We start from the raw sequence: 137,116 nt of genomic DNA, 5'->3' as shown, positions 1-137,116 counted from the left end.
AAAAGTTCAAATCAAACTTGCCTGGAAGAGGATTCAATTTCTCATGCAGTGAGCAGGATTGTAAGAGAGGCAAAAGTGTTGGAGAGTATCTTGAGGTGACCAAGTCTCCAAAGCTACCATCACTACAACCATGCCAACAAATTATTTTGAAGAACCTTTCCTGTCATCTAGCACCTGTTAAAAGTCTGTTAAACACTACTGGTATGCTCAGTGAAGCACACGTAAATCACCTCAGCTGATGCAGTGCTCCATGCCTCCTCTGCTGACCAAAAGGTCTCTGCAGAAGGACAAGACTCCCAAATTCCTTTAGCAGCAATCAGTGCAGTGTCAAAAATCTCACACTTCTCAAGATTTTCATTTATTTAGAGACTTTATTGCACATTAATTTATGAAATTATTTTAGGAAAAAATAATAACGTGAGCTCATAGGCACAATCATAACACCAGCAAACAACAAACAAACAAACAAAGAAACAAACAAAGAAACAAACAACAAACAACAAACAAATAATTACATCAATACTTTTAAACAATTATAATGTGAGTTGATTCCTTTTTCATGCTGAAGAGAGGACACAGTGGATAAAGATGAAATGTCTTGAGTTATTCTGTAAGAAAAAAGGTCAACAGTTGAAAAAAGATATTAGTGAAAAAAAAAATTATATATATATATATATACGTATATATATACTGTATATATATATATATATATATACAGTATATACGTATATATACATACATATATATATATTATCTCTAATCCCCCCAATTTTCTCCCTAATCTAGTCATATCCAATTACCCTGATTGCATTACGCTTCACCTCTACCGATACAACCTTCCACTGCTGACTGAGTAGCTTCGCATCTGACACATGCCCCCTCCAACACGTGTGCAGTACCGACTGCATCTTTTCACCTGCATGAGGCGAGTTCATATGTGGATCAGCTTTGTGCACGGAGAGCCACACCTTGATCAGCATTATTCCCTAACTCTGCGCAGGCGCCATCAATCAGCCAGCAGAGGTCGTAATTGCACCAGTTTTGAGGAACCCTGGTCCGACTTGTCCCACCCTATGAACAACTACAAATCGCTGTTCATGTAGCCACCCAGCCCAGCTGGATGGTAGAGCTGAGATTCAATATGATGTATTTGAAATCCCAGCTCTGGTGTGCTAGCGTGTTTTACCGCTGTGCCACCTAAGTGGTGCATAAATGCAGTTTATGATCATATTTGATCATGATTTTTAATTTTATCAGTTTACCTTTTTAGGTGGGTATGCTGGTTAATGAAAAAATGGGGAGGGGGAAGGGCATACAGCCCAGTCTTTGGGAAAGTGCTCTTGTCAATGTGTTCTCAGTGCAGGACGCTAGTCCAAATAAAATATGGAGAGTTGTGACAGGAATTGAATGTGGTCTGAAAATTTTACCAAATCAGTTATAAGGACCACAATGAGACCCCCAAATACGGGAGCTTCTCAAGGAAAATAAAAAAGCTTTACCTCCTACCATCTTGAACCAAAACTGTGGTCAGCTGGGCCAGCTAAGCTATTTATGCTACAGAGCATGTTAGCATAGTTTATTAATCATATCCTATAATAGGTCTACATCTGTCTAGAAGCATCTACACTCATAATGTTTCTCCAGTAAATTATAAAGTGTGTTACAGAAATAATAGTCACTCCTATTTTTTGAACCACATCCAACACTGAGCAGAAATAGTCATTGTTTATTTTTGTTACTTTCCAGCCCTGCAGTGGTAACCAGTATGAAGTGAAGTGTAAGTGGTATGAGGAGTATAAATGGATTGGGAAGAAAGAGAAACTTACATTTATACACAGTTATAATCAATGCTCAGGTACTTGTTGGTACCATAGCAAGGTTCACCAAAGAACTCGTTTGTCACAGGTACCACACAGCTGTTCTTGTCATTACAGCTGCAAAAAAGAATAAGATTTCCATTTAAAGCATCTCCATTTAATAATTATTGTGTGTATTTTTAGTGACTTTGATTGTTGTCTAATGAAAAGGTTTAACTTAAGTTACATTTGAGCAACTTTGAGTAGTGAGTCGGTCTTGTAGCAGTTTGTAGTGGAGATCTGGCAGATAGGGACTCCAGTAGAACATACAGTAGAATCGGTTCGACCGTAGTTAGCTTTGTTGACGTGAATGGTGCGGTTGCCTAAAATGTGGCACAAGAAAAAAAAAAAAAGTAAGATATATGACCAAGATTGCAGTGAGTTTATGGTAACGTTTAACGACTAGAAACAGCATTTATACGTTGTGGTAATAGGATTTATTTTATTATCTTTGGTATGCAGAAAAGAGATAAAAGGTAAATAAGTACACACCACAATCAATTGTAGCATCAAGGCCTTGACAAACCGAAAAGGTTTCTGCATGAAAGAAATTAAATCATTTTAATACACATCAATAGCTAAGACATATACATTACAAAAAGTATCCTGCATTTACTCCTAATGTTTAAGACATTAAGGTTAAGCATCATGTTTTCTGAAGGGAGTTAAAGACAGAAGAGTTGGCAGGAAGGACAGATTACTCACTAGTGACATTTGGATTTGGAGTTAGATTGCAGAAATAATTGACAGTCAGGTACTTTTTAGTGTCAGGGCACTTGTCTTCAAAATTGTTGCTTGTAGAATACAGAGTGCATTTGGTTTGTCCATCACATCTTTAAAAGAAAATAGGAATGTCAGCATGATTTAAGTTTTGACAAGAATGATCATGATATGCATAAGCCAAGAAACAAAAAATATAGTAAAAAAGTAAAAGGTAAAAAAAAACAATGACAACAACATAATAATATTAATAATAATTAGGATTAGGGTAATAATAACAACAATATAACAACACTATAATAATAATAATAATAATAATAATAATAATAATAAAAATAAATAAATAATAATAATTAGAATTAGGGTAGTAATAATAATAATAACAATATAACAACACTATAATAATTATTATTATTAGAATAAGAATTAGGGTAATAATAATAACTATATAACAAAACTATAATAATAATAATAATAATTAGAATTAGGGTAGTAATAATAATAACAATATAACAACACAATAATAAAAATAATTAGAATTAGGGTAATAATAATAACAATATAACAAGACTATAATATTAATTTTTATTATTAGAATAAGAATTAGGGTGATAATAATAACAATATAACAACACTATAATTATAATAATTTGAATTAGGGTAATAATAATAATAACAATATAACAACACTATAATAATAATAATTATTAGAATAAGAATTAGGGTAATAATAATTACAATATAACAACACTATAATAATAATAATTATTAGAATAAGAATTAGGGTAATAATAATAACAATATAACAACACTATAATAATAATAATTATTAGAATAAGAATTAGGGTAATAATAATTACAATATAACAACACTATAATAATAATAATTTGAATTAGGGTAATAATAATAATAACAATATAACAACACTATAATAATAATAATTATTATTATTAGAATTAGGGTAATAATAATAACAATATCACAACACTATAATAATAATTATTATTATTAGAATAAGAATTAGAGTAATAATACTAACAATATAACAAGACTATAATAATTATTATTATTATTAGAATAAGAATTAGAGTAATAATAATAACAATATAACAACACTATAATAATAATAATAATTTGAATTATGGTAATAATAATAATAACAATATAACAACATTATAATAATAATTATTATTAGAATAAGAATTAGGGTAATAATAATAATAATATAACAACACTATAATAATAATAATAATTATTATTATTAGAATTAGGGTAATAATAATAACAATATCACAACACTATAATAATAATGATTATTATTAGAATAAGAATTAGGGTAATAATAATAACAATATAACAACACTATAATTATAATAATTTGAATTAGGGTAATAATAATAATAACAATATAACAACACTATAATAATAATTATTATTAGAATAAGAATTAGGGTAATAATAATAACAATATAACAACACTATAATAATAATAATTTGAATTAGGGTAATAATAATAATAACAATATAACAACATTATAATAATAATTATTATTAGAATAAGAATTAGGGTAATAATAATAACAATATAACAACACTATAATAATAATAATTATTATTATTATTAGAATTAGGGTAATAATAATAACAATATCACAACACTATAATAATAATGATTATTATTAGAATAAGAATTAGGGTAATAATAATAACAATATAACAACACTATAATTATAATAATTTGAATTAGGGTAATAATAATAATAACAATATAACAACACTATAATAATAATTATTATTAGAATAAGAATTAGGGTAATAATAATAACAATATAACAACATAATAATAATAATAATAATAATTACTATTATTATTAGAATTATGGTAATAATAATAACAATATCACAACACTATAATAATAATATTCATTATTAGAATAAGAATTAGGGTAATAATAATAACAATATAACAACACTATAATAATAATTATTATTATTATTAGAATTAGGGTAATAATAATAATAATAAAAATCAGTTTTCTTTAACTGAAAAAGAAAACAGAAAAAGGGTTTATCACATTTCTTTTAAAAGATTACACTATTGACACTTATTTTAGCAGGCAGTGTGCTTAACAGAAAATAACCATAAGCAAATACAATCAGCATATTATATTATTAAATGTACATGTTTCTGTAGCCACGCTATGCTCCATGTAACCCCCCTTAAGCAGGCACCCTGACCAGCCCCAGAGATTGTATATCACAGAGGCAACAGGAAGAGACCAAGTCCCGCCCTCAAACAAGCTCAAACACTGCAGTGGGGGTTAGAATTTTATATATATATTTTTTTATATATAATTTTTTTTATGTTCAAATGTCATTAGATTGCCAAAGATTTGGTAAAAAAGTTGAAAGAAGAAACTTACAATGCAGAAACGTTGCTGCGTGCGTCAGAGCTACAGTTGACGTTGCTGGTTACACTGGAGTTATATCCATTTATACAGGTTGTAGGATTACTGCGTCCGTAAACAGCATTGAGAATAGTAATAGTATCATTTCCTGTACAGGACCACAAATTAACCATTAAAGATAAACTCCAGGATTAATTGGAATAAATAAATTTATCAGTCAGCTAAGTATTACGAAAGAAAAGAATTCTTACCACAGTATATAGTGCTATAGCTGTTTTCACAGACCACATTGGTTCCTGAAGAAAAAAAAACGTTTTTAACTTGAAATGTGACTATAATGTGACTCTCAGATGTCACAATGGTGAATACACTAGCACACCAGAGCTGACATCTCGAACTCATGAGTTACTGGCAGGCTGGATGCCTATGGGAATAATGATTGGCTTGCTCAAAGGAAATTCCTCATAACTGATGCAATTATGACCTCTGCTGGCTGATCGATGGTGCTGCACAGAGACGAGGGATAATGTGATCAGGGTGTGTCTCTCCGTGCGCTAAACTGAGCCCCATGTGAACCCCATGTGTCTTGTGCAGGTGAAAAGAAGCAGTCAGCAACTGCACACACGTCAGAGGGGGAAAATTAAATGCAATCAGGTAAGTGGATACGACTAAATTGGGAGAAGTAAGACAAATGCAAAAAGATGTGGACCCAGACCGCTCTACCTGGGAATCAAACTCAGGACCTTGCTGTGAGGCGACAGTGCTAACCACTGAGCCACTATGCCACCCTCACGTATGGACAGAAAATTCAAAACATAAAACCTAGTACACTATTACAACATATTGGCACTGGTTTAAGATGTAATGTTATTCCAGAGCTACTTACTGGCACTGACGCAGGTGTAAGTCGTGTTGAAGTACTTGTGAATTCCAGAACATGGGTCAGTAAGGTTAAGTTTGTCTGTGTTATATTCGCACTCCCTCAGCCCATTGCACCTGTTTGGAAAAGCAGAACAAAGTCAGCATGAGAGTTTATAGTGTTGGGTTTTGTAGGTTTAACATATTGTTATATGTGTACTTAGGTAGTGCAGCTGTATAATATGCTGGCCCACTACTGCTGAGATCAAGGTTTTAATCTAAGCTGTGCTATCGGCAGGCCAGGCATCTACACACATATGTATAAGGCCGGGGGTTGCTGAAGCTTTGAAATGGATTGTCCAGGAGTTGTATAATTTAATAATAATAATAATAATAATAATAATAATAATAATAATAATAATAATAATAATAATAATAAGAAGAAGAAGAAGAAGAAGAAGAAGGGTGCTCACCTTGACCAAGATGAAGCAGTGGTAAAAAATGAAAAGGAAATAAAACTGAATGAAATTATTGATAATAATAACAAAAATAAAAAAGCATATATAGTAACATTTAATACTGCATATAATATAGTAAAAGAAACTCTATACCTGCTAATAATTGTGCTGGTTATATTGGCGATACAGCTGGTGTTGGCGAGCTCAGCAGCAGTGCGGTTTATAAAACAGAGGTTTTGGGTTCTGCGGCCGTACAGGACAGTCTGCATTCTTATCACTCCGCTTTCTGAAGACATGAAAACAAAATATACTTAATTAATACAAATGGTGGCAATCTGGTCCCACTGTGGTTTACAAGATAAACCACAGCCTCCACAAGGGGGCGTTTGAGTACAAGTTTGTTTTGTGTTTATGTGCCTGTTAAAATTTGTTTATTCAATTAATAATATTTTTCTCTGCGACTAATTTTTTTGGCTCGCGACTCACCCAGGAAACCCTGCTGTAAACAGTTAGTTGAACTAATAGTTAAACTGGATCCATCCCACAGGTGAAGACCATCATGAAACAGACCTTATTATAGACGACAGTGTGATTGTGTCTAGCTACCATTTTATCAATTTCAGTAGGAATCTCAATAACGATACATATTGTGCTTCTATCTGCAAACATGATTTTCATTTAATGTTATTCTGAAGTGAGAAAAAACCCCAAACCTCCCAATATCAACTCAAACTTTTCACAACTAACCTTACACAACCAGTGTTTTAGTTTTCATATCAATTAAAAAAATTAAATAAAGTTGTAATATTGGCCAGTAATTGATAGCGCTGCCATACAGGGTCACACCCTGCAATGTTCTCATGTCAACTGGAATGAATCTTCACAGGTGTGACATTACTAGGCTTTGGAACAGTCTGTATCATGTGTTGTGTTCACAAGTACACACCAATCTTCCAACAATAATACCATCTGGCGTAGCTACGTGTGTGTTATCCGGAACCAAGATGTTCTTGTCCTTTAAGTCTTGTAAATTGCAAGGTGGGGCCTCTGTGGAATTGACTTGTCTGTCCGGAACATCCCAAAGATCCAGATCACAATGGAGATTTGGAGATCAGATTTCCAAAGTTGAAGTCATATCAATATCATTGGAATTTGAAATGTATTAGGCAGTAAGCGAACAATCAGTTCTTTGCTTTTAATATTCTGGTTGATTGGTGATGTTGAGTCAGGTGTCAGACATATTTCTACTGCATAACATGTGTGGATTTAATCTGATCTGATTCAAATTAGACTTGTAATTATACCAAAATTTTGATACTCTGTGACATGACTCATATCTGATAATCTAGCAAGGACTTTTCTTCATTTATTAGAATTTAATACACATTTATTGATACTGTTTGAGACTGTAAAAGATTTAAACTCACCACAAGTGAGGCGCTGGACATTCCCATCACAGGAGATTACATTTTCTAAAAAACATAGTTAATATACAGACACATAAGCATTTTTGAGGTGAAAAATCACAAGTAACATGTTAGCAATGTATGACATGTTAACATAGTGTTTTATGTGTAGTAATTACCTGCCGAAACGAGCAGGGCAGGCGCTACGATAAGCACTGTAAAAAAACACAACACAAACACAAAGCAAATTTACAACAATATCTGGTACAAATAGAAGCAGCTGTGTTTAGGGGTGTTTAGAATAAATTAAGTTTAATTTAAAATAAGGTGATGTGGATAGTAAGTATCAAATAGAAGCAGCTGTGTTTAGGGGTATTTAGAATAAATTAAGTTTAATTTAAAATAAGGTGATGTGGATAGTAAGGATGTTTTTTTTTTTTTTCTCACACGTCCCAAAAACTGGCGGTCTCTTGACTGACAGTACATTAAACAGCAGTACATTTGGCAAATTACAAAGAAATAAAGAAATATGAGAGAAATTTGGATTTTTCTGTCAAATAAAATCCAAAATTTAAAAGAAAAATGACCGTTAACGTTGCCATGTAGGTAAAAACTCCTCCCGCTCCCACACAGGTTTCTTAAATTTTGTCTTAAAGTTTTTTTTAGGAAACCCACAATAATAAACATTGTTTAAAAGTCAGTAATTGTCTGTGTTTTTTTTTTATTATTTGCCTGCATTTTCATATTGTAATGTAATGCTTCCAAATGTTGCTCTAATTCAATTTTATCTTATCTTTTTTTTTTTTTAGAAAACCCACAATAATAAACATTGCTTTAATAATTTAAAAGTCAGTAATTGTCTGTGTTTTTTTTTATTATTTGCCTGCATTTTCATATTGTAATGTAATGCTTGCTAATGTTGCTCCAATTACATTTTGTCATACATATATACATATTTTTTTTAAAACCCACAATAATAAACATTGCTTTAAAAATTTTAAAGTCATTAATTGTCTGTGTTTTCAAACTATTTGGCTGCATTTTCATATTGACCTAAGAGTCAGAGAACAGCCTTTCTGATCACAAAAGATTTGATTTAGATAGATAGATAGAAAATCAAGCATTACAGTAGCTCAAGGTACATTTACAATTAGTAATTAGGTAAGTATTACTGTACGATACTTGTAGGATACAATACAATACTTTAGACACTGAGGCAAAATAACCAAAAGCAACATGGTCCATGTTGGTAAGGAAATAAGGAAAACCTTATTATGTATTCTAAAATAAGTTTCTGAATGTATTCAGAAAAGTCTATTCAGTTGCTGTAAAGATAGATAGATAGATAGATAGATAGATAGATAGATAGATAGATAGATAGATAGATAGATAGATAGATAGATAGATAGATAGATAGATAGATAGATAGATAGATAGATAGATAGATAGATCACTTTAATAATCCCAAAGGGGAAATTAAACATTACAGCTATTCAGTGTTTGGCCACAACTATTTTGTAAATTATTATTTATATATTATATATTATTTATAAATGATTATTTACTGAATATTTAGAGATTAGAATTAGTACAACTAGAAACTGAATTTAAGATAAAACAGCATAACAGAAACTTACAGGTGAGCAGACTGAGCTTCAGGAACATCATGCTGGAAGTTGTAAAGTTGTCTCTGTAATTCCAAGTGGTTGTCAGTCGTGGATCTGCTCTCAACTTATTAAGAGTCACAACCTTAAATGTACTGGGGCAAAAAAAAAAAAAAAAGATTCATCATGAAATCCTCCCTAGCACCACCCGAATATACATAAAAGACTGAATGCGTCTATGGGTGTGTGCAATGTGCTAATGTATTTTTGTTTTCCGTTACCCAGCACACCTACAAAATAACAGGGACAGATTTTTTTTCAGCGATAACAAGAGCCAATTTTCTGAGAAGCCTTCTCGCAAGAGTTTGAAGTATGTCTGATCAGCCATAACATTAAAACCACCTTCTTGTTTCTACACTCACTGTCCATTTTATCAGCTCCACTTACCATATAGAAGCACTTTGTAGTTCTACAATTACTAACTGTAGTCCATCTGTTTCTCTACATACTATTTTTAACCTGCTTTCATGCTGTTCTTCAACGGTCAGGACCCCCACAGGACCACTACAGAGCAGGTATTTTTTGGGTGGTGGATCATTCTCATCACTGCAGTGACACTGACATGGTGGTGGTGTGTTAGTGTGTGTTGCTGGTATGAGTGGATAAGACACAGCAATGCTGCTGGAGTTTTTAAATACCATGTCCACTCACTGTCCTCTCTTATTAGACACTCCTACCTAGTTGGTCCACCTTGTAGATGTAAAGTCAGAGACGATCGCTTATCAATTGCTGCTGTTTGAGTTGGTCATCTTCTAGACCTTCATCAGTGGTCACAGGACGCTACCCACAGGGCACTGTTGGTTGGATATTTTTGGTTGGTGGACTATTCTCAGTCCAACAGTGACTGGGACATGTTTAGGGAGGCTGCAACATACGGCGATTACACTGATCTAGAGGAGTACACGACTTCAGTGACCTGCTACATCAGCAAATGCATTGAGGACGTCACTACCACTAGAACCATCACTTCCAGACCCAACCAGAAGCTGTGGATGACTCCAGAGGTGCGTGCACTGCTGAGGGCCCGCAGGTGACCAGCCGGCTCTGAGAACAGCGAGAGCCAGACTGTCCCGGGCAATCCGAGAAGCAAAGTGCGCACACGGCCAGAACATCCACAGCCACTTCCAGAACAGAGGTGACACACGGCGCTTGTGGCAGGGCATCCAGGCCATCACCAACTACAGGACGACTCCACCCGTCTGTGACACTGATGCCTCCCTTCCAGATGCGCTGAATGACTTCTACGCTCGGTTCGAGGCGCAGAACAACATGTTGGCAAAGAAGATGATCCCACCTTGTGACGATCAGGTGCTTCGTCTCACCACAGCGGACGTGAGGAGAACTCTGCACGGAGTCAACCCACGGAAGGCTTCTGGACCAGACAACATTCTTGGCCGAGTGCTCAAAGGATGTGCAGACCAACTGGCAGATGTATTCACTGACATCTTCAACATCTCCCTTAGCAGCGCCATCGTTCCAACGTGCCTCAAGACGACCACCATCGTACCCGTGCCAAAGAAGTCATCTGTGTCATGCTTCAACGACTATCGTCCCGTAGCACTCACGCCTATCATCATGAAGTGCTTCGAGAAACTACTCATGAGGCATATCAACACCCTACTGCCTCCCACCATGGACCCACTGCAGTTTGTGTACCGTCCTAACCGCTCAACGGATGACGCCATATCCACTACACTCCACCTGGCTTCTACACACCTGGACAGAAAGAACACTTACGTCAGGATGCTGTTCATGACTTTAGCTCAGCATTCAACACCATCATTCCTCAGCATCTAATTGGAAAGCTGAGCACGCTGGGCCTGAACACCTCTCTCTGCAACTGGATCCTGGATTTCTTGACTGAGAGACCTCAGTCCGTCCGGATCGGTAAGAACACCTCCAACACCACCACACTGAGCACCGGCGCTCCCCAAGGCTGTGTGCTCAGTTCACTGCTGTTTACTCTGCTTACGCACGACTGTACAGCAATGCACAGCTCGAATTCCATCGTTAAGTTTGCAGACGACACAACTGTGGTGGGACTCATCAGCAACAACGATGAGTCAGCGTACAGAGAAGAGATACAACATCTAACGGACTGGTGCCAAGTCAACAACCTGTCTCTGAATGTGGATAAAACCAAAGAGATGGTCATTGACTTTAGAAAGAAACTAAGGGACCACTCCCCACTGCACATCGACGGCTCATCTGTTGAGATCATCAACAGCACCAAATTTCTCGGTGTTCATCTGGAAGAGACTCTCACCTGGACCCTCAACACCAGTTCCATCACCAAGAAAGCCCAGCAGCGTCTCTACTTTTTGAGAAGACTGAGGAAAGCTCATCTGCCACCCCCCCATTCTCACCACGTTCTACAGAGGAACAATCGAGAGCATCCTGAGCGGCTGCATCACTGTCTGGTTCGGAAATTGTACTGCGTCGGACCGCAGGACTCTCCAGCGAGTAGTGAGGACAGCTGAAAAGATCATCGGGGTCGCTCTTCCATCTCCCACGGACATTTTTAACACCCGCTGCATCCGCAAAGCTCTAAGCATTGTGGACGATCCAACCCATCCATCACATGGACTTTTTACTCTGCTCCCGTCTGGGAGACAACCAGACTGTGTAACAGTTTTATCCCACAAGCAATCACACTCCTCAACTCAGTACTATAACAATTTCCTCCGGAAATTTTCTGCTGAACTGTATTGACTATGTTAGTCTGTTTTTACCTGTTTATTCAAATATTGAAAAGTCTTTTTGTATTTTTGCACCTTATTTACTTTTTAGGCACCTTATCTCCATTGCCAATTTTACGCTGCTAATGTACAACATGTCACTACCTCATGAACCATTGTACCATCTATTCACCATCATGTACTAACACTTGTCTTTAGTCCTGTCTTCTAATTACTTGTTTAGATTAGGGATAATTAGGAATATCTTTTGCAGTTACTTATTATAGGATTTTTTGTTATTTATTGTTGTATTTACACTGTTTTGTATTTACACTGTTTTGTATTTACACTGTTTTTGTCTTGCACTTTTTGTACCGTGTTACACCGTGATCCTAGAGGAACGCTGTTTCGTTTCAATATGTACTTGTATGTAGCTGAAATGACAATAAAACCTCTCTGACTCTGACTCTGACAGTGAGGTGTTTAAAAACTCCATCAGTGCTGCTGTGTCTTATCCACTCATACCAGCACAACACACACTAACACACCACCACCATGTCAGTGTCACTGCAGTGCTGAGAATGATCCATCACCCAAATAATACCTATACAGACAAATTTGCCCTCAGCATAACAAGCCAGTCTGGGTTTTTCATGTACTTTAATGGCTGGTAAGTCACCAGTTGTATGCATAATATTCTCTGTATTTTCTGAAAACTCATGATAAACTTACAGACATAGAAGTGTGTTTCTATCATTCAGAATAGTACTGTGGGTACAGCTGCTGGTCGGATACATGAGCTTAGGGTCTAATGTGGGGCCATGTTTGCCATCACAGTTTAATTCCTCCCAAAAGTGTCAGTTAAGGTTAAGTTCAGCGCTTTGTAAAGACAAGCTGTTCAACATTAAAGTTCCCACAGTATTATATTATCGATCTTGCATTTTTCACTTTGCTAAAGCAGAAATGGACATGTTTTAACATGAGAGGGATAAAATTGCCAATAAAATTAGCTAAACCTGCAATACAGGTCTTGTGCAAGTTGTTTATCTTGGTGCAAATAAAAGATGTAGCATTGGTGTGTTGGAATTCATAGCAAAAATATGAAGTTAAAGTCATTTATATTAAATTTAATTAATTCATTAATTAAGTTCTGCCCTGCAAGGGACTGGCACCCCATCCAGGGTGTTAGTGTGTGCCTTGCGCCCATTGAAAAGCTAGGATAAGCTCCAGCACATCCCCCAACGACCCTAATTGGATAAGCGGTTAAGAAAGTGAGTGATCCCCAAATTCCAAACAAATGTTTGGCTGATAATAAATAAATACACAGTTGAGTCACATTATTATGACCACCAGATAATATCCAGAGTAACCGCAATGTGCAGCATGGACAGCAGTTAGACAAGCTGGGAGTGACTCAGTAAGGTCCTGGTATCACAGGTCACAGGTATCTGGAGCCATGCTGACTGCAGTGCCTCCCACACCCTGACCTGTGGGTTCAAGTCTGGTGAATTAGGGGGCCAGGGTAGTACTTGGAAATCTTGGTCATGCTCTTCCAATCAATGTTGGACATTTCTAGCCATGTGACATATCGCACTGTCTTGCTGGAAGATCCCATCCGCCCCAGGAAAGCAATTAGCAAGTTTGGGTGTATGTGATCTGCAAGGATGGATTCATACCCATGGCCATTCCTCAGACCATAATGCTGCCGCCACCACCAGCTTGTGTTCTTCCAGCAATGGTTGCAGGGTGTTTGTTCTCTGATGTTTCTTGCCTGAAATGCCAACGTCTATCCATTCAATAAAGCAGAAAACGTGACTTGTGGGAGAAGGCAACCCTTTGGCCAATCATCAGAGGTCCAATTCCGATACTGCCGTGAAATTTGAAGCTTTTTCTGCCAATGCAACTTTGTTAGCAGACGTGCAGTGACCATAAGTCTGCTTCAGAGCCCCATACACACTAGGGTTTGCTGAATTGTTATTTTAGATACACGTCTTGTAGCCCCCTTGGTAATTTTGGTGGTGAGCTGCTCCACTGTAACATGTCGGTCCGCCCCTACCTCTTACATCAATGGCACATAGTGCTCCGCAGTTTCCACGTCTCATTCGCAATGGTGCCATTTGTCCACTCACGACACACTTTCACCACAGCAGCACGCAAACAGTTCACAAACTGTGCAGTTTCAGAAATACTGCCATCCTTGACCCGAAAGCCAATAGTTATTCCTTTTTCTAACTCTGATAAATTGCCCCTTGACAGCGTATCGCACACCTTAGATACCCACCAAGCCAGTTCACAAAACATGATGTCCTTCATGAGCTACGAGCCACTGTCGAAAGTAGGAAGTGGTCATAATAATGTGACTGTGTATTTATTAATTTAAATAACTCTTTGTGTGATTTCTACACTCACTGTCCAGTTTATCAGCTCCACTTACCATATAGAAGCACTTTTTGTAGTTCTACACTTAATGACTGTAGTCCATCTGTTTCTCTACTCAACATACTTTTTTTTTAGCCTGCTTTCAGCCTGTTCTTCAATGGTCAGGACCCAAAAGGGACCACCACAGAGCAGGTATTATTTAGGTGGTGGATCATTCTCAGCACTGCAGTGACAATGACATGTTAGTGTGTGTTGTGCTGGTATGAGTGGATCAGACACAGCAGCGCTGCTGGAGTGTTTAAATACTGTGTCCACTCACTGTCCACTCTATTAGTCAGAGACGATAGCTTATCTGTTGCTGCTGTTTGAGTTGGTCATCTTCTAGACCTTCATCGGTGGTCACAGGACGCTTCTAATGGGGCGCTGTTGATTGGATATTTTTGGTTGGTGGACTATTCTCATTCCAGCAGTGACAGTGAGGTGTTTTAAAACTCCATCAGCGCTGCTGTGTCTGATCCACTCATACCAGCACAACACACACTAACACACCACCACCATGTCAGTGTCACTGCAGTGCTGAGAATGATCCACCACCTAAATAATACCTGCTCTGTAGTGGTCCTGTGGGGGTCCTGACCATTGAAGAACAGCATGAAAGGGGGCTAACAAAGCATGCAGAGAAGCAGATGGACTACAGTCAGTAATTGTAGAACTACAAAGTGCTTCTGTATGGTAAGTGGAGCTGATAAAATGGACAGTGAGTGTAGAAACAAGGAGGTGGTTTTAATGTTATGGCTGATCGGTGTATGTTTTTTACGCCAAATCTACAAATATACATACAGGGAACCTAATATTTGATTATATGTTACTTAGAGTCTTTAATTTTCTTGATCACGTATGTACTTTATTTATTTAACATCATATTTATTTTTAAATCCTAAAGCTTTTTAACAGGATATACCTGATTACATCCTGAAGCCTATAATATTTTTTGTAAATATTTGATAATTCCTAATCTGATGCCTGAGAGACAAGTTCATAAAAGTTGGGACAGGGGCAGTTTAAGACTGCTAAGCTTATAGAATAATTAAGACACCTGTTTTAGAACATACGTAGGTACATTTTATAACCCTAAATGTGCTATGATGAAGCAGAAGCAATGATCTCAGAGATCAACCCTAACCCTAATTTTGATTCATGCCAGGGACATTCATCACAGCTGATAAACGTAACTTCCATATTTGATAACACCTTAAATTTTCTGAGCACGCGTGTCTCATTTCACAAATATGTTCCTCCTTGATTTCTGTGTATCGTTTTGTTTGCTCACACCCTTCTCTTGCGTCTGAAAAAGGAGGAGTACAGGACCAGGGTGCAACATAGAACAAAACGTGCAAGACAATACGATATACACAGTGCTGATAAAAAACAATACAATACATACAAAAGACATTTCTAATCTAAAGAAAGGATTTAAGGGAGACAAGACTACAGACAAGTGTCGTGTTGACCAGTACGTGATGCTGAGTAAATGATAGGTGAGGTGGTAAAAACATATTCTGATATACACTGATCAGCCATAACATTAAAACCACCTCCTTGTTTCTACACTCACTGAAGCACTTTGTAGTTCTACAATTACTGACTGTAGTCTGTCTGTTTCCCCTTTCATGCTGTTCTTCAATGGTCAGGACTCTCCCAGAACCACCACAGAGGTGGTGTGTTAGTGTGTGTTGTGCTGGTATGAGTGGATAAGACACAGCAGCGCTGATGGAGTTTTTAAACACCTCACTGTCACTGCTGGAATGAGAATAGTCCAGGATCGTTGCCACAGCAGATCACACAGTTTTTACACCAGATGCCCTTCCTGATGCTGCCCTTCCTGATGCTGCCCTTCCTGATGCTGCCCTTCCTGATGCTGCCCTTCCTGATGCTGCCCTCTTTATTTTATCTGGGCTTGTGACTTGGTCGGCCATCTCAATGCCATGACTCATTCTACAAAGGCATGCGCTTGATTGAATAGTCAGTCTATATCTGTTGCCAGGTGAGAATATACAACCCCAAATCAGAAAAAAGTTGGGACAGTATGAAAAATGCAAATAAAATTAAAATGCAGTGTTCCTTACATTTACTTTGACTTTAATTTGATTGCAGACTGTCTAAACCCATATTTCATTTATTAATATACCTCTGTTCCTGTTTTCAGGCTTGCAACACATTCCAAAAATAGTTGGACGGGGACAAATTAGGGCTAGTAATGAGGTGAAAAAGCAAAATAATAATGTGCTTCCAAACAAATGATATCAACAGGTGATTGAAATCATGGAACAATGAACCTCAAAGAAAAATTGGAAGGGATTTGCACATTTCTCCCTCTACAGTGCATAATATCATTAAACCATTCAAGGAATCAGGAGGAATTTCGGTACCTAAAGGCCAAGGGCGCAAGCTTAGCTTGAACGCCTGTGATCTTCGATCCCTCAGACGGCACTGCATCAAGAACCGCCACTCAACAATAGCTGATATAACCACATGGGTGAGGGATTAGTTTGGCAAACCTTTGTCAAAATTCTACAAATAGGGTTTGTAGATTTATAATATAATGCATGCAGAGTGTGAGTTATACATTGTTACAGTATAGACGGGTGATTGGGTGTTTTATATATTTATATATATATATATATATATATATATATATATATATATATATAAATATATATATATATATATATATATATATATATATATATATATATATACAGTGTATCACAAAAGTGAGTACACCCCTTACATTTCTGCAAATATTTCATTATATCTTTTCATGGGACAACACTATAGACATGAAACTTGGATATAACTTAGAGTAGTCAGTGTACAGCTTGTATAGCAGTGTAGATTTACTGTCTTCTGAAAATAACTCAACACACAGCCATTAATGTCTAAATGGTTGGCAACATAAGTGAGTACACCCCACAGTGAACATGTCCAAATTGTGCCCAAAGTGTCAATATTTTGTGTGACCACCATTATTATCCAGCACTGCCTTAACCCTCCTGGGCATGGAATTCACCAGAGCTGCACAGGTTGCTACTGGAATCCTCTTCCACTCCTCCATGATGACATCACGGAGCTGGTGGATGTTAGACACCTTGAACTCCTCCACCTTCCACTTGAGGATGCGCCACAGGTGCTCAATTGGGTTTAGTCCATCACCTTTACCTTCAGCTTCCTCAGCAAGGCAGTTGTCATCTTGGAGGTTGTGTTTGGGGTCGTTATCCTGTTGGAAAACTGCCATGAGGCCCAGTTTTCGAAGGGAGGGGATCATGCTCTGTTTCAGAATGTCACAGTACATGTTGGAATTCATGTTTCCCTCAATGAACTGCAGCTCCCCAGTGCCAGCAACACTCATGCAGCCCAAGACCATGATGCTACCACCACCATGCTTGACTGTAGGCAAGATACAGTTGTCTTTGTACTTCTCACCAGGGCGCCGCCACACATGCTGGACACCATCTGAGCCAAACAAGTTTATCTTGGTCTCGTCAGACCACAGGGCATTCCAGTAATCCATGTTCTTGGACTGCTTGTCTTCAGCAAACTGTTTGCGGGCTTTCTTGTGCGTCAGCTTCCTTCTGGGATGACGACCATGCAGACCGAGTTGATGCAGTGTGCGGCGTATGGTCTGAGCACTGACAGGCTGACCTCCCACGTCTTCAACCTCTGCAGCAATGCTGGCAGCACTCATGTGTCTATTTTTTAAAGCCAACCTCTGGATATGACGCCGAACACGTGGACTCAACTTCTTTGGTCGACCCTGGCGAAGCCTGTTCCGAGTGGAACCTGTCCTGGAAAACCGCTGTATGACCTTGGCCACCATGCTGTAGCTCAGTTTCAGGGTGTTAGCAATCTTCTTATAGCCCAGGCCATCTTTGTGGAGAGCAACAATTCTATTTCTCACATCCTCAGAGAGTTCTTTGCCATGAGGTGCCATGTTGAATATCCAGTGGCCAGTATGAGAGAATTGTACCCAAAACACCAAATTTAACAGCCCTGCTCCCCATTTACATCTGGGACCTTGACACATGACACCAGGGAGGGACAACGACACATTTGGGCACAATTTGGACATGTTCACTGTGGGGTGTACTCACTTATGTTGCCAGCTATTTAGACATTAATGGCTGTGTGTTGAGTTATTTTCAGAAGACAGTAAATCTACACTGCTATACAAGCTGTACACTGACTACTCTAAGTTATATCCAAGTTTCATGTCTATAGTGTTGTCCCATGAAAAGATATAATAAAATATTTGCAGAAATGTGAGGGGTGTACTCACTTTTGTGATACACTGTATATATATATATATATATATATATATACACAGTATATATGTATATAACCTTCATTAAGGTTCTGTGTTGATTTAAGTATCTATCTGCCTTGTTTAATTCACTTTATTGCTGGCTTTGTTTGTGATTTAGATTGTGTCAACTGCATATTGATGAATGCCAATATCAGCTTCTAAGTTTTGTCTGAAATTACAAAAAATATGTAAGACACATAAACTAATGCTTAAGTAATGTACAATAACTGGTGGAAAAACCTTGAGACTGGATTATGACTGGATTATGTGGCAAGCCATAGCCTAGTGGTTAAGGCACAGGACTAGTAATCCAAAGGTTGCTGGTTCAAGCCCCACCACTGCTAAGTTGCTGCTGTTGGGCCCTTGAGCAAGGCCCTTAATCCTCAGTTGCTCAGACTGTATACTGTAATAGTACTGTAAGTTGCTTTGGATAAAGACATCTGCTAAATGTTGAAAATGTAAATGAGTGGAAAAGAGATTTAATGTTGTCTGCAGAAAAGGATCGCACCGACAAGAGTCCCACATGGAGACTCTGAATGTCCTTCCTTGGATTACTTTTAATAGATACTGACCACTGCAGACCGGGAAGAGCTGCAGTTTTGGAGATGCTCTGACCCAGTCGTCTAGCCATCACAATTTGGTCCTTGTCAAATGTACTCAAATCCTTACACTCGCCCATTTTTCCTGCTTCTAACACATCAACTTTGAGGATAAAATGTTCAATTGCTGCCTAATATATCCCACCCACTAACAGGTGCCGTGATGAAGAGATAATCCGTGTTATTCACTTCACCTGTCAGTGGTCATAATGCTATGCCTAGTCAGTGTAAGTAGTAATTGATAGGTATGAATTAGGGCTGTCGTTAATCGCATTAATTAATGCGATTAACGCGTTAAAATTTTAATGCTGATTAAAAAAATTTATTGAGATTAAAAATTTTTATCAAACTATTTTTACTGGGCTGTTTGTGCCACGTAAATGTGTGTCTCTGTGGTAATTTGCATTCCTTAAAAGTGCATGAAGCAGAATGCTGATTAACAGAACAAAATAACCACAGCCGGAGACTGTCATTTCTGATATCTTCCCTACACACTTGCTCCCTATGCCCCTATAGTACACTTAACATTCTTAAAGGGCCAGACAATATATTTGTAATTCACATTACATGACAGGTGAGACGTTAGAAAACAACATTCTATTTCTTAGAATAGCCCTTTTTTAAGGAAAAATAGTTCTTGTTTGAATTACAAGGGCTGGAAAAACTACGGCAGACACAAAAGTCAGAACATGGGACACAGCGTAACGTTATTACTACTTTTTGCTCTGTCTTCTTAACACTTGTGCTTGATTTACACTGAATATATGAAGCAAATATACACGTCAGCGCTTGTGTGTTTATTTCCAGTTGAACTGATAAAAAATGTTGATTTAAATACGAGCCGTTTTTCACTTTCTGCTTGTTTGTTATACTTTCTAAAAATAATTTAAATTAAATAATTTTATTATAATTTTATGAATGTTTTTATTGGTAAACATCTTCTTGCAATAAAAAATGTGCATAACTGTTCAAATTTTGCTTAGTTATTAGTTTGCAATTAAATGCGATTAATCGCGATTAATCACGATTACAATTTTTAATCGCGTGACAGCCCTAGTATTAATACTTCTAGTGTAAATTAACATTTGTTTCTTACAATATAACTTTAATAATATTAGTACACTGTGCCAAAAACATTAATTAGACCTTAATGGTAAGACATAATTTGCCTTTTGCAGCATTGGGGGAGTTTGACTTATTTTCTTTTATTTATCGAGGTTACTTGAGTCCATTTGACTGTGCTGCAATTTCAAAAACCTTTTGTACTTTTTAATTAGGAATAAAGACAGGAGAAACCTTAAAATTCTTCCTAGACACTAGTTTTAAGTCAGCTTTAACCTTGGCTGTCTTTTTAAAGCATTGTGATTTAGTTTTTGGACCAATTTTTCATTTCATTGTCATGTTTTAGCATCGCTTTATCCTGGTCAGGGTTGCTGTGGGTCTGGTTTCCCATTTTCCCTCAATGCAGTAACTACAGATATAAGAACGTCAAAATAAATTGTGTAGATGTAAAGTGCATACAATATATTAATATATTAAAGTATGTTAATAACAAACACAAAAGTTGTTAAATTTGTATTTTCTGACACTCACTCACTCACTTTCTTAACTGCTTATCCAATTAGGGTTGCAGGGGGTGCTGGAGCCTATCCCAGCTTTTCAATGGTCGCAAAGCACACAGTAAGACCCTGGGCGGGGCGCCAGTCCATCACAGGGCAGACACACACACATACATTCACCCATAGGGCAATTCAGTGTCTCCAATTAACCTGACTGCATGTTTTTGGACTGAGAGAGGGGATCGAACCCAGGACCTTCTTCCTGTGAGGCGACAGTCCTACCCACAGAGCCACTGTGCCACCCTTCTCTGACACTGTAAACGGTAATTAAACAAGACATAATATCATATTTCATTTCATTTTCATCAACTGCTTTATTCTGGTCAGGGTTGCAGCAGATCCGGTTCAACCGGAAAACACTGGACGCCAATGCTTCATGGGTTTTCGGCCTTCCCCACACACACATAGCCAATCATGACTGTGTAGGAACCCGGTTAGCTGATAGCAGCACTGAGATTCGAACCTGGTGCACCACTACATCATGATTTTATACTTTCATATTTTTATTAACAAACATTAGATAGTTGCTTAGAAGCAAACAGTAAGATAGAAGAGAGCTTTCAGTCCAAAGTTTAAACAAACATCTTTCAATTAGAAATATAAATGTAATAGTTTATAAAACCATTATTTCTGTGCATGGCGCATAATTAAAAAATGTGATTGCGCTTGTATATTTATGTCAATATTATATTTATACAGATAATATTAACAAAGTTGTATTTACAAACAGCTAAATGTACAGCGTATACAGAATTGGTACAATAATGCTTCTATTGAATCTGTTCATTTGGGGTGGATTTCTTTCCAGGCTGAAGAGAGAACACTAGGAAGGAGCTGGAGACAAATGTTTTTCTGTAAGACAACAAGGAAAAAATCATAACAGTGTCATAACAGTGTTGAGATTTTGTTACTAGATAATTAGAACACAACAGTTTTCCCCAGCACAATGATAAATCACACACACACATACCTGTAATTTTTTTTTTCACCAAGGTAAAGCAAGGAACATTAATTGTCCTGAGGTATGACATCACATTAAATTAAAATAAAAAGAATATGTAATAATACTTATAAATATAAATCAGTTATATTTAAAGTTTTTATTTTTATATTTAAGACTAGTGACTCGACTCGGACTTGTATTTTGTGACTTGTGAACATCTCTGGTCAATTACTGTCTTTAACAATTAATCTGAAGCTAGATCATGTCTTAAATCTAATAACATTATACTGTAGAACTGTTCTACACCAGCAAATAATTAATCCTAGTTAAAGTTACTGTCATGACATACTAATAATTGACATGTATGTTGGCCAACTTTTGATTCAACTGATTCACAGCAGAGTCGGATTCGAACTGAGGAAGATTCGAACTCATGGCGAATAAATGAACATGCTTTTTACTATTTATAACAGCATTCAGATTCATAACAGATACATTGTTTTTTTCTGTTACAGGTAAATAATAAGTTATTATCTAAACCCGATAAGATTATAACAAAGACGTTTTTTCTAGCATGTCTGGGCAGTAAACCTAACTTTACATATCCCATACTATTAAGTAAACCTGAACAGTCCTTGAATCCCCTCAACATCGCTGCTCACGTTCTTTCTTTAAACTAGCGTTTAGCATACAATATAGCATACCGGCTCAGTCAGTGAGTTTCAAAGGCAAGCCAATTGTTGTATAGGTGCTCAGCTTGTCCGCTTAATTGGATAAGCGGTTAAGAAAGTGAAATTATACCATTACTCACACCTCAACTTTCAACTCTGAGCAGATGGTAAAAAGAATAGGAAACATACCTTTATTTACAGGAATAGTTGATTTGTAGGTATTTGTAGGTGCCGTAACAGGGGTCACCTCCAAAAAACTCGGTTGTTGCGGGCACTGAACAGTGGCCCCAGCCCTCACAGCTGCAAACAAGGAAAAAAAAAAGTTTTAATATGTAATTTTATCATGAAAATAAATATTGTATTCATATACAAGAACTTTGAATCATTAGCATTAGCTAATATTAAAACTTAGCTAAAGGTACCTATTTACAACTCGGAGTAGTGAGTCGGACTTGTAGCAGTTTGCAGTGGAGATTTGGCAGATTGGTCGGTTATCAATACACACAGTGGAATCAGTTCGTCCGAAGTTTGCACTGATTACATGAATAGTGAGATTGCCTAAAATTTGGCACAAGAAAACACACATGTAAATGACTTGTAAGCATAAAAAGATCATTACAAGTACTTATAATTTCTGGATGTTTATTATAATTTAGAGAGGTAGAGTTAAACATTTAACGCACCGCATGTTAGATTTGCTTTGCTGCCTTCACACACCTCAATGATTCCTGCCAGAAACAAGACAATTTTTAGTTGTGTAAAAATAGCTGAGACATTACATTACATACACTATATTGCCAAAAGTATTCGCTCGTCTGCCTTCACACGTATATGAATTTGAGTGACGTCCCATTCTTAATCCATAGAGTTTAATATGATGTCGGCCCACCCTTTGCCGCTATAACAGCTTTATAGGACCTTGCTTTGTACACTGGTGTGCATGTTGGAACAGGAAGGGGCTATCCCCAAACTGTTCCCACAAAGTTGGGAGAATGAAATTGTCCAAAATCTCTTGGTATGCTGAAGCATTAAGAGTTCCTTTCATTGGAACTAAGGGGCCGAGCCCAACTCCTGAAAAACAACCCCACACCATAATCCCCCCTCCACCTAACTTAACACTAAGCACAATGCAGTCAGACGAGTACCGTTCTCCTGGCAACCGCCAAACCCAGACTCGTCCGTCGGATTGACAGACGGAGAAGCGTGATTCGTCACTCCAGAGAACACGTCTGCACTGCTCTAGAGTCCAGTGGCGGCGTGCTTTACACCACTGCATCCGACGCTTTGCATTGCGCTTGGTGATGTAAGGCTCGGATGCAGCTGCTCGGCCATGGAAACCCATTCCATGAAGCTCTCTACGCTCTGTTCTTGAGCTAATCTGAAGGCCACATAAAGTTTGGAGGTCTGTAGCGATCGACTCTGCAGAAAGTCGGCGACCTCTGCGCACTATATGCCTCAGCAGACGCTGACCCCGCTCTGTTATTTTACGTGGTACCACTTCATGGCTGAGTTGCTGTCGTTCCCAATCGCTTCCACTTTGTTATAATACCACTGACAGTCGACTGTGGAATATTTAGTAGCAAGGAAATTTCACGACTGGACTTGTTGCACAGGTGGCATCCTATCACGGTACCACGCTGGAATTCACTGAGCTCATGAGAGCGACCCATTCTTTCATAAATGTTTGTAGAAGCAGTCTGCATGCCTAGGTGCTTGGTTTTATACACCTGAATTCAGCGATTTGGATGTGAGTGAATACTTTGTGAGTGAATACTTTTGGCAATATAGTGTATAATTTCAAAAGGTCTCACTTTCTCACTGTTAGTCATAGTTCCAAACTCTAACATGCTTTGATTACTTGTTACAAAAGGTTTCTGGTGTTGGAATTGGTAAAAATGTTATGAAAAGATGAACAATTAAAAAAAATAATTAAAATAAAAAGAAACAATTGGTTAAAAAACATTACTTACTAGAATTCTTAATACACTTATAGGACACAGACAGGTACTTTTTAGTGCCATTGCAAAGATCCGTAAAATCAGTGCTTGATGCATACAGACTGCACGACATCTGGTTATTACATCTTTAAACAAAAAAAGACATCACATTTAAAAAATGTTTGTCTAGTAGTAAATTAATTATGCTAAATAATAATAATAATAATAATAAAAACATACAGTTTGGCAACGCTGTCATTCGCGTTAAAGAAGCATTGGTTGTTTTGGTTCAAATTGCTATCCAGTCCATTTATACAGATTGAGGGATTAGTGCGTCCATACATAGCACTGATGATGGTGATAGTATTGTTTCCTGCACAGAGATACAGATGACCATGTTAATACCAAGTGTAATATTGCATGCAATAAAACTAGCATTGAGCTAACTCTAAGAAAGCAGTTCTTACCACAATCAATGGTGTTGATGGTGCCCTCACAGATCACTTTATTTTCTGAAGGTAAAAGAAAACAACTAAATGTGTTACACTTTTACCACCATGTATATTGGAGCTACAGCTATTTATAAGATGATACAGCATTATGGCAGTTATGATAAGAATATGATTTTAAAAAAGAGTTCAGTGATTTCCAGTCGTAAGTAGTTCCTCAAATTCTGAGAGCTGAGAGCATTCTTGGACCGATCCAACACTAGGACAAATCATCTACTTGCCTGTCATGTTTAAATCCATGAATGTATATTTGTGAATACTATGGAGCTGGATTTGTTTGGTTATTGAGGTAACTGTTACTAGATAAAAAGATACATAATTTATCTATTAAGGGAAATTACTGGTCTACTAGAAGAAGAACTAATACAAATACACATAAAAGTGCAAATTGTGCATCTGGCTTTATAATAATAATAATAATAGGAGCACTAGGGTATCTTCTTATAAACAATATATATATATTAATCTACGAATTTAATTGGTTCCGAAGGGCTGTTCTTAAGTCAAAATGTTCGTATGTTAAACCTATTTTTCCCATAAGAAATAATGTAAATAGAATTAATCTGTGCCAGACCTCCCACACCACCCCCTTACCTAACCTTTCTAATGTCTTAAATGGTCTTTTTTGTTATAAATACAAGTATATTTTCCCTTAAACTTAAATTATAGAATAGACATTCCTGTAATAAACAATAATAAACAAAAATATACAGTAGTACTGTACATGAAACACATACATCACATTTCATACACCATAATACACCATCACATACACCATAATACATTTTCTTCTTTTTTGTATAAAATGTATCCACCAGAAACACCAGTAACTCTCATATTTCTTTATTATTTCCTTCTTTATTTCAATAGTGTTGTATTTTGTAGGTGTAAAGAATACTTTACTCAGCCAAATTCCTTCTTCTCTCTCACTCACTGTCCCCTCTGTCTGATACACAGTGACAGCTACTTGCAGGAGTAATTATACAACAACAAATGTAATGTTTCTCAGCTCTGCACTCTCTCTGCACCTTATTTGGGGACATTTTAATATTGAAAACATCGGAAAAACACCGTCCGCTGTCCGAATGTTCCCTCACTGTATATACATATATAGAGAGAGACGCTCGGAGTCAACTTGTTCGTGACGTCACGTGTTTCGCGAATTTCGGTTCGTAATACGAAATTTGTTCGTACGTTAAGTTGAAAAAGATCGTTCGTAACCCGAAATGTTCGTATGGTAAATCGTTCGTAACTTAAGGATTGACTGTATACATATAGAATTAAAGTTAAAGATATCATTATACATACTAATATAGGCAATATACGGGTTATATGTATAAATATATACAATAGGATCAATGATATACATTCTGTTTTAGCTAAAAAAATAAGCTTCATTACCATTTTTTTAATGTACCATTAAAGAAATGCTGTTTTATGTTTGACTCAGATCAATTATCAATTTTTGTGCTTATATTTTGGATTGCTATTAAAGCTTGTATATGGATGCTGGTAGCCTAGTGTTTGAACCCTGGCTCTGCAATGCTGCCACTGTTGGACCCCTGAGCAAGGCTCTAACCCTTTCGGATCCAGACTGCCCCTGCCTACTCACCACAGCTTCCAAAGTAAAGAATTTTATTGTACATACATATATGGGTATACACCAACCAGGCATAACATTATGACCACTGACAGGTAAAGTAAACAACACTGATTCACGTCACCTGTTAGTAAGTGGGATATATTTGGCACCAAGTGAACATTTTATCCTCAAAGTTGATGTGTTAGAAGCAGGAAAAATGGGCGAGCGTAAGGATTTGAGCGAGTTTGACAAGGGCCAAATTGTGATGACTAGACGACTGGGTCAGAGCATCTCCAAAACTGCAGCTCTTGTGGGGTGTTCCCGGTCTGCAGTGGTCAGTATCTATCAAACGTGGTCCAAGGAAGGAACAATGGTAAACAGGTGATAGGGTCATGGAGGCCCCACCTCGCAAGTTACAGGAGTTAAAGGATCTGCTGCTAACATCTTGGTGCCAGATATCACAGCACACCTTCAGGGGTCTAGTGGAGTCCATGCCTCAATGGGTCAGGGTTGTTTTGGCAGCAAAAGGGGGACCAACACAATATTAGGAATGTTATGCCTCATCGATGTATGTGTATATATATCATCATATATATCATCTTTTTACAAAGGAAACTGTGTGATAGGAAACATGATTTATGGTTTAGCTTTGTTACGTTACACTGTAGCAACTTACGTCCAGAGATGCAGGTGTAATTAGTGTTGATGTAGTCGTAGTCGTCAGTGGCATTACATAGGTCCTTTCTAAAGAAATCTGCTGTAAACTCGCATTCTTTCTGACCGTTGCATCTGTTCGAAGGGAGACAAATTAAGAAAAATCTTTTAGCGGGGTGGTTATAGTGCTGGGTTACGTGAATCTATTCAATTCAATTTTATTTTTAAACACTTGTTTCAGTACAGCACGGTGGCTTGGTGGGGAACACTGTCATAGACCCTGAACAAGGTGCCAATACGTCACAGGGCATCTCACACTCCTCCTGGTTTCTACACACACTGTCCATTTTATCAGCTCCACTTACCATATAGAAGCACTTTGTAGTTCTACAATTACAGACTGTAGTCCATCTATTTATCTACATACTTTTTAGCCTGCTATCACCCTGTTCTTTAATGGCCAGGACCCCCACATGACCACCACAGAGCAGGTATTACTTAGGTGGTGGATGATTCTCAGCACTGCAGTGACACTGACATGGTGGTGGTGTGTTAGTGTGTGTTGTGCTGGTATGAGTGGATCAGACACAGCAGCGCTGCTGGAGTTTTTAACTATTGTGTCCACTCACTGTCCACTTTATTAGACACTTCTACCTAGTTGGTCCACCTTGTAAATGTAAAGTCAGAGACGATCGGTCATCTATTGCTGCTGTTTGAGTTGGTCATCTTCTAGACCTTCATCAGTGGTCACAGGACACTGCCCATGGGGCGCTGTTGGCTGGATATATTTTTGGTTGGTGGACTATTCTCAGTCCAGCAGTGACAGTGAGGTGTTTAAAAACTCCAGCAGTGCAGCTGTGTCTTATCCACTCATAACAGCACAACACACACTAACACACCACCACCATGTCAGTGTCACTGCAGTGCTGGGAATGATCCACCACCTAAATAATACCTGCTCTGTAGTGGTCCTGGGAGAGTCCTGACCACTGAAGAACAGCATGAAAGATAGATGGGCTACAGTCAGTAATTGTAGAACTAAAGTGCTTCTATATGGTAAGTGAAGCCGATAAAATGGACGATGTGTGTAGAAACAAGGAGGTGGTTTTAATGTTATGGCTGATCAATGTATAGTGAAGCTAATGAAGTATGTGAAAAAAAGGATTTGCATTTCTCAGTGTATTGGAGATTTAAAGACAGAAACACTATACCTCTCTGAGACCTGGCTGTTTAATGTTTTGGTACAGCCGTTATGGATTTGATCAGAAGACACACTGGTATTACAGAAGCTTGTGTTCGTGCGGGCGTATAAGGAGTTCTGAATGTTTATCACTGTGCCATCTGCAGCTGTAAAAATATGAGTAAAAAGAGTTTGGTCAGTTAAAACAGTAATTAAACCAGATCCATGTTTGGATAAACATAAAGAACTATTTTTATATAAAAATCAGGCACATAAATTAATTTGGACTTACCACAAAAGAGACGCTGGACGTTTCCATCACAGGTGATTACATTTTCTATAAAAATAGAATTTAAACATTAAATATGAATATGCAGCTATCAAGTATTCATACATTAATACCCTTTAGCTACTCATACATTAATATGTTGATCATTGATATTTAATTACTTGTAATTACTGTTTGGTAGCTATTAACTATTCATACATTAATATGTCAAGTGTAGGTTATTTAATTACTAGTGATTACTGGATAGTAGCTATTGTAAGTGTAGGTTATTTAATTACTAGTGATAACTGTTTAATAGCTATTAACTAATTATACATTAATATGTTAAGTGTAGGTTATTTAATTACTAATGATTACTTGTTAGTAGCTAGTAACTATTCATACATTAACATGTTAGGTGTAAGTTATTTAATTACTAGTGATTACTTGTTAGTAACTATTAACTACACATACATTAATATGTTAGATGTATGATTACTAGTGATTACTGGTTAGCTGCTATTAACTATTCATACATTAGTATGTTAAATGTAGGTTATTTAATTACTAGTAATTACTGTTTAAAAGCTATTAACTATTCATACATGAGTATGTTAAGTGTAGGTTAGTTAATTACTAGTGATTACTGGTTAGCTGTTATTAACTATTCATACATGAGTATGTTAAGTGTAGGTTAGTTAATTACTAGTAATAACTGTTTAATAGCTATTAACTATTCATACATGAGTATGTTAAGTGTAGGTTATTTAATTACTGGTTATTACTGTTTAATAGCAATTAACTATTCATACATGAGTAGGTTAAGTGTAGGTTATTTCATTTCTAGTAATAACTGTTTAATAGCTATTAACTATTCATACATGAGTATGTTAAGTGTAGGTTATTTAATTACTCGTTATTACTGGTTAATAACTATTAACTATTCATACATGAGTATGTTAGGAGTAGGTTATTTAATTACTAGTAATTACTGTTTAATAGCTAGTGACAATTCATACATGAGCATGTTAAGTGTAGGTTATTTAATTACTAGTAATTACTGTTTAATAGCTAGTAACTATTCATACATGAGCATGTTAAGTGTAGATTATTTAAATACTGGTTATTATTGTTTAATAGCTAATAACTATTCATACATGAGTATGTTAAGTATTACTGGTTATTATTGTTTAATAGCTTTTAACTATTTATACATGAGTATGTTAAGTGGAGGTTATTTAATTACTGGTTATTATTGTTTAATAGCTATGAACTATTTATACATGAGTATGTTAAGTGGAGGTTATTTAATTACTGGTTATTATTGTTTAATAGCTATTAACTATTTATACATGATTATGTTAAGTGTGGGTTATTAAATTATTGGTTATTACTGTTTAATAGCTATTAACAATTCATACATGAGTATGTTAAGTGTAGGTTATTTCATTACTAGTAATTACTGTTTAATAGCTAGTAACTATTCATACATGAGTATGTTAAGTGTAGGTTTTTTAATTACTAGTAATTACTGTTTAATAGCTAGTAACTATTCATACACGAGTATGTTCAGTGTAGGCTATTAAATGACTGGTTATTATTGTTTAATAGCTATTAACTATTTATACATGAGTATGTTAAGTGTAGGTTATTTAATTAATAGTGATTACTGTTTAATAGCTAGTAACTATTCATACATGAGTATGTTAAGTGTAGGTAATTTAATTATTGGTTATTATTGTTTAGTAGCTATTAACTATTCATACATTAGTATGTTAAGTGTGAGTTATTTAATTACTGGCGATTACTGTTGAATAGCTATTAACTATTTATACATGAGTATGTTAAGTGTAGGTTATTTAATTATTGGTTATTATTGTCTAATAGCTATTAACTATTTATACATGAGTATGTTAAGTGTAGGTTATTTAATTATTGGTTATTATTGTCTAATAGCTATTAACTATTCATACATGAGTATGTTAAGTGTAGGTTATTTAATTACTCGTTATTACTGGTTAATAACTATTAACTATTCATACATAAGTATGTTAGGAGTAGGTTATTTAATTACTAGTAATTACTGTTTAATAGCTAGTGACAATTCATACATGAGCATGTTAAGTGTAGGTTATTTAATTACTAGTAATTACTGTTTAATAGCTAGTAACTATTCATACATGAGCATGTTAAGTGTAGATTATTTAAATACTGGTTATTATTGTTTAATAGCTAATAACTATTCATACATGAGTATGTTAAGTATTACTGGTTATTATTGTTTAATAGCTTTTAACTATTTATACATGAGTATGTTAAGTGGAGGTTATTTAATTACTGGTTATTATTGTTTAATAGCTATGAACTATTTATACATGAGTATGTTAAGTGGAGGTTATTTAATTACTGGTTATTATTGTTTAATAGCTATTAACTATTTATACATGATTATGTTAAGTGTGGGTTATTAAATTATTGGTTATTACTGTTTAATAGCTATTAACAATTCATACATGAGTATGTTAAGTGTAGGTTATTTCATTACTAGTAATTACTGTTTAATAGCTAGTAACTATTCATACATGAGTATGTTAAGTGTAGGTTTTTTAATTACTAGTAATTACTGTTTAATAGCTAGTAACTATTCATACATGAGTATGTTAAGTGTAGGTTATTTAATTACTAGTAATTACTGTTTAATAGCTAGTAACTATTCATACATGAGTATGTTAAGTGTAGGTTTTTTAATTACTAGTAATTACTGTTTAATAGCTAGTAACTATTCATACACGAGTATGTTCAGTGTAGGCTATTAAATGACTGGTTATTATTGTTTAATAGCTATTAACTATTTATACATGAGTATGTTAAGTGTAGGTTATTTAATTAATAGTGATTACTGTTTAATAGCTAGTAACTATTCATACATGAGTATGTTAAGTGTAGGTAATTTAATTATTGGTTATTATTGTTTAGTAGCTATTAACTATTCATACATTAGTATGTTAAGTGTGAGTTATTTAATTACTGGCGATTACTGTTGAATAGCTATTAACTATTTATACATGAGTATGTTAAGTGTAGGTTATTTAATTATTGGTTATTATTGTCTAATAGCTATTAACTATTTATACATGAGTATGTTAAGTGTAGGTTATTTAATTACTGATTATTATTGTCTAATAGCTATTAACTATTCATACATGAGTATGTTAAGTGTAGGTTATTTAATTACTGATTATTATTGTCTAATAGCTATTAACTATTCATACATGAGTATGTTAAGTGTAGGTTATTTAATTATTGGTTATTATTGTCTAATAGCTATTAACTATTCATACATGAGTATGTTAAGTGTAGGTTATTTAATTACTGGTTATTATTGTCTAATAGCTATTAACTATTCATACATGAGTATGTTAAGTGTAGGTTATTTAATTACTGATTATTATTGTCTAATAGCTATTAACTATTCATACATGAGTATGTTAAGTGTAGGTTATTTAATTACTGGTTATTATTGTCTAATAGCTATTAACTATTCATACATTAGTATGTTAAGTGTAGGTTTTTTAATTACTGGTTATTATTGTCTAATAGCTATTAACTATTCATACATGAGTATGTTAAGTGTAGGTTATTTAATTACTGGTTATTATTGTTTAATAGCTTTTAACTAATCATACATGAGTATGTTAAGTGTAGGTTATTTAATTACTGGTTATTATTGTCTAATAGCTATTAACTATTCATACATGAGTATGTTAAGTGTAGGTTATTTAATTACTGGTTATTATTGTCTAATAGCTATTAACTATTCATACATGAGTATGTTAAGTGTAGGTTATTTAATTACTGGTTATTATTGTCTAATAGCTATTAACTATTCATACATGAGTATGTTAAGTGTAGGTTATTTAATTACTGGTTATTATTGTCTAATAGCTATTAACTATTCATACATGAGTATGTTAATTGTAGGTTATTTAATTACTGGTTATTATTGTCTAATAGCTATTAAATATTCATACATGAGTATGTTAAGTGGAGGTTATTTAATTACTGGTTATTATTGTTTAATAGCTATTAACTTTTCATACATGAGTATGTTAAGTGTAGGTTATTTAATGACTGGTTATTATTGTCTAATAGCTATTAACTATTCATACATGAGTATGTTAAGTGTAGGTTATTTAATTACTGGTTATTATTGTTTAGTAGCTATTAACTATTCATACATTAGTATGTTAAGTGCAGGTTATTTAATTACTGGTTATTATTGTTTAACAGCTTTTAACTATTCATACATTAGTATGTTAAGTGCAGGTTATTTAATTACTGGCGATCACTGTTTAATAGCTATTAACTATTCATACATGAGTATGTTAAGAGTAGGTTTTATAATTACTAGTAATTACTGTTTAATAGCTAGTAACTATTCATACATGAGTATGTTCAGTGTAGGTTTTATAATTACTAGTAATTACTGTTTAATAGCTAGTAACTATTCATACATGAGTATGTTAAGTGGAGGTTATTAAATTACTGGTTATTATTGTTTAATAGCTAATACAGTGTATCACAAAAGTGAGTACACCCCTCACATTTCTGCAAATATTTCATTATATCTTTTCATGGGACAACACTATAGACATGAAACTTGGATATAACTTAGAGTAGTCAGTGTACAGCTTGTATAGCAGTGTAGATTTACTGTCTTCTGAAAATAACTCAACACACAGCCATTAATGTCTAAATAGCTGGCAACATAAGTGAGTACACCCCACAGTGAACATGTCCAAATTGTGCCCAAATGTGTCGTTGTCCCTCCCTGGTGTCATGTGTCAAGGTCCCAGGTGTAAATGGGGAGCAGGGCTGTTAAATTTGGTGTTTTGGGTACAATTCTCTCATACTGGCCACTGGATATTCAACATGGCACCTCATGGCAAAGAACTCTCTGAGGATGTGAGAAATAGAATTGTTGCTCTCCACAAAGATGGCCTGGGCTATAAGAAGATTGCTAACACCCTGAAACTGAGCTACAGCATGGTGGCCAAGGTCATACAGCGGTTTTCCAGGACAGGTTCCACTCGGAACAGGCTTCGCCAGGGCCGACCAAAGAAGTTGAGTCCACGTGTTCGGCGTCATATCCAGAGGTTGGCTTTAAAAAATAGACACATGAGTGCTGCCAGCATTGCTGCAGAGGTTGAAGACGTGGGAGGTCGGCCTGTCAGTGCTCAGACCATACGCCGCACACTGCATCAACTCGGTAAAGAATGCATGGTCGTCATCCCAGAAGGAAGCTGACGCACAAGAAAGCCCGCAAACAGTTTGCTGAAGACAAGCAGTCCAAGAACATGGATTACTGGAATGCCCTGTGGTCTGACGAGACCAAGATAAACTTGTTTGGCTCAGATGGTGTCCAGCATGTGTGGCGGCGCCCTGGTGAGAAGTACCAAGACAACTGTATCTTGCCTACAGTCAAGCATGGTGGTGGTAGCATCATGGTCTTGGGCTGCATGAGTGTTGCTGGCACTGGGGAGCTGCAGTTCATTGAGGGAAACATGAATTCCAACATGTACTGTGACATTCTGAAACAGAGCATGATCCCCTCCCTTCGAAAACTGGGCCTCACGGCAGTTTTCCAACAGGATAACGGCCCCAAACACAACCTTCAAGATGACAACTGCCTTGCTGAGGAAGCTGAAGGTAAAGGTGATGGACTAAACCCAATTGAGCACCTGTGGCGCATCCTCAAGTGGAAGGTGGAGTTCAAGGTGTCTAACATCCACCAGCTCCGTGATGTCATCATGGAGGAGTGGAAGAGGATTCCAGTAGCAACCTGTGCAGCTCTGGTGAATTCCATGCCCAGGAGGGTTAAGGCAGTGCTGGATAATAATGGTGGTCACACAAAATATTGACACTTTGGGCACAATTTGGACATGTTCACTGTGGGGTGTACTCACTTATGTTGCCAGCCATTTAGACATTAAGGGATGTGTGTTGAGTTATTTTCAGAAGACAGTAAATCTACACTGCTATACAAGTTGTACACTGACTACTCTAAGTTATATCCAAGTTTTATTTCTATAGTGTTGTCCCATGAAAAGATATAATGAAATATTTGCAGAAATGTGAGGGGTGTACTCACTTTTGTGATACACTGTAACTATTCACACATGAGTATGTTAAGTGCAGGTATTATTACTGGTTATTATTGTTTAGTAGCTATTAACTATTCATACATGAGGATTTTAAGTGTAGGTTATTTAATTACTGGTTATTATATTGTTTAGTAGCTATTAACTATTTATATATAAGTATGTTAAGTGTAGGTTATTTCATTACTAGTGATTACTGTTTAATAGCTAGTAACTATTTATACATTAGTATGTTAAGTGTAGGTTATTTCATTACTAGTGATGTGTGTGTGGTAATTACCTGCAGAAATGAGCAAGCAAGAAGCTGCAACAAGCACTGTAAGTAAAAAAAAAAAATACATTACAACAAATCCTACCTCTATTTTCCATCAAAAAAGCAATTAAAAAACCAGTTCACTTATATTTAGTATTTCAAAAGCAAAACAAAGTAGACATTCATACTTCTCTTATTTTTATATGCAAATTAGACATTAATGTAAAAACTTACAGCTGAATAAAGTGAGCCTCAGAAACATCGTTATGGAGCTGAATAAGCCAAAAGTCGAGAGAGTCGGAGATGAAGTGACGGCCCTGTTAAAATGATCTGTATTTTAGTAACAGTTAATGAGTCATGACATGGGAATTCATGGAGACTGAAATAAAGTATAACACAGTTTGGCAAGACAAGCTGCTCCCTTGCACCACCCACTTGACGTGTCTTGGATCATAAGTCGTGCTGGTAATGCGTACATGGGTGTGCACGCAGGCATGATTTTATCTTTTTGCTTCAGACCTTATAAAAACATTGGAATTTAACTGGCCAGTGTTTTATGATCATTTTAATAACGTCTTGTGCGTAATTTCTCATATACACCGATCAGCCATAACATTAAAACCACCTCCTTGTTTATACACTCACTGTCCATTTTATCAGCTCCACTTACCATAGGAGCACTTACTGACTGTAGTACAACTATTTTTCTGCATGCTTTGTTAGCCCCCTTTCATGCTGTTCTTCAATGGTCAGGACCCCCACAGGACCACTACAGAGTAGGTATTATTTGGGCAGTGGATCATTCTCAGCTCTGCAGTTAGTGTGTGTTGTGCTGGTATGAGTGGATAAGACACAGCAGCGCTGCTGGAGTTTTTAAACACCTCACTGTCACTGCTGGTCTACTGAGAATAGTCCACCAACCAAAAATATCCAGCCAACAGTCCTTTGTGGGAAGCGTCCTGTGACCACTGATGAAGGTCTAGAAGATGACCAACTCAAACAGCAGCAATAGATGAGCAATTGTCTCTGACTTTACATCTACAAGGTGGACCAACTAGGTAGGAGTGTCTAATAGAGTGAACAGTGAGTGGACACGGTATTTAAAAACTCCAGCAGCGCTGCTGTGTCTGATCCACTCATACCAGCACAACACACACTAACACACCACCATCATGTCAGTGTCACTGCAGTGCTGAGAATGACCCACCATCTAAATAATACCTGCTCTGTGGTGGTCCTGTGGGGGTCCTGACCATTGAAGAACAGGGTGAAAGCAGGTTAAAAAGTATGTAGAGAAATAGATGGACTACAGTCAGTAATTGTAGAACTACAAAGTGCTTCTATATGGTAAGTGGAGCTGATAAAATGGACAGAGTGTAGAAACAAGGAGGTGGTTTTAATGTTATAGCTGATCAGTGTGTATAGCCACTGTCTTTTATGCTCTCAATCTATCCCTGTCAGTGAACTCTGTTAGTTGCCCTGTGTTATTTTAAAATCATAGCTAATTCATGCTTATTAACAATTAAATTAACCTGATGGAATCACAGTCACTTCAAGCTGCTTTTTTATGCTTTTTAATTTCTATTACTATGTTGACGACACACTGTTACATGGATACCTTCTGCCTTGACGTTGTTGTTCGCTATGTTACTTGTCACACCCTCATGTCTGAATGAAGTTAAAACGAATTCCTGCCTGTCATAACCCAGATGTATTCACTGACATCTTCAACATCTCCCTGAGCAGCGCCATCGTTCCAACATGCCTCAAGACGACCACCATCGTACCCGTGCCAAAGAAGTCATCTGTGTCATGCTTCAACGACTATCGTCCCGTAGCACTCACGCCTATCATCATGAAGTGCTTCGAGAAACTAGTCATGAGGCATATTAAGACCCTACTGCCTCCCACCATGGACCCACTGCAGTTTGTGTACCGTCCTAACCGCTCAACGGATGACGCCATATCCACTACACTCCACCTGGCTTCTACACACCTGGACAGAAAGAACACTTACGTCAGGATGCTGTTCATAGACTTTAGCTCAGCATTCAACACCATCATTCCTCAGCATCTGAACACCTCTCAGAAAGCTGAGCACGCTGGGCCTGAACACCTCTCTCTGCAACTGGATCCTGGATTTCTTGACTGAGAGACCTCAGTCCGTCCGGATCGGTAAGAACACCTCCAGCACCACCACACTGAGCACCGGCGCTCCCCAAGGCTGTGTGCTCAGTTCACTGCTGTTTACCCTGCTTACGCACGACTGTACAGCAATGCACAGCTCGAATTCCATCGTTAAGTTTGCAGACGACACAACTGTGGTGGGACTCATCAGCAACAACGATGAGTCAGCGTACAGAGAGGAGGTACAACATCTAACGAACTGGTGCCAAGTCAACAACCTGTCTCTGAATGTGGATAAAACCAAAGAGATGGTCATTGACTTTAGAAAGAAACTAAGGGACCACTCCCCACTGCACATCGACGGCTCATCTGTTGAGATCGTCAAGAGCACCAAATTTCTCGGTGTTCATCTGGAGGAGAATCTCACCTGGACCCTTAACACCAGTTCCATCACCAAGAAAGCCCAGCAGCGTCTCTACTTTTTGAGAAGACTGAGGAAAGCTCATCTGCCACCCCCCATTCTCACCACGTTCTACAGAGGAACAATCGAGAGCATCCTGAGCGGCTGCATCACTGTCTGGTTCGGAAATTGTACTGCGTCGGACCGCAAGACTCTCCAGCGAGTAGTGAGGACAGCTGAAAAGATCATCGGGGTCGCTCTTCCATCTCCCACGGACATTTTTAACACCCGCTGCATCCGCAAAGCTCTCAGCATTGTGGACGATCCAACACATCCATCACATGGACTTTTTACTTTGCTCCCGTCTGGGAGACGATACCGCAGCATCCGGACTAACACAACCAGACTGTGTAACAGTTTTATCCCTCAAGCAATCAGACTCCTAAACTCAGTACTGTAACAATTTCCTCCGGAAATTTTCTGCTGCCACACACTGATCTGTATTGACTATGTTACTTGCATTTTTGACTATGTTACTTTTATGTTACTATTTTTGCACACCTCCTGGAAATGCACAATAATTTCTGCACCTTACTTGTATTTTGCACCTTATTTACTTTTTAGGCACCTTATCTGCATTGCCAATTTTACGCTGCTAATGTACAACATGTCACTACCTCATGAACCATTGTACCATCTATTCACCATCATGTACTAACACTTGTCTTTAGTCCTGTCTTCTAATTACTTGTTTAGATTAGGGATAATTAGGAATATCTTTTGTAGTTATTTATTATAGGATTTTTTGTATTATTGTTGTATTTGCACTGTTTTGTATTGTCTTGCACTTTTTGTACCGTGTTACACCGTGATCCTAGAGGAACGCTGTTTCGTTTCAATATGTACTTGTATGTAGCTGAAATGACAATAAAACCTCTCTGACTCTGACTCTCTGAATTCAGCTTATAACAAGTTCAACAAGGACATGTAAAGACATTGTTTGAATTATGGGAAGGATCGAAGTGGGATAAATGCTAGGTATTTAATAATGGACCCCCCAAAAGAGGTAAAATCAGTGGGTCGTTAGTAAGCTAAATTGTAACGTCAAGCAAAAGTAGCTGGGGGGGTGGGGGTCGTATTTAATACTAATTAATACTTAGACTCCTCAAAAAAAACTGGTAAAAACAACAATTCTGGGTTTAAACTGTCATGTCAGGCAAAACTTAGGGGGGTCCAATGGGGGGGGGGGGGGTCTGACCCCTCTCAGTGGATATTTGCACCCCCATAAAGAAGTAAAAACAACAGTTGGTGGGTGGGAGGGTAGGTCTGACCCTCCTAGTTAATACTTGGACCGCCAAAAAACAGGTAAAGACAATAGTTGGGGTTGAGTTGTTAGTTGTTAGTAAACTGTAACTTCTAACTTCAGGCAGAACTTAGGGGGGTCAGAGCCCCCCAATTAATACTTGGACCCCACAAAAAGAGGTAAAAACAACAGTCGGTGGTCATTAGTTAGCTAAACTGTAACTTCTAACTTCAGGCAAAATTTAGGGGGGTCAGAGCCCCCCAATTAATACTTGGACCCCCCAAAAATAGGTAACAAAAAGAATTGGGGTGGGTTTTTAGTTAGCTAAACTGTAACTTCAGGCAAAACTTAGGGAGGTCAGACCCTCTTAATTATTACTTGGACCCCCTAACACAAGTAAAGACAACAGTTGGGGGAGGGGGGGTTAGTCAGCTAAACTCCTAATCAATACTTGGTTCAGCCCCCCCGCCCCCCCCCCCCCCCCCAAAAAAGAGGTAAAAACAACAGTGGGGGGGGGGCTGTTAGTTAGCTAAACTGTAACTTGTAACTTTAGGCAAAACTTAGGAGTGTAGGGCCCCCCAATTAATACTTGAACCCCCCCAAAAAGAGGTAAAAACAACAGTTGGGGGGGGGGGGGGAAGGGTTTCGTTAGTCAGCTAAACTGTAAACTGTAACAACTGTAACAGTAAAAACGGTTTTGTTGTACTTTTGAGTGTAACTTAGAAATTATCTGACCCTCCTAATTAATACTTGGACCCCTCCAAGAGGTCAAAACTTAGGAACTAGATGATGTCAGCATTCATTATAATGCAGTTGACAGAAAGCAATAAAGTGTAATAAACAAGCTAGACAGTTACTTACGTTAAAATGCGGTGTGTTCTCTGACTTCAGCACCTCGTCTCAATTAAGAGGCAACCAATAATAGGGTAAGGCAGCTACACCAGATGAGAAATGGTATGATCCACTTTAGGTAGGGGTGTCTGAATCCTATTCTTCCACGCCCAAATATGATATATATAAATGTATATGTACATATTTATTTATATTTATATTTATATATTTATTTATATATATATATATATATATATATATATATATATATATATATATATATATATATATATTATAATATATATATATATACAGTATATATATATATATATATATATATATATATATATATATATATATATATATATATATATATATATATATATATATATATATATATATATTAAGATGTGTTTTTCTTTAAAAAAACGTGTGGAATGTTTGATGTATCAGTTTTACTTTGGAATGTTTAATGTAACAGTTTTACTTTTTGATATAAGATGTTTTATTTGTTTCTTTGTTTCTTTATTGTAAGGTAAACATGCAAAATGTAATAAAAATAAAGGATAAAATATAAAAAAAATAAATCAGTTACACCTCAAACTATAAATGCGTTTGCCCTTTTTATATATATTTTACCACTAAAATACTCCTACAAAATTCCTACAATAATAATCACAGTAAATTAAGTGTTGTCCTATGGCGTGACATTAATTTACGGGTTGTGACATTACTTCAAATAAAATTCAGTGGCTTTTATAAAGGTTCAGTTAATTTAATCCTTATGTGGTGTTTTTAAAAACTAAAAAATTCAACCATAAATAGAAAACTGAGATATAATCTGATATAATAATATATAATATAACTGTTTTATAAGCTATAATATAAAATAATAATATAAGATACAAAATAATAAAAGAATTAATTTATAAGATATAAAATAATATAAGATAAAATAATGATATAATAATAATTATATAATTATTCAATTATTTATTTAATTTTAAAAATAATTATAGAATTATTTTATAAGATATAAATTAATATAAGATAAAATAATGATATAATTATTTTATAAAATATAAAATAATATAAGATATATTATTTTATAAAATAGTTCCACTTGTGTTATTTATCTCATGTCCTGCGCTCTTGTGCGTCTTCGTGCGCTTTTACGAGTCTTTATGCGCTTCCATGCCATCTATTCCGTGCCACTATTTGTCTCTGAGCGCCTCCTTCTGCCTGATATTACAAAACCTTTTACATACGAGGAAAAAACAAACAAACAAAAGGGTTCCTCTTTAAATAAGAACCATTTCTGTTTGGCAACAGTGGTTACATTGTTAACATGAATATACGTAGAAAATAAGCAGACCTATTTGCTATGTATTATTTAGTGGAACTGTTACTTCTGAAAACTTTATAAAGAAATGAAAACGGGGTTTACTTCACATTTAGGAATTTAATAGGGATGCCTTCTGTTTGTCCCCCACTGGAGCTGTGTCAGGCACTTACATCATTTACATTTACGGCATTTAGCAGACGTTTTTATCCAAAGTGACTTACAGTACTGTTACAGTATATTGTCTAAGCTATTAAGGGTTAAGAGCCTTGCTCAAGGGTCCAACAGTGGCAGCCTGTCAGTAATGGGACTTGAACCACCAACGTTTCAATTACTAGTCCAGTACCTTAACCACTAGGCTACAACTGCATTGAGACCATGATGTGGACCCAGGATCTGTCAGGGAGGTTTTAAACGATGAATGGGTTATTAATTTTAGTTTTATTTAATATTATTATTTTGTTTTATTATCAAAAGATGGCACAGTGGATCATCAGGTCCTGGCTTCAATCCTCCTCCACTGTCTGGGATCAATTTTGCATGTGATCCTAAATGAATGAATAAAAAAGGGTGTTGACAGAGAAGTTCTGTCAAAACTCAAGCGCTATGCTGAACAAAAGACAGATACACTTTTCCGTGGAAGTGTCCTTGTCCAGCAACAGTGCATCATGCCAAAAACAAAGTGCACACCTGTCTGGTCACACCTTTACTCAAATACACACAATTTTCTATCATACTGTGTCCTAGTTCTCTGAATAGCTGCTGTAAATCTAAAACAATAGATCCCTGCCCAGTAGGAGTCAATGTGGCTTTTATTATAGGATTGGTGTTATCTTTATAATTAGAAGGGTGGTGTGATGTACTGCCCAGTTAGCTTATTGTCCAGGAAAACTGAGAGTCCACATTTAGCCTTTAATAAAAAACACCATCATTAAGACATAGCTAAACTGTTTGTAATGCTGGTTCAGTTTGCAGTCCAGTTCAAGTAGTTTTAGCATCACGTCACGTTTTGTAATTACAGGTTCCACGTGATTCACAGGGAGGAATCAGAGCGGCCGTTTGAACGGTGACACTCCTAAACTGTATCAAGGTCGATCAAAATAGAACTGACACGTCAGAGTATATGGGTTTGTTTTGTATTTGTTGATGTAATGTACCTGTCTGCCCCTCTATACCTCAGAAGAATTACACTGCCATTCAAACACATATTCAAACACTTAAAACTATTTTAGATAGTCTCAGATCGCATGTATTGTATTGTGAATGTTTTTGTCAAATAAAAAAAAAATCAAGGCATTCGAATCCCAGCTCTGCTACCAGCTGGCTGGGCACCCACACAGACAGTGATTGGCTCATCCAATGGGTTGGATGCTAGATGAGACAATTGCGACCTCTGCTGGCGGTTCGATGGCACCTACACAGAAACGAGGGATAATGCGAATCAGTGCATGACTCTCCGTACATGGGGCTGATCCCCGTATGAACTCACCTCATGCAGGTAAAAAAAAAGGTAGTCGTTACTACACTCGTCTCGGAGGGAGTGTGTGTTAGTCACAGCTCTCCTCGGTCAGGAGTGGAGGTCGGCAGCAGTACAGAGGAAGCAAAATGCAATGAAGCAATTGGACACAACTAGATTGGGAGGAAAATTTGGGAATCTTAATTATTTTAGCAATTTACTGAAATTTTAAAAAGGAAAACGTGAAGACTAGCTTCATTTTACACAACGAACACCTCAGCAGTTTTAAACTTCTTTACAGGAACACATATTTAGCTTCTTTGTAAGGTCTAGCAGTATGGTAGAAACTGTCTACAGAACAAATAGGATTTGATAAAAGTAGGATTCTAAACAAAAACAGGATCTAATAATCATCATTTGGGCACTAAACACGCTTTACAGGTTAAATCTGCAATGCATTTGTGGTGCAGACCAGGGTTTTTCAAACCCTGAAAAATAATCATAATTAAATGAACTTGTACGCTACCGCCCCCTTGTGGAGGCTTATGATAGATCTTAAATCACATTAAGAACAAAAAGAGTAAGATGCATTGTTTGTGTTGCTTGGGTCGTGTAAAAATCATGTTCAAAATGTGGGTCGCTTGAAAAACCCTAGTGTACACCAAGTAAACAGTAGAGGCCTGAATGCACGACTGACCCCTAAAGCAAAGTGGTTGCAAGCCTGATGTGTGGGGAATGTTACAGGAACTGATACAGATGCAAGTTAGGCAAATCAAAACATTTCTGTTTTAACAAGAGTGGTCTCTTTCTGGACGACGATGATGATGATACATTTATTTTCAAGGCAGGAGAGGTAACCAAATATTTATTGTTCTGGTACAGTTCCAGAGACGTGTTGAGGACACACCAAGGTGCACTTAAACCAGGGGTGTCCAAATTTTTCTTGGAGTAAAAAAATATGCAAACATGTGCTACAGATTCATTTGTTATATTATTTTGTAATAAAGCAAATAAAATATAACGGACCGAGTCGCACACACAGCAACTTCAGTCTCGACTCGTTTCAAATGACTTGTGACTCGCACAAAATGACTTGTGGACAACAAACGTCAGCAACATTAGTATATAGATATACAGTGTATCACAAAAGTGAGTACACCCCTCACATTTCTGCAGATATTTAAGTATATCTTTTCATGGGACAACACTGACAAAATGACACTTTGACACAATGAAAAGTAGTCTGTGTGCAGCTTATATAACAGTGTAAATTTATTCTTCCCTCAAAATAACTCAATATACAGCCATTAATGTCTAAACCACCGGCAACAAAAGTGAGTACACCCCTAAGAGACTACACCCCTAAATGTCCAAATTGAGCACTGCTTGTCATTTTCCCTCCAAAATGTCATGTGACTCGTTAGTGTTACTAGGTCTCAGGTGTGCATAGGGAGCAGGTGTGTTCAATTTAGTAGTACAGCTCTCACACTCTCTCATACTGGTCACTGAAAGTTCCAACATGGCACCTCATGGCACTCTCTGCGGATCTTAAAAGACGAATTGTTGCGCTACATGAAGATGGCCAAGGCTACAAGAAGATTGCCAACACCCTGAAACTGAGCTGCAGCACAGTGGCCAAGATCATCCAGCGTTTTAAAAGAGCAGGGTCCACTCAGAACAGACCTCGCGTTGGTCGTCCAAAGAAGCTGAGTGCACGTGCTCAGCGTCACATCCAACTGCTGTCTTTGAAAGATAGGTGCAGGAGTGCTGTCAGCATTGCTGCAGAGATTGAAAAGGCGGGGGGTCAGCCTGTCAGTGCTCAGACCATACGCCGCACACTACATCAAATTGGTCTCCATGGCTGTCACCCCAGAAGGAAGCCTCTTCTGAAGTCTCTACACAAGAAAGCCCGCAAACAGTTTGCTGAAGACATGTAAACAAAGGACATGGATTACTGGAACCATGTCCTATGGTTTGATGAGACCAAGATTAATTTGTTTGGTTCAGATGGTCTCAAGCATGTGTGGCGGCAATCAGGTGAGGAGTACAAAGATAAGTGTGTCATGCCTACAGTCAAGCATGGTGGTGGGAATGCCATGGTCTGGGGCTGCATGAGTGCAGCAGGTGTTGGGGAGTTACATTTCATTGAGGGACACATGAACTCCAATATGTACTGTGAAATACTGAAGCAGAGCATGATCCCCTCCCTCCGGAAACTGGGTCGCAGGGCAGTGTTCCAGCATGATAATGACCCCAAACACACCTCTAAGACGACCACTGCTTTACTGAAGAGGCTGAGGGTAAAGGTGATGGACTGGCCAAGCATGTCTCCAGACCTAAACCCAATAGAACATCTTTGGGGCATCCTCAAGCGGAAGGTGGAGGAGCGCAAAGTCTCGAATATCCGCCAGCTCCGTGATGTCGTCATGGAGGAGTGGAAAAGCATTCCAGTGGCAACCTGTGAAGCTCTGGTAAACTCCATGCCCAGGAGAGTTAAGGCAGTTCTGGGAAATAATGGTGGCCACACAAAATATTGACACTTCAGGAACTTTTACTAAGGGGTGTACTCACTTTTGTTGCCGGTGGTTTAGACATTAATGGCTGTATATTATTTTGAGGGAAGAATAAATTTACACTGTTATATAAGCTGCACACAGACTACTTTTCATTGTGTAAAAGTGTCATTTTGTCAGTGTTGTCCCATGAAAAGATATACTTAAATATCTGCAGAAATGTGAGGGGTGTACTCACTTTTGTGATACACTGTATATGTATATATATATATATATATACACACATATACATATATGATCTGACATCTTTCTGATCGTGTCATCTTCTGCTCTCTAATAACGCTTTGGCCGTCTTAACCCGCAACGCACACAATGGCTAAATGTTCCAGCCAGCTTCCGCCGTAGTGATGAAGCGTCGCTCCCTACTCCCTACTTTGAATCGAATCTCACTTAAAATGGTGGAATACCCTACGTAGTGCACTTCACAGTAACAGATAATTGAATGGAACGCTCCTACAGAATTGGCGCTAATGGTTGAAAGAACTGCTTTCTGAACCAATCAGACCTTCTGATTGTAATTGTTAGTAAGAAATGCTGTTATCTGCATGTATTTAGTTTGCAGCATCACACAGATGATTGTCAATGAAACGCTTGATTGGCTTTCTAACGAGTTCGTGTTTTACTTCACAACCCGGGAAAAGTTTGGAGGTTTTTAATTATAAGCACATTTACAAAATAACGGATTATATTCCTAATGGGACACACGGTTATATATTTAATAGCATCTGGAAGAACATAAGCTAAGGTAAGCAGTGGTTATGAATATTTTGCTGTGTTTTGGATTTTGACCGCTGTGCCGTAATTAAAAATGACTCGTGACTCGACTCGGACTCGTATTTTGTGACTTGTGAACATCTCTGGACCTACTTGGTTACTAACAATTACACTTCCTTTTAATTCGAGTAGCTAATGATCTATTATTGACAGTACTGTGTAAAGTACGATTTTGCCAATTTCACTCACCAGTTTATAGTCCTAACGGGAAGATGATTATACTTGCTGAAATTAAACGTACCCATTTCCCTCTGAACTGAGAGAGAAAATATTCATTATAAAATAGAGAAAGTTTTAGATTTGTTTTATGCAATAGCGACACCCAGAGTTCAAACAGTTCAAGTAGTTTTTTTAAAACCTGCTTAATAGCAGGACAACCTAGTTTGGACACTCCTGATTTAAACAGCTCTGACGCCCCCTAGTGGCTCAGCACTGTAATACAACGCTTCAAGTTTATTTTTGTCCTCCAATGGTCAGCAGTCTTTATATTACACCATGGGTGGGCAATTCAATTTTCCAAGGGGCCACATGAGAAATTGGGATTGTTTTAAAGGGCCCAACAAACAGGCTGAACTTAATTCTGCTCAATACTTGTTTTCTCTTAAAAAAGCAGTACATTTAGGGCTGGGCGGTATGATAGAAAATTTGTATCACGGTATTTTTTAAGATTCTGACGGTTTCACGGTATGTTTTGTTTTTGTATGTCTGTGGCTTATTCTACTGTCATAAGTACATATAATATAAGTATACTATAAGCTTTGCTTGGCCCCACAAAATGAGAATATATGATGGAATCAGTATGCGTGAAACAGTTGCAATAAATACAGTTTTAATTCTTTATTTAATATTTAAGTATTGTACAATTACCCTTAGCTCTCTCTTTAACACATAAAACGACGTTTGAAAAGTGGACGACTTTAAATATCTCTGCTTCCAGTTCGTTTATAAAGTTGAAATAGCGACTAAAATGGAAAATCAGGGTGAATCCTGAGCTTTTTCGCTGCAACGAGACTCTGCTCCCACCTAGTGGTGATTAAAAACAATAACACCCGAAGAGCATAGGAAATTTAATTGCTCCTGTAGCGATCTCTAATTACTTATTCGTTCTATGTGGTAATACATGACCCACGGACCGGTGGTTGGGGACCACTGTTACACAATCAAAAAGTGAACGCTCAGCACAACAGGTGAAGGGTCACTGTCATTTAATAGCATTTGGAGTGAAAAAATTTACAGTGTTATTAAAATCATTTGTTTTCTTTTTAACAGCAGCACAAGTGAACCAAAAAAAAAAACATGCAATGCACTGGATGAGAAATTTACAAGTCTAATATTCCACTGGTGTCATTTTATTTAATGGCAAGAAATGAATTACAACTGTAATCACGTGTTAAGAAAGAGAGAAAAAAAAACATTCAAAATAATTTCAATTTACCCTTTAAAATATACATATATATACTGTATAAACCCCCATAAAACATGAAGCACATTAATAGGAAAAACACAATTTGATCCTCACCTACAGTGCTGATTCCAAAAATCTCTATCTAAACCTGTATTAGCTGTTAGGGTCCATAACGTCATCATTTAAAGGGGGAAAAAAAAGAAACCAAAAAAAATGCTCGAACCCTCTCCATCCATTTGTTATATTTTAACTCCCTCATGCTCATGTTTCCTCTGAAAAAGAAGAGAAAAAAAGAAACATTTTGTTTGGAATGATTGAACTATAAAAAAGCACAAATATTTCTACTCAAAAGCAAGTCTCACAGTTTAGTGGAATGAGCATTGTGTTTTAAATATCAGCAAACAATGTCCTCTAAATCAGGAGGTAAATTAAACAGTACATTTGGAGTAAAAAGGAAAGAAATTCGACCAAAAATTCGGCTGCTCTGGAGCCGAGTACTGAATCTGTCTGTCTTCTGTAGTCATGGTAACCAAAAAAAATGAATATATATACACACACACACACACACACACACACACACACACAAGTATAGCAGCACTTCTGAATATTTGCTGACGTATGGTTGTGTTTTTATTACTCTATTATTGAGGCATTTAGCTGAACCATTTATCCAAAGTGACTTACAAATATAATCGAATACAGTTCGACCAATTGAGGTTTAAGGGACTTGCTCAGGAGCCCAACAGTGGCAACCTGGACCTGGCAACCTTACAATTACTAATCCAGTACCTCACCCGCTGAGCTACTATTGTTTTTCACACTGGCATCCAGAGCAATATTGTCTCCTACTGTGTCCTATTCTTGATTAATAATTCTAATAATGCACTAGGTGTGGCACAGTGGCTCGGTGGGTAGCACTGTCGCCCCACAGCAAGAAGGTCCTGGATTCCAACCCCAGGTGTGGTGGTTCGGGTCCTTTCTGTGTGGAGTTTGCACGTTCTCCCCGTGTCTGCGTGGGTTTCCTCCAGGAGCTCCGGTTTCCACCCACAGTCCAAGACTGTTAGAGCCAGAACTATTCAGCATTACTCATTCACATCAGCTTTGATCCAAAAATATCCGAAAATATTCAAATCTAATCCAAAAATCTACTTTCCCTTCAATCATCATAAAAAAAAACTCCTTTTTCGCAAAAAATAATCAATAAATACAGTACTAAACAGATGTTTATGGCTGTGTCCCAATCCACATCATGCTCTACTAAATACAAGGGATCTTCAAAAAGTTTCCGTACTTTTATATTTTGGTTGGAAACGTGAGGGCGGAAGGAGTAGTAATCAGTCATGTCTGAGAGACTGAGAGAGAGCTCATAGTCTGGATTTAGCACCATCTGATTTCCACCTTTTTGAACGCTCAGAGAAGCTTTAAGGTGAAGAAGATTTTCATGTGATGATGTGAAAGCAAGCAATTTTTGCTGATGACATTAAATAGTTGGTACGACGCTGGGGGAAAATGTATCAGAAAATGTAGAAAAGTCATGTCATTTGTTTAAATTTTTTTTACTAAATACAGTTTTAAAAGTGTGGAAACTTTTTGAATATGACAAATCAAAACACCAACGTGTTACAGTATAGTGCCGTCACTGTAAACTGAACTACGGTTTAGTATGTAGTACTTTTCCAGTGATGTAAACTCCTCCCACAAACGCATCAGTAAACACGTATGACTAGTGTCAGGAATGTTCCATTAAACATTCAGGACGTCACTCTGATCAGTACAGTGTGCACTTATGTAAAAAAAATCTGGATTTTCTGGATATTCATCTGTACACGTCATTGCAGCTTAAAAGGACAGATCAACTACAGCTGGTGTGACTTCAGTTCTGATTTATTATCCTGTGTTAATATGTTAAAACTTTTATTTTTTATATTTGTTTAAACACTTTGGACTGAACTGGGTTGTGAGTCGAGTTAGACTGATTATTCGATACAGACGTTTTTTACTTCTATGCCTTCCATCACTGACTGTAAGAAATGTGACATGGGCTTTACTTTTTTTTGTCCATGTACAGGTATGTTTTTATTTCTAAACAGATGCAATAAATAAGAGTTTGATTAGAGAGTCTTTCCTTTGGATTTTTTTTCACCATTTATCTCCCAATCTTGTCATGCCCAATTCCCGATTCTATTCCCGCCCACCAATCTGATCAAAAAGAGACATCCAACCACATTGCTGGACCAGTCCTGAAAATCGTGTATCGCATCGGCAGCGGGAGGAGACCCCAGTCGACATTCCCTCCCCCCAACACGGCCGACTGTGACTGCGCAGACGTCCGGACAGGTCTGTGGCTGCAGATTTTTGAACACTCAACAGTGGTGTGCTACTGCATAGACCTGGCCGTGCCACCCAAGAACTCGTTTGATCAACTGTGATTGGTATTTCTCCCAACGTTTACTCCTACCCTACCTTGCACCCTTACCTAAACACCGTGCATGACTGTGAAAAGTACAAAATAAAATGAATAAATGAAATAAACTAATGTGTAAAGTGGAACCATGGGAGTCTCAGTGCTAAGCACAAAGCCTCCAAGACGAGACTCTGATGCTGGATTATCTTAATAAAACACCTACACAGACAGGCGATTGGCTGTGTGTCTGTAGTGGGAGGGACAATTGCTGAAACAGGGTTCTGTTCAAAGCAATCAACAGGAGAAGGTGATCCCACCCCTTCCTGGTGGATGAAAAAAAGCGATCTGCATATTTGCTTGTGGATTATCTTTATAAAAAATCTACACGAGCACACGATCGGTTGTGTGTCTTTAGTGGAAGGAACAAAGACTTAAACAGGGGTTTTCATCGCTTGGCAATTATGACCTCTGCTGACCAGACAAGGCACCTGCACAGGAGCAGGTGATCCCACCCCTGGCAGATGAAAAGCGATCCGCATATTTGCTTGTGGATTATCTTCATGATAAACCTACACAGGCACATGATTGGCTGTGTGTTTCTGTGGTGGGAGGGACAACAGCTGAAACAGGATTCTTTGTCGCTGGGCAATTACAACCTCTGCTGACCGGTCAAGGCACCTGCACATAAGCAGGTGATCCCACCCCTGGCAGGTGAAAAGAAGCAATCCGTATATTTGCTTGTGGATTATCTTTATAAAAAACCTATACAGGCACATGATTGGCTGTGTGTCTGTAGTGGGAGGGGCAGCATCTGAAACAGGGGTTTTCATTGCTGGCCAATTACGACCTCTGCTGACCGGTCAAAGCACCTGCACAGAAGGAGGTGATCACGCCTGGCAGGTGAAAAGAAGCGATCCACAGCTTTGATTGTGGATTATCTTTATAAAAACCTACACATGATTGGGTGTGTGTCTGTAGTGGGAGGGACAATGGCTAAAACAAGGGTTTTCAATGCTGGGCAATTATGACCTCTGCTGACCACCTGGTGTCTGATCATGGATGGAAAAGCGTGGCTGTGGTCTGTGAGACCCTGAACCTAGATGGTGTACAAGAAGCGATCATGACAGCCTTAGCCATCCTCGATAGGCAGTGGGGGTGGGGGCATCAACAAGAAAGAGAGAGACAGAAGCACCATTTGGCCATGACTATACTAGGTGAAAATGAAAAAGGGGGGAAACGCTCAATAAAAATGGATCCAAAAAATTATAAAAAGCAAAGACAAAGCATCACAACAACATAAATAAAAAATTATCCTTATTGTTTTCCCCCTTACTATTACTAAGAACAATAGGAACTAGATTCAACCAAACACTAGCAAAATGTGATGCACTTTACAAAGGCAAAAATCCTTCAGGAACAATCAGCACTGTCATCACAGATCAAAACTCCCCCAATAAACCAACCCACTTTATCAAACAATGGAAATAGAAAGGAAAAAAAAAAACCTTATAAAACGTCAACCCCTGTACGCACCATTCTTTATCAATAACTTTAATTTCAGTATGGGGGATTTTAACTAGCAAAGGTTTTCCCTGTGTCTTCCTTGCCTCTGTATATCCTCTTCCCGTGTGTGAAGGGCAGGTACCTATACTTGATCATATGCTGGAACAGAAAGAAAATATAGGAAAACGTTAGGTATAGAAGTAACCACACAAAACATACATAGATCTGTATGGCCAAAAGTATTTGGACACCTGACCATGAGCTGGTTGGAAATTCCATTTTAAAAACAAATGCTTTAAAAATAAAATGACCACTAGGTCATCTTTCAGCTAGAACAGTAGTTGTTCTGAGAAGGCTTCTAACAAGACTGTAAAGTCTGTGGGAATTAGTGCCCATTTAGACAAAAGAGCATTTGTATGGCTGGGCAATGATGTCAGTCAAGAAAGCCTCAGTTAATGTTCTAATTCATTCCAAAGCTCTTCAGCAGCTGAGGTCAGGACATTGGGGTTTCTTCAAACAGGCATACTGGAACAGAAACATACCTTCCTTAACTGATTATAACTGATTTATTACACCCCATTGAGGCCAATGTGTGTCCCAATACTTTTGTCCACAGTGTAATGTAAGTATTAATACCGATTGTCACTTAGTATGCTACGTACCTTGATCTGACGCTTCATGGTGATGCAGAAAAGCATAATAAAGTACATTACAAGGATGGGCCAGAACACAGGCACGTTGAAGGCTTCAAAGAATGTGCAAATCATAGCGATGACGATGCCTTTTGTTGCAGAATGCCTGAATAAACAAGCAAGAACGACACAAAGCCAATAAATCATCTGTAAACTAGATAGAATTAAAAGAATATAGCATTAAATAACAGAATTCAAGTAGAACTGACATAAAGGTGTCTCTCTTTCACACCTAAAACACATGTTAACCTTTAACATTATGTCACATGACAATTTGCCTAAAATCAACCCTATTCCACACGACCGATGCACGCCATGTGACCTCTCTCGCACTCACTTTCTTAACCGCTTATCCAATTAGGGTCGCGGGGGGGGGGTGCTGGAGCCTATCCCAGCTTTTCAATGGGCACAAGGCACACAGTAACACCCTGGATGGGGCGTCAGTCCATCGCAGGGCAGACACACACACACACACACACACACATTCACCTTTGGGGCAATTCAGTGTCTCCAATTAACCTGACCATGTTTTTGGACTGTGGGAGGAAACCGGAGCTCCAGGAGGAAACCCACGCAGACACGGGGAGAACATGCAAACTCTGCACAGAAAGGGATCAACCCAGGACCTTTTGCTGTGAGGCGACAGTGCTACCCACTGAGCCACAGTGCCACCCACCATGTGACCCAACAATCCCAAGTTAGTGGAATGTAAGTTTAAAATGCTTCGCATTGTTGATTAGTTATGTTCTGGAATCATCAATATGTTTGGGAATCATTCTCCAAGTGATTCACTGCTGGTTTACTATTAAATGATTCATCATTACTGATTCATTACTGGCTATTGACAGAACATTTATCCCCCCTTTATCTTCCGATCGGATCTTTTCCAATTCCCAAACGTGAATCCACCGCCGCTTGTACAACCCCTCGATTTGATCAAGGAGAGCCGGATCACCACACCCTCCCTCAGACACGTGTCCAATCTGCGATCGCTTATCACATGTCAGTGTTGGGTTCTCACAAAGAGCTGTATCACATAGGGAGAGTCATGTCCATCAGGGTCAACACGACGATTGCGGTGGTCCCGTAGATGCTCAATTGGGTTCAAGTCTGGGGAATTAAGGTATGTTGGACATTAAGGGGACAGTGGTAATCTAGTGGGTAGAGCTTCAGGCTATCAACTGAACGGTTGAGAGTTCGAATCCCAGCTTTGCCATGCAGCCACTGTTGGGCTCTTGAGCAAGGCCCTTAAAACCCTCTTTGCTCCAGGGGCGTCATATGATTCCAAACAAGCTGGAATATTCGAAGAATGAATTTCGTTGTACTGTACACCTCTATATGTATATATGACAGATAAAGGCGTTCTATTCTATTCTATACATTTCTAGCCATGTGATAGGTCACATTGTCTTGCTGGAAGATCCCATCCATCCCATCAAGGAAGACAATCAGCATGTACGGAATTGGTCATAATAATGTGACTCGACGGTGTATGTGCAATAGAAACATCAAACTCACCAGAATTTAAACTCCGGCAGCCTTCTAATGAACGGCCGAAACTCCTCGTTCTTTGTCGGAAGCGATGGACCGTCATCTTGAGTAAAAAAAAAAAAAAAAAAAGACAGGAATAAAACAACAAAAAATTATTAGATAAAAAAAGAGCAGAGAGGAAAATATTTGTGAAGTGAAGAATGTATTTGTTGGCTCATAACTGCCTCCCATAGGCAATGGTGTCTTGTGGCATAAAGGTGTGTGTTGTATTTAAAAAATGTGGCCTTGATTGACAGTCACACATTGAAATCTATCACTGTGTCTTAAGTGAGAGTTTTTCATTCCAATCGAGCTATTAGGCAGATTATTAATGTATTATTATGCTGTGTGTGGAAATTATTAAAGTCACCAAAAAATGGGAATTTATAGCGTAGCCAATCAGCTGCTTGGACGGTGTCCAAGGAGAGGGTGTCTTGACTGACACACACTCCCTCTGATGTGTGCCCAGTCTTACCAATCCCTTCTTATTTACCCATACTTCGGTGAATTTGCGCGTGAGGTCGGCTTCAAGCACGCAGAGCCACGCCCCAATCTCTGCGCTCCTCCACTTCTGTGCAGGTGTCCTGGGCAACCAAGGTTCCTACACAGCCTTACCTTTTTTTTAGTCCGGTCTTTTCCCACCCAGCAGACTGGAAGCCAAATTTGTCCGCTAAAGGCATTAGCTAATTATGCCTGCTATAGAGGGCGCCCAGCCGACCGGTAGCAGAGCCGAGATTCGAACCTGGGAGTTAGGAATCTGATCTACAATTTTAAAAAGATTTTATATTACCATTTAAAGATTGTGATTTCCTTTTTTCTCCTCTACTAAAGCATTAATTTAGGAACCAGTTCTGCAGATTTTTAAACTGTTAAAACATATAACAGACGATTAGTTCGCCCAGCTGAACAAACACCAGGATCCAAGACACCCTGCTGGCACTGACCGCCTACCCACTCCATCTAAAAAAGGAGCATTGAATGTAGTTCACCAGTGTTTAGCGTACAAGAAAAGCTTTCTGAACTGTCCCTAAGGATCTTTCTTTCAGATTCTGCATGTGATGATTTATATTTACATAGAATTTGCATTGACCGTATCAGTTTCACACTAGATGATCCACACTTAAGTTAATCCTCACGCTCTGTAGTAAGTGTATTCTGTGTTTTTATACTCCACTGCACTTCGTCCAGAACTGAGTCACAATGCATGCGTATAATAACCACATTAATGAGGCAAAACCGTTAAAGAAACTAATGTGTAATCAAACATGTTGCGCATTTATTGCTTGTTGGGGCGGCACAGTGACTCAATGGGGCTGTGTAGAGTTTGGGATGGCTGGGATCCAATAACAATCAGATTACTGTTAATGTACCCATTTTATTGTAAGCACACTTACAGACCACCTGCACATTCATTCATTTACATCCAGCCAGCCAATCATGTTTCAGCAGACACATGTCAACAGCTTAATATAATGTTCGCATCCAAATGGGGAACTAGTAAATGTGCTCTGATTGGCTCACTGTGGCATGACTGTTGGTGCCTGGCAGGTTGGTTTGAGTATGTACGACTGCTGATCTCCTGGGATTTTTTTAATGTACAACAGTCTCTAGAGTTTACACAGAATGGTGCGAAAAACAAAGTGCCTGTTCTTCTGTTAAAGACAAGAGGTCAAATAAGAAAAGCCAGACCAGTTAGAACTGACAGAAATGCTGTATGAATGCAAACACATTCAAACTTGAGGAAAAAAGCTTACTACAGTAAAAGAACGTATAAGGTTCTTGTTTAATTTCAATACAAATTGGAATCTGAGGCTACAGTGGGCACAGGTTTAACAAAACTATACAGTTAAAGGCTGGAAAATGTTACCTGGTGTAACAGATCTCAGTTCTACAGTGACATGCAAATAGCAGGGTCAGGATTTGGCGTAAACAGCATGAATTAATGGAACCGAACTGCCCTGCATTAACACAGGTGGCTTGTAGAGCAAAAGTGTGGGGACCTTATACCAATCAAGCATCATTTGAGTGCCTCAGCATCGATTTATTCGGCTTTAAACGGCTACATCCAACACAATGATGCACCACAATAATGCACCATACAAAGCACAACCCATCCAATGCTGGTTACGTGAACATTGAACTTCAATGGTCTCTCCAGTCACTAGTTTTAAATCCAATAAAGCATCTTTGGGATGTGGTAGAATGTCAATTGTAAAAAGTGCTATACAAATAAACTTGACTTGACTTAAATAGAAGTATAAATGTGCAGTAATTCTGTAATGCAATTGTCAACGTGGACCAAAAGCTCAAAGAGAGCTTTTAAGAGTTCTGGGGTTCCTAACCAGTATTACTAGAGGGTTGTAGATGCATTCTAAGAATATATCCTCCAATGTTAAGGTGTACGGATGTGTTTACCAGTAAGAACTAACCTGGGTCATCAAGCAGTGAAGGATCCACTTTTGGCGAAAGGAAAGCGATGAACAGGTTGAGATGGTAGATTCCGAGAGCGTATGTGACTATGTACCACCCCTGTTAACAAGAGACGAACAGGCTTGAATATTAAACAGTGTTCAATGCATGTAATAAGAACTTGGCACAGCTGCCCTTCCTGAAGCAACTGTCCTATATTTATTCAGGCTCCTCCGTCAGACATAGCCAATCATGTATGTGTAGGTGACTGACCAGCAGATAGCCTCACTGAGATTGGAACCTTGGATCAGCAATTAATTTCAGCTGTTATATTTTTACACTTAGCAAAAAGTCAAAGATTTAGCGTTCCATTTGTGTGTTTAACCATCGATTGGTCATGCATGACAACATTACTTTCTGTGGTGATTACATTAAGTAATGTAAATAAAATGCCAGCAGTTTTTCAGTGGTCCTCCAAAAGACCATTTTCCCTGGACAGCATTCCAGCCTATTTGTCTTTCCTGTTTAATTAAGGGTCCTGTTAATTACAGCCTGGTTTGTGCTTATTTCTGGTCAATTTGTCACATTGTGATGGTATTTTAATAATTTTTAAAGAGGTTCACTATTAAATGCAGTTTGCTTACTGAATTTTTTTTCTCTAAACATAGAACAGCTTTTTCTTGCGTGAAACATTCAGTCTATAGTGGCTTTCATCTGGATGCTCAATTTGAGCTATTGACCCTGCATGCTGAAATTTAATTTGCATAACTTACTTAGTGAAAAGGATTTACTTAATTCATTTACTTTAATTAATTTAAAATGAAAAGAAAAGTCAAAAAATGTCTAAAATAACTGAACGATTCTGTTTTAATATTATGACGGATGAACCAGTGTTGGCAAAATCAAAGGTCAAAAGATAATTGTCTAAGGGAACTTTATTACTGTGCATATTGCACAACAAAATGAAGTAATGCACCATTTAATGCTACATGACACACACGTAACACTGACAAGCTTAAAAGAATAAAGCAGGTGAATAAAGTAGTACAGTTAAACTAATGCAATTGGCTTAACCCTTAATGGTCTCACCTAGAAAATAGCAAAATAGCAACAACAAACATACATACAGGTTAGAAAGGCCGTTTTCTTAAAACCACAGAGTCATCAACCAATATTTTTCAGTTTAACACGTGTCAACCAAGGAGAAGATACAGCCCATACAAGATTAATTAAATACAGCGTAGTTTTACCCAAGTATTGAGACTCAAAGTAACATCAGCCAAATTAGTGTAATGATAAACTAGAAAGTGTGAGAGAAATTGTGTTAAACAGAGGTTAGCAGTTCCTGTTTTCCAGTCCGTTTCTTATTGAGGAATTATAAGACGATGCCACAACAGTAGATAATATTAGAGAACCTTCTAAATCACTAAATGAATAATCAATGTATATTTATAGTATATTTTATGTATATAAGCTTGTAACTACATTATAACTACAAGTAAGATTAATAAACAAAAAGGGGGGCATCAAAAGCATGCGAAACAAGGTTAGTGTAAATAATATACACTGTTGTATGTGTATTTGTAAGGGAACTAAACTTGATTTTTTTCTATTTATTTATCCATTTTCTCCCCTTTTCTCCCAATTTTTGTGTAGCCAATTAGTCTTCCACTGCTGGGGATCCCAACTGTGCTGAGAAAGGTATATTCGCCTTCTCACTCCCCTCTCCGACAATGTGCAGTCCCTCGACCCCTTTCTTTTTGCCCGTGCTTCAAAGGATTCGCACATGAGGCTGGATATCCCGCAGGGAGAGACAGGCACCGATCTCTACTGTACATTACATGTACAGTATTACTTGTTCCAGGTATTCCAAAGGAACTGTTGTGGAATTTTTTAAAACCCCAAAACTGGCATGCACGTCCCTTACAAATGTATATAACCTTGTAACTACATGATAACTACAAGTAAATTCAGAAGACAAAAAAGGGCAGGGCATCAAAAGCATGCAAAACAAGGTTCCAAAAATGTAAATGTACGATCACATTAAAAATAAACAAAAAACAGAGGGGGTGAGTCTTACCTGTAGTATATATACTCTGATCATGTATACGGCTGTAAGGACAAGAGTAGCTGCCCAACGAAATGATGAGAACGGAGTTGACTTGTCCAACCATGACTGATAGACCTACAATGCACAGTGTCATAAATGTATCCATATATAATAACCACCAACACTAAAATCAGAGCTTTGAAATATAAATAGTTTTTTTGTTGTTTGTTTGTTCATTAGGATTTTTAATCAAAACATACAAACAAACTCCCACAACTTAGACTGGTAATATAATTAGGTTTGGGTGTAAAAACTAAGCACCTAGGAAGACCTAGTCCTTAATAAGCATGCATGGATTGAGGCCAGCTGCTTTGCCAAAAATGTATTAACAAATAATCCAACAGTTCCAATCATTTCGAATAGTTTATCGTCTACAGTGCATATCATCAAAAAAACATGAGTTTTTGGCTGAACGCCAACTAATTTTAATCCCTCAGATTGCACTGCATTCAAAATGACATGCTACTGTGAAGGATATCAAAACAAGCTACAGGATACGGTGACACCAACATGAAATTGGCACTGTAAAAGCGCTTAGTGCCACCAATTCCACTGGGACTGAATTTTGCATCCAAAACCCTTCAGTAAGCAAAGCTTCACACTGTGTCCACCGTGCTTCAGAGTAATCACAGAATCAGCTACATTTAAATGCTAAACGTTTGTATATTAAATGTATATTTAATATTATCATTAAAGGTGAACCGTGCAACTTTTTATGCATTTTCTCCCCTTTTCCTCTCAACTTTAGCACGTCCAATTGCGTCACGCTTCCTCTCCACTAATGCTGGCCCCGGCTTTGACTGAGGAGAATGAAGCTAAGCCACGCCCCCTCCGACACGTGGGCAGCAGCCGTATGCATTTTTTCACCTACACTTTGACGAGTGCGCATGCGAATCAGCACTGTGTATGGAGAGACACACCCTTGGAGAGCACACTCTTTTCTCGTCTCAATCAGCCAGCAGAGGCCGTAATTGCATCAGTCATGAGAGAGACCCTATCCAGCTTAATCCCGCCCCTATATGAACAACCGGACAACCGTCGTTCATGTGGCCGCTCAGCCCAGACGGATGGCAGAGCCGAGACTCGATACGATGTATTCGAGATCCCAGCTCTGGTGTTCAGCGTGTGTTTTACCGCTGCACCACCTTAGCAGCCTGGAAACCATGCAACTTGATGTTATTTATATCAGGACGTTTGTATCACACTTCGTATTCTTCAGTACTGGTGACCCCTTATCTAGACTATATAGAGATTATAGACACACTCACATGAAAAAAAGTGATAGTGATATTTGAAATTTCAGGTAATGACTGTAGTCTCACCTGTCCAAGACGTGTAAAGAAGCTTGATATAGCAGATGGTTTCCCATGGATGGATTCACTAGAACTGTCTCCTTCTGACATACTGTCTGGGGAAGAAGAAACATCCGATTAAAACATATTGTACAGAATACGCATGTGAATTTCACCATATAGCCAAATGTATTTAGTCAATGGTTGACGGTTACCTGTAACGCTAAATCATCACTATGTGTTATGTCAGCAAGACTTTAAGCTTTCTTGAACTAATAAACACTTAAGAAACAAGGTGAATGCTGCAGTAACATAGATCTGTTGCATAGACTCAAATACTTTCACGCCAGTAAGCATTCCAAATGTAAACTGAAAATAAAAGTAAGTAGCAAGGAGCTAAATATGCTAATCAAATAACAGAGATGCAATCTGTATCCACAAAGTTAGGTCTATAGATAACTGGAACATCAACTGAGAATTTCTTGAGCAACATTAGTGTCCAGCAATACAAATGCTCTTTTATTTATTTATTTTTTTCCCCTTTTTCTCCCCCTCTAGCGCTTCCAACTGTTCAATTTGCATCGTGCTTCCTCTCTGTCTATGCCGAACCCTGCCCTGACCGAGGAGATCGAAGCTAACCCACATCCCCTCCGAAACATGAGCAGCAGCCGGATGCATTTTTGCCACCCACACATTGATGAGTGTTGTGCCACCTAGCGTTGCATGCGGAGACACACCCTAAGGGCACTCTTCCTCATCTCCGTGCAGGCGCCTCTAATCAGCCGGCAGAGGTCGTAATCGCATTCTGACGGAAAGAGACCCACATCCGGTTCTTTGTCCCGCCCCTCAAACTGAGCAACCGGCCAATTGTTGCTCATACAGCCACTCGGCCTCGAACCGAATCCAGCTCTGGTTGCAGCGTGTCTTTTTACCGCTGCGCCACCTGAGCGGCACCTACAAATGCTCTTTTGACTAAATGGGCAGAAATTCTCACAGACATCAAAGTCTTGTGAAAGGCCTTCTCATAAGAGTGGCTGTTGTTCTAGCTGAAAAGATCACACAGAGGTCTCTTTGTAATTGTAATACCATTTGTTTTTGAAATGGGATGTCCAATATGCTCATGGTCAGGTGACCAAATATCTATGGTCATATAGGGTTTATACTGCCAATTATGCCCGCCAGATGGCGCCCAGCCGACCGGTGGCAACACCGAGCCTCGAACCGGGAGGTTCAGAAACTCGGTGCTGGTGCGTCAGCGGAATATCCCGCTGCGCCACCTGGGCGCATTTATTACTTTTTAATTATATGGACACAAGAAATAAAGTTTTGGAAAAGGTAGTAAATTTTGAACTAGTGTTAAAGACAGTGGTAGCCTAGTGGGTAGAGCTTTGGGCTATCAGCTGAGAGGTTGAGAGCTCGAATCCCAGCTCTGCCATGCAGCCACTGTTGGGTCCTTGAGCAAGGCCCTTAACCCTCTCTGCTCCATGGGCGCCATACAACAGCTGACTTTGCGCTCTGACAGGACAGGTGTCTACACAGACGTGATTGGCTGTGGGTCTGTAAAGAGGAGGGATGATGGTAGAACAGAGGGTCCTCATAGCTGCTGCTGGCTGGAGGTTTGGCCCCAGCTTCCAAACAAGCTGGGATTTGCAAAGAAAAAATTCTGTTATACTTTACACCTGTATATGTATATATGACAAATAAAGGTGTTCTATTCTATAAATCACTCAGATCTAGAGCTTGAATCTAAGCTGTGCTATCGATCTGGCCAGTCATCCAACACACACAGCTGAATGTGCTTGGTCAGGGTGGGGGCTTGCAATAGGGAAATGGATATGACTAGATTGGGAGAAAAAGAGAAAGTGCAAAAATAGAAAACGAACTAGGTTTGATAAACAACTAGCTGCTTACAGATTAAATCTAAAGGTACAGAGTTTAATGGGTTTAAAGGCATCTCTTCACCACCACTACCCACTTACATATACATTGCCAAAGTGGCACCAGTTACTTAAACTCCTTAATACTCCCTTCAGCCCCAACCTCCCACCCACTGTGGGCTTACATTTGCATCGTGCTACGCATCTTGCATCGAGTACCTATTGGTTATTATGTATTATACAAGCGTACAAGTATTTCTTAAGAAAAAAACATGGTATCATTGACGCCAATAAAAAGCTCTACACGAGCATACTAATGTACTCAGTAGTGCGTCAAATTAGTACGCGACATATGACGTTATTGCATTCTTTATATACTACTTAGTACGGTAGTATACATTGTGCAACCTAGGTTTCGTTTACTGTAAAACCAGATTACAGTTCGACAGAAAGGTTATTACAGGACAGCTTATTAACGTATGTAACTGTAACAGCAACGTTATATCGATTGATTAAAGCTAGCGAGTTAAAAAAATCGATGTTTCCTAATGAATGCAACAGAGGACTTTATAGAGCAACCTTATATGTGGGCTGCGTTCCAAACGGCGTACTATAATACTACGTCGGGTGTACCGTCACCGTTCTTCGTTCGTCCAATTGAACATACTATCTAGTTCATCAGTATGCGGTTTGAAACGCAGCCGTATACATTCTTTTCTCTTGCCACTAGCTCGTCACCCTATTAGCTGCCATAACTGTACAGCAAATGGGTATAGCAAAGGACATAAACTGTAACGTCCTAAATGTATATAAGAAATGACATTTTATATATGTATGACACGAAGGAATAAAAAAACGTCATTATATATTCGTTAGCTTCTGAGCTAGTAGTAGAGAGCTGTTTCTTTTTTGCATGACGGACAACCAACACTGCTGGGAAATGTAGTTCACTTGGTTTCTCGTTTAATAAAATTTAAATAAAAACAACAAACCTTGGCTACTAGTTTACATATTCCAGTCAAGCTAACAGCGTGTTCGCTATACGAAAATGCCTTAATATATTCCCTGCAGGTTAACAGACCTATAAACGATCAATGTGCTGACATAAGAACTACAATGACCAGACTCCCCACCAACACCGGACAACTCACTTCCGGTAGATTCATATGAGGGACGTTTTAGCGAAAGCGGTGAAAATAGGCACTACGTTCTATAGTCCGCTGCCTGTTTACAATCAGAATAACCATTTTGCAGTGTCACGTTACAATGAATGAGAAATACCTCAGTATTTACTCCAGAATGGAATAAAAAGAGAATAAATGGAATACCTTTCCTGAGCGGTGCTGCCGCTGTGTCACTCTCAGCTGCGCGTCTCTGCTGTGAACACGTCACTACAGCCGAAAAGGCAAAGCTCATTCAGACTGAAGTAATGGAACACAGAGCAATACACACGATTCACCACCAACCAAACTACTGTTGCATTCCTACCACCATGGCTGGATTACTGACCGGGCCAGTGGGGCCCTGGCCCAAAACATTTTGCGATGCCTATCAACATTTATGATACAATATATTTTTATTTCCGAGGGCCCTCCATTTTAAGGATCCTCTGACTATTAGGGACTTTGACCCCAGGGCCTCTTGGGGGCCCTAGCCATGCTTTTGGGGGCCCTAGCCATGCTTTTGGGCCCCTTATGAAAATGGATGAGGCATTGTGGCACTGCTCTGACTTCGACTTCTGGCTATTAGGGGTCCTAGGAAAGAGGGGGGCATATTTTTAGAGGGCCCTGGTTATGAGAGCCCCTGTTGTGTTAGGGTTAGTTATTGACAGGTTGTTTAATGTATATTAAATGTATTTAATGTAATTAATTTATTTATGTTTTTGGAGGGGGGGGGGGGGGGGTGCGCGGGGGGGGGGGGGTGATGGGGTGGGGCCCAGACTATCCTTAATCCGTCCTTGCCTACCACTATAGTCCCCGGCCATCCATTCATCCATCCATTCATCAATATTTGCTTCAATAGTTCAGGGTTCACCCAAAAGGAAGGCACCCTGGACTAGGGTTGCCAACTTTTAGAACTGGAAATGAGGAACACCCTGGGGTGTGAATTGTTTTACAGTTATTAATATGCTGAATAATTCATAATTTGGCCACTTCATGGTTCAACTGTGACATTTTACAGTAATCTAGTAGAGAGTTTAAAGCAAAGACAGATTTTTATTAATAACTTCAATAGCTTTTAAAGTATTAATCATATTGCTCTAGAACAAGTTGTATTTCATCAAGTGTAACCCACATTACATACTACAACTCTTATACTAACACTTTTACCCCTTATTAAATAATAAAAACTGATTTTTATTAATAACTTCAATAGCATTTAAAATATACATCATATTGCTTCAAAACAAGTTTTATTTAATCAATTGTAACCCACATTACATACTACAACTCTTATACTGACACTTTTACCCTTTATTAGATAATAAAAAAACAGATTTGTATTCAAAACTTCAATAGCATTGAAAGTATTTAGCATTTTAATAACTTCAATAGCTTTAAAAAATATTCATGAAATTGCTGCAAAACAAGTTGTATTTTATTAAGTGTAACCCACATTACATACTACAAATCTTATACTGACACTTTTACCCTTTATTATATAATAAAAAAGAGTTTTTCATTCATAACTTCAACAGCATTGAAAGTATTCAGCATATTAGTAACTTCAATAGCTTTTAAAATATTAATCAAATTGCTCCAAAACAAGTTGTATTTTGTCAAGTGTAACCCCCATTACACACTACAACTCTGAAACTGACACTCTCTCTCTCTTTATTAAATGATAAAAAGGTTTTTATTCATAACTTTAATATCATTGAAAATATTCAGCATATTAATAAATTCAAAAGCTTTTAAAATATTCATCAAATTGCACCAAAACAGTTGTATTTTGTCAAATGTAACCCACATTACATACTACAACTCTTATACTGACACTTTTACTCTTTATTAGATAATAAAAAACTGTTTTTTATATTCATAACTTCAATAGCATTGAAAGTATTCAGCATATTAATAACTTCAAAAGCTTTTAAAATATTCATCAAATTGCTCCAAAACAAGTTGTATTTTATCAAGTGTAACCCACATTACATACTACAGTACAACTCTTATACTGATACTTTTACCCTTTATTACATATTAAAAACTGACACTGTTACCCTTTAGCATTGCACACCATACACACATGACTGTTTTTATGTAAAATGTAGTATTGCACACCTTCACTGTGACCTTCATTCCATTAAACACTGGAAGAGGTGACCATGAACTTCATAGTAACATGAGAGTTCCTAGTTGTACTCATGGTCAAACTGTGAAGGTGACAATAGAACTATGAACTTATATGATTCAACTTTAAACACAACAGTTTTACTGTAAAACTTCACATTTGACATATATTATTTTCATTTTATATAATAATATATCAGAAGCATATTTCAGGCAAAACAGCATGCATAAAGAACATGATGTAACATTTTTTCTCAATAGTGCAAACAACATTTTTACATGATTTATCTTCACACTGATAAGCAGCCCTGGTTCTGGACTGCGTTGCTTAGGGGGGCAGTGAGAAAATCTGCCCAACTCAGCGCCCCCATAGCGCCAACCCTGCTTGTGTTATTTAAGTTTGCCCTAAGCCGGATTTGAACCTAGGTTGGAAAACTATGCGCAAAACGTTCTGCCTACTGAGCTACTCAAACAGCTGAGTAAAATACTCGTTATGCTGATATGCCTGTGCACACACGACGTCACTAAGACTAGAAATAGAGCAGCCCATCCACCTTCTTCATGTTTTTGGAAGGTAAGAAGAAACTGGAATGCCCGGTCACTCATTTATTCAGTCATTCATCTTCAATATTTGCTTCACCCTGAACAGGTTCTCAGTGGGTCTAAAACCAAGACACGCTGGATAGGGCACCAATTTATCCAAGTGTGACATAAATTCACTTACTTACTCACTTACTTATAATAGGTTAAAAAAAGAGCATCCTGTCCACCTTCTTCATGTTTTTGGGAGGTAGGAAGAAACTGGAATGCCAAGTCATTCATTTATCTGTAACACTTACTTCACCCTGAACAGGTTCTCACTGGGTCCATCCAAAACCAAGACACCCTGAATAGGGCGCCAATTCAATGTCATCCAAGTGTGACACAGATTTACCCACTTAGATTCACTCATGATAGGTTAGAAATAAAGCAGCCCATCCATATTTTTATGCTTTTCGGAGGTAAGTAGAAACCAGTCATTCATTCATTCATTCATTCATTCATTCATCTTTGGAATTTGCTTCACCCTGAACAGGCTCTCATTGGGTCCGTATAAAACCAAGACACCTTGGATAGAACGCCCATTCATCCAAGGTGACACAAATACTTGCTTACTCACTTACTCGCGATAGATTAGAAATAGAGCAGCTGATCCACCTTCTTCGTGTTTTTGGAAGGTAATAGGAAACCGGAATGCTCAGAGGAAAACAAGGCAGACATTGTGAGAATACTCTACTCTACTCCACTGTGTGGCACCAACACGACCAGCTGTGCCATTGGGACACCCCATATTTGATTATTTATTAAGTTATTTTTAGTAACGTCTTAATCCTAAACAGGGTTTATAAGCTTAAACCAATTAAACTAGTCACTCCAGTGTTGTTTTGGCTGTATGCATTAGCCTATTGTTATGTACAAAGACAAAGTGTCTGTATTTGGCTGTATATTCTATATAAAGATTGTATATGAACCTAAAGCTTTGCAACACCCACACTACCAGTTGCCCAACTGTTCTATTTCTAGACTAATTATACCAGACACTTAAATGACAAAGAGCAGCTACAGTTTCTAAAATACTACTAAAATCCATTAGGTTTGATGACGGTGAAAGAGGTGGGTGCTGATGTCCTGTGAAAGCCTTCATGACTTAGTTACCTGCTCACTCTCCCTTTTAGTTATGCTGTAATAATTAGGGGTGCCGGAGTCTTACTCTTACTCTTAACTCTTAACAATTGCACATTGTAACTAAATCTTATGTTGTTTTATCCCAAGGTGGTTCTGACAGAAACCTGTTTACCCTCTTGAGGTTAAAGACTTCAAGTCGAGACTGCAGTGCCAACAATGCTGCTCCTACTAGATGGGAAGGGAACTTGAATGTATTTATTTATTTTTTTGCTAGTTATAACTTTCAGTTTAATTCAGTTCAATTTAATTTTGTGTTTGTATGATTTGTTTAAATCCTTTTTTTTTTTAAAGTATCTTTCAGGCCACCTTGTGGTGATCAGGGATGTTGGGTTGCTGTCGTTCTGCCTCTCTTGTCCAATCACTCCGGTTTGGGTAGAAGAGGTGGGCGCTGATGTCCTGTGAAAGCCTTCATGACCTTGTTACCTGCTCGCTCTCCCTTTTAGTTATGCTGTAATAATCAGGGCTGCCGGAGTCTAAAAATCTCTGTAAAACTGTTTTACTCAACTAGCATTGTACATTATTAACTACGTTCTTTGTTGTTTTACTCCAAAGGCATTCTGATGGAAACCTGTTTACCCACCGAGGTTAAGGATTAAAGTCGAGACTGCCGTGACAACTATGCTGCTCATGCCAGATGTGACGGGTCTGGAGTAATTGCACCAAGAATGACAAGAACTCACTACAGACTTTATTGAAGACTAGAGCGAATAACAACTCTATTATTATTTATTTATCTATTTATTACCAGTTGTAACTTTTAGATCATTTAATTCTGTGTTTGTATGCTTTGTGTAAATCGTGTATTTATTTAAAGTATCCTCCAGACCACCCAAGAAGGATGGGCCCTGCTGAGTCTGGTTCTTCTCAAGGTATCTTCCTGTAATTTTCAGGGAGTTTTTCCTTGCCACAGTCGCCCTCGGCTTGCTCAACAGGGGTTTTTGTATCTGTTGGTCCTGGATTTTGTAAAGTTGCTTTGAGACCAATGTCTATTGTAAAAAGCGTTATATAAATAAAGTTGACTTGACTTGACTTGACACCCTAGAAGGATGGGTCCCTGCTGATTCTGGTTCCACTCAAGGTTTCTTCTTGTAATTTTAAGGGAGTTTTTCCTTACCACTGTCGCCCTTGGCTTGCTCAATAGGGGTTTTTGGTCTGTTGGTCCTGGGTTCTGTAAAGACTTTGAGACAATGTTCATTGTAAAAAGCGCTATATAAATAAATTTGACTTGACTTGACTTGACATGACAAAAAAGCAGCTACAGTTTCTATAATACACTCTTTAATTTTCATTTAAAAAAACCACCTTACAGAATACAAACATAAACATGTCTCAGAAATGTCAAGAAAAACCTGTTTAAGACGGAACATATCAACTATAAAACATTTATAAAATCTGTTATGAATGAGCTAACATAATACTGATCAAATTCAATCCAAATCTTACATTGTTAACAATATTCAAAAGCAATAAAGTGCTTTCTTACACGTATTGTAGGTGTCGCCAATTCCGAAAAGCATTGAGCAATGTAAACAGAAATAACTAGTGAGAAATATGACCTGATTATTTAACAGAATCAAAAGTTACTACTGTGTTTACTTTCACAATAAACGTATTCTTTTTTTCTAGCTTTAATGGCTCATTTTCTGTAAACCTACCTTTTCCAGTGACCGAGAGTATTTACATTAGGCATAAAGCACTACATGGTATAATAACCATACAATCCAATATCATGTTTTGTGGTATATCCCAAAATCTACTTAGAACTATACATTTTTTATCAATCAAGGTGACCTTATGATACATTAACACTGCAGCATCAGTGCAAGTATGGAATGATTTGCTTAATGATCACTTTCTAAATTAAATGTAATTAACAATATAACAATCCTGTATTTAACATTATATGTTACATACCTTTACATACGGTACATGTAACCAGTTCTTCTGGTAGATTCTGGTAGATATACATCGATCAGCCATAACATTAAAACCACCTTCTTGTTTCTACACACACTGTCCATTTTATCAGCTCCAATTAGCATATAGAAGCATTTTGTAGTTCTACATTTACTGACTGTAGTCCATCTGTTTCTCTGCATGCTTTGTTAGCCCCCTTTCATGCTGTTCTTCAATGGTCAGGACCCAGGACCACTACAGAGCAGGTATTATTTGGGTGGTGGGTCATACTCAGCAGTGCAGTTACACTGACATGGTAGTGGTTTGGTAGTGTGTGTTGTGATGGTATGAGTGGATAAGACACAGCAGTGCTGCTGGAGATTTTAAACACCTCACTGTCACTGCTGGACTGAGAAATAGTCCACCAACCAAAAATATATCCAGCCAACTTAGGTCTAGAAGATGACCAACTCAAACAGCAGCAATAGATGAGCGATCGTCTCTGACTTTACATCTACAAGGTGGACCAACTAGGTAGGAGTGTCTAATAGAGTGGACAGTGAGTGGACACAGTGTTTAAATCTCCAGCAGCACTGCTGTGTCTTATCCGCTCATACCAGCACAACACACACTAACACACCACCACCATGTCAGTGTCACTGCAGTGCTGAGAATCATCCACCACCTAAATAATACCTGCTCTGTGGGGGTCATGTGGGGGTCCTGACCATTGAAAAACAGCGTGAAAGCAGGCTAAAAAGTTATGTAGAGAAACAGATGGACTACAGTCAGTAATTGTAGAACTACAAAGTGCTTCTATATGGTAAGTGGAGCTGATAAAATGGACAGTGAGTGTAGAAACAAGGAGGTGGTTTTAATGTTATGGCTGATCAGTGTACAGGATTACATTAGGTGGACAAAATAACAGAAACTTTGTATTACAAGAAGTGTACAGGTGAATTCTGTTAGGCTGAGGCATACAGTGGATTAATATAGTGGAATGTACGTCTTATTTGCAAGTGCATCCATTACAAAATCTGGAAAAAGTTATGTACGAGGGATCTTCAAAAAGTTTCCGCACTTTTATATTTTAATTGGAGACAGTGAGGGCGGGAGGAGTAGTAATTGTCCGGATTTAGCGCCATCTGGTTTTCACCTTTTTGGACCACTCAAAAAAGCTTTAAGGGAAAGAAGATTTTCATGTGATGATGATGATAATGATGTGAATGAAGCAGTGCATCAGTGGCTACGCATTCAACCAAAATAATTTGTGCTGATGGCATTAATAAGTTGGTACAACGCTGGGAAAAATGCATTGGTAGGTGACCATGTAGCAAAGTGATGTCATTTGTTTTTGAAATTCTTAAATAATAGAGTTTAAAAAGTGCGGAAACTTTTTGAAGAACCCTCATATTAAAAGGAACAGTCTTAAAACTTCTTGACAGGGACAGACCTACAGCCTACAGACCTAACTACCCAGTTAAATGAGAACCTGACCCGGTTGCCTTATAGAAACTCGGTATAGGGAACACAAAACCTGGACCCTTGAGCAATATAAATACAAGTTATATGGTCTGATGAACCAACGTTCAGCATATAAAGTACAATCAATCAGTGATCAACAAGTCGTCACCGTGTAAGACCCACCATGACCCTGATCGGGATATATAAATGAATTATTGCTCTGCATGGTTGTATAACAGGCAATAAACACAATTTTACAGGACCAGGTGCACGTTTTGGCAAAAATACCTGTTCCTGATGCTCACATTTTCCAAAACAATAATGCCACCATACTTATTGTTTATAAATGTATTTGGGAAGTGGTGTGTAGCGCCCAGGTGGCGCAGCAGGATATTCCGCTAGCACACCAGCGCCGAGATTCTGAATTCCTCGATTCGAAACTCGGCATTGCCACCAGTTAGTGCCTGCAGCAGACACGGTTCTGCTAGGGCGGGATGACCGGACTATGTGTGTGGGGTCTTCAAACGCTGTGTACGGACCCTAATTAGCAGATAGAGAGGTGCCTGTGCAGAGTGCATAGGTGAAAAAGGGTTCCACTAAGGGCTGTGCGCGGGTCGGAGGAGGCATGAGCAGCAATATACCCACCTCGACTGCAATCAGGGATCCACAGCAGCGGAACCAAATTGACTACACTAAATTGGAAGAAAAATGGGAGAAAATGCATAAATTAAATAGAAAAAAAGAAAGGATTGAATTTTTCCGCCCCAAATTAAATACAGCGGTCCCAAAACAAAGGATGGACTTTATATATCCAGCTATTCTTAAAGGTTTCTGTAATTTTGTCCATCCCATGTACTCGTGATTAATCAGTAGTTTTAATGGTACAACCAATTCAACACTTACATTCTACACACTAAATGATGGACAACATTGTATTAAAGTAGTAGTTAATTACAGAAAACACACTAACAGTTTGGCATTATAAATTAAACCTCGTCCTGCAAGGCTAATACCACGAACAGGGGACATTTTTATCTGAGCTAATATTTCTGTAACTATAACTATTTCCAGTATCTTGAACTATACATTTAAGTAAACAATAAAACACGTAATACTAGGGTTCATTTGAGGGAATTGTGGGATGAGATTTTTGCAAACGGGATCTCATTTTATCATTCTCACGTCCATAATTTACAGAACTAGAAGATTGTATGCCACTGTTCTATACTTGTACTGAAATACACTATACCAGTGTTTCCCAACCTTTTTGAGCCACGGCACATATTTCACATTAGAAAAATCACAAGGCACACCACCAAGAAGTTGTACTGCCCTCTAGTGGGAGAGAATGTAATTGTCGCTACTCCTGCCTGTCACTACACACCGCAGTACCAATTAGGTGAAATTGGATAATCTTCTGATCACCTGATGATTTCTCACGGCACACTTATGTGCCGCGGCACAGTGGTTGGGAAACACTGCACTATACATCCAAAATCATGTAGACACCGGATCATGAGCCTGTTGGATATCATATTCCAAAACCACATGAATTAATACAGAAGCTGTACCAGCCTTCACTTTTTTAGAAAGGCATTATACAAGATTTTACACTGTTTTTACATCTGTGGGAATTTGTGCCCATTTAGAGGTTTTGACCCAGGTGTCACAATCTACCAGTTGCATCACTGTGCTATAGAATCAGACTCCAGCTGTTTCTGATATACAGTAGTTTTTTCCTTCTCCATATTTGTGTTGTGTTTAGTACGAAGGATCTTCAAAAAGTTTCCGCACTTTTATAGTTTCGTTGGAAATAGTGAGGGCGGGAGGAGTAGTAATTGGCCATCTATGAGACACTGAGAGAGAGCTTATAGTCCGGATTTAGCGTCATCTGATTTCCACCTTTTTGGACGCTCAAAGAAGCTTTAAGGGGAAGAAGATTTTCATGTGATGATGACGTGAAAGCAGTGGTGCATCAGTGGCTACACGCTCAACCATAAATATTTTTTGCTGATGGCATTAAAAAGTTGGTATGATGCTGGGAAAAATGCACTGGAAGGTGACTGTGTAGAAAAGTGATGTCATTTGTTTTTGAAGGACACTCGTATGTTTTAAAAGGGGGTTCCAGCTGCTACTGGACAACTCATTCCAACTCATTCCACATTGTCCAAAATATATATGGACAATGTGGAAGCCTCCAGCCTCCAGCTTTTCAATTATGTGTCTGTGAGAATTTGTAGCCAAGAGGGCAGTTGTAGCCTAATCAAAAGGTCACTGGTTAAAGCCCCACCACTGCCAGGCCACTACTGTTGGGTCCTCGAGCAAGGCCCTTAACCCTCAATTGCTCAGACTGTATACTGTCACACTAATGTAAGTCACTTTCAATAAAGGTGTCTGCTAAATGCCAAGTAGGTCCTGGGTTCTATTCTCAGGTGAAGCAGTCCAGGTCCTTTCTGTGTGGGGTTCCTACTGTTGTCCAAAGACATTAAGTCAGGTTTATGTTTACATTTACATTTGTGGCATTTAGCAGACGCTTGTATCCAAAGTGACTTACAGTTATGAATACACATTATGAATTTGAGCTCTAATTTAAGAGTTAAGGGCCTTGTTTAGGGGCCCAACAGTGACAACTTTGCAATGGTAAGGCTTGAACCAGCATGATTACATGATTACAAGTCCAGTACCTTAACCACTGTGCTACTGCCACATGAACTGTGGTGAACTGGCAACCTGTCCAGGGTGTTTCTTGAATCAGACCCACTGTGACTGACAATGAATGAATGAATCAGGATTCTATGCTATAGGTGTGACTAAAGTACCCGAAGTCAATAATTAGTTGGGGTGTCCACATAATTAAGACCATAATAGTGTGTAAGAGGGTTAACAAATCTCCCTCCTTATGTATAAAAGCACAGAAGATCTGGGAGGTGTTCTTGTTGTTCTTAAACAATGAGAAGTGCTTAAAAAACTAAACAAATTATAGCAAACAAATGGAATTTTCTGCAACGTATGAGTCTTTATGAATACCGAACTTTTTAGCGAACTTCGCTCTCTGCAAACTCCTCCTTAATGGAGTGTTTGCGTGTCCTGCAGTCTGGCATGTCGAACCCAAAATCCGGCCACTCGTCTGCCCCGGGAGCGCCCCCTCGATTGGGGATGGTGATGGTGTGGCGCACTCGGAAGTGCACGGCTTCCATGACGCGCTGCCGCTGCAGTTCCCCGCCGTGCCCGATGGTCATGGCGGCCATGTTACTGCTGGAGCGGAGGAGCTGCTGGCCGTAGTCGTGGCCCTGCTTCATGTCCTGCAGGCCCCGCCAGATGGCCAAGCGGAACTGCTCCGGGATCTTAAGAGCACTGAGATCCTGAGGGGTAAAGCATAATGTTTAATTAGGCATTGAGCAGGGATGTCCACACTACAGCCCACGGGCCATTTGCTGCCTGTTACCATTTTTAAAATATTTTAGAGGTAAATTAAAGTTAGACCGCTGTTAAGCAGGTTTAAAAAAACTGTTTGACTTGGGTGTTGCTGTTGCATAAAACAAATCTAAAACGTTTTATTAGAAAAGAGTCTGTGGCCCGTGTTTGCATATTGTTTACTCCATCTGGCCCCCAGCAAGGAAGGTTTGGACACCCCTGGCATAAAGACATTTTTTTCTCTATGCACAATCATAGAACTTTCCACAGTGCTACCTCTAGAGTAAAATGATTCTTATTGCGTACCTCCATGGAGAGGGTCTGCAGGTGGTACACACTCTGAAGGCCCTGTGACGTGAAGTAGTCGATGCAGTTTTGGCAGCCCAGGCTGGTTAAGAAGCTGTTCAGAGAAAAAAGGAATCCCACTAAGACCAAGGGGCTGCATCCTGGAATTATAGATTTCACTATAGAGCACGATACAGCCACAGCAAAGCAGTAATGTAATCTAACATAGAGGTGTTATTGTACCGTATTCTTTAATATAAACAATTAGATGTAAAAAAATAGTGTTTTTAATGATGGTGTCATCCATTTAATTTAAATCGCTTAATTCAGGTCCAGAGAAGCTGAGACAGTATGTAAAATGCTACTGAGCAGTGATTTTGTATATCAGATTGACCTTTATTCAATTTATAAGAACAAAAACACAATATTTGATGTTTAATTTATGTCATTGCCTTTTGTTAATTTATGCTCATTCAAAATGTAAACAGGAAAATGTTTACCACGGTTAATGACACTCTTTGATTGGTTTTAAATGTGCTTTTTTTGCCATTCTACTATTATTCCAGTCTTCAGTTGTGCAACTGTTCCAGGCTTCATAATACAGCGCACATTTTGAATGGTAAACAGGTCAGGTCTGCAGGCAGGCCAGTCCAACACCTGTACTATTTAAATACATAGCGTGTCATGTTAAAATAAGCATTGTTGTTTTCTTGAAGGCAGGATATGTAGCCAAAAAATTTGTATATATATTTATATATATTTATATATTTTAAGTAGTGCTCTCCCAGATGTGCCAACAGTCTGGATGGTCCATTTTGGGCCGTTTTTCATATATAAAATTATTGCAATCCATTGTGGGATGTTGTTCTTACAATGTTGGACTATTTGCTGATGCATTTTTATATTTTTGGACATAAAGATGAGTCTCATTTCTGCTCAGAGAAGACTTAAATCTGTCTTAAACCTGTCCCAACTCCAAAGTGAGGACATGTTTTCAGACGAAACTACATACTTGACAAGGTAAACCATTTACTATCTTGTGTTTTGTTAAAATAAACGTCAAATTGAATTTACTTTTACTTCTTAGAATTTCACATACTGACCCAACTTTTCTGGAATTGACATGTATTTTTTGTAAAGCATAGTTTTCCAAGAAGAAATCCAATATGAATTGACCTCACGAAAAAACACATTCAAGCCACCGAATTAAAAATGTATACCAGCATGCATTTAGTCTGTTATTACAAATACAAAAAGGTCAAATGCTACATACAAGTAAAAAATAATCAATGATTTAATATTGTGAACATAAACATGAATACGAAATAAGTATTTAGGTAGATTCCACAACATGGGATTGATGATTTGTATTTTTAATTCCAGTTAAATTTTGGAATTCAAAACTCACTGGATTTAGATTTCTTTCTTTTATAGCTAGATCCTGTTTCTATAAGTTTCAGTGCTATTAATCAATTATTAGTAATAGTAATAGTAAAATAATAATTTGATTGAAGCACTTTAGGGTGAATAACTGCATGCATACATTAGTCAGATTTGTATTTAACATACTTCCACTGCATATATTCATTTTAAATGTACATACATACTATATTTTAGCTCTGTATTTGTCATAATACAGGCAAAAAGTATTGAGACACTGGTAGACAGTAACATCATTACAATAGGTATAAAATAGCTTGTATTATTTATATCCAAAACCTTGCAAATTTAATAATTTAAGATGGAAGTGAGGAAATTATTGAGGCCATGCAAGCAACTTCACCTTTTTCTTAGAAACCGGTCTTATTGTCTTTATAAAATGTCTAAAGGGAATTTTTCTAAATCAAATTGTTGGCAATTCTTCTATTGCAATCCTCCTGCTGCGTGTACCAAACCTGTACTGGCTGAGGAGAGCTAAGACTATCACACGTCCCCTTGGGCACAAATGGAGTCCCCGGCTGCATGTTTTCACTTACCAGTGTACAGCATATAGAGTGACACATATTATGTCCCCCGTAAATCATCCATCAAGTTTTTGAACCAACTGTACTGGCAGGGATGTTTAGGATGTTTGCTACAACTGTTTAATACTTCTGTCTCCTTAAAAAGCTTAATGTATCCAGTATCAACATCCTTTTTACTAAAAAACATTTTACTAAAAACTATTTAAAACCCTGATTAGGCTGTAGATTTAGATTAGGCTTTAGATTAATGTAGAAGTACATTGTGAGTAAATTTAAGTTGTTTAATTACATTAAAAGTATATTAATTCATATTTATAAATTTGTATTTGTTACCATCCACCTTATATTTGTAGTGGCAGTTAATTTAATGAAGTTAATGAAAAGTGTGTTATATTCTTCAAGCTTACTTTAAAAACACTTTACAGTTCTTAGCTCAGGTGGCACAGTACTCTATTACCACTGAGAAATGCATTTGAATTTTAGCTGTGCTATCGACCAAACAGTATTGCCTATACCTAAAGGGGGAGAAGTGGGGGAAACCGAAGCCTTGTAATAGATTGGCGACCTGTTCAGGGTTTTTCTGTCTTGCGCCCAGTGTTTCACAAAGAAACTGGGCCCGCCACAACCCTGACCAGCATTAAGAGGTTGATGAAAATGAAATGAAATGTACACATCTGGAAAGAAATTGCTTTAGGGCCATGGGAACCAGCTATAAACTTGGAGTTGAATAGGTTCATTAAATGTTGCTGTTTTTTAGGTGTACATAGTGTAATGTAATGTATTAAACTTAATTAAACTACCAAATGTAAACCAAAACATATAGTGTGATTTCTTTGCAGACTCCACCTTTGCCAGTGGTACATGAAAATGGGTGGAATGGAAATAAATGAAAACTTATAATAGATATACTTATAATAGAGAGACATCATTAATGACATATTAACAGTAACAGCTGTATAATGTTATGTATGATATAGGCCAACCAGAGGTGCTGCTGAAAACTGTGCTGAAGACTGTATAGTGTACCAGTAAATATGATATTTTAAATATAATTATGATACTGTAATATGTTGTATCAATTTATATTACTGTATTAATGGTGTGAAAAGTAATTGCCCTCTTTCTGATTGGCTGTTTAATAAGTATTTCTTACACTGAATTATTGTAAATCATTAAACATGACATTTTGACACTTAAGGAACTGGACACTTTGACACTTAAGGAACTTGAGTAAAAACACAACACATTTTGTAAAATAACATTTCATTTATTTAAGAAACAATGTTATCCAACACCAATGTCATTCTTGTAAAAAAGTAATTGCCCCCTTGGTTATCCAATTAACCTGGTAACCGAATTTAGTGTATTTAAAATCAGTCAAACTGACACCTGAAGTCAAGCAATCACCTTTAACTTTCTACAGAAAATTCCAGAAGAGGTTTTAAAAATATATTTATCTGGAAGGGTTTAAGAGCCATTTATTTTTTCATCTTTCCCCCAACTTTATGTCTCAATTTAGATATATCCACTTCTCTTACTCACACTGATGACCACTGTCACTTGCCTAAAAAAAAGCATTACATTTAAAGAAGCCTCTTCTTTACACAAAATTCCTACAAAGAGCCCTAAGACACACAAAGGATCACATCAAATGTTCTCTATATTCCCAGTCCCCCAAGATACCGCATTAACCAGCCAGTAGAAGTCACTGTTGGGGCTGCAAAGCAGTGATTTTGCATCAGGACTTTGCTTCCTCAGACACCAATTGTGTCTGTAAAGTTTGAGTTCTTTTTCTCCCGAATTTTAGCATGTCTAATTGCGGTATGCTTCCTCTCTACTGGTGCTGACCCCCGCCCCAATTGAGGAGAGTAAACTGACACACGCTCCCTCCGACACGTGAGCAGTAGCTGACTGCATTTTTTCACCCGCACGAGGCGAGTTCATATGCGTATCAGCTTTGTGTACGGAGAGCCACACCCTGATCAGAATTATCCCTCAACTCTGTGCAGACACCATCAATCAGCCAGCAGAGGTCGTAATTGTATCAGTTATGAGGTCCCTATACAGCTCCCTCTTTGGCTGTTGTTCATGGATCATATAGCTGCCCAGCCCAGCCGGATGGCAGAGCTAGATCCGATACGATGTATTTGAAATCCCAGCTCTGGCGTGCTAGTGTATTTTACCGCTGTGCCACCTGAGCGGCTCTAGGACTCCACCAAACTACAGTAAGAGTCATTACAAATTGAGGAATCTTGGAACAGTGGTGCAGTTCTCATTCATTTAACCTGAAGTACATATAGTGTACATTTTTAAAAGGTAGAAAATCTGAAACTGCAACTACCATCATTTCATCTGACACTAAAAAGAGCACCTTGGATAATGTTCTAACACTAACATTAACACTAAATACATATGCTAGCGCACCAGAGCTGGTATCTCGAATACATCGTATCGAATCTCAGCTCTGCCATCCGGCTGGGCTGAGCGGCCACATGAACAACAATTGGCCTGTTGTTCATATAGGGGTGGGGTATTAAGCCGGATGGGAACTCCTCGTAACTGATGCACTACGACCTCTGCTGGCTGATTGATGGTGCCTGCACAGAGGCAGGGAAAAGAGTGCGGATCAGGGTGTGTCTCTCTGTACACAAGGCTGATTCGCATATATGCATACGAAATGCATACGGCTGCTGCCCACGTGTCGGACTTTTTGGAAAATAAGTGTCTTATTAAGTCTGAAATAAGCAAAGTCAGCAAAAAATCTAAAAATTCTTGAGGTGAATGTATATATACGCAGCTGGCCATAGGTCAAACTAAGTTAACATCAGTTCTGAATCTTGTACCCTATACAGATGAGTACTTTTAGCAATTAGATGATGCTTGAAAACCATAAGAACGTATTTTAGTTGCAGTCATAGCTGCAGTCAGTTGGTGGGGCATATGTGTGTTGAATAACTTTGCCTTTTAATAAAATGAAATAATTAATAATACAACACATAGGTTCTTAAGACTCAAGTTCTCTTTTTGTGATACCACATCTTATGTGACAAAAGAAATCAATCAGAAAGGGGGCAATTACTTTTTCACACCATGGAATTGTGAGGAAGAAAACATCAGTCACACAATACTCCAATATCATGCATGGAGACAAGTAAAAATGCCTTTATACATAGTCATCCGGATATATGGTTAAATATACTGTATATAGAATAGCTTCATTCCATGTCATTACTTGTGAATACACACTTTTTTCTGACCAGCAGAAAATGCAAACCTCAAATATGTATGTACAGACACACAAACAGGAGGGCACAGTCCTCCAAAATATCAAATCAGTTCAAAAATACAAAAAATTCAACAAGTAAAAAGCACAAGTATTTATAGAGAGTATTTACAGTGTATGATTCCCATACTTTAGCAGTCAGTCAGCAGTGTGTGTGTGTGCAGTAGGTGTGTGTGCGGTAAAGTAAAGCCGTGCTACTGCAGGGTGAAGTACCTGACGAGGCTGGGGTCTGGATTGTAGGGTGGAGGCGGGGTACAGTGAGACGCAGAAACCATCGACTGAGCCGAGTGTGCGCCGTTCATGTCGCCGTTCGACTGCATGTGGTGGCCGCCCAGCATGTTCGCGCCTACAGGTTCATAGAAAGAACAATTGAGAAGCAGCCACATATATCAGTTTTAAATCAACAGTCTTATAAATTTGCTTTATACATGCTGTACTGTGCAGTAGTGATATAAATACTGCAGCTACCGGGAAGGTTTTCCACAAGGTTTTGGAGCATCTCTGTGGGAATTTCTGCCAATTCAGTTAAGAGATCATTTGTCAATGGGACAAGAATCAAGGTTCCAATAAAATCGAGTTTTTTAGACCATGTCTTTATTGCTACACATCCAAATTCACTTATTCATTCATTCATTGACTGTTTTATTACTGCTTTATCCTATTCAGGGTCGCAGTGGGTCCAATTCACTAGGCGAAAGGTAGGAAACACCCCAAACAGGTCGTCAGTTTGTCACAGGCCAAACACACAATCACACATTCACATCTAGGGCAATTATAGCAGCTCCAGTTAACCTGATTGCATGTCTTTGGACTGTGGAAGGAAACCTGGACCTCTCAACCTGGGACTCCCAACCCTGTGAGGCGACAGTGCTACCAACCAAGCCACCATGCCGCCCCATACAAAAGTAGTACTTAATATATGTTCCTTAAAAAAACTGTTGAAGCCACTCAGGTGGCGCAGCGGTAAAAACACACGCTGCAACCAGAGCTGGATTTCGAGTACGTTGTATCGAATCCAGCTCTGCCTTGCCGGCTCGAGGCTGAGTGGCTGTATGAGCAACGATTGGTCGGTTGTTGAGTTGGGGGGCGGGACAAAGAGCCGGATGTGGGTCTCTCTCTGTCTGAACGCAATTACGACCTCTGCTGGCTGATTAGAGGCGCCTGCACAGAGATGAGGAAAGAGTGCCCTTAGGGTGTGTCTCTCCGCATGCAACGCTAGGTGGCACAATACTCATCAATATGTGGGTGGCAAAAATGCATCTGGCTTGCTGCTCATATGTCGGAGGGGATGTGGGTCAGCTTCGATCTCCTCGCTCAGGGCAGGGTTCGGCATAGACAGAGAGGAAGCACAATGCAAATTGGACAGTTGCACGCGCTAAAGGGGGAGAAAAAGGGGAAAAATGCAAAAAAAAAAATATATATTTCTTAAAATTTAACAAATGTATTATTATTTATTTATTTGTATTTATTACAAATCGTATAAGCAGCATAACAACGAGGAATGTACTTTCAGTACTTCCAGAACTTTGTAGTATTTGATATGGCTATACTTATAATACGTGAACAATAGCTGAAGGTAGTGTTATGACAGGAAACCCTTGCGAACATGGGGAGAACATACAAACTCCATATAGAAAGGACCCGGATCGCTCCTGGGAATCAAACACAGGACCTTCTTGCTTTAAGGCGACAATGCTACCTACCAAGTCACTGTATTGCCTCTACTATATATATACCATTACATTAAAAATCAAAGTAAGCTGTATATATATACAGTATTTTTGACCCAGTGGTGTTTTATAAAACCCACAATAAATGTACATTTGCAAAAGTTTTGGTTTTACTCATCCAGTCACAAAAGACTGCCATACAGTAAACTTACAATACCCTTCCAAGTGTATTTAAACTTTCTACTTCAACTCCACATCATTTTGCTGTTTAAATTAAATATTGGATGACAGATCGCTGCGGCTCATGAAGGTTTGTCCCACACTTCTGGAATATGGACCTATTAATAGTTAGTTATTAGTTATTAGCTTATCTGTGGTTGTGGTCATGGACTTGAGGGCAGTCATCAAAATGACTGTAGTCAGTATCATCATGTGGATATGAGCATGACTAAGCTTCTGGAAGACTTATATATGTTATGCAACTTGGAATAAGGCTTCTAATTTACCTCTGGTAATGTTATATTTTTGGTTGTATGTTTGTATATACAGTGTATTATGGATATTGTTCTTTTAAAAACAAAAAAGCTTTTAGAAGATGTGGAAGCTGTGCTTTTGCTTCATCCTGTATTATTACTATTGTAATTATTATTATTATTATTATTATTATTATTATATTGTTACTAATACTAATAAATACAGTTAGAGATCCATCCAAAATCTATACACCAACAGTGTTGTTTGCTGTTATGCTGACCTTTATAAAGTCGTCACCAAAAAAAAAGCCTCTTACCCATGTGGACCATGCTGGCTGAGGGTCCGGCGTTCTGCTGGCTCTGATGTGCTACTATCTGGTTGACTGAAGGAAGCTTGCTGATGTTGCTATGGACCTTGTTCATGTTGCTCAGCGGTGCACCGTAGGGGGACGGAGAGGTCATGTGAGTACTAGGAATGCAAAAAATAAAGATAGAGGATCAAGGATTAGAACAGAAACATGGACACGTGTGTATGAATGTACAAATGCAGATTTTAAACCAACAATGTATGTGAGGAGTCAATGAGGTCTAATCCCAATATGCAGGGGGTTATTTTTATTGCTACTTGTGATTAACTTAATTTCTATATTAATATAGTAACAGCTCTGTATTTTTTAATAGTGATTTAAACCATATTAATATAGAAATTAATATGTGACATCACATGTACAGTGATGTCCACTCTTATTTCCTTTTATGGAAATCAAATGCATCATCTGCAGTGTAAAGACACTTCAGATTGTTTGGCCACCAGGGTGTGCTATAGTTTTATATATATAGATTATAGAACCAGCGTAATCTTGCTGGTCAGTGTTTGATTTTTCCTAATCACTCACAATCATGTGTTGTGTGTTTATACTGGTTATGGTGTTTCTTTCTTGCCCCTGAATGGCATTTGATTTTTTTGAGCACAAAACTAGTACTTACTAGCTTAAACCAGCAATAGTTTAGTGTCTGGCAGCAAAGACCAGCTTAGACCGGCAACTATGTAATGACAATAACTAAGCTGATACACATGGTGTGTCATGAAGCCAAAAGAACCAGTCCAACCAAGGGAAGACCCCCCCTCCCCTATCCCCTGTAAAACAGAGAGCTGCCCCTCAGTCATTGTAAAATTAACTAATTTTTAAAGCTGACTATAGTGTTTGGAATACATATACTGTATGTATTCCAAACACTATAGTCAGCTTTAAAAATTAGTATAATTACATATAATATATATATATATATAATATATTATATATAATATATATTGTAGCCTAGTGGTTAAGGTACTGGACTAGTAACCAGAAGGTTGCTGGTTTAAGCCCCACCACTACCAGGTTACAACTGTTTGGCCTTTGAGCATGGCCCATTGGCCAATAACCCTCAATTACTTATTATAATTAATTACATATGTATATATTTACATACATACATTTCGGCATTTAGCAAACGCTTTTATCCAAAGCAACTTAAGTACTTGAGGGTTATGGGTCATGCTCAAACGCCAAACAGTGGCAACCTGGCAGTGGTGGGACTTGAACCAGCGACCTTCTGGTTACTAGTCCAGGTACCTCCAGTACCTGGTTACTAGTCCAGTACCACTACACATCTTTAATATATTTATATACTGATATTACATTATTTATACATGTATTTATATATAATAAAGACACACACATGCTAAGAATGATTTGACATTCGGGAGGATTGGGTAAGTCTGACCCTCCTAATTAATACTTGGATTTATACACTCTTTATTGCCACCACCCCATCAAACTCCCTTTCCCCTTCTAGACAAAACTGAAATTAAATATTATGCCAATAAACTTAAATGTTAAAAAAAATTAGAATAAAAGTTGTAAAGGAAACTGTACCACATAAAATGCACTATATGTATTTGTGCTACTTACTGTCTGTGCAGTAGTTGTTGTTGCTGTTGCCTGTAGGAATCGACTAACTGCTGCGGCACGAGTTCCACTAACTCTAAACTGTCCTTAATCTTCATCAGAAGGTCAAAGTTCTCCCTGCCTCGCACCTGTGTAACATCCCCAAATCATTACAGCAGTGTCCACACAACGTTCCAGCAATGTAAAACGTTACATTTCACAATTACATGATAAAGCAGGTGTAGAATAGTATTAATATTAAGATTTATACTTTTATGTAGGAAAGCCTATTCAATTGTCTTTACTCACTGGGATGTAGTACATTTCCTCATCTCCATGTCTCCTTTTCTTGATGTTGATAGGAGGGCCAGACATGTTGGGAGAGGTCTGTCGGAAATCTGTCAGACAAGGTACAGGTGCTTAATTAAAGGATGAACGAAAGCACATTTGCTTATTTATAATTTTGATACATTGTTTTTATCAGAATTATTAGTTATTGACTCACTGCGTTTATTAGCATTGCCGTTTTTGGCCACGCTCTCATTAAGTGCCTGCTGCTCTCGGAAGTGATCCTCGTCTGCCTTGCGGTCTCGACCCGGGCAGGCACATATTCTGCCTTCGAAAGAGCGTCGGCCCAGCACCTGCCCACTGTGTGTAATGATACTTAGGTCATTATGATGTTTATGATAAAGGGGTCATAGTGTGCTTCTCTAATTTCTGTATTTATATCCTGATTTCTTATTCAGTCTGTTTATTATTACTTTTTGCTGGAATCAGCGCCTAATGCTTCCATTTGTACACATGAACTCACAGCCACATGAGATTTGATTGGCTTGCCTTGACTTATAGTGGATACATGAATACCATACCTCCAACACAAAGAGCAGGGCCAATCATCTTTCTTAGATTCCTAGCTACAGACGGCAGTAGGCTTTAAACACCCAGTCTCTCACAGATAGGGTGAATGCTTGACTGTGATACCATCCAATATTTATTAATTAATAACAGTTATGTCACAGGGTTAGTGACAAATACCATAAAAAGAAAACTTCTTATAGCCCAGGCAGAGTCAATTAGCCAAACCTAAGCTTCTTTAGTTATACACTGGAACTACAGAAGAGACTAATGCTACCAAAACATAAAGCTTAAACTCAAGGCCCACGGGTCATTTTATGTGGCCCGTGAGAGCTTAAAAGACGTATGATTGTCTTAAAATACAGTGTAAAATCGTACCTAAACTGCAGTGTTTCCACATCAGCGTTTAACTGAGGTGGTTTTCCAACAAGCAATGTTGAGAAATATTTACAAATAATCCCAAAATGTACAAGAAGAGAAAATTGAAGCAGAAGGAGGTAATTTAATGAAAGATGGGAAAGTGAATACAAGTTTGTGCTTCAAAAAGAAAAACCATTAAGTCTCTTTTATTATGAGGCCGTGTCTGTGGTTAAGGAGTACAATATAAATGTAGGTATACATTATTTATATACAGTACAAATTTGGCATTTTGACACCAAACACAGAATTTAGCCTCCCAAAAGAATTACAAATTGTCCAAGAATTAAAAGGCAGACTGCAATCACAGCAGGATACGTTACAATCGGCCCTGCCCCTGCCCTAGACAAAGCGCCAATCTATCTCAGAGCTTCGGCCATCCTCCTATGTCGGATATTTTCATCCGACACCCAGTCGGATGAAAGCACAGCTTAGATTTGAACCTGGATCTCACCATTGGTGGACTAGTATAACAGACCACTGCACCACACATACATTATTTAATTTATTCAACCATCTTCAGAATTTCATCCTAATCAGAGTCATGATTTGTCTGAAGTTTTATAGACAAAACTGGGCATTATACACTAACTCGCTTACCACTAGAGGTAATGTATTACAAGCAGTTCACCAATAGCATTTTTAATGCATTTTTTCCCCTTATATCCCAATTTTTCACGCGTCCAATTTTTACCCAATTGCATTATGCTTCCTCCCCACTGGAGCTGTCCCCCGCCCCGATTGAGGAGAGCGAACTGACACACGCCCCCTCCTACATGTGGGCAGCAGCCGTATGCATCTTGTCACCTACACTTTGACGAGTGCAGTGCAGCTCAGCACTGTGTATGGAAAGTCACACCCTGATCGCACTATCCTTGAATGTGCAGGCGGCATCAATTATCCAGCAGAGGTCATAATTGCATCAGTTATTGCACCGAACAACAAGCCAATCGTTGTTCATACAGCCGCCCAGAACTGAGGTTCGAACTGACGAGTTCAAAATATCAGCTCTGGTGTGCTAGCGTGTTTTACCGCTGCGCCACCTGAGCGGCCCAATAGCTGCACCACCCTTGTGCTTTGGTGTGACAAAACTGTCCTAAATAGTGTCAGTACAGTGATAGTGTCTAATACTTGGTTTGCTCTGTAAGCCTTGTAGCTGCAGTACAAAACTAAAGAAGCTACGTATCTCCAGGTGCTAAACACACCTCGACTGACTGATGTCATGTCTCACAGGTAATGTGTGTACATTTTATGTAACTATTCCTTCAAGTAAAAAACAATAAATACTAACTCTCTCGTCTCCAGGGTGATGATGATGAGAATGGGTCTGCGGTTCATTCCACCGACACAGCTACTGTTACACATGAAATTATACAAAATTGTTGTGAATTCTGTCCCCACCTAAAAACACAGAGAGAAAAGAGAAGAGGATTAGGTCATGCTATTTTAGTTAATCTACCCTAATTACTGCTATTTACTTTTATATTTCAGTCTTACAGCACATAAACCTGAACTGTTTATGTAAAAGGAGGTGCAGACTGTAGACTGATTACAAAAGTATTTTATTTTTTCGTAGTTAGTGTTAATGTTATTTTATTTTTGCCTGCAGGAGGCAGCTGTACAGCATTAAGCATGATCAGCATGAACTACTTACTATTCATGGTCTGTTTTACCACTGTTTAATCCTATTTAGAGTCGCAGTTGGTACAATTGACAAAACAAAAGGCAGGAAACACCCCAAACAGGTCACCAGTCCACCACAGGGCAATTTTGTATCTCCAGTAAACCTGACTCCATGTCTTTGGACTGTGGGAGGAAAACTGAAGCAATAAAAGGAAACCCACACCGAACAGAATAGACCTGGAACTTCTCCACCTGGGAATTGAACCCAGGACCCTTGTGCTGTGAGGCGACATTGCTATTCACCAAGTCACTATGCTGCCTCATATAAAATAAGTACTTAATGTAAGTTCCTAAAAAAGTAACAGAGGGAGCCAAAAGTATGAGACCACTTATAAAAATGCTTCATTTTTCTTAAAATGTAACAAACATATTATTATTATTATTTATTCATTTATTTATTTTCAATTATTGTAATTATTATGTAAAATAAACATGAATTTCAGAACTTCGTACTCTTTGGTATGTCTATATTTACAGTATAATAGGTGAACAATGACTAAAAGCAGATAATGAGTTGGATTAACATCATGTCACAAGACAGAGTGCAGTGAAGAACACTGATGTAGTAACATGACATGAACAACGGCTGCGAATGTGTTAACTTAAATAAGCTTCTGATAGATCAGAATCACATGCCTAACATCATGTGATCATGTGCTTCAATGGAAAGGATAAGACTCTGAGAACATCCGACATGGTCAATATCATGTGACGTGTCAATATCAGAAATGTGTTTACTTGCTTTTTAGTAGTGCTAAACACTAAACAAAATCATTTTATCAGCTCCACTTACCATATAGAAGCACTTTGTAGTTCTACAATTACTGACTGTAGTCCATCTGTTTCTCTGCATGCTTTGTCAGCCCCCTTTCATGCTGTTCTTTAATGGCCAGGACCCCCACATGACCACCACAGAGCAGGTATTATTTGGGTGGTGGATCATTCTCAGCACTGCAGTGACACTGACATGGTGGTGGTGTGTTAGTGTGTGTTGTGCTGGTAAGAGTGGATAAGACACAGCAGCACTGCTGGAGTTTTTAAACACCTCCCTGTCACTGCTGGACTGAGAATAGTCCACCAACCAAAAAAATCTAGCCAACAGAGCCCCGTGGGCAGCATCCTGTGACCACTAATAAAGGTCTAGAAGATGACCAACTCAAACAGCAGCAATAGATGAGCGATTGTCTCTGACTTTACATCTACAAGGTGAACCAAATAAGTAGGAGTGTCTAACAGAGTGGACAGTGAGTGGACACGGTATTTAAAAACTCCAGCAGCGCTGCTGTGTCTGATCCGCTCATACCAGCACAACACACACTAACACAGTGCTGAGAATGATCCACCACCCAAATAATACCTACTCTGTAGTGGTCCTGGGAGAGTCCTGACCATTGAAGAACAGCATGAAAGGGGGCTAACAAAGCATGCAGAGAAACAGATGGACTACAGTCAGTAATTGTAGAACTACAAAGTGCTTCTATATGGTAAGTGAAACCGATAAAATGGAGAGTGAGTGTAGAAACAAGGGGGTGGTTTTAATGTTATGGCTGTTCGGTGTATATATACAATAGATGTAGTGGTATTATGGGAAAATATGATTGCTCTAAATTGCTACTGGTTTTAGTGAGTTAGTGAAGCTGTAATTACTGGGTTTGTCTAAGGCAAGTTAAAACACATCGACATCTGCAAAGCCATGTGAGTATCTCTCAGTGCTTTGTATAAATGCTGTACATAAATAAAGTAGATGTATTTAGAACACAGGTTTATTGTTAATGAGTTTGGTACTAGGATGCCGCCTGTGGTCTGGGTTCACACCAGACGTTCACATCATACGCTGCAAAACACGCGGTGGGTAGCACTGTCGCCTCACAGCAAGAAGGTCCTGGGTTCAGTTCCCAGGTGGGTCCTTTCCATTGTACTGATTATACAGCATGGCTACGACCAGGCGGTAGAGAAATCACAAAATGCAAACCACAATGAGCCAATGAGCCCAGGATTCCTCTGGTGTCTGATTTTTTGGGACACCTACCTGTGGGGTCTCATAAGGTACGAGTACACTCTGTCGGCCAGTTACTGGATCATCCACGTACTGAGACAGGTTATTTCCTTCCACTCTTATGAGGTGGCTGGCGGGTGCTGACTGACCTGCACAGAGAGAAGGGGGGGGGGGGGGGGGGGGGGGGGGGGGGTGATATATGAGGAAAATGAAAGCCCACTGTGGTAGTACCAAATCTATAGTCCCTAAGGATATTTATTTTACCATGCTTTATCTAAATTAATAAACTACTTGTCATGTAAGGATTAAATGAAGAAACAAAGTACATCTAGGGCACCTACATGCCCAAACACTAAGAAGGGTACTAAGATCAGGACTTTATGTTAAAGGTTTGTGTATTTACTCTCGTTGAAGTCGCGTCCGAGCTCATGATTGGGGCAGCGCTTCACAACTTCGGTCACGTGCTCGGCCTTCTTGTAGATGGGCATGGCTCGTACCATGCTGCCGTGAGGGGGTGCCGAGGCGAGCTTGACCTGAATCGGGCACGTCTTAGCGATCTGACAGTAGAGCTTCTTCAGTAGTGGCGAGTACTGCAAAACCAACCCAAATTCCAGAAAAGGTTGAGACAGTAGGTCATACGAGCAGAATTCACATGTCAAAATCTTAAAGTGGATGGTCTATAATAACAAAAGCTCACATTCTGTTGACAGGTTCACTCCTGTCTGCCAGTTACAAAATAACCCTTGCCTGATCTGATAAATCTTCTTTCTGCTGTGTCATGCAGATAAAAGGGTCAGAATTTGGCATAAGCAGCACAATTTCATAAATCCAACCTGCTTTGTGGCAACAAAGCCTGCTGAGCGCTGTCCAATTAGACTAGGTAGGCAGTAAGGCAGCTCACTAGGTTTTCAGACAGACCCACTGAGGCACTGTGCCACCCGTGAAACATGTAAGTTTTGTACCTGATTCATGATTCAGACCAGGTAGGCGTTTATTATATTAATTTTTAACAGACATATCAGGAATTCGAATAAACACACTGACACACACAGCATGTCAGAGCCTGTTGTATACTATAAAGACGTCCCAAATATTTACCAGAAGAAACCAAAATCTGACCCTGTGTGAGGAAATGGGCTCTGTATGGACTTGAGTTATTATAATTTCTGGTACTTGTGCACAGTAATCACAATAAAAAACATTAATACCGTACTTGTGCTGTAATGGACACCTGGTACAACATCACCTTAATATAAAAACACTAGTCACTGTATAAATCCAGAAGTAAATGCTTCCTGTAGGAGGTTTGCAGCCATGCCTGACAGAGCTCGTACTCATTGCAATTAAAATAAGTCTAATTACTATATGCTAAAAATAATATAAAACACTTATAACATGCAGGCAACATAAACAATATATACGTAATTATTAAAATTGGTGGTAATCTGGTCTTACTATGGTTTACAAGATAGCCTCCACAAGGGGGCATTCATGAACAAATTCATTTCATGTTTAAGTGCCTGTTAATATTTGTTTATTTAATCATTAATCCTGCTCTAGCACACCAGCACTGGGATCATAAACTCTACGAGTTTGAATCTCAGCTCTGCTACCGGTCGGTTTGGCGCCCCCTAGTAGGCACAATTGGCAGTGCCTGCAGCAGACAAAACTGTTCACTAGTTTTCTGGGTGGGAAGACTGGACTCAAAAAGAAGGTGTGGTATTTGAAGCTGTGTAAGGACCCTGGTAAGTAGCCCCAGGTGTTTGTACAGGTGTACAGCAAGACTCATGTGCGAATCCACAGCAGTATGATGTCGGAGGAGCGTGTATCAGGCAAATTTACCCTCCTTACACATGACCGGGGTCCCTAGCAACGAAAGACTAACTGACTACACTAAATTGGGACATTTTGGGACAATTAAACGGACATAGATTTATAAATCATGGACGCTCGGGTGGCATAGCAGTCTAACAGGCTAGTACACCACTTCGAAATCTTTGGACATCTAACTTTGAATCTCAGCAGAGCCACTGACCAAGCCGAGCATCCACACAAACACAACTGGTCATTTAATAAAAGGAAAGTTGGACAGGGTGTCTTCCAGTTATCGCTTAAATATGCAATCTCCAGGCCTGCACAAGTTAGGATGGGGGGGTGGTCACATGGAGTTTAGCGTTGCTTTCCGTGCACGATATGGCTCTTTGTGGGAATCCAATCCAGCACTTGCAGGTAATAAAAAGTTGCCACAGATGGAAAGGGGGGAGGGGGGAGTGCAAGATAAAGTAAATTCACAACAGGAATGGGAAATGGCTACATCTAAAAATATGTATATAAATAAATAATTGGTCACTAATCTTTGTTCTTGTTATTTTATTATCAATAAGCATTGTACATATTCCAGACTGGTAACAGAAGTCAGGACTGCCACTTGGAGTCAAGTACAAGGAACAGTAGTCTCTTTGCTAAGGTCAGGAAGAAAATCAATAGTCCAGATGTAATCCAAACCACCAAAAACAGTTCTGTCATGAATTAGAACCTGTTAGAACACTAGTTTCATCACAATAAGGATTCTTGCTGATCACATGGACAATAGGAAACAGTTTTGTGGTCAACCGAAACAACGGTTGAGCTTTTTGGCCACAATGAAATCTGTATGGAGGAGAAAAGGTGATGCATTGAAGCCAGAACACTGTACCTACTGTGAAGCGTGGTGGTGGTATTGTGCTTTGAGGCTGTTTTTTCTACCAATTACCTCCACATTTTACAGATTCTACCCTCAAACCGTCAGCCACTGGAATGTTTTCGGAATGGCTAAATCGGGATAAATTATACCCTTGGAATGGGCCTTCCAAAGACCTAGGGGTCAACCTGACCTAAACCATGTAGAATTTTTTTAACTGTACCAACAGTCATTGTGCCAACCATTCATTCATTCAGTGTCTCTTATACCATCGCTGTATCCTATTTAGGATAGGTCAAGATGGGTACAATTCAAAACACCCTGGACAGGTCATACCAGCACAACACACACTAACACACCACCACTATGTCCTTGTCACTGCTGTTCTGAGAATGATCCATCCCCCAAATAATACCTACTCTGTAGTGGTCCTGGGAGAGTCCTGATCATTAAAGAACAGCATGAAAGGGGGCTAACAAAGCATGCAGAGAAACAGATGGACTACAGGCAGTAATTGTAGAACTATAAAGTGCTTCTATATGGTAAGTGGAAGAAACAAGGAGGTGGTTTTAATGTTATGGCTGATCTGTGTATATGAGTTATACAGAGTTTATACAACTGGATTATTAATTAAAAGGCACTGAAAACCACAAGTATTGCTTTGATATTTTGAATTGAGCAGCACAATAAGCTTAGCGATCTGAGTGATATGGTATGATTAGCTGGATATTAAAGCTATTCCAGAGTTAAAAATGAAAAAAGTAAAGCATAAATCACTGTGTGCAGCTGTGTGCAGCTGTGAAGATTAAGTCTCAACATGTCTGGCATAACCAATACTCCTTTTTTTACATCGTTCCCTATTGTCTTAGATTGAATGAGTCCTTCTCTCTTTGAGTGCGCATATACACTATATGGTCAAAGAGCCAAAGGTATTTAGACACCCGACCATGAGATTGCTGGACGTCACCTCACAAGGTATAAAGTATGTCTGTATGTTTGTGCCCATTCAGTCAAAAGAGCATTTTTTTGGCTGGGCACTGATGTTGGTCAAGAAAGCCTCAATGTTCCAGTTCAGTGGGGGTGAGGTCAGGGCTCTGTGCAGGCCACTGGAGTTTCTTTAAATCAAGCTTTATAGAACTTGCTTTGTACACAGGGGGAAAACCATGCTGGAGCAGGACATCTTTCCTAAACCTTCCCTAAACTGTTTTTGCAATGTTGAAAGCGTATAGTGTCGTTTATGTCATTGATTTATTACATTTATTTATTACCAATTGTGGCAAAAACGCATAAATTAAAAGGAATTAGGGGATATTCCGCTAGCACACCAGCGCCGAGATTCTGAGCTCCTCGGTTCGAAACATCGCCACCAGTCGGCTGGGCGCCATCTAGCGGGCATAACTGGCAGTGCCTGCAGCAGACACCTTTCTGATAGGGCTGGATGACCGGACTATGTGGGTGTGGTCTTCAAACGCTGTGTAAGGACCCTGATAAGCAGATAGAGAGGTGCCTGTGCAGAGTGCATAGGTGAAAAACGGTCCCGCTAAGGTATGCGCACGGGTCGGAGGAGGTGTGAGGCATTCAGGAATATATACGGCCATCAAAGCTAAATTTCCTTCCAGCACGAGATGCCAGTTTGTGTTTTCTTTCTCACCTTGGCAGGATACCACCGATTACACAAAGAAGTTTTTGTTTCAACCATTCAGTCACAGATCAAAAAACAGATCATTCTTAAGACAGACGTGATTAAAATTCCAACACTGACATAAATGATTATTACAAGTATATTTAAAAAAACATTATATTTCCACATACATTATATCTCCAAAAGTATGTGGACTCCAGTATTAATTATTAAGCTTATGTGTGAATGTAAATAAATATGAATTATTTTAGAGAGTACATGGTATTAATGTTGCGTGCCTATTGGCATGCTTTTTGCAAAGCTTGTGTAACTTATATCTGGCAATCCTGATCATAGCTGTATTTCATTAGCTTAAAAGATTAAAAACAGGAAATACTTTTTAACATTGCTAACTTATCAAGCAACGATTAACATAAACTTAAAAACAATCCAATTCCAACCTTATCAAAAAATAAGATTTCATTATGTTATTAGCAAAGGTTTAAAGCATTATAAATGGCTTTCAGACTGTTTATTTGTTCAAACATGACTGCTTTGATCAAAACTACTTTTGAGTTAAAGTACGCTGGCTCACTACCTCCGAGATCCAGGGATCCTGGGTTTAAATCTCTATTGGCCAGTCTGGCATTTGCACAGACATGATTTGCACAGATGCAGTTGTCAGTGCGCTCTTAGTGCCGGTACCAATCTCGGATAAAATAGGAGGGTTGCATTTGACCTTTGTAAAAACTCTGCCAGGTCTGGTATGCACACCAGAAAAATATAGTTATATATTGAATATATTATTAATCTATTTATATTAATTTTTATAAATAGAGCAAATGTATCTAATTCATAAATATAACTATAATTCATAATATTTATTATTTATTTTTATTTATTATTTATATTAATATATATTATTTTTTATCATTTCACTTTGCACCATAAGTAGAGGGCAATTAAGATAAGATAAAATAGGGTATAATAAAATACAAATATTGATAATATAGTTAAAGATAAAGTAAATAAAATATGGTATAATAAAATAAAAGTATTGATTATATAATAAGGTATAATAAAATAAAAAATATTGATTATATAATAGGATATAATAAAATAAAAATATTGATTATATAATAGGATATAATAAAATAAAAATATTGATTATATAATAGGGTATAATACAATAAAATATTGATTATATAATAGGGTATAATACAATAAAAATATTGATTATATAATAGGGTATAATACAATTAAAATATTGATAATATAATAGGGTATAATAAAATAAAAATATTAATTATATAATAGGGTATAATAAAATAAAAATATTGATTATATAATGGCAATTACTTCTATACAGAAGTATGACAACAATATAGGAAAATGCTATACATATATACATATGTGTGTGTGTGTGTGTGTGTGTGTGTATGCATATGTGTGTTGTGTAATGTAAAGTCAAGTACAGGAAGAGTGGGGTAGAAAGATCTTTATGCTATTGTGTATGTGTGGGGTGGGGGGTTGGCCGGTCAGTGTCAGGACAGATATTGTTATGCAGTCCGATGTTACTGGGACAGTTTTATATGTAGCTACAGCTTTAGTAAATATAGACACACTGTAAGTCGGACACGCTGAGCACAGATTGCAATGCCATAACGACATACTTTACTTCGCTTCATGCTGTTAATACATCTACCCTTTAGGCTTTGAGATAATAAATGTAATTTTCAAGGCTATTAGTGTAAATAAAGCATATAAGAGGTTTATTTAGTATGTACAGAAGCTTAAGATGCTAGAAACAACTACCATGTACAAAACCAAAAGTGCATAATGATGAAATCTGCTGCATATTATAGAATTTTAAGGATAGTGCAATTAATGTTAAGCAATAACACATAATTACTGCTTTATTATGGCATTAAGAAGCCATATCATGGAGATAAAACGGTGAAAATTCAAAATAATTAGCAGAAAAACAAACAAAAAAGAAGATTAAAAGGAGTAGGCCAAAAAATATGGGCAATTTAAGCAAATCTGAGAATTGACTGTGAATTACACAAAATGATGGAGCATGATGAGGGGGGGAGAGCAAGCGCTGGTCCAGCACAGGTTTAGGCATGCTCCTCAGCCTGGGTGATAATGATGAGTCTGACAGCCTGATGGACGTGTTACAGCTTGCCACCCGCGAATCCACTTAACTTTCCTAAAACCAGCGTTTCCCGATCCAGAATAACGTTAGCCATGTCGTACTGCACGTTTTAACGTTTTATCTAATATTTTAACATCAGGAAGGGCCTGTTGATTATCTAATGAGCTGCCGAAGATCGCAAGCCAGGCTGACATCAAAGTCATGCAAGGAAAGGAAACAAGGGCTCAGTTTCAGCTGAGGTTCGCAGGATCATATTCGAATCTTGGTATTTTCTTACAAGCTATCCGTCTTCAATCCCATGGTCCAAAGAAAAGCCAAAACTTCTCACATCTCAAGTATGAGATCAGTCATGCCCTTTGATCTAATAGCTTATGTGAGTAAAGAATGTGCAAATCTGACACCTGCAAAAATATCCAAGCAAAATAACAAGGATGGGCGCTTGCCCAGTGCTGAGATTTCAAGCTCTTGAGTGGGCTGGGTGGCTACAAAGACATGATCGGCTGTGTCTGAGGGTGGGAGGGCCGAACAGATTCTTCATTGTTTTTTTTTTCTTTTTCCTTAATTTTCTCCCCCAATTTTCTCCCCTAATCTAGTCGTATCCAATTTCCCTGATTGCATTATGCTTCATCTCTACCGATACAACCTTCCACTGCTGACTGAGGAGCGTCACAACTGACACACGCCCCCTCCGACACTCCTGCTTGAGGCGAGTTCTTATGCGGATCAGCCTTGTGCACGGAGAGCCACACCCTGATCAGCATTATTCCCCAACTCTGCGCAGGCGCCATCAATCAGCCAGCAGAGGTCGTAATTGCACCTGTTATGAGGATCCCTGGTCCGGCTTATTTCACCCGGAACAACAGCCAATCGTTGTTCATGTGGCCACCCAGCCCAGCCGAATAGCAGAGCTGAGATTCGAGATTCGATACGATGTAATTGAATACAAGAGAAGAGCACGGACTAATCTGATTAGCACTTTGTACCTCATACTTTACTTTAACAACTTACTGTGTGCTTTTTTAACCCTTAGTAAAAGTAGTAATAATTTTGACCACAACTAAATAAATGTAAAGACTACTTTGTCAAATAACTGACTTAATAACAAGATGTTTAAAAAATGACCCAATTTTATATTCACTCAGACTGTCAGGTCTGTACATGTCCTGACCCTTATGCGGCAGCTCCTTTTATGGTAAGGTTTAAAGGCTCAGGGCTGCAAAACTGATTTTCATATATTTTTAGGATGCTTGATTGTTTTGGATCCCATGGATCTGGGGCATGTTAAAACCTGTGCTACAGTTGTTTCCCGCTGAAAATAAAGAACTCTTCAGATATGTGATTTATCTGGATGTTCAGAGTCAGAAATCTCGATGGTTTATTTAACGGATTTGAGATTTAAGATGATTGAATGCCGATTTTACAGTACTGTTGAAGGTACGTTAGAACAAGCTCTCTCTCTCTCAGTGGGATTGGTGTACTATTCACATGCGTCTTAATCATCTGTTAATAATCAATTTTAACTTCAGGACCCACATTATGTCATAATTCAACTTCATAATTTGTGCTAAATTATGGGATCAGGAATAAACCAGGTTTTTTTTGGTTAACATCAGTCATAGCAATGATTCTTAATGACTCCTAAGTCTGTTTTCCTCTAATAAATAAGCATTTTTTTAATTACACATTTCACGACATGCCTGCAACCTGCTCATAATAATCCACTTATTATTATTATTATTATTATTATTATTATAATAACACAAGTTGCTTAATCTCATTTTTAACAATCTGGACCCACATTTATAATTATCATTATTATTACTTTACATATTATTATTAGTAGTAATAGTAGTAGTAGTCGTTGTGGTGGTAATGCTGCTATTATGTTGTTATAATAGGTGATAAAACTATTGCTATAATAATAATAAAATTAATTATAACATTTATATGCAGTATAATGAATATCTGTAAATAACAGTACAGATAGCCTAATCTAAATTAAAAACAATTCATGGACCATATTTAATTAACATTTTACACTTTGCTTCCATTTAATACAGTGGTTAGTGGCACACATTTATTATTATCATCATTAGTAGCATTATTAATATTGTTATCATTATACATTTAATTATTATTATTATTACTTTTATTAGTAGTAGAACTAGTAGTAGTTGTAGTAGTAGTAGTAATGTTGCTATTATGTTGTTATAATAAAGAATATAACTATTGCTGTAATAATAATAACATGCAGTCTAATAGCTTAATCTAAATAAAAACACTTGATGAAAACATATTTGATTGACATTTTACACTCAGATTCCATTTAAAGCAGTGGTTAGTGGCTCACATTTATCATTATCATAATTAGTAGCATTATTATTATTATTGATATTATCACTATACATATTATTACTATTAGTAGTAGAATACTAGTAATGTTGCTATTATTTTGTAATTATAGGGGATATGACTATTGCTATTATAAAATAATAATAATGACATGCAGTATAATAAATATCTGTAAATAGCAGTACAGATAGCTTAATCTAAATTAAAACAATTAATGGTCTGTATTCAATAAAACATTTTACACTCAGATTACATGTAATGCAGTGGTTAGTAACACATTTACTATTATCATAATTAGTAGCATTAATATTATTGATATTATTACTACGCATATTAGTAGTAGTAGTAGTAGTAGTAGTAGTAGTACTAATGTTGCTATTATGTTGTAATAATAAGGGATATGACTATTGCTATTAGAAAATAATAATAATAACATGCAGTCTAATAAATATCTGTAAATAACAGTACAGATAGCTTAATCCAAATAAAAACAATTGGACCATATTCGATCAAAAATTTTACATGCGGATTACATTTAATGCAGTGGTTAGTGGCACACATTTATTATTCTCATAATTAGTAGCATTATTATTATTGATATTATCACTATATATTATTATTATTAGTAGTAGTAGTAGTACTAATGTTGTTATTATGTTGCAATAATAAGGGATATGAATATTGCTATAATAATGACAATAATAATAATAATAATAATAATAATAATAATAACATGCAGTACAATGAATATCTGTAAATAGCAGATAGCTTAATCTGAATAAAAACAATTCATGGACCGTATTTGATCGGAAATTTTACACTCGGATTACATTTAATGCAGTGATCATTATAAGTAGCATTATTATAATTGATATTATTACTATACATATTATTATTATTAATAGTAGTAGTAGTCGTAATGTTGATATTATGTTGTTATAATAAAATATATAACCATTGCTATAATAATAATAATAATAATAATAATAACATGAATAAAATCTGAATAAAAACACTGAAATTACATTTAATACAGTGGTTAGTGGCACACATTTATTATTATAATTAGTAGATGCATTATTATTATTGTTATCATTGTACATTTAATTATTATTATTACTGAAGTTGTTATTATGTTGTTATAATAAGGGTTATAATTATTATGACCACGTGGATCTTTTCTGAGTGCTTTGATTTTTTTCTAGTTCTCATAAATACCCTTAGTTGGGAGAAAGTAATTAAATAAGTAAATGTCTTTATTCTTTGTAATGAATTATTATTATACTAAATTACTTTCAGACAGATTGCTCAGTGTTCAGCCATGATCACTTTTTAAAGTATTTTGACCAACCCTTCATAAAGCCTTTATTGTCTTACTTGCTGAGAATCATTCTGCATCACGTACAGCATTTTAACAAACATATATTTATAAAATCTAACACACTATTAGTTATGATTTGAATTCTAGTGATTATTCCAATATAAAATAAATAACAAATGTTAGGTGTAGATTACATTTCATACAGGGTACAAATGAAATCCCTCTGATGAGGTGTGAGTACTGTACGGAAGGATGCTGTTGAGCGTGGGGCGTGTTTGGACGCGTCGGCTGACTAGGAGGGTAATGGCTGGGAACAGCAGCTTCAAACACGCCAAAGCGCAAGGCTTGCTCAGACTTGCTCCGCTTGCATGCCAACAATAATAATAACAAAAAAAAGAAGTGTTGGGGTCTTTACTGGAAATGCTGGGTGCTGGGGTGTTAGAACTCATTTTCATTCTTTATGACACCTCGCTTTGAGATTCTGGAATGTGTGTTTGAGGTAAAGCTGAAAACTTATTAAAGGTCATCAGTTCTCCTGATACATGAATTTTGGTTATGAGGGAAAAGCTAATGTTAAAGTTAATTCGTTTCACAACATTGTCATCTACATCGATCAGCTACACTCACTGTCCATTTTATCAGCTCCACTTACCATATAGAAGCACTTTGTAGTTCTACAATTACTGACTGTAGTCCATCTGTTTCTCTGCATGCTTTGTTAGTCCGCTTTCACGCTGTTCTTCAATGGTCAGGACCCCCACAGGACCATCACAGAGCAAGTATTATTTAGGTGGTGGATCATTCTCAGTACTGCAGTGACACTGACATGGTGGTGGTGTGTTAGTGTGTGTTGTGCTGGTATGAGTGGATCAGACACAGCAGCGCTGCTGGAGTTTTTAAACACCTCACTGTCACTGCTGGACTAAGAATAGTCCACCAACCAAAAATATCCAGCCAACAGCGCCCCGTGCGCAGCGTCCTGTGACCACTGATGAAGGTCTAGAAGATGACCAACTCAAACTGCAGCAATAGATGAGCGCTCGTCTCTGACTTTACATCTACAAGGTTGGCCAACTAGGTAGGAGTGTCTAACAGAGTGGACAGTGAGTGGACACGGTATTTAAAAACTCCAGCAGCGCTGCTGTGTCTGATCCACTCATACCAGCACAACACACACTAACACACCACCACCATGTCAGTGTCACTGCAGTGCTGAGAATCATCCACCACTTAAATAATACCTGCTCTGTGGTGGTCCTGTGGGGGTCCTGACCATTGAAGAACAGGGTGAAAGCAGGCTAAAAAGTATGTAGAGAAATAGATGGACTACAGTCAGTAATTGTAGAACTACAAAGTGCTTCTATATGGTAAGTGGAGCTGATAAAATGGACAGTGAGTGTAGAAACAAGGAGGTGGTTTTAATGTTATGGCTGATCAGTGTATATAGCTTTTTTTAAAAGATGTTATAACAATAGGACATGCTTATGCTGGCAGATTTAAATAAAAAATATGAAAGACTAGTTGGCACAGAGAGGTGTGGGTCATGTGATACGGCCACTAATGGGACTATAAGGAGATACAGACTGGTGATAATGTCATGGCATGGATACAAACACAGCATACAATTTTCATACTTAACAATCCCTTCAGTCACCTTTCATGTCCTAACAATGGAGGTATTTACAGTATATTGTCTAAGCAATTGAGGGTTAAGGGCCTTGCTCAAGGGCCCAACAGTGGCAACCTGGCAGTGGTGGGGCTTGAACCAGCGACCTTTTGATTACTAGTCTAGTACTTTACCGACTTGGCTACAACTGCCATAATAGCTGGTAGATCATGCTGTTCATATACTCATATCCTCCCTCGTATTGATGAGCCACCTGACTCCCTCACTGTCAAGGTCAAGCGTTCAGGCCTTCACTGTTCTCTTGGTGCATGACACACTAACCCTAGAATAATTATTAATCTGACCTTATCATCTGACCATATCATCTTATTATCTGTGTAGACGAGCCTATAGTTTTTACTCTAATACACTCTCAAATGTGCCTGTCTGAATCTCCTGCCATTTGTGCCTCAATAATAAATCCTCTTGCAAAGTCATTAGGATCTTGTCTCCTTGCTAAAATCAAGGTCAAGCCTTTTTCAGCATTTGTTTGCATGCTTATTTGTTTAGTCCATCAAGGAGTACACGTGTCTGAATGCATCTAGACTAGTTATGCTTTTCCAGATAGGGGTTTTCCATTCATTTGTCAGCAGTCAGTATGTGATACATATCAGATTCACATACTCAATTTAGTGTAGCTAACTAGTCTTCCACTGCTAGGGACCCTGATTGCGTCTGAGGAGGGTGTATTTCCCTAAAACACGCTCTCTTTGATGGCTGCACAGTCCACCGACCCCTTCTTATTCACCCATTGTTTGGTGGATTTGCACATGACGCCAATCTCCACGTTCCTCCACTTTTCCACAAATGCCTCGGGCTATTAACCAGGGTCCTTACACAGCATCAAAGATTTTAATCCGGCCTTTTCCCACCCAGAAGACTAGTGGCCAATTTTTGTTTGCTGCAGGCAGTGCCAAGGGTGCCTGCGAGGGGGCGCCCAGCCGACTGGTAGCAGTGTTGAGATTTGAATCCCAGCACTAGTGCGCTTGCAGAATACCTGGGTGCCTCAGCAGTTCCACAAGCCTGGTCGAGTGCTCTACAGACACAGTTGGCTATGTATGAAGGAGACAAAAATGGAGTTGAATTGAATACTTGTAGTACAGCATGCTCCTCCTTGCATGTTACGGCATGATTAAGGAGTCTACCACTGGCTGGTGAAAAGAAGAGACCAGTGGCTTTACAAGTGCTGATCTAAGGTCCTCCACAACTAACAAGGATGTCATAAATTGCAGAGACTGACCAGGATGACTAAAACTCTTCATCCAAACTGTATAAACACACTCAATCTACTCAGGGATTAGCAAATTACAGGAAGCAGATCAGAGAACGTACACAACTCATCTTCAAAGAATGGATGTACTTCCGGCTACCATCTCAAGCAGCAGCACACTGAACATCAGGTAGATTACAGTCCGTGTCACTATGCCCGTCCTCCAGCGGCCAGAAGCTACATGAAACCGGACAGCGGCGCGTTTCACCCCTCGTCTTGCCTCAGGCATGAGTCAATCGCTCCTCGTAAAGTAATCCCAGATAACAACAGCCTGCTAACTTCAGTCTTAAACCAGGGAAATCCCTGAATTAAAGATTCAACACTTGGCATTCCACAGGGCTTTCTCATAATCCCCATCAATTTTGATCTTTTTTCTTCTAGAAGATAAAGTGAAGGTTCTCGGAGTCCTTAAGGCCGGAGGGTAGAACATATCAGCCCACGGTGGCAAACAGGAAGAGGTAAAACTTCTAAATTGCCATGGGACGCTGCTTACATGCTAGTCAATTGAGATGCAAGATTCTGGGATTACCTCAAAACCATAGAATTCGGAACAAATGTAAAACAAACTAAACAAACTAAACTAAAGCACTGCAGTGACACTGACATGGTGGTGGTGTGTTAGTGTGTGTTGTGCTGGTATGAGTGGATCAGACACAGCAATGCTGCTAGAGTTTTTAAACACCTCACTGTCACTGCTGGACTGAGAATAGTCCACCAACCAAAAATATCCAGCCAACAGCGCCCCGTAGGCAGCGTCCTGTGACCACTGATGAAGGTCTAGAACAGGGGTCGGCAACCTTTTTTGTACTCTGTGCCGATTGAAAAAAATAGGTTGAAGATGAAGTAATAAGTGTGCCATGGAATACGTCATATAACACAAACTGTTGCTATGTATGTGACATACACCAATTAATCAGTTAATTAATCTTGTCAGTGTGATCCTTGTCCCTGACTCTCTACAAAGATGATCCATCTGTAGTGTATATGAGGTGAACTTACTGGCTTAAATTTTTGAAGAACACTGGTTTGTTTCTTGTACCTTGAAATTGCTAGTTTGATTGATTCCATTTTGTCAGCATCATCCTTAAATGAGCTTTGGTGCTTTGTCTCAAAATGGCAGCGCACACTTGAGGTGCGACAAACGATGCTTTCACCGCACATAGCATACACAGGCTGGTCTTTTTGTTGAATAAATCCATACAAATCTGTCCAGTCTTGTTGAACTGAACGAACATCCACTTTTGCACGTTTAGCAGCCATGCTATACCACGTTTTGCACAAAACTGAAAGCTGACTCACTTCTGACACCTTGATTAACCTTAACTAGCATAAATTACTCAACCTTAACTGGCCATAGGTGGAGGAGGTTAAGGTGGAGTAATTTATGGTTGTTAAGGTTAATTAAGGTGTCGGGAGTGAGCATATGGCATAAGGGTGTAAGGACGGATCCAACTAATAAGGCGCAACCCTGAGCATGAAATAAATTTTTTTACTCTTACCAATCAGAGTGCCAGACAAACGTGCTTCAAGTGCCAGCTTTGGCACGCGTGCCATAGGTTGCTGACCCCTGGTCTAGAAGATGACCAACTCAAACAGCAGCAATAGATGAGCGATCGTCTCTGATTTTACATCTACAAGGTGTACCAACTAGGTAGGAGTGTCTAATAGAGTGGACAGTGAGTGGACACGGTATTTAAAAACTCCAGCAGCATTACTGTGTCTGATCCAGTCATACCAGCACAACACACACTAACACACCACCACCATGTCAGTGTCACTGCAGTGCTGAGAACGATCCACCACCTAAATAATACCTGCTCTGTGGTGGTCCTGTGGGGATCCTGACCATTAAAGAACAATGTGAAAGCAGGCTAAATAAAAGCATGTAGAGAAACAGATGAACTACAAAGTGCTTCTATATGGTAAGTGGAGCTGACAAAATGTACAGTGAGTGTAGAAACAAGGAGGTGGTTTTAATGTTATGGTCGATCGGTGTACATCGCAGTACAAGCAAACACACAAAATATTTTCGTAACTGTAAAACCTATTAAAGAAGCTCAAAGCCTAAAATCACAGCTTTACCAAGAACTGAGGAGTGGATTAAACAAAACCACCAAAACCCCCGAATAAATACACTTTGAATAGCAGATTGAAGTAACAATTAATAATACAGACTTGCCAAGACCTGCAGAGTTAAATCTATCACCTGAAACCCTAATGAAACCTGTTATCAGATCTTTGTAGACATACTATACACCATTATAATCAGTTCAAATAAATCTGTACGGTTGTGAATAGACCACATGTCTAATTCTAAGCCGTACAGCCTTCTTGTAAAGTCTCCATGCATAAGTGAAGTCTAAATTCCTATTTAAATTGGACTTCTCAGTCTATAAATTGTATACATTTGGTAATAAAGCCAAATAAAATACCCTGATATACCCTACATGGTAATTCTATTTTTAATAACACATCAGAACATGTATGGCTTTTTTGATGTATGGCTAATTTTCCCACTATTCCTTGTAAAACAATGAAATAATAGCAGTTGATCTTTCCACAGCAAGACACGTAACAATGGCTGTGTTTAAGTATTGCCTGCAGCTAACAAAACCGAGCACGACAACGTATTTCGCAGTTAGCAGCCATCCAGGTTGTGCAAACTTTTATTTAGAAACAGTAGAAGTCACATCAGTTAGTTAGCTGTAGTTAATGTGTTGTACTTCATGATTCTGTTGGTACTAACATGACACAAATAAAATTTGGTTTAACCTGAAGTTCTAGTAATGTAACAATTATATTAAAAACATTTAATCCAAGCTAATGATCGAGTAACATAGATAATACATTATAAATAAGATCAAAGAATAGTAGAACTCCATGAAATAGCACAATATGACCAACAACCTGTTCAACTATGGGCATTATTATTAAGTTTATTGCTTTAACAGTCTCTGCTTTTCCTGGAAAGGCTTTTTGTAAGGTCAGGGATTGATGGTTGGCCATGAAAGTTCCAATTCATCCCATGTTCTCAAGAGGTTCAATGAGATTGAGGTCAGGGCTCTATTCAGGCCACTAGAGTTCCTCCATACCGAACTTGGCATGTCATGTTATGTCATTAATAGCACTTGCTGGCAAACAGAAGGGCCTTCCCCAAACTGTATTCACAAAGTTGGGATGAATCAAGGTCGCTGTAGAGGGACGATTCCTGGACGGGTTGCCAGTCCATCACAGAGCAAACACACACACACATAGGGCAATTTTAGTATCTCCAATTAACCTGACTGCATGTCTTTGGACTGTGTGAGAAAAGCGGAGCACCCGGTGGAAACCCACACCTACACGGGGAGGACGTGCTCACAGAAAGGACCCAGACTGCTCCACCTGGAAATCGAACCAAGGATCTTCTTGCTGTGAGGTGACAGTGCTCCCCACCGAGTCACCAAGCTGCACCACACTAGTATCACAATAATTAAAAGTGACTATAATAAAGAGTCTATGTATGTATAGTGTATATTTTTCACAAAGTATTATATATAATTTTGTTAATTATATATGTATGAATCTAATGCACCATTCCACCACTGCAGGTTTGAGTCTTGTCGGTGCACCAGCCCGGTCAGATCAGTGGCTCCTACTGCCACGAGAGGTTAAGAAATACAAAGTGCCAGGCGTGTTCCTCTGTGCGTTTAAAAAGAAAACCAGTGGTCTAAACCAGCAGAGTTCCCAAAACAAGCCCATAGACATTCCCATACCATAAACCCTGCCCAACTTTCTACTGTACATGCATTTTTGGAAGTTCGGAAAGGTATTGTTTATTGTAGAGGGGAAAAACAACTCAAACTTTAAAGAAATAGCCTTTATAATGGATGTTTCGGAATAGGCCAGCAGTTCAAATAGAATCTTGAGAAGTGGTTTGGTCATGAGATACTAAGCCGGCAGTACCCTGTCTTTTACTTTTACAACCTGTCCACATATTTCTTTAAAGGCTACAGTGTCATCCAGTTAAGTGGCTTTTTATTGTGGTATCTTTACAGTAACAATACACTTCTTTAACTTAGTTGAGTGTTTTTGAGGAGTGCTGCGATTTCTTGTTTTAGTCGCTGCGTTTACTTTACGCTTAGCCTTAATGAGGCGTGACTGGGTTCTAAAATTCTGACAGTTTGTTTCCGACCTAAATAGTCTTCATTTCCACCCACCTTTAAGCTAAAAGCTCTGACTAAATTCTCCTGACTCCTGACCCCAAGAGGCTACTATTGACCAAACCTGACCATGTTGGAACCTTGTTGACACCTTACATGGCATTGGGAAACATTCCCACCTTTCATTTAATTATGTTTTTGTTTTTTTTATGTTCTGTTTTATTAATGTTGAGTAAATGCTGCTGATCTTAGCATTCTGCATATACAATGGATCTTCAAAAAGTTTCCGCACTTTTATATTTTGGTTGTAAACGGTGAGGGCGGGAGGAGTAGTAATTGGTCGTATCTGAGAGACTGAAAGAGAGCTTATAGTCCGGATTTAGCGCCATCTCATTTCCACTTTTTTTGGACGCTCAAAGAAGCTTTAAGGGGAAGAAGATTTTCATGTGATGATGACGTGAAAGCAGCGGTGCATCTGCGGCTATGCGCTCAACCCAAAGCATTTTTTGCTGATGGCATTAAAAAGTTGGTACGACACTGGGAAAAATGCATCAGAAGATGATTATTTAGAAAAGTGATGTCATTTGTTTTTGAAATTCTTAATAAATAGAGTTTTAAAAGTGCGGAAACTTTTTGAAGAACCCTCATATTTGACCAAAGCAGCCAAATGCTCTGTTCTGGAATTCCGGACATCCTGATGATGATAAAGCTCCTGAAGTGGAATGTTTACACTGAGTTCAGGTTACCAGACCAGTTCTCACCACTGGTCACCTCTGTCTCTTCGTTGTGTTTGGTGATGGGTGTAAAAATGACGAAATGGGTTTAAACAACAGGTCATTTTAACACTCATGCAGGCAGTGTGGACGAAGCAGAACAATAGACTAGGTGGGGACACTCTGACCTGGCGGCAGGATGAATGATTGCCACCTCTGTTACGCCGCTATCGTGTTACAGTTCCACACGCAGTGAATGAATGAAGCTCATGCTTGAGTTAATCCCACAAACAGCCTAAAAGGCTTCTGTGGTGCGGGACCTGCACGACAGACAGAGTTGACACCTTTTGGTAGTGATGCTGAGCCAAACAGAGGAGTTTCTGCTTTCAAGCTTCTCAGTTTAAGGTTGCTGTGAATGGAATTTGGATTTGTTTTGGAATGTGGTCGGACTGTGATGGTACACTGAGGTAAACTTTAGATATAAAGTCACCAACATTCATTTATTAATGATTTATCGTCTGTGTTACCACTGCTTTACCAGGACAGGGTCTAGTGGGCCTGCGAAAGGTAGGAAACACCCTGAACAGGTCACCAGTCCATCACAAGAAGGCCAAACATTTTTTATATACTTAATTCTTATTAGTCTTTGTGTAAATACTAAAATTAAACACTGTGGAAAACCATATGGGTCAGAAACAATTTTATGTCTTGACCCAGTATATTGAAGCTATTTTATTTTAATAATCTTATTTAACATTTTTATTACGTAGCATTAAAAGTGTCCACAAAAAAATAACCAACTGGTACAAAAAAATCCATTCAGTGAGTATTAATGGAGTTATAAAGGCATTGGCACCAGAAAATTATTTTAAAATAATAAAAAAATTGGCTTCAGAAAATAATGTAAAAAGTCATTTAAAAAATGGCACAAAAAATAATTTTGAAAGAATTTTAAATTGGCACCAGAAAATAATTTAAAATATCGTTTAAAAATAATTAAAACATTGGCACCAAATAATAATTTAAAAATAATTTTAAAAAATTGGCACCAAAAAAGAATTTTAAAATAATTTAAAATTGGCACCAAAAAATAATTTAAAAATAATTTTTACAAAATTGGCACTAGAAAATAATTTAAAATTGGCACCAGAAAATAATATAAAAATAATTCTTTTAAAATTGGTACCAGAAAATAATTTAAAAAATATTTAAAAATTGGCACCAGAAAATAATTACTAAATTATTTAAAAATTATATTTGCCTAGCGTATTTTTTAACAGATTATTTTGTAGCACTTGGCTTTAGATGTTTTATTGTACAGAAATTTAACTGATTTATTTAACATCACATTTGCGTTTTAAATGTATTTATTTTTTTATATTTTACGGTGAACTATTTGGATTTTTTGCCCCTTGTGACATGTAGCATTTCAATATTAGATCCAAGAATTTAAATAAAACTACTAACCAAATTTTTATTAATAAAGAGCAAGTAAAATGTCAATACAATTCATTAGTTGTATAAAAAAATATAATCTAGAAAATAAAGTGCAGTTGTATGCCAACTGTCTTACATCTTTATCTTTGACCTGCATTTCAGAACAAACCCTCAGGCCCTCAGACTCTCAGGTGATTAATAAAATTCCAGCAGAACTAATAACACAAATAACAATAATAATACAATAATACAAACATAATATAAATCAAATAAATCAAGAGAAAAAGATTCCAGATGTTCCACTCACCGTCCAGGTGGCCGACTTGGCGGTGCTGGATTGCTGGAAGGTCACCTCGAAGCCGTGCGGCCCGGGGTAGTCTGTGTTGGAGGGGATGGCCGGCGCCGGAGACATGGCCTCGAAGGTGGAGTTGGGCTGCGAGTAGGGTGACGGCGTCGGGACGTTGGAGGCGGTCTCGGAGCTGTAGGGGCTGGTGGATGCCGCGCGGTTCCCCAATCCCTGCTCCATACTGCTGCTCAGCAAGCTATACTGAGACTGAGTCAGGAGAGACAGAGCAGAGAGAAAAAAAAGGAGGGGAAGACAGGTGAGTCGGCAGGAAGGAGGGAAGAGGACGAGCCACAGGTAAGACTTAAAATGAAGGGAGGGTGGAATGAGGTCAAGAAGCACAGGTAAGTAAAAACAAGAGGAGGGCATTGAGGAGGGAGAAGAGGAAGATACTGCAGTAGGAGTTCTGGAGACCACCACTCAGATCTGGTTACACTTGGTATGGATTTGGGGCTTTTTTCCCTCCCTTTTTAGTAAAGCCAAATAATCTACCACTGCTGGGGACCCCAGTTGCATCTAAGGAGGGTATTTTTGCCTGACCACACTCCCTATGATGCATGCACAGTCCACCAACCCTTTCTAATTTGCCCATACTTTGGTGGATTCTTTGGTGGAGGCCAGTCTTGCACACGGAGAGTCACACACCGATCTCCACATTCCTTCACTTCTGTACAGGCACCTCGGGCTACTAACCAGGGTCCTTACACTGCGTCAAAGACCCCACCTACTTGTTAGTCCAGTATTTTCCCACCCAGCAGACTAATGGCCAATTTTGTCTGCTGCAGTTAGTGCCAACTGTGCCTGCTAGAGGACACCCAGCCGACCGGTAGCAGAGCTAAAATACAAACTCGAAAGTTCAGAATCCCAGTGCTGGTGTGCTAGCAGAATACACAGGGTGTAAGACTGGAATCTGTTACACGTCTAATTGCCTGTTGTACCCCACCGTTAGGGGGCAACACACCTCACTGACCCACCCCTTATAAATAATGAAGCTGAGAGTTGTATAAGTAATAATTTAAGTTCCCAGTGATCTACGTATAAGTCGACATACAGCCACAACATGCTTCCAACTTTGCCACAACAGTTTAGGGATTGTCCTTTCTTGTTCCAGCATGACTGTGCCCCTATACACATAACAAGCTCTGTATAGACATGAAGAAAAGCTTGGTTAAAAGTAACTCCAGTGACCTGCACAGTGACCACATCAATTGAACCTTTCTGGACAAACATTAATGCCCAGCAATACAAATGCTTTTTGACTAAATGGGCACAAATTCCCACAGACATACTTCAACGTCTTGTGAGAAGCCCTCTCAGAAGAGTGGCTGCGTGTTATAGCTGAAAAGATCACACAGAGGTCTAGCAGTAAGTCTTAAGATCAGCAATATTATGTAGATGTTGAAAAACTGTGACCTGACAGTGTGAATATATATATATATATACAGTGTATCACAAAAGTGAGTACACCCCTCACATTTCTGCAAATATTTCATTATATCTTTTCATGGGACAACACTATAGACATGAAACTTGGATATAACTTAGAGTAGTCAGTGTACAGCTTGTATAGCAGTGTAGATTTACTGTCTTCTGAAAATAACTCAACACACAGCCATTAATGTCTAAATAGCTGGCAACATAAGTGAGTACACCCCACAGTGAACATGTCCAAATTGTGCCCAAATGTGTCGTTGTCCCTCCCTGGTGTCATGTGTCAAGGTCCCAGGTGTAAATGGGGAGCAGGGCTGTTAAATTTGGTGTTTTGGGTACAATTCTCTCATACTGGCCACTGGATATTCAACATGGCACCTCATGGCAAAGAACTCTCTGAGGATGTGCTAAATAGAATTGTTGCTCTCCACAAAGATGGCCTGGGCTATAAGAAGATTGCTAACACCCTGAAACTGAGCTACAGCATGGTGGCCAAGGTCATACAGCGGTTTTCCAGGACAGGTTCCACTCGGAACAGGCTTCGCCAGGGTCGACCAAAGAAGTTGAGTCCACGTGTTCGGCGTCATATCCAGAGGTTGGCTTTAAAAAATAGACACATGAGTGCTGCCAGCATTGCTGCAGAGGTTGAAGACGTGGGAGGTCAGCCTGTCAGTGCTCAGACCATACGCCGCACACTGCATCAACTCGGTCTGCATGGTCGTCATCCCAGAAGGAAGCTGACGCACAAGAAAGCCCGCAAACAGTTTGCTGAAGACAAGCAGTCCAAGAACATGGATTACTGGAATGCCCTGTGGTCTGACGAGACCAAGATAAACTTGTTTGGCTCAGATGGTGTCCAGCATGTGTGGCGGCGCCCTGGTGAGAAGTACCAAGACAACTGTATCTTGCCTACAGTCAAGCATGGTGGTGGTAGCATCATGGTCTTGGGCTGCATGAGTGTTGCTGGCACTGGGGAGCTGCAGTTCATTGAGGGAAACATGAATTCCAACATGTACTGTGACATTCTGAAACAGAGCATGATCCCCTCCCTTCGAAAACTGGGCCTCATGGCAGTTTTCCAACAGGATAACGACCCCAAACACAACCTCCAAGATGACAACTGCCTTGCTGAGGAAGCTGAAGGTAAAGGTGATGGACTAAACCCAATTGAGCACCTGTGGCGCATCCTCAAGTGGAAGGTGGAGGAGTTCAAGGTGTCTAACATCCACCAGCTCCGTGATGTCATCATGGAGGAGTGGAAGAGGATTCCAGTAGCAACCTGTGCAGCTCTGGTGAATTCCATGCCCAGGAGGGTTAAGGCAGTGCTGGATAATAATGGTGGTCACACAAAATATTGACACTTTGGGCACAATTTGGACATGTTCACTGTGGGGTGTATTCACTTATGTTGCCAGCTATTTAGACATTAATGGCTGTGTGTTGAGTTATTTTCAGAAGACAGTAAATCTACACTGCTATACAAGTTGTACACTGACTACTCTAAGTTATATCCAAGTTTTATTTCTATAGTGTTGTCCCATGAAATGATATAATAAAATATTTGCAGAAATGTGAGGGGTGTACTCACTTTTGTGATACACTGTATATATATATATATATATATATATATATATACACCGATCAGCCATAACATTAAAACCACCTCCTTGTTTCTACACTCACTGTCCATTTTATCAGCTCCACTTACCACATAGGAGCACTTTGTAGTTCTACAGTTACAGACTGTAGTCCATCTGTTTCTCTGCATGCTTTTTAGCCTGCTTTTACCCTGTTCTTCAATGGTCAGGACCCCCACAGGACCACCACAGAGCAGGTATTATTTGGGTGGTGGATTGTTCTCAGCACTGCAGTGACACTGACATGGTGGTGGTGTGTTAGTGTGTGTTGTGCTGGTATGAGAGGATCAGACACAGCAGCGCTGTTGGAGTTTTTAAACACCTCACTGTCACTGCTGGACTGAAAATAGTCCACCAACCAAAAATATCCAGCCAACAGCGCCCCGTAGGCAGCGTCCTGTGACCACTGATGAAGGTCTAGAAGATGACCAACTCAAACAGCAGCAATAGATGAGCGATCGTCTCTGACTTTACATCTACATGGTGGACCAACTAGGTGTAGGAGTGTCTAACAGAGCGGACAGTGAGTGGACACAGTATTTAAAAACTCCAGCGGCCCTGCTGTGTCTGATCCACTCATACTAACACACTAACACACACTAACACAACACCACCATGTCAGTGTCACTGCAGTGCTGAGAATCATCCACCGACTGCATGTCTTTGGACTGTGGGAGGAAACCAGAGCACCCGGAGGAAACCCACACGGACACACTGAGAACATGCAAACTCCACATAGAAAGGACCCGGAGTGCTCCATCTGGGAATCAAACCCAGGACTTTCTTGCTGTGAGGCGACAGTGCTACCCACCAAGTCAATCCATACACAGATTTGAACAGATAGTAGTCAGTAAGCTTCTAAATAACAAGGCAGCTTACAGACTAATCTCAGAGAGATAAGCTAATGTCCTCTGGGCATCTAAGCCTTTAGGGTATTTGTGTTTTACCACATACACACACATTGTAAGGGTAAAAGATTTTTTTATATATATAATATCACAATTTCTCTTAAGTCTTTGATGGATAAGTGATCTGCTTGTTCACCCCACTATATTCCTCCCCACTTTGAAGGGTTTAAAGATTTTTTTTTCTTTTATTGGGGCTTTCCACACAGGTGGGATGAACTAAACATGCACTGTCAGCTCTCAAAATGTTTACAATAAGGGAATGTGCCTTCAGTGCACACACACACTTACTCAGGTGTAGCTCATTACGCCGTTCAAACATGTTCTGCTACAAGTTGAAACAGGACGGAAACAAAGATGCTTTTTTGTACCCACATTATCTGCTGCGCCAGCGTGCTGCCCAAACCGCTCATCATCTACAGTAAATCCACTAACTCACACGTATATGATACATGCACTATAAGTCATATCCGTGGGTCATTTAAGTGATTTATTAACTGTTTTTATTTTCTGAACCCAGATGTCATCCTAAGGGCAGCATGTTGCTCTAAAATCTCAATGTACTTCTCTGCCATCACATAAGTGTAAATTACCTTTCCCAGGGGCACTGACACAGCCCCAAACCATGACAGACTCAGGCTTTTGGACTTACTGATAACAGTCTGTCTAACCCTAACCCTAACCCTAACCCTGACCCTAACCCTGAGCACACAATGGGTGTGTTCGAAAACCTAGGAAGCTGCCTTGCTGTCTTACTGTCTACATAGGCAGCTGACTTAGTAGAGGATTCTAATAAGTCAGTGACTTAAAAGGCAGGTTATTCGAACGCACTACTTAGATAGCGATTCCATCGGGTTTAGCATTTCGCGTTTAGCATTTAGCATCTCGCCATTAAAACCAATAAACTGAGGTAGCACAGCACGCTAATGTCAATATAACATCTTCCTTCATGTACCGATAACGGTTACATTTCCTGACAAGCCCGAACTTATAAAAACACTCGGTACAAATTTATACAAGTTTATACAAATCAGTAATATTTTATTTACGTTTGAAAATAACTCCATTCGTTTCTCCGCCCCGTCAGCCATGAATGCTGGGATTGTCTTGATCACTAAGGCAGCGTCCGATGCTCACTCGTTCTTGAGCCAAAATAACATTGAAATAATAAGATGCCTCAGAAGTGTGGATTTTAAGGCATCTAGGATTTCGAACAGCCTCCCTCTCGGGAGCGCGCACAGGATGACGTAAAATGCTGCCTATGTAGACAGCACACTAGCTTTTCGAACACACCCAATATCTGCAGTGTGGCCAAATCCATTTCATGGAACCAATACAATGTCATACCAGTAATTAAGTTTATACTGGTATACATTTCACTATACTCAATGTTTCAATGTTCATTGTATTTTTTACCACTGCTTTTTCCTGGTAAGGGTCACCCTGGGTGAAGGGCAGGAAACACCCTGGACAAGTCACCAGTCCATCACAGGGCAAACACACTCACACACACACTTCGGGCAATTTTAGTAGCTCCAACTGGCCTGGCTGCATGTCTTTGGACTTGTGGGAGCACATGGAGAAAATCCACGTGAACCCAGGGAGAACATGCAAACATAGAAAGAACGAATAGAAGCCAGAACCTTCTGGCTGTGGGGTGACAGCGCTACCAAAAAAATACTGAAAAATATAAATAATATTAAAATAAATAAGACTGGGCCGCTCAGGTGGCGCAGCGGTAAAAACACACGCTGGAACCAGAGCTGGGATCTCGAATACATCGTATCAAATCTCAGCTCTGCCTGCCGGCTAAGGCTGAGCGGCCACATGAACAAACGATTGTCCTGTTGTTCAGATATGGGTGGGACTAAGCCGGATGGGGTCTCTCTCTCATGACTGGTGCGGTTGCGGCCTCTGCTGGCTGATTGATGGCGCCTGCACAGAGATGAGAAAAGAGTGCTCTCAGGGTGTGTCTCTCCGTACACAATGCTGAGCTGCACTGCACTGGTCAAAGTGTAGGTGATAAGATGCATACAGCATGCTGCCCACGTGTCGGAGGGAGCGTGGGTTAAAAAGGGGAGAAAATGCCCTTTGTAGCCTAGTGGTTGTAGCCTAGTGGTTATGGTACTGGACTAGTAATCAAAAGATTGCTAGTTCAAGCCCCACCACTGCCAGGTTGCCACTTTTGGGCCCATAACCCCCAATTGCTTAGACAATAAGCTGTCACAGTTCTTTAAGTCACTTTGGATAAAAGGTTCTGCTAAAAGCTAAAAATGTAAATGATGGCATTAATAGGGGCAGTCGTAGCCTAGTGGAAAGAACTGTGGCTTACCAGCTAGAAGGTTGTGGGTTTGAATCCCAGTTCTGCCATGCATCCACTGGTGGACCCTTGAGCAAGGGGGACCCTGCACTAAGACCCTGAGTTCTACAAAGGTTCAGGTTTGCAGACTAAGAATTTCATAGTACTGTTCAAGTGTATGTACAGTGTATCACAAAAGTGAGTACACCCCTCACATTTCTGCAAATATTTCATTATATCTTTTCATGGGACAACACTATAGACATGAAACTTGGATATAACTTAGAGTAGTCAGTGTACAGCTTGTATAGCAGTGTAGATTTACTGTCTTCTGAAAATAACTCAACACACAGCCATTAATGTCTAAATAGCTGGCAACATAAGTGAGTACACCCCACAGTGAACATGTCCAAATTGTGCCCAAATGTGTCGTTGTCCCTCCCTGGTGTCATGTGTCAAGGTCCCAGGTGTAAATGGGGAGCAGGGCTGTTAAATTTGGTGTTTTGGGTACAATTCTCTCATACTGGCCACTGGATATTCAACATGGCACCTCATGGCAAAGAACTCTCTGAGGATGTGAGAAATAGAATTGTTGCTCTCCACAAAGATGGCCTGGGCTATAAGAAGATTGCTAACACCCTGAAACTGAGCTACAGCATGGTGGCCAAGGTCATACAGCGGTTTTCCAGGACAGGTTCCACTCGAAACAGGCTTCGCCAGGGTCGACCAAAGAAGTTGAGTCCACGTGTTCGGCGTCATATCCAGAGGTTGGCTTTAAAAAATAGACACATGAGTGCTGCCAGCATTGCTGCAGAGGTTGAAGATGTGGGAGGTCAGCCTGTCAGTGCTCAGACCATACGCCGCACACTGCATCAACTCGGTCTGCATGGTCGTCATCCCAGAAGGAAGCTGACGCACAAGAAAGCCAGCAAACAGTTTGCTGAAAACAAGCAGTCCAAGAACATGGATTACTGGAATGCCCTGTGGTCTGACGAGACCAAGATAAACTTGTTTGGCTCAGATGGTGTCCAGCATGTGTGGCGGCGCCCTGGTGAGGAGCACCAAGACAACTGTATCTTGCCTCCAGTCAAGCATGGTGGTGGTAGCATCATGGTCTTGGGCTGCATGAGTGTTGCTGGCACTGGGGAGCTGCGGTTCATTGGGGGAAAACATGAATTCCAACATGTACTGTGACATTCTGAAACAGAGCATGATCCCCTCCCTTCGAAAACTGGGCCTCATGGCAGTTTTCCAACAGGATAACGACCCCAAACACAACCTCCAAGATGACTCCAACTGCCTTGCTGAGGAAGCTGAAGGTAAAGGTGATGGACTAAACCCAATTGAGCACCTGTGGCGCATCCTCAAGTGGAAGGTGGAGGAGTTCAAGGTGTCTAACATCCACCAGCTCCGTGATGTCATCATGGAGGAGTAGAAGAGGATTCCAGTAGTAACCTGTGCAGCTCTGGTGAATTCCATGCCCAGGAGGGTTAAGGCAGTGCTGGATAATAATGGTGGTCACACAAAATATTGACACTTTGGGCACAATTTGGACATGTTCACTGTGGGGTGTACTCACTTATGTTGCCAGCTATTTAGACATTAATGGCTGTGTGTTGAGTTATTTTCAGAAGACAGTAAATCTACACTGCTATACAAGTTGTACACTGACTACTCTAAGTTATATCCAAGTTTTATTTCTATAGTGTTGTCCCATGAAAAGATATAATAAAATATTTGCAGAAATGTGAGGGGTGTACTCACTTTTGTGATACACTGTATATATGACAAATAAAAGCCTCGATTATTATCATTAATGTAATATTAATCATATGAATAATTAAACTTATGAAGTACTTCGTTCATAACTCAATGCTCTATTACTATTTAACAACAAGTGAAAGGTGTATTAAAATATTATGAGTTGGGTGAGCTGGCATTGCCCCGAAAGCAGAAGGCGCTTTGAGCTCCTGGCAACATCCACAACTATTTTATCACATCTTATCATACTGCTGATATGCAAGACAGAGATGATTTAAAGGCAGCTTGTTAAGGTGATGCAAAGCGATATGGGTAGCATGACATAAGGCCCATAATGCGCATCTGTAAAGCATGCACAAGACACATCTTTGTTGAGTGAATTAGGGTGCATGAAAGTGCATTGGTGGTAGGATGGTAAAATACGCTTACATCGCCCTCTGCTGTACAGGTACTGTAGTGCAATACCAGCCAGAACAGCAGTGGTGGGGCTTGAACCGACATTCTTCTGCTTACCAGTCCAGTACCTTAACCTGCTTGTTTTTAGATGGTGCTGCTGCTGGGGAGCGCTCCATAATTTGCCATAGTGCTCAGCTGGACTGATATTTGGAAAACAAAGTGGCCATAAAGTTTGATTTACATCGTTTTCATAGTGAGAAATTCCTATAACCTGGATTTAAGGTGGTACAGACCACACGAGGAAATGCAGACAGTCTCAATGTCCCAGGGACATGGGTTTGAGCCTTATTTTTTTGTGCAAAGCTGGCATGTCGTGTTCAGCTCAGCAGTTAAGGTACTGGACTGGTAATCAGAATGCTGGTTCAAGCCTCACCACTGCCAAGTTAGCACTGATAGACCCCTAAGCAAGGCCCTTGACCATCAATTGCTCAAAGTGTGTTCATTCTCTTTATGTGTGAACTATATGTGTGAGTGTTAGATGCTCTTCGTTAGCCTGGTGCGTTTCTTCACCGGTACAACTGTCTTTTACTATAACAGAATTATTTAAACACAGACATATTCATTCATTGCCTGTTTTATCACTGCTTTATCCTATTCAGGGTCGTGGTGGGTCTGAATAATTGGGCGAAAGGTAGAAAACACCCTGGACAGGTCGTCAGTCCATCACTAAGGCAAATTTGGCAGCTCCAATTAACCTGACTGTGGGAGGAAGCCAGAGCTCCTTGAGGAAACCCACACAGACACTGGGAGAACATGCAAACTCCACACAGAAAGGACCCAGACAGGAATCGAACCTAGGACCTTCGTGACGTGAGGTGACAGTGCTACCCACCAAGCAACCGTAGAAACTTATATAAGTTAATTTAAACTTTGTGGCATGGCATTAATTATAAGCACTAACAAGGAATTAGGAGGCCATGTGACCACATTAAATAACGCAATAGAGCTTCGTTTACCACTTTTGGGTCTCTGAGTTGGTCAGCACACCAGGAATTAACTCTTGTTTTCAAGCTTAATGAAAAATGAATAGCCTGTGCTTCTTTCGAGTCAGACTTAAATTAAGGCCCGATGGAAGACCCCTCCCTGGTTCTAATATAGCATGAACCACAAGGCACTGAAGCTTTTTAAGGAGTAAAATGTCAGCAAATGTTATCAAGATGGTGTCACTGGTGTCAGTTATGTTAGGTCTCATAACTTGGAGTTGTTAAATAAATGTTTTTGATTCAGCAGATTTTCTTAGAGGAGGAAATATCTAATAATGCATGCCCAGATAAATACATATACATATACATACATATATTTGATGTACATGAACAAATCAGAGCCTTATGTATCTTGGCTAACGTACAACAGAGAGTAATCATGCAGCACCGGGGCTCAGTGGGTAGCACTGTTGCCTCACAGCAAGAAGGTCCTGGGTTCGATTCCCAGATGGATCGGTCCGGGTCCTTTCTGTGTGGAGTTTGCATGTTCTCCCCGGGAGCTCTGGTTTCGTCACAGTCCAAAGACATGCAGTCAAGTAAATTGGAGATACAAAATTGTCCATGACTGTGTTGACATTAAAGACTTGAACTGATGGGTCTTGTGTGGACAGTAACTACCTGTCCTGTCTAGCTATGAACAACCATAATAAGTAGATATTAGTATAGTATATACAATTCTTGTTATTTGCTTTTTATTAAAAATAATTATCATGACAGTGGTTCTTGACCTTGGGGTCGGTTTCCCATGTGGGTTTAGTTTAAATGCACATGGGATCACAGGAGATTTCTGCATAATAATAAGTTCTTGAGACACTACAGTCGCTGATCAATAAAAGTTAAAGCAGATGCTCCTTAACAGCAAGTAGAACCACACGTGTATCAACAGGTGTCAATCCCATAAACCAAGTGTCCAACATCAAAGACAAAAATCACCGTAACTCAATAAAATAAATAAATAAATCTTTGGTCCAGGTTCCCAACGGTTCCCAGATCTTGACGTCTGCGGATTTAACCCATGAAACACTTCCAACACAAACTGCAGCGGAACTCAGACCTAAATCATTTTCCTTGGTCTAATTGGTTGTACATTATTTCCTAAACCCTGTTCACCAGAGTCAAAACATCGACTGCAAAGAATAACATCATTAGTAGACCATCAGGCACCTCCTTTCAATCTATTCTTCCTCAATAGGTAGCAAACAACTTCAATAGGCCACTTATTACCACAGTACTGCCCCTTCGACAAACCTGTCCAGCATCATATCACCTACCGTGTTGCAGTGATGAGCCGGGTCGCCGGCGCACAGCATCGCAGCTAACCAGTAGGTCCCGCTATCCCACCTGGCTGGTCATGTGACCTTGCTCATACAGGTGAGCCCGGCATGCACAGCGCTCCTCCGCTATCCTCCACTATAGCTCAGAATTCAGCACTGAGCGTACAGGACAGCGTAAGGACTTTTTCCCTATATTCCACCAGTCATCCCGGCCCTGTCAACTTCTACCCGCAGCTAACAACAAATCTTTGAACCTCCCACTTTTTGGCCTCATGACTATTTATTAACCAACAGGGCAGGCCTGGACTTGCCCGCTGGTAGATCGGACGATACCAATGTTTATTCGAAAGGGGACAGGTAAGAGATGAGAGCGTGTATCTGCAAGTACATAGAGTGATCTGTGGTGAAGCTTGCATGAGGAACGTCAAAAATTCAATTTGCAAAAACGCGCTTCTATTTCGTCGTGTGTGAGGACGCCATGTAGGACTGGTAACCGAGAGCACATGCACTTATACACATGAAAATGATTTGTTTTTGCGAATTTTTATGCGCAGCAGTATAGAGTAGATCTATTTTTACATGTACAGTACACATTATATGGGCAAAAGTACACTGATCAGCCATAACATTAAAACCACTCACTGTTCATTTTATCAGCTCCACTTACCATATAGAAGCACTTTGTAGCTCTACTATTACTGACTGTAGTCCATTTGTTTCTCTGCATATCTTTTTAGCCTGCTTTCACCCTGTTCTTCAAAGGTCAGGACCCCCACAGGACCACTACAGAGCAGGTATTATTTAGGTGGTGGATGATTCTCAGCACTGCATTGACACTGACATGGTGGTGGTGTGTTAGTGTGTGTTGTGCTGGTATGAGTGGATTCAGACACAGCATCACTGTTGGAGTTTTTAAACACCTTACTGTCACTGCTGGACTGAGAATACTCCACCAACCAAAAATATCCAGCCAACAGCGCCCCGTGGGCAGTGTTGTCCTGATCATTGAAGAACAGGGTGAAAGTAGGCTAAAAAAAGCATGTAGAGAAACATATGGACCACAGTCAGTAATTGTAGAACTACAAAGTGCTTCTATATGGTCAGTGGAGCTGATAAAATGGACAGTGTTGGAAAAATTGGAAGCATGCAATTTCCCTTATATAATTGATTTTTAGGTCAGTTGTAGCCTAGTGGGTAAGGTACTGAACTAGTAATCGAATGGTCGGTGGTTCAAACCCTACCACTGCCAGGTTGCCACTGTCGGGCTCTTGAGCAGGGCCCTTAACCCTCTTGCTTAGACAGTATACTGTCACAGTACTGTCAAAAATGTAAATGTATAATGTAAATGATTTATGACACCTGTCATAATACTTTTGTACATATAGTTTAATTATAGTACAAAAAAATGTGGTCAATATACTGTATACTACCGGCACCACAAAGTAGGTAATCAAGGCTACACAACATCTTGCGGTACTTAGTACAGGTCCTCGAGGCATTCAATTCATCCACCTTTTCCACCACCACCCCTAAATCCCCCCTCCCCCCAGCATGTGTGCCCCAGATGGAAGGGAGCAGCAGGTGTCATGTTCTTGGCCTCCTTTCCTCCTCTAATTAAACCATTATACCTCCCTCTTTAAATCCCAGATCGAAGTCGGGCCCGCTGTGAAGAGGGAAAACATAGCGGAGGAGAGGGAAAGCGGGCAGGCGAGGAGGGAATCCGCGCTGATATGGAGGGAAAAAGCAAGCTGGTTTGGGACGGCCGTACAGACAAAGATGCTGGATTTGTGGTCAGAAGTTTACATACACTTGTAAAGGAGCGGATTTATATTCCCAGGATTTAGCAGATGATTAATGTGGGGAACAGAAGTACCAACAAGAGCTTCATAATATTTCTTTACTCTAGAACTTTTCTTGATGGGGATGCCAGATTGATTAAAAATGCAAACACAAGCCACAGGCTATTTTGTATTAAAACAGATAAAAATATATCAGACCTACTTGATTACTAACAATTACACTTCCTTTTTATTTGAGTGACTATAATTATCTATCTTTAACAGTGTTGTGTAAACTAGGAATTTGCCAATTTAACTCCCCTAATGGGAAGATTATTATACTTCTTTAAATTAAACATACCCACTTCTCTCTGAACTCATTCACTTTCCAGTGCACCTGAAATCTTTTGCATTCGCTGCCTAGTTTTAATTTCCCAGAGCCGCCTTGTTTATCCAAAATGCATGTGTAACTTTAACATTTTGAGTTGGGGGAAAGAAGTGAGTGTTTTAGATTTGTTTTATGCAATAGCAACACCCAGAGTTGAAACAGTTCAAGCAGTTTCGTAAAAACCTGCTTAAATAGCGGGTCAACTTTTATTACTAAAATACAAATTTCAAAAATGGTAACGGGGGCGCAAATGGCCCACGGGCCATAGTTTGGATGCCCCTGCTCTAGAACAAATAGATAACAACCAATATACAAAAATCTGCTAAAACCCTGCTAGAACACAGTCATTTGTAAGTGCAAGGATAGTTACCATCTAAGGATCAAGTAAAAATGTGGGTCTATGGTCATCTTTTGCTGCTTTAACAGACAGAAGAAGTTAATTCCACCACCTGTATGCTAGTACAGAAAAAACCCTTGGTGTCTGATTGGTGGATCAAGATAAGACAGATTTGCGCCTCGAAGTGAGTGGTAAATTATCGGGCAGTAGTGGCTCAGTGGTTCTGTTACTAGACTAGTATTCTGAAAATTGAGGATCCACTCTTTGGCCCCTGGGCAAAGTCCTTAACCCTCAATTGCTTGCATTGTATGCAGTCACAATTGTAAAAATGGGTTGGCTAAATGCCAAAAATGTGAATAAAACCTTTATCTTTAGTGAGTGACTAGTTGCCACACCAGTTCATCTTTATTATCCCGTTTATCCTTGTCATTGTTTCAGTAGGTCAAAAGCCTTGGAGCATGTTGGCAGTTCACATGTATGGACAGTTTAGACAGTATGACCTGTTTTACAGAATGTAAGATGCACTGGAGTACCATAAGGACAACACAGAAGTAAGAATCAAACTAAGCAAACTGAAGACACCAGTACCTTCTCTGCTCCATTTGAAATAAAGTGTAAATACTTAATCAGTTAAAAGCTTTCAAAAGGAAAAAGTCATTTTTCTTACCATAACGTTGTCGTTTAGGTCTCTCATCTGGTAGACGTCCATGCACACTTCAGCCCGGTTGTTGGGCAAGGTGCTGGAAGCCCCCCTCTCTGCATGACCGGTCTGTGGAAGCTCAAAATATGTGCTGTCCGGTTCCCTAAACAGTGAAAACATGCTCCATGAGTTATCAGCAAGTATTTATTGAAGTATTCTACAGTAGAATAACTTCTAATGGTTACAAGGTGTTTTTATTTGTTCTGTTTTAATGTGTTCTTCAGATATTTTCCCCTTTATTCCCAATAATCTCAACAACTAAATATGCACCAGTTTACTTGTAATGTAATGAAGATACATGCAACAGTGGTCCACTGCCAAAGACAGGAAATAAAACCCAAATAGAGCATTTGTCTGGATAGTCAGACATACACCGATCAGCAATAACATTAAAACCACCTTTTTGTTTCTACACTCACTGTCCATTTTATCAGCTCCACTTACCATATAGAAGCACATTGTAGTTTTACAATTACTGACTGTTGTCCATCTGTTTCTCTACATACTTTGTAAACCTCCTTTTACTCTGTTCTTTAATGGTCAGGTGTTGGGTGTTGGATCATTCTCAGCACTGCAGTGACACTGACATGGTGGTGGTGTGTTAGTGTGTGTTGTGCTGGTACGAGTGGATCAGACACAGCAGCGCTGCTGGAGTTTTTAAACACCTTACTGTTACTGCTGGACTGAGAATACTCCACCAGCCAAAAATATCCAGCCAACAGCGCCCCGTGGGCAGCGCCCTGTGACCACTGATGAAGGTCTAGAAGATGACCAACTCAAACAGCAGCAATAGATGAGCGATCGTCTCTGACTTTACATCTACAAGGTGGACCAACTAGGTAGGAGTGTCTAATAGAGTGGACAGTGAGTGGACACGGTATTTAAAAACTCCAGCAGCACTGCTGTGTCTGATCCACTCATACCAGCACAACACACACTAACACACCATCCCAGTGTCAGTGTCACTGCAGTGCTGAGAATGATCCACCACCTAAATAATACCTGCTCTGTGGTGGTCCTGTGGGGGTCCTGACCATTGAGGAACAGAGTAAAAGCAGGTTAAAACAGTATGTAAAGCCAATCTGGACTTTCTTGTTGATCACATCTATAGAAAAACTCCAGGAAACTCAGAGAAAAACCTATTTTTGTATGACAACCTGTACACCTATGGTGATTTACAGAATCTGCATGACTGTGGATAGTGTTACTCACGGCAGACCCATTTTTAAGGTTCCATTTGTCCATCTGAGTGTTTGTTTATTTCTCTATCCTAAAAAAGTGTTTGACAAGTTTGACAGTTACCGGACGCAAGAATCAAACCTATGTCCCGGGTGCTGTGCGACTAAGCCGTTAAGTCACTAATACAGTATATATCAAAGTGAAATAAACTCAGAACCCCATATTTGCCCACAAAGTCTTTGTTTTCTGATTAAGCATTGATGTTTTAATAAGATAACATAATTACAATGGATGTAAGAGTGGGCTGAGAACTCACAGGCTGCTCCACAGGTGCTCGAAGGTCGTACCCTCATCACTGGTGGAGGACTGGGACATCTTGGACATGGGGTGCTCCACCGTGGGGTAGATTACTCTGAAGAGTACACAAAAAGCCACATACAAAATTCGATCAATATATGTAGCTACAAGATTAAATCACAACCATGAATCCTACCACAATGCCCATTATGTTTGTGGTATGCTTGGTTTATTTCAAACTAATGACACACATATGCAGCTGATTTCTGGAAATATTCTCATACCCAACCAATTATTCCCTGTGAATAAGAGCCCATATTTGAATTGGATGGACTGTGAGCTCTTAGCACACCAACAATTTCACTTGAAAGCAATTTCCACCCTGCCTCCCAGTGCTGCTTCTGTCGTCCAAATCCCAGCAGGCTTCTGGGCTGGGTGTGCAGATTCAGAATCAAGGTGCCGACTCTGGCAGGCCTGGACCTGCCTGGTATAATCCCAAAGGGACCACAAGTCATGTGATGCAGGACACACTTCCTATCTTAGTCCTCTAACACTAAGATAAAGCCATGGCAAGGCATCATATTCTGTCCACAGAAGATCAAACCCAGTTTACTATATGGTGTAATAGGTAATGAGTTTTTGCTATATTATGTCAGCTATTTGGGATGAGTACATATTTATCCCAGAATGCACTGAATTGTGTAGCCTATGGGATGCACAACTCTCACAATATCATGATGCAGTAAGAGTAATAGGGAGTACGGAGTGGGTAAGACAATCTATTTGGTCAACCACAATAGCCAACATTTTTGATGCACAGGGCATTTTTACAGGGCATGTCCACAGTCAAACAAACTTTACATCGCCGTGGTTCATGGTTGAGCTTTGAGCTTTGAAAGATGTTGACTTTGAACCAGGGTTTCGTTTTTGCACAGCAGCCTCTTATCCTAGGGTGATGTAAAGCTGGCTTGACTGTGGACAGTGTTATCTATGTTCCAGCAGCTTTTAATTCAAGGATAAATTTTTTCTCTGCATATGCTGACATGATTGGTTTTATTTCTGGCAAGAAACCACTGTTCCGTGCACTTTAAAATAAATGCAGTCAAACTACACTTGTTTAAATGGGCACACAGCAGTGACCAGTTGTTATTCATATCGCATAGTCATAATGATAATAATAGATAGATAGATAGATAGATAGATAGATAGATAGATAGATAGATAGATAGATAGATAGATAGATAGATAGATTTATAAATTTATAGAATTTATAGAATTATAGATAGAATTATAGAGATATAAAGATATATGGATAGATAAGTAGATATAATTTAAAGGATTATAAATATATATATATATAAATAGATAGATAGATAGATAGATAGATAGATAGATAGATAGATAGATAGATAGATAGATAGATAGATAGATAGATAGATAGATAGATAGATAGATAGATAGATAGACAGATAGGTATAATTTAAAGGATTATAGAGATATAAAGCTAGATAGATATATAGATATAATTTATAGAATCATAGATATAATTACAAAGATATAAAGATATATAATTTAAAGAATTATAGGGATATAAAGATAGATAGATATATAGATATAATTTATACAATCATAGATATAATTATAAAGATATATAATTTAAAGGATTATAGAGATATAAAGATAGATAGATATATAGATATATAGATATAATTTATACAATCATAGATATAATTATAAAGATATATAATTTAAAGGATTATAGAAATAGATAAAGATAGAGATAGATATATAGATATAATTTATAGAATCATAGATAGAATTATAAAGAAATAAAAATATAAATAGATATATTATGTGTATGTATATTTTTTTTTTTTTATTAATGACGTCACTACATCTTCCATCCGTAAGGCGCGTTTTCTGGTGCGCAGCGCGCGCGCGTTCTTTCTCATCCCAGCAACGGCGGGAACGCGCCCGCGTCCCAAACCACAACCTGCTGCGTCCCGAACCACAAACTACCGTACTAATGAGGGTGTCAAAATGCGATGCGGGACTATGGTCTATCACACGCCTCCTAATTTTACACTAGTCTACTATTAAGAACAGTAGTGTGCGGTTTGGGACACTTTAAGCTTTATGTTGAGGCAAACACCAAGTGCTTGGATTTGTCCATTTTTTACGGCGCAGTTAGAATTGTAGGGTTTCTAAATTTTCGGTTTTGAAAGATTATAAATTGTGTTGTTAAAATGTCTTGTTAATATAGTCATGTTGTTTTCTCACATGCTAAACGAACTTTACATTTGTAAGTCGCAAAAGTGCTCCACGTAAGCAGCATGCAGAAACAAACACGCTACACGAACCTCCAGCAAAGACAAACAAAGCAAATAATCACAACTAACCGGTCGATATTAAAGTTCTTCAGTCGATACCGAAGTTCAAAGTCAAACCGTGTGTTTTAAGTGAGCATTTTAACCAGCTGAATGTGTGTGTACTGAATTAGAGCTGTACTCCCCAGCTACCTGTCGCCTTGAGACACAATCTCTGCTCTGCTAGCAATTACACACACACACACACAGTGGGAATAATGCTGAGAATTGAATTATCACTTCAATTGAAAATCACTTCAACTTTCATCCGTCGTGTGTTTACTGCAACACGTAATACACTTAATCATCCAGTAAACCAACAGATCAGTCGATGACAAGAACAGTTCCGCATTATAAACTACTGTACATTTACCTTTCATTGTATATAATCCTGAAATCAGACTGATAAACTGATCTTATCCAAAGTTTCCGAGCTCCATATAGATAAGTGAGAAATGTAACCAAACAGTCCCTTCAGGGGTCAGAGCTTCAGTCCAGGTCCTCATACACACATTCAGTTTGTCAAAGCAGCCTTGACAACGCATTACACAATCACAAGCTCTCAGATAGCTGATTACTGACTGACACTGACAGAGAAAACAAAACTATTGATACTTATACTACTATTACTACTAAGCATAATAATAAGAAGAAGAATAAAGGTTAAGCCTTAAACTAAATAATTTAATTAAATGAAAATATCAAGAAAACTTCTAGTCTATATAAATTAAAAATGCATATTAATAAATAATCACAAATATTCTGCTACTACTACTAATGCTGTTATAATAATAATAATAATAATAATAATTATTATTATTATTATTATTATTGTTGTTGTTGTTGTTATTATTATTACAATTACAATTATTACAATTACAATAAGGTTGAGCTCTAAACAACAAAATTTAATTAAATGAAAACATCAAGAAAACATCTAGTCTATATAAATAAAAAAAATGAATAATCACATTAATAAATAATCACAAATATGCTACCACTCCTACTGCTGCTGCTGCTGCTGCTAATAATAATAATAATAATAATAATAATAATAAATAATAATAATAATAATAATAATAATAAAGGATAAGCCCTAAACAACAAAATATAATTACATTAAATGATAAGACAACTAAACATCTAAATGAATTAAATGCATATTAATAAATTATCACAAATATATTACTACTACTATAATAATAATAATAGTAATAAAGTCTAAGCCGTAAACAATAAAATTTTATTACATGACAATGATAAGAAAACTAAACATCTAAATAAAACATTAAAATGCATATTAATAAAATACTACTACTATTACTACTACTACTATTAACACTAATTATAATAATAATTATAATAAGGCTTATAATAATAATGAACCTTAGGCAATAAATAAGTGTTTAATTAAATGAAAATAAAAGACAACATATCTAAAATATCTAAAATATTTATACAATAATACTAATTTTGTTATTTAATTTGGCATTAAATTAACATTTTTGATTATTTAAAAATGCTAAATTTCCCACAATAAAAAAAATAAAAAATAAACATTATTATTTGTATCATAATAAACAAACATACTAAACATATTTTATATGTTATAATTGGACTATAAATTATTATTATGAATTATAATTAGTATTATGTTAGGCATTACCTAGACAAATCAACTACATTAAAAAAGAACATATGAATAAATAATCTAAAAATTCAACACAACGGTACCTAAAAGCATTTTATGTCATAAATTATTATTATTGTACATAAGTATTTTCTCATTTTACTAAATAGAACAATATTAAATATAAAAAAGTAGATAAACTTGCTTTAAGCATTAATATAACAATAATTATTATTGTGTTTATATACTTTAAATGTACATTATGTTTATATTATTATAACTCATGTTTAGTATTCATACATTTAATGTTTTCGTTGCGTTAAATTAAAATAAATAAATACATACAAAATAAAACAACTGTTTTAAGATTATGTGTACTATGGTAATTAACAGTACACTAAGAAGAGTAAAGACACAACCTTAAACTGCAGGTGCGTCCAGTCGGTCCTGTTTTGTCTAATTCTGATCCAAGCCTGTACTCTGACCACTGACCATCACCTTCCTTTAGTCCTCTATATCGACTTACTGAAGCACAAACATACACTTTTACACAGTAAAATCTATATCTGCATGAATTTCAGCTTTTAAACTGCCTGACCCTGCATGGGTGGTTATTAATGACAGCCTTTACAGTAGTTTTGTGAGTAAAAACACACAAACATTATTATTATGTTTTTAATAAGTATTATTATTATAAACTGTACACCTTGTGTTATACATGTGTCATACAAGTACTACATGAATACCACACAGACACAACCTAAATGCATAAATGCAATAAAGCAGTCCTGATATTTAATAATAATACATTTTTACTCACCTAGTGAAATAAAATTCGCGTTCCAGCTTTAAAATCTCCAGTTTTTATAATGTGTTCAATTCCAAAATCATTTTCTGGAACCAGCACAGACTCTCCAACTGCCCATATGACTTTGGAGAATGAAGAGTGTTAGTTAAGGGTGAATGAAGCGTGTTAGCTGATGGTAAATGAAGCTGTGTGTGCTGTAGTAAGTGTGTTGAGCAGCTGATTGAGCAGGTTAAGCTGATAGACTTGTTGGATGGTTGTTGGATGATTGCTGGGATGGGCTGCTTGGAGAAATAGGGCTGACAGGAGGAGGCGTTAGCCGCCGTTTGGGCTCACACGAGCGGGAAACGCTACTCTCTCACCAGGGGATCACCCTCATCACCCACATCACACAGGAACACAGATACGCTGCTGAACGCTGCATTACAGCCTCTCATTAGCCACACCATGGACTAGACTGAATACAAGCGTTTTAATAACTTTAGATTTTAACTATATATTTGACTAATCTGCTACCAAATAAAAATAATCGTCTGACCAGACAGATTTCAATTTATTATAATTTATTAAATATTAATAAATACTTAATTAATTGCACTGACTAAAAGCCAAGATTAGATGCTACCTTCACATGCGTTTAAAATAATCGTCCTTATATGTTCATCAGCTATTAGATGCACAATAACATTATTCAGTAATCGCTTCATTCTAATCAGCGTTGTGTTGGTTTCTGATCCATATGTAAACACTATGCATATTTGCTCACACCTAGTGGTAATTTAGTAATTAGTATATTTTGAGATGGTAGGACCCCCAATATATGATCCCCAGTATTCAGATATGCTCAAAATTATAAATAAACATATTCAATTCACTAACTTTGAGTAATATGAAGATCAGTTAGTCTTCCCATCAGTCACTGATATGGCAGGAATGTTTTAAAATGGCAGAACCCCCCTTCCTGGTATATCTGGTTCCCCCCAAATAATATTTTGGCTGATTAACCAATACCACTGTATTGTCTAAAAATACACAAATTTTAAATTTGATACCTCCACCACACTCCAAACAGTTGGAACAGGGACAAAAGAGTGAAAAGTTTATAGAATATTCAAGTTACACCGATTAAATTGGGTATGAAAGCTAGAACCAAAAATGAGTCATGGCTTACCACTTTGTACTTGAGAAGTGCCAGGAGATCATTCTTATTTTGCCAATAGAATTGCCCATCAGTTTTAACCAGAAAAGATTTACGGAATCTACAGAAATCTCAGACTGCATTGGATGAGAAACTGTCATGCTACTGCCACAGGATTACTACAGAAATCTGTTGTTATCTGTTGTCATTGCTTTAGCCTGTTTTCAGAAAAACTCATGTTGAGTCCTCCTTTCCAAACACAAAAAGGATCATCCAGACCAACATCTGTTATGGTATGGGGATGCATCAGTACTCATAGCATGGGGGACTTGCATATGCAACACCATTGACTTGGAGGCATATGTTGTAATTTTAGAGATTTAGACATATGCTGCCAGGTAAGTCCATGGTTATTTCAGCTATATATCACCAACCCTCATTTACATGGGCTACATAAGCATTGCATCATAGACACAGAGTGTGTGTTTGACTGGCCTGCCTGCAGTCCAGATCTGTCTCATATTGAAAATATATGACTTATCATGTAAAGGAGAATCAGACAATGTCGACCATAACCTGTTGAGCATCTCACATAAATTACTCTGCAACTATAATTACACTTCACTAAAAAACTGCCACAATTGGTATCCCTAGCTTCCTAGTATCCTTAGGCCTGTTAGTCAGACAGCGGAGCACTTTCAGCAACAGACTCATCCAACTCCGCTGTAACAAGGAACGGTACAGGAGATCATTTATACCAGCAGCAATCACACTATATAATGCTTCACTATCTATCTATCTATCTATCTATCTATCTATCTATCTATCTATCTATCTATCTATCTATCTATCTATCTATCTATCTATCTATCTATCTATCTATCTATCTATCTATCTATCTATCTATCTATCTATCCATCTATCTATCTATCTATCCATCCATCCATCCATCCATCCATCCATCCATCCATCCATCCATCCATCCATCCATCTAGACAAAGGGATGTAACACACTGCTCCTAGTAGTATGCTCCTGTCCTAAATTCTAAATTTGTTCATATATACAAAGGTAGGCCAGTAAAAACATTAAAAATCTCGTCAACAATTTGACCCTCTTCTCAGATCAATCTGAGTGTGGCATGTTCTCCAGTTTGGGTTTTCACCTCACAAAACGAACAGAAAACCATATTCCCTTAATTACTACGTTAGACTACATTACCCATGATGCATTTTAGCTACGCTGATTGGCTACATAATCCATGACGTTTCACACAGCTCTCGCTTCCGAAACAACTTTAACTGTCAGCTGTAGATGAGAGAATTTTCAGTTGCAGAAAAAAAGCTTTTCTAGTTTATAACCTGACTAACGAGCAGCTATTACAGTTTATGAGGTAAATATAATCGAATTAGCTTTTATTTTAATAACGTTTGTGTACGAATAAAGCGAGGTTTGTTCAGTAGCTCGTGCGGTTGGTAAATGAAACTTTGAATGAACTGTTAGCCAGTAAGCTAACTAACTGACAGACGCTTTGTGGTCGCTGTTCTGCCCAGTGCAACATAACTGACCTATTTAATTATTTTATTGCTATTTTCTATAGCAGCCGCCGCTGTAAATACATTATAATGTTTTAGTTAAGCTTACTGACAAATTTCAACCTAAATTAATGAACCGTTATGTCCTCATGTAGCAGTAACGTTACTAACAAACAAACCGCCGCGCGCGGCCGCGTAACGTCACAGTGTTCCGTACATTTCTTAAACTAATTTTAACATGAATGTTCATCTGATGGTTTTAGGCTTTAATTAGCTTAGCTTCAATTATTCTTGAGTTCATTTATGTTTACGAACAGATTCATCTTTGGCAGGGTCGCGGTATATACGGCATCACCCAGATCATTTCGTGTTGCCATTCCACCTTCTGCATGTTAATCTATTCATAGTTGGTGAGCAGAATCGAACCCAGGAACACTGGACCCAATTTGCTAGCTATTTTACCTGCTGCACCACTGTGATCAAAGTGCAATGCTTCACAATGAAAGACATTCACTTGCTCACTCTTAGGGGTAATTTAAATAAGCCAATCCACCTTCTGAATGGTTTTTAAAGGTAAGAAAGGTGTTAGAGTTAACAGGAATCCATAGTGTGGGTTTTAATATTAATATTACTGCTTTTACTGTCATGAATTCAGGTTTGTGTGGTGTAGATCAAACACGATTATTATATGTTAGTGTGTTTATTTTCATGAAATGAAATGCAGCACACTTCACCCTAACAGTTACTAACTGTAGCGACAGTAGTAGCTCAGCGGTTAAGTTACTGGACTAGTAAATGGTTCAAGACTGTCATTGGCGGGCCCTTGAGCAAGGTCCTTAACCCTCACTTGCTTGGATTGTATACAGTCACAATTGTAAGTCGCTTTGGATAAATGCGTCCACTACTGTAAATGCCATAATGGAAACAGAACTGGAGTTTCTAAAGTAAACCAATACAGGAAGAACATGCAAAATGTTAAAACAGTGCAACAATTATTTGTTTTAAAAGATACATAAAGTATATTTCAATATCCAATTACTTACTTGTTGCTTGTTGTAACAGTGTAATACATTGATGTAAAAAGGCAAGCTTTTCCTAGCCACACCAGTGGCCAAACATCAGTGTCATGAGCTACACAAAACCATTAATAATTAGTAATAAAAGCCTTGTATCATGCCACAACTTCATATGTTGTGGGCCAAAAAATCCTGTCTTTATGATGTAGTACCAACTACCCAAAATGTTATGATATTTTTACAACATTTTTCTGTTACAGCTAGTGGAAAGTGGCACCTACAAACATGGGGGTTGCTGCTGTCAATTCTGCTAAAAGTCAGTTCTTATAATACTTCAAATAAAGATAGTTGATTCTTTGTGTATAAAACACATTCTTCAGTTGGATTAAAGTGGCGTTTTCATATGTTATTAAACAGTAAGAAGCAAGTTATTGTCATATCAGGCTTGGCTGCTGTTTCACAATAAGTCTTAAAAAGTCTTAAAAAGAAAGAGTAGCAGAAACAAGTGCAGAAACTTTATCAGAGTAGTAAATGTATATGTTGGGGTTGACATGAATATATTATTGTATAATCATTTCCTTTATATAAAGAAAGCATATTTTTAACCACAGTGTCAGTATAAATGTGCTAACATGTAATAAACTGTTTATAAAGGAGCCACTGATTTGTAATTGTGTTGCATTTCAGTCGTGGGTGACCAACAGTGCTCTGGAATGAATTTCTCCGAGGTGTTCAAGCAGACCAACCAGCTGTGCAAAGTCTCTCCTGATGGAAATTATTTGGTATGGAATCAGTATTAGTATTTAATTTAGGCAACATAAATTAAATTACAACCATAGCAGTCATACACAAATGTATAAGTTGTATGTGTTTCTGAAAGGAGATGTTTACTACGTTTGGTTTATTTTTATTTAACACCCTTTAGCCAAATCAATGGAAAACAAATCCTAATGCATTAGTAAAGGGTCATTTTTTTTTTTTCATTTTCATCAACCGCTTTATCCGGGTCAGGGTCATGGTGGATCCAGGACTACAGAGCCAATAAATCACAGGGCTTTGGTGCTTTTTGGTCTGGGGTGTACTACTGCATTACGCTCAAAATTATTTGGACACCTGACCATGATTTTGTCAGAAATCCCATTTCAAAAGCAAATTGCATTAAAATTGAGTGACTGCTATGTGCTCGTTTTAGCTGTAACAACAGCCACTCCTCTGAGAACACTTCTCACAAGACATTGAAGTATATCTGTGGGAATTTGTGCCCATTCAGTCAAAAGAGCATTTGTATGAATGGGCACTGACGCTGGTCAAGAAAGCCTCTATTGATGTTCCAGTTCATTTTAAAGCTGTTAAGTGAGGCTGAGGTCTGGGCTCTGCGTAAGTCACTGGAGTTTCTTCAAATTAAGCTTTTCTTCATGTCTTTATAGACCTTGCTTTGTGCACAGGGGCACAGTCATGCTCTTCCTTAAACTGCTGCAAAGTTACATACAGAAACATACAGTTTCATTTCTATAACTGATTTATACTGTTTCTTAATGCTTCTCTATTGTGTGTGTGTGTGTGTGTGTGTGTGTGTGTGTGTGTGTGTTTTTATTTTTTTCTAACAGGCCACCTGTGTTCAGTATCGCCTGGTAGTGCGGGATGTCAACACTCTGCAGATCCTGCAGCTTTACACCTGTCTGGATCAGGTGTCCCACATGGAGTGGTCTTCAGACTCACTTTTCATTCTCTGTGCCATGTACAAACGAGGGCTGGTCCAGGTAATCACGATTCTGCATTACGTTCTGCTTGAAAGCAAGAGGAAGTCAGCCAGTTAGGGTACGGAGACTTGAAAAAAGTTCAGGATTTCCCATATCCCCATTACATTGCTTTAATAGTGGGAATATTCTAAATTCCAGATCCATTAAAAAGTATGGTTATTACGATAAGTTTAGCTTGCAGTTTTTGAACAGTACTAAACTTGTGATGTAATATTCTTAGGATTGGACTTAACTAAATTGAAAAGACACATTATGACTAAAAGTTGGTGTTTATTTCTGAAGCATTATGAATGCAACACATTGTGCATTAAAAATGAAATCTCTCTAAACAATCAAATTATTTATTAGAATACAATCTAACCCTGTTATTTGAAATTGTTTAAAAAAACTACAGTGAACGTGTTGGCAGATTTATGAAAGATATTAGCAAACATATGCACAACATTTTGAGGTTTGGTGGCTCTTGTTAAGATTTTTTTTTGTTATTTTAAGTAAACAGCGACATTTTACATCTTTACCTTCACACCCTTACCAGATCTGGAGCCATGCTGCACCTTCAACAACATAAAACCAGTCTCTTTGTGATGCAGCTCTTAAGATGACGTGTTAAATTAATAGGACACAAAAATATTAAGGACACATCCACAGATGTGAAACTTTTGAAAAGTAAACTTGTGAAAAGTATTCTGAAATCCGTAGCACTATGCCATAACAAAATATTACTCATCATGTAATTAGTTTGTGATATAGATCGGTGGCGACCTCTTGTGTTAAAACAGTGTAATTGCACTACAAAGCACAATTAAAAGACCTGGCAGGATGTCTGTCCATCACACCTACCCTCACACCTAGGGGCAATTTCAGGCCAAAGGTTTGGAGACACCTGGTCGAATTCTTTGTTTGCTTTCTGGGTTCTCATTCTTTACAAGAAGCAAACTTTTTAATTTTTTTAATGCTCAACTGTGGTTTAAAGCTGACCGGGGAGGGGGCCTGAGAGTACATCTCTCACCATCATACAACGCCGTAATAGGAGCTATACCCCAATCATGTGTGAAAGACACACATAGCCATTGTAATTAATGGTCATTGTGAATTACATATGGACCTGATCACCGGTTCCATTGTTATGCAATGGGCAGTGATCGGTCGTTATGCAAATCAACTGCATATAAGGTTGGGGTATTCAACACCAGCTCAGACTGATTGAGTGACGAAACGTATCTCTACAACAAACTTGTGTCCAGATGAACTGATTCAACTTTGTGGAACTGTGGTTTAGTTTTTCTTATTTAAAAATACTGGGGGCACCAAAAACTTGTCACTAATACTCAAAAATATTTTGCCTCATTTAATGATGGTATATCAAACAACCATTCTTTACAACCACATTAGCAGACAGCATCTCTTAATGCCCAACATGTCACACCTTTAGGAAAATGAGCTACAACAACAGGAGACCACACTGACGTGTGTGCTAAAAGTGTGTGCGTCCCTTTGTGGCCACAGTTTACCTGTCTTACAGTGGCTACTACCAGCATGATAATGTCACAAGCTGGTTTCAATGAGCTTTGTTTACTTTAATGGCCTTGCGCTGTGTCTTGGTTAGCACTCGGTTGTACTCGGAAATGAAAGTAAGATAGTAAGATAGAAAGTAAGATAGTCTAAACTGTATCAAGTGGGTGAATCTTGACCAAGGTAATGTACCAAGACCCCTACATAGAAAAGAATTAAACATTGACACCTACATAAAGAAAAATTAAATGATGAACACAAAATGTATAGTGTATTTAGGCATACTATTTGATGGGTCACATACAAAATAGTTTAATAACTTTCAGTGTAGTACTGAAAAATGGCTAAAATACAGTAAAATTACATAAACTAGAAGTTTTTCAGCTGGACTTAAATATACAAGAAACCGCAGTCATTAATTTTTATTTATACAACCGCTTTTTATTAGTCAGGGTTGCAGTGAGTCTGTTTCCCCAGGAAACACTGGGTGCAAGGCAGGAAAACACCCAGAACAGGGCACCAATTTATCACAGTGCTTAAAGTGCAATTATACTAACTGATCAGACAGAAAAAGCTGTCCTACCTTTGTAGAGGGAGCCAGCGCCAGTCTTTCATTTTGTCCCAGAATGAACAGAGCAGGTGGAATAGAACCTTCAACCAGAGGTGTTCTTACTGGTCTTTGTGTGAATGTTTTGGTGTGCGTGTTCTCTCCCGCAGGTGTGGTCTCTGGAGCAACCAGACTGGCACTGTAAGATAGACGAGGGCTCGATCGGACTAGTCGCCTCACGATGGAGTCCAGACGGACGTCACATTCTCAACACAACAGAGTTTACCGTAAGTGTGAAGTCAGGAGGAGTCCAGACTGTGCCATGTCAACTGTCACTGCCTCGTAACCATGGACCTGAAAATAGCAGGCCGTCTATTGGACCAGAGCTGGCTTATACTAGTGCTGAGTGCTCAACTATGCCCAGAGACTCGAAGCTTCTGCAGGACGTGTCGCAGTCAGGTCAATGAGGGGGAAATCCAGTTACTAGGAAGGTGTCATTTAATAGGGTAGTGTGTTTGTAGGCCAGTCTGTTAAATCAATGGAACCTCTGTGGGGGATTTTTATTTATATTTAGATATAGTATATTAGAGATGGGCAATATCCAAAACCCTCAATTACTGGACTAATTTATATTACAGTAACAGCATCATTATAGTCATTTATGAAATTAAATAGCGTTATCAATGCTTCAATGCTTTATCCTGGTCTGGATCACAGGTCTGGTTCCACCTAGAAACACTAGGCTCAAGGCACAAAGTACCCTGAACAGGTCGCCAATCCATTGTGGGACTTCGGCCACCAAAACATAGACAATCATGTCTGTGTAGACACCCAGCTGGGCAATAGCACTGCTAAGATTTGAACCCGGATCTCAAAGATAGTGGGCTAGTGTAATTCTTTCTTTTTTCCACACACAGCCCTGTTTTTGCCTTTTTTGGTGGGGTATCTGCTACTTCAAACTGGATTGCAGCACTACCAAATGGTTTTGATTTAATTCCACAGGTTCAATAAGGTACAAGATAGAGACGCTTGTTCTGCCTTGCAGACAAAAGGTTCTGGGTTCGATTCCCAGGTGGAGCGTTCCGGGTCCTTTCTGTGTGGAGTTTGCATGTTCTCCCCATGTCTGTGTTGGTTTCCTCCAGGAGCTCTGGTTTCATCCCACAGTCCAAAAACATGCAAGTGAGGTGAATAGGAGATACTAAATTGTCCATGACTGTGTTTGACATTAAAGACTTGAACTGATGAATCTTGTGTAACCAGTAACTACCTGTCTTGTCATTAATGTAGTGTGTAAAATATGACGTTAAAATCCTGATAAATAAACACTATAGGCTTGAGGTGTAGAAGTTTGGGCCACACTTCCATTTATCATTTATCAACACAAGGTTAATTGAGGTGCATGTTTCATCAAGTGTATTCTGATCCAGAGGTGTTTCTGAATTGACCATGAACGTGAGAAGACCTCGCTCAGGGGAGAATTTCATGCAAGTCTTTCTCACTATCACTCTGTCTTTGCCTGTTTATATTACACTTGGGCTGAATGCCAGAGCAGGAGTTGCCTCCTGCCTGAACTTGACTCCTAGAAACACTGACAAATGTTGAGCTGGAGAGCAGCTGTGTCTGGAAATGAAGTGGGAGGAACACAGGGCTCGGGATGTCTGTGGCACTTTCACTTCTCCATCCTTGTAGCAATCAAATGTCGACTTTGTCTTTCTACTACTGTATGAAGTGACGAGAGAAATTAGTATGTTTGGGTCAGTGGTAGGGCAACAGCCACCAATAACATACCTGCTTGCTAATACCATCAGAGTAGGTTGGGACAGTGGTAGCCTAGTGGGTAGAGCTCACCTTTACTTTAGACAAGAATTCAGGGTTGGTTGGACTAAGCTAAATGAAAATTTAATTTAATTTAATGGCTGGCAAAGGGGGCATAGAGGCTCAGATGACTGACATGTTGGTTCCTCTCAACTGACATCTTCTCATCAGGCGTTAATTTACTTGAAGTGGAAGTATTTCTATTTGTCACGATTTCCTCCTCACCATGCATAGTTGGCGGCCAGGTCTTCAGCCGGCACTCTATCTTTTTCTTGGGAACCAGTCCGGTGTTGTGGCACTTTTCGGCAGATAGAGCTGACCC

General features: G+C 38.5%; 5 protein-coding genes across 8 annotated transcripts in view; 1 reads left to right on the top strand and 4 right to left on the bottom strand.

Annotated features, from left to right (window-relative positions):
• Positions 1-1,826: 1,826 nt before the first annotated feature.
• LOC134318366 (rhamnose-binding lectin-like) lies at positions 1,827-9,405 on the bottom strand. The gene is made up of 11 exons (XM_062999247.1): positions 9,345-9,405; positions 7,887-7,922; positions 7,729-7,773; positions 6,455-6,587; positions 5,872-5,981; positions 5,237-5,281; positions 5,001-5,133; positions 2,562-2,689; positions 2,349-2,393; positions 2,044-2,179; positions 1,827-1,934 (listed from the first exon to the last, which is right to left on the bottom strand). Exons 1-11 carry the CDS (start codon positions 9,373-9,375, stop codon positions 1,829-1,831), a joined length of 948 nt encoding a protein of 315 aa, XP_062855317.1. The 5' UTR covers positions 9,376-9,405; the 3' UTR covers positions 1,827-1,828.
• Positions 9,406-24,585: 15,180 nt separating this feature from the next.
• LOC134318061 (rhamnose-binding lectin-like) lies at positions 24,586-27,364 on the bottom strand (the record flags this gene model as incomplete). The annotated part of the gene is made up of 4 exons (XM_062998804.1): positions 24,586-24,706; positions 24,801-24,933; positions 25,028-25,072; positions 27,328-27,364. Coding segments are annotated over 4 exons (336 nt in total), but the record flags the coding sequence as incomplete, so codon positions are not given.
• Positions 27,365-46,797: 19,433 nt separating this feature from the next.
• On the bottom strand, positions 46,798-62,596 carry rer1 (retention in endoplasmic reticulum sorting receptor 1). 2 transcript variants are annotated; one of them, XM_062999245.1, is made up of 8 exons: positions 62,524-62,596; positions 59,349-59,434; positions 57,997-58,101; positions 55,937-56,036; positions 53,496-53,571; positions 51,948-52,083; positions 51,316-51,444; positions 46,798-47,650 (listed from the first exon to the last, which is right to left on the bottom strand). In XM_062999245.1, the coding sequence occupies exons 2-7, from the start codon at positions 59,427-59,429 to the stop codon at positions 51,355-51,357; spliced, it is 588 nt and encodes a 195-aa protein (XP_062855315.1). In that variant the 5' UTR covers positions 59,430-59,434; positions 62,524-62,596; the 3' UTR covers positions 46,798-47,650; positions 51,316-51,354. The 2 variants fall into 2 exon arrangements, with proteins under 2 accessions (XP_062855315.1, XP_062855316.1); XM_062999246.1 differs by having other exon boundaries at positions 51,390-51,444; positions 62,524-62,575.
• Positions 62,597-72,608: 10,012 nt separating this feature from the next.
• On the bottom strand, positions 72,609-107,445 carry tp73 (tumor protein p73). Its single transcript, XM_062998590.1, has 11 exons — positions 107,212-107,445; positions 87,948-88,134; positions 87,578-87,693; positions 85,157-85,266; positions 83,099-83,241; positions 82,903-82,991; positions 82,618-82,742; positions 80,980-81,131; positions 78,733-78,865; positions 73,294-73,387; positions 72,609-72,935 (listed from the first exon to the last, which is right to left on the bottom strand). Exons 1-11 carry the CDS (start codon positions 107,428-107,430, stop codon positions 72,609-72,611), a joined length of 1,695 nt encoding a protein of 564 aa, XP_062854660.1. The 5' UTR covers positions 107,431-107,445.
• A 22,460-nt stretch (positions 107,446-129,905) lies between these two features.
• wrap73 (WD repeat containing, antisense to TP73) overlaps positions 129,906-137,116 on the top strand; it is a 25,454-nt gene continuing 18,243 nt past the window's right edge. For all 3 annotated transcript variants that reach the window (XM_062999242.1, XM_062999240.1, XM_062999241.1), the window contains exons 1-4: positions 129,906-130,002; positions 131,848-131,942; positions 132,768-132,920; positions 135,150-135,266. In XM_062999242.1, the coding sequence (XP_062855312.1) occupies positions 131,874-131,942; positions 132,768-132,920; positions 135,150-135,266 (339 nt within the window). In that variant the 5' untranslated portion in view covers positions 129,906-130,002; positions 131,848-131,873. The remainder of the gene's footprint in view (positions 130,003-131,847; positions 131,943-132,767; positions 132,921-135,149; positions 135,267-137,116) is intronic.

This window comes from Trichomycterus rosablanca, chromosome 7, assembly GCF_030014385.1.
Source record: "Trichomycterus rosablanca isolate fTriRos1 chromosome 7, fTriRos1.hap1, whole genome shotgun sequence".
NCBI lineage: Eukaryota > Metazoa > Chordata > Actinopteri > Siluriformes > Trichomycteridae > Trichomycterus > Trichomycterus rosablanca.
The sequence above is the reverse complement of the archived record's forward strand: the minus strand, read 5'-3'. Positions and strand labels throughout refer to the sequence as shown.

Coding starts and splice junctions, on each gene's coding strand:
- LOC134318366 (XM_062999247.1), bottom strand. CDS start 9,375: ATGATGTTCCTGAAGCTCAGTCTGCTCACCT. Junction 5,134..5,236: donor CTATAGCACTATATACTGTG/GTAAGAATTCTT, acceptor GGTCCTGTACAG/GAAATGATACTATTACTATT. Junction 1,935..2,043: donor CTACTCAAAGTTGCTCAAAT/GTAACTTAAGTT, acceptor TCTTTTTTGCAG/CTGTAATGACAAGAACAGCT.
- rer1 (XM_062999245.1), bottom strand. CDS start 59,429: ATGTCAGAAGGAGACAGTTCTAGTGAATCCATCCATGGGAAACCATCT. Junction 56,037..57,996: donor TCAGAGTATATATACTACAG/GTAAGACTCACC, acceptor TCTTGTTAACAG/GGGTGGTACATAGTCACATA. Junction 51,445..51,947: donor CCATGAAGCGTCAGATCAAG/GTACGTAGCATA, acceptor TTTCTGTTCCAG/CATATGATCAAGTATAGGTA.
- tp73 (XM_062998590.1), bottom strand. CDS start 107,430: ATGGAGCAGGGATTGGGGAACCGCGCGGCATCCACCAGCCCCTACAGC. Junction 88,135..107,211: donor CCAAGTCGGCCACCTGGACG/GTGAGTGGAACA, acceptor TTGGTTTTGCAG/TACTCGCCACTACTGAAGAA. Junction 83,242..85,156: donor ATCACCCTGGAGACGAGAGA/GTTAGTATTTAT, acceptor CATTACACACAG/TGGGCAGGTGCTGGGCCGAC.